At 44.1% G+C, this 144,179-nt stretch overlaps 2 protein-coding genes across 3 annotated transcripts in view; both read left to right on the top strand.

Annotated features, from left to right (window-relative positions):
- Positions 1-1,038, top strand: part of NEXMIF (neurite extension and migration factor) — a 480,173-nt gene extending 479,135 nt beyond the window's left edge. The window contains exon 6 of the mRNA XM_082262772.1: positions 1-1,038. This exon is cut by the window's left edge and continues 5,302 nt beyond it. The gene's annotated coding sequence lies outside the window, so the exon portion shown is untranslated.
- Positions 1,039-51,179: 50,141 nt separating this feature from the next.
- Positions 51,180-102,671, top strand: RLIM (ring finger protein, LIM domain interacting). Of its 2 annotated transcripts, none has more exons than XM_082264460.1 (4): positions 51,180-51,299; positions 72,331-72,525; positions 93,774-93,857; positions 98,949-102,671. In XM_082264460.1, exons 2-4 carry the CDS (start codon positions 72,357-72,359, stop codon positions 100,664-100,666), a joined length of 1,971 nt encoding a protein of 656 aa, XP_082120586.1. In that variant the 5' UTR covers positions 51,180-51,299; positions 72,331-72,356; the 3' UTR covers positions 100,667-102,671. The 2 variants fall into 2 exon arrangements, with proteins under 2 accessions (XP_082120586.1, XP_082120587.1); XM_082264461.1 differs by having other exon boundaries at positions 72,327-72,525.
- The last annotated feature ends 41,508 nt before the right edge of the window (positions 102,672-144,179 follow it).

Raw genomic sequence — 144,179 nt, 5'->3', positions numbered from 1 at the left:
CTTACCTCATCTTAGTCTTAGATTGATAGAAACATGATGTTTTAAATTGTTTATTATGATATCATCTATATACCCGAGGAAGACCAAAGGTGACAGAGATTCGCTTTCCCTTCACCTCATTTTATATTATAAACACTTCAGCACTAAAATGCAGAGCAATATGCTGCAAGCCCCCAATATTTGATGTAATCAAAAGGGGGCATAGCTAATCGCAACTACTGCACAAACATTTAATTCCTGATGCCAGTATTTTAAGTAAAAATGCTTCCTAAAGGCTTCCAAACAGAAGGCCTTTTCAACCAACTGACGTTCTGTAGCCTCAATGGAGAGGGCATGGGGGTTTTGAGCATTTGAGCAGGCATGTCTATCCAGACTGGTGCAATAGACAGTATACGTGTTTTCAAGTTATTCAGCACCCAAGAAAAGTATTGTAAAATATAGATATAAATATACTTTTTGAACAAACATGCTGCAGTAGATAAAATGATACACATACAACTTATAGATTTTAATCACATTTTGATGTTTACATTTTGTTGATCTTTTGACACTTTATGTCATTGTGTATTAAAGGGATACTCGAAAAAAAATATCCCTCCAGGTCAACATTGCATTATTTTAGAAAACTACATAGCAGATCATCACTTGCTTTTTTTCTGCAGATAGTGACATAGCCCATACAAATGCAGCTGCTGAAAAAAAGTGCTAAATTTGGGGGTCTGCTTATTCTAAACACATGAACAGTCCCAGTGTTATCATAGAAAAAATGAACCAGGATTTCTTTAGACGTGCAGCACCTTTGCAAGTATCTTACCAAAGATAAAATACTTCGTGCAGGACAATGCTCAGGCTCTGTGCAGACTTTTGGGAAAACCAGTGAGCCAATTACAAGAGCATGGGGGTGTAAATTAAGATCAATTCAATTTACAAACTAAGCACTGTTTCCATTGTTGCAAAGAAGGGAAATTTGATATTTTAGCAAATCATTGCTGGTTGCAGATTGAAATGTTTAATAACATAAAAATTACAAAATGATTTATGTAATATGAACCTAGTCATTTTTTATATTAAATACTGCAAAAAAATCTATGAAAGGAATTAACCACTGTTATAGAATTGTAAATGAATAAGTAAACCCATAGGAATAGTTTTACAAACATAAGCCTATCTAGGTAACCCTATTGATGAGATACTCTATAGTAAATTACATGTTCGACAGCATATTAATCGGTTGTCTGCTTTATTAACACAAAATAAATACAGGCCTGCAAATATACAGACTTCTTTAGCTACATCATCTGCTTTTTACCAGCTAGTTTGAATGTGAAGAAAAGGCTTAACCACCATGGAGAGCTCAAATCCACTGGTGTGGGTAAAGGAAGTGGTAGTTGGCAAAGGGATGATAATTTGGGTTCCATCTATCCCACATGTATGTATGTACTCTTTGACATACAGATTATACACATTACAATCTGACATTCCATTTTTGTGCAATCAACTTTGGATTTACCAAAACGATGTAATCTGAGGACCTAGATAAACTATCCAATCAACCTGTATCCAATCAAGCAGACCCTTGCACTACATGGTTGTTGGCAGATCTAAGAGAAATTGTACAATAAAATTGTAATGTATGTATGTGATGAGCTTAAAAGAATGAATCTGTCCAAAAGTGCTGAGTAAAAGATATATAATGTGAATCTGTATTAAAGGAAAACCTAGAAAGTAAGACTAAGGTTGTATAGTAGTGTGCCTGAATTTATCTTCATCACACTCTCCCACCACCTCATTTTTTTTCTGCCACAGCCCTCTAAAAACCCTAGGCAATTGGCCATTCACGCTATTTTGTGTGAATATTGTAAGGATGTAAGCTGTGTATTTTCATGCCTGTTTCTTCAAGAAGCAGGCATCAGGTTAAGGTGCGGGGGAGAACATGGCTAAAGTTATGTTTTTTTGGTCACCTTATGGTACTTGCTGTACAGCCTTAATCTTGTTTTATATGTTTTCTTCCTATATACTAATTTGCTTTACCATAAGATTATCCACATATTAAAAACTGGTCCATACCAATATAGGAAGTCGTTATTACTGCATGGAAATTACCTAGTTCAAAGCCATAAAACCCTGCATATGTTAAATGTAACCAGTAACAAATGTCTTTATTTCAATATAACCTGCTGATTGACAGGTTTTTGATTGATCTGCGATTTAATATGAAGGATGTATATTGCACATCATATTATGTATATGCAGACTTGATGTTATCACTGAAAAGGTCTATATGTTATACTGCTTTTGTATGTACAATCTGACTGTGAACTTTCTAATTTGATAAATGTTTCTATATGCAAACTTGAATTCTATTGTTAGAGGGCCATAAAACATAAAATACAAAATAGTGATAAGAATTGCTAATAAGGTTTGCAGATTTCATCTGTTATCCTCTGCTAATTATATGTCATGTTACCGAAGCTACCTGCAGAAGCTGGCTGTGTCACAGAAAATATGTTCCAAGGTATTGACAGTTTTATTTCAGACTGTGGACATAATAATTACTATCCCCAGATCCTTCAGATCTTTTTGACTATACTTTTTCTTCTCAAGCCGCAGGAAAATCAGGATGCTGAGCAAGTTTATATATTGCCTTTAGAGAATACAAAAAGCTAGGCCAAATTCCTCATAGAATATAGGCATGAAAATCTAACCAGGCAATAGGTTTTCCAACTATCCTTATTGCAGGGATACTCTTTGCTGTTTTTACAAATAATTTTCCAGTTTCCATTATTCCTCAGCCTGCATTCCCTTTATAATAAGAAGAATCACTTTAGGAGTCTCTTCCAGAATTTGTTACATCCTTGTTGATATGTTATATAAGTTTCTTTTAACAATGGCTAATCTTCATGCAATCTTGTCTATCATTTTATTATTTTACCAGTATTTATATAGTGCCATCAATTTACACAGCGCTTTCCATAGTACTAATTCACATCAGTTTCTTCCTTCAATTAGCTTACAATTTGCATTTCCATGCATACTTATGCAAGGGACAATTTATACAGGAGGAGTCAGTTAACCTACCAGCATGTTATTGGAGTGTGGGAGGAAACCAAAGTACCAGGAGGATACCCAAACAAGCACACGAAGAACATGCAAACTCCATGTAGGTAGTACCCTGGTCAGGTTTTAAAACAAGGACCCCAATTCTGTAAGGCAGATGTAATAATGACTGCAATACATATGACTGGTGGGGACTCCACCTTGGCATATGTGAGTCACAACCATGTACATCTCAAGAAAAAGTTAGTGCTCAAGTTAAATTTGTGTGCCTAAATCCATGTGGTTGACAGGTCTTAAAACCTGTTCTTTATGGAGACAGCAGTTGGGCCCTGTTTAGTTTATGGTGAATAATGACGGCCTTAGTGAATTTAATCATACGTTGGTCCTGGTTTTTTAGCCATCTGGAACCTACCTACACACAGTTGTGATTGTAATTAATAGTCTTTTTTTTTCATCTTCTAGGCTTATTTGTATGCTTTCTACTGTAACAAGAATAGTGGTATATCTCTAAATAATAGATTTACTTGATATTTTAGCTGTTGATTTAATCAAAGTAGGAGTCATCATCCACTGGACTGCATGCTAGCTATGTATATATTTCTTTGTATTCCTTTTTTCATTTTATCGATTTAGGTTAATCAGATAAGATTTCCATATTGTATATGATTTTTTTAATTCTGTAAGCATTCCTAAAAAGCTTCACCACAAGAATGCATAACTGGATTTGAGGAATGGCCAGAACATGGGGCTAAATTGATTATTTCAAACACACATTTAATCAAAATTTGTTATTAACAGCTAAATAACATGACAATATATGGCTTACACGTAAAATTCGATGAAGCTCCATGTCTGACAATGAACAAGAACAGCAGACTGGTTAAATCCTTGTATAATTAAAGTGGTTCTAAAGTCAAAATGTTTTTACCTTAATGCATTAAATGCAATAAAGTAAAAAAATGCTCCACTAACTGTCCTAGGCACCCCTGCCACTAAAAACCCACCTGACTCCGCTCACCACTCCAGCACCGTCCTGGCTGCTGCACCGCTCCTTCATTTCCTGGTCTCATAGGGGACACGGGCAGCAGCGTTGTCAGTCAAACTCCTGTGAGAAGGGTGCAGGGACATGGCTTAATGGCACAGGTGCTCCCTTAGCACACGGCTTGCTGAGGGGTCACCTGGGGGAAGGAGAAACAGATAGTGTTAGTAGGGAACTCCTGAAGAGGAATTAAGGGACTGTTCAATGCAAAATCATTGAACAGAGCAGGTAAGTATAACATTTTTTTTTTTTTTAAAGCAAAAAAATATATATCCTTTAGAATCACTTTAAGCCATTCTACCATAGAAGTATTATTGTAAAGGCTTGATGTCACATACTATACGCTCTATAAAATTGTCTAATTTATTACTCAGAATTGTATAAACAGCATATTGGTTTGCCCATAATGTTTCTTTGTGGCTCTGACAATGACAACTGCCAGTGATAATATACAGCATGATTATTCCTATAATTCCTAGGAGAACTAAATATGGTCCTCTTCTTATTAATTTGGGGACAGCACCATACATCGCTTAACCCTGTGATACAGACTTTATTTGTATTTTCAATGCAATATACATATCGGGGCATTTGTGCAATGCGTACGTGTTCTTCTATGTAGATCTACTATGTTCATCTATTGTTTACATGGGTTATTTGTACTGTAAACTTGAAACATACAGACATATACATGCATAAAATAAGCCTGCCAAGTTAACTGCAATATAGATATGTGATCTTGTCTGCAGTGATACTCTTCAACTTAAATGCAATACACAAAGAATGCATACCAATAATTTTGAGCAACAATAAGGTACTGTATGGGAGCAAAACAACCACAACAGATAACCTCAGGACATCAACAGCTTTAGAGACACTGATTCCTCGCTTTGCTACTTTACTTAGTTCAGAAATAAATTAAGTCTTGAAGGTTCACAGGACAATATGATACATGTGAATATAAGACAAGAGGATCTTTCAAGAATAAGATAAAATGTGACTACAGTTGAATTTTTATGGGTACCTCAAATCATTTCCAAAATATCATACCTGGTCAGATTTTGCTGCAAGTTAAAGAGAAGCTTCAGTCAGTTCTGTAAAAATTAAAAGTCAGCAGCTACAAAAAGTGTAGCTGCTGACTTTTAATAAACACACATTTACCTGTCCAAGGATCGAGCCCTGTCCTCACCCGAGCCAGTTTTTCACCAGTCTGCAGGTCCCCAACGCTGGCATGTGAACTGTGGGCTGTGACACCCTGCAGCTTCACAGCTGGATTCCCACAGTGCATTCACAAGCCACACTACACCGAGTATATGGTCCTGCAGCCTTCTGGGACCTGTGACATGACCCGGAAGGATGCAGGCAGGGAGGGGGAGGAAAACTTCTGATGGATCTGCCGTAGTGATCCAACCAGAAGTGGTAGTGGATACTTGGTTTTGCTATCCCCCCCCCCCCAAAATGTATTCCAAATGTAGCAGAGGAAGGAGGGAGGAGGAGGAAGAGTGGAACCTCCCCTTTTGGGTGAAGTTAGGCTTTCAGCATGAAATCTCATCATGCTAGAAAAAAGCATCTAGGTCAATAAGCACCTTAGATAATTGCAATTCATATTCAACATTAAATTTAGCCATACACTGGTGAAATTTAATTCGCAAAAGCTGTATTTGTTCATACAATTTTTGAATGGTTAGTGTTTCTATCTGTACTGACATGCAAAATTTAAGAAGACATTTTAGTTTATTTCTTATCTTATTGAACAAAATTCTTACCAGGAATATGATTCTGGTTCAAAATTACATTCCTTTCTGTCCATCCCAGAATTAAATAGTAAAATTTGCAACATTTTCATGATAATCGAACAAACTTTTTCAGGACTTTCATATGAAATTTGTATAGTTACTGAAGGTATTGTTGAATGCTCTAACAATGATCTTCCTGCAAATGTTTGCATGAAAATCCAACAGTATTTGGCCAATGTATTGCAGGAGTAGTTGCTGTGCGTGGAATGTAAATTCTTTATTGATTTTGGTTTGTACAGTGTCTCTGGTACATTCTGAACTAAAACTGGCATCCTATCTAGCGCAGGAGGTGGTGAGAGTTTGCTTCTGTTCTTGCTACAAAAGACAACAGATTACTGTTGACTACTACAAAAGGCTGCAAAAAGGACAAAGGAAGGTGCAAACGCCTAGGGCATTACCACCACCATTTTTCTCAAATGTAAAAGCCAAAAACATACTCACAAACATGTGAATGTACAAGCATATCTGAACAACACTCCAGCTTAGGGCAAAGCCTGAGCTCTGAGGAAGGGGGCTTGTCCACTGAAAGTACTTTGGCATTGCCCTAAGCTGGAGTGGTGTTCAAATATCCTTGTACCTTCTCATGTTTGAGTATTTCTTTGGCTTTTACATTTAATAAAAATTGGTGGTGGTAAAGCGCTAGGCGTTTACGCCCTCTTTTGGCCTTTTTGCAGTTTACATTGGAGTTTCCCTGCTCATGGAGGTCTGTATCACTTTTGAGTACCGCGTGTACACCATTTGATGTGGAATTGAGTGAGTGCTGAAGTGGTATTACATTGGTCCTACAAAGGGCTGCCTAAAATGAGCAAGAGGGTGTTACTCTGTTAGTAGAATCAGGATAAAACAAATGTAAACGCATGCTGATATAATTTTCGCTAGACTATTGCTATCCACTAAATGATATTCTTGAGCAATGCAACCAATCTGCAAATAGCTAGCATTACAAGGTAATAAAGGGGATTAGGAAACAAATATAATGAGCAGTTATAACCAGCACAAATCTGTTTTATTCATTCAGATTCTTCACTTTGATTGATTTTAGGTAGCATTTCCTTTTCATAAGATCCTTCTTCTTTGCCTTTTTGGAAACATTACGTTGTGAGACATGAATTAAAAATTCTAAAAAAGCTTCATTCACCAGTATAGCGTAAACATGCTGCCATATTTTGTTGCCTGGGATGTCCTCGTGTTGCATGTAGCCACCTGTAGACATGAATGGGTGAAGGGGGCTGTATGCAGCTTTGCACCACTACTTGCGTAAAGTGGCACATGCATGCAGACATAATTTCTCAAATGCAGGTAGTGTGCATTTGGGAAATTATGTCTGTGCACATACTCCACTTTAAACAAGTAGCATCGCACAGTGGAGTACAGTCGTATTTATCCATTCATGTCTACAAGAACCTGGACGCAGTGTGAGGACATCCTGGGCATCAAAATACACCAGCATGTTTACACACCCATGTGGATGAACCACTAAATTCAATAGCTCCCACTGATTTGTAAAACACTGTGCAAACTGTCGGTGATACATAAGTCCTGCATAATATTATAATAATGTTAATCAGTCTGATTGTTTTTTTTATTTTTTGGACAATCACTTGTGATAGACTTATATTATTGTAAATGATCTTTAATTAATGAGCAGAAAATTAGACAATACATTTGTGTGCACATTGTAGACTCTGTCATACCTCTATGAAATCATAGGCAATCTTACTGGTTGATAAATATATATTAAAATTTTTGCAGCAATAAATAATACTAATGAAACATAAAACAAAATTTCAAAAATATTACGTGTTAAGGCTTACATGTTAGTTCTTACTGGCTGATGTTATCAAAAACATCATCAAAACAATGTCATCAAAAACATTCATGCTGGCCTTAGTGAAACAATACCCAACTGAAAGGTTGGAGAGCAGTTGTCCAGTCATGATAGATCTTTCCCTAGGGTCTGTTGCCACCTTTAGGCCCACCACAGATTGTATGCACTGTAAGATCTGCTCATCCTTACTGGAATTACTAAAACCCACTGCCCCGAACATGTTATTCACATGTATTATGCTTAAATGTGTGCTCATAGAAGGGGAGAGAAGCACGGGACATGGGACATTTCCAGCATGGTCTTGGCTGACCTCATGCTCCAGATAAGTTACTTTGTACACTATACACTGGGAGAGTGTCTTCACTGATACTAATAGTGGCTATTTTAAATGTCATAACATACAGCTATCTTTAGGACTGCAAACATTGATTTGCATGTTGGTGCAGAGCGTATTCAAAGCGCCTGTCTACCTTTGTACTGGCAATGACATGACATCATGTCACTACTGAAAGACTGGATATGTAATTATTGGCATATGTTCACACTTAAGATGATTTTTTCTCAAATTTGTAATTGATTGTGTATCTTTTGGGAATGTTTTCCTTCGTATCCTGTTATATTAAAGGGATGAGAAGAAAGGTTAAATCTTTCCATGGGACCATAGGCAACAATGAAATTACATATGTAAAGCTGCCCATACATTGGTCATTTTTTTTTCCGTTCAGCCAGACAGCTGTATGAAATAAATGTAACTGATTCCCCCATTCACGTGAATGTGGGAATCCTCCTCGCTCAGTTATTGTGTTCTGACAGAGGGGAGACTCTGTCCATTCATGAGAAGTTGATCAATAGATCAACTTCTCATGAACGGGAACAGCCATACATGGAAAATATGGATCAATGTATGGCCAGCTTTAGAGTGGAGAAGGTATAGGAACTGCCAGTGTTTTTATATTGTGTCTGTAGTGACTGGGACTGTTCCTTTTTTGTTGTGTCATTTGGAAAAAAGAGTTGTAGGAAATCTTCCCAATTGGGACGCAGACAACACCAGTAAAAATAAACAAAGGTTCTAGACTTTGACAAGAAATAAAACAAAACATACCCCCCTATACTGTGTACTTGTCTCAATCCAGGGCACTAAGTATAATTTCTGTCAGATGCATTGTTCCTTTGCTATCTGCATGAGTCACTTCTGACATGCTATCCTGACACCAAAAGGTAAAGAGGTGACAGGGGAGGGACCTCCAGCACACAGCCTATGATAGCCTCAGCTCTATTCCTGTGTGCTGTGTGAAGGGGGGCATGTTCCTTCCCTCCAATCAGCTCTCAGATCTCTCCTCACTGAACTCTGCAGAGTGTACCTTCAGTTTCCCGCCCCCTGCTTTCTGAAGTGCAGAAAATCTGTGTAAATTCTGCATTTTGAATGGCTGTAGAGAAGACTGCAGAACAGGGCTTTTTTTCTCAGGGAATAGGTGCAGGTACTCCCCTCTTCTGAGTCACGGCTTTTCTCTGTCCCTACCCACCTCCAAGCACTGTTTCTTGGTTCCACCACCTACCCATCTCCGAGCACTTTCCCTGGGTATCCACCCCCTACCCACCTCCAAGTATCACCCCTTTTGGAAAATACTGAACCAAGTAGTGTGGTACTATGTAATTTGTATGGAATTTGTAATGATAACAAGAGAAGCAGTAAAATAGATTCCCTGCAGCCAGCAGCATTAGACCCCTAACAAACAATAGACCCTCCCAGCAACAATAGACCTCCTGCCAAAAGCAATACTTCCCCCCAGCAAAATAGATCCACCCCAGCAGCAATAGATCTCACAGCAGCCAGCATCAATAGACTCCTCCCTCAATAGTAGGTCCCTCCCAGCAACAATAGATTCCCCACCAGCAACAATAGTCCCCATGTAACAATAGATCCCCTCAAGAGATAACAGACCCCACAGTAGCCAGCAAAAGACCCTCCAGCACCTTCCAGCTATTACATACATTCAGTACCAGATTAGCCGGAACTGCATTCCCCCATGTTCCCGCTGAAAAAAGCCCTGCTCCAGATAAACATTTATAACATAAGTAAAAGGATTTGTTAAGTCTCTGTGTATCACCTGAGGCCAAAGTTTGGCGTTTCAATGTTATACTTTTTTGTTTTGTTCTTACTAACCACACACAATAAATCAGTTTATGGGGTCATTTCACATATTCATTATTTCAACCATCAACCAAATGTTTGACCCCTCTGTAGAAACTCTGAATGTTTTGTTTCTTGAAGCCACCTTTGAAAAGAGCTGGGCACACAACCAATTGTATTTGTGCCCTCTACAAAGAGCAAAGAATCTTTTTAGTGGAACAGAAAAAATGTATTTTTAGTCTAGCTTGAGGAGATGACAAAAGATTCATTTCCCCCCACATACAATTAGTCCTTGTTTTTTTGTGATAACATAAGCAAAAGGTCTAACAAAAATACCATTGCAGTCTGAGAAATCCTTCAGCACACACACATTCATAAAATACAATAGTTTCAAGGCTTCCATTATTAGCTGTTGGCAGTTGTGATAGTGCCATCTGCTGGCTGAACTATAATAATGCAAATAACAACAAAAAAATAAAAAACACACAAAATGATTCTCTAAGAAAATGGAGATACCATAGCAACCAATCAGGTTTTATCTTTTTTTCTCTGGGAAAATGAAATGAGGAATCTGAATGGTCACTAAGGGCAAGCTGTCTACTTTTGTGGCAAAATGTTTTCTATCTTTTATATAAATAGGCCTGGATGTTAAAATTCTCACCAGTAGCCAGTCAATTCAAAATAGGATAAATATACATTTTTATTTTATCAAAAATATTACAATTTACACAATGTGTTAGAAACACATTTGTAAATGTTATCTACTTAGGCAATAAAAAAAATTACAAGGAGTATTTTTGTATGTTGTTTTTCCTACTGATGACAAATGTTTTAATTGCTTTGTGATTTAATCCGATGCAGTAATGTCTTATAATTTAAGGGTTGTGCTTTATTTAGCAAAACTTTTTCTTTTACTCAATAACAGCCTTGTCAAACTCCTTCCACTGCATTAGAAGCGTAATCTCAATGAACTACAAATTCTCCAAAGAGCCAGGGTAATAATCAGAGATAAAACTCCTGTTCTAATAGACTACTTCCAAATGGCAGTCAAGAAGACTAAGGACAAGGAAAGTTTAGGGCTTTCAAGCTTATTGGGAAATGCTAGCAGTACAGAAAGAGCTTATGGAGCCACTTTCCAGTGGTATAAAATGCATTTAAACTTGCTATATCCCTCAACTGGACAGAGATAAGAATATGTTGGAGTACACATTATATTGTTCCAGTCCTTGCAGAAATAATATCTATTAATAAATATTCACCAACAGTATTGTTAACATACCTTGGTGTTGCTCTACATTCACAGTTTTATCTGAAATTTGCTCATTAAAGTGTACCCTTGGATTGTTCCTAGTTAAATAATATCCCTTCATTCTCAGTATTAGGGTTCATCCTATTTTGTGTGCCAAGCTCAGTTTGTCTACCAACTATTTTATTTTAACCCATGCGTAGGTCAATTGACAATAGCCTTATATGTATGAGTATAATGTCAGACATCTTTATCATGAAGCTGTAGAAACGTTCATATTATTTCCACGCAAAACTAGAAGTGTCCTGATATAGTGTAGGTACCAACTTTCTTACTGCATCTGGAAACTCAAGAAGCAGATGAAAACTTTTTACAACTACAATGCTGCATTTTGACAAGCACCTTACTGTCAGAGCCTATTGCCAAATGGCCTAATAACCAGCTCGGAGTTTAGCTTAATAAGAAGCCCTGAGTAACAAAAATATTAGTCATTTATATCTGCTTGTACCACAGTGTGTTATTTTTATAAATATACTGTATGCTAATGTTAGGAGGAAGGCATTAAACCATCCAGGACATTGTCAGTGTTAACAATCATGGGATTTCCCTTTAAATTGATCTCTCTGTAAGTATTTTTATAGCTGTATGTGGCAGTGATGTTGCATCTAAGCGGTATTGACCACAGCTTACTGTGTGTAAAAAAAAATGAGAACCTGATCTGACCTAAAAAAATGTTTTGGACAACATAATAAGCACTTAAGGGCTTAATCTCCACTTGAAGAGAAGTTGAAGCCCCATGTACAGCCTGGGCCTTGGAACCCGGGGTTTCTTCAGCACATGGGGATCATTTCAAAGATGAGCATAGGTATTTGAAGCCTATACCAGGTGCTTCAGAACTTTCAAACTGTTTTACTTTGGGCACTTTTTAGATCTGTCAGGTTCACCACACCAAAATTATAGAAATCGCAAATGGTGGCAACAGCACTTTTACCATTGCCAGATACGTTAGTAAATGCAAGCAAATATGGTCACCAAAGATGTCATATAACTGTATTGCCACATACTGTACATATATGAGAACCTTATGTATTTAGCTTCAATCCTGAGAAGGAAATTAAAATGAAATGCCCCCGTTAAGTTGTAGGCAGTGCATTATTGGCTAACATTTTTGTTTTGGTGAAATTAGCTGCCTGTAAAAATTAATTGGGTGTGGGTGATGCTTTCTTGAAGATCACATTCAAGTATATGCTAAGATTTAGAAATGCGCTAAGGTTTAGGCAAACATTGCATTGTGGTTGAAATGAAAGAGGTGTCATAAACAGCTAAAACTAACCAAGTATGCAATGATTGTACAAATTTTAACTGAAAAATATTTATAGACAATCTTTTCAATAACAAGAGGTCTTTTAATAGCTATCCAGTGAGGCCCAAATACATTTTTGCTTGCTCTGGTGATCATATATAGCTAGGATAATCATATTTCTAAGAGATTTCTATTCTGCATGTTTTTTAGATGACCACAAACCTAATTTGTATGTCGTCAATACTCGTAGCACATTGCGCAGGAAAACTGTTTTTTGCTAGCCCTTCAATCAATAAGGAAAGAATTTGCTCAGATTGTCAGATTTATACCAGACTTGTGGATTTATATTTGTGTCACCATGTTCCCCTTACATTTTACAGGTACTGAAATCCCTGATCTTTAATTTCAATCCACCCTAGGAACAATTACATTACTGTATCAGGGTTGGGTTTATGTTTCTGTTAGCCTAGGCCCTGTAATTTATGATGCTCAGCCCATAGATTGTATTTGGGGGGACAAGGAGTTAAAAAGATCCTTCCAAACTGCTATACCCATAGTATGTCCTTTATGAGTATACTATAGCACGCTTCTGAAGGAACATGAGGCAGATCTGTTTTGCTGGACTCGTAGCCTGCATGATCTGAATGAATCCATTGTTCATTTTGTCAAGGAGTGGTTGATCTGTCCATATATACTTGCAATGGCTTCCATTACGGTTATCAATGTTTCAAAAGATGACACATTTGTACCTAAGATTTTTTTATAATCTGGTTCTTTTTAGAGTTTATCATGAGAAGTTGCTGAGGCTATTTTAAAATACCCCACAGTATTCTCAGGTTTGGGGAATCTGCATATTTTTTAATTTTGATGTAGTAAAGGGCAGTCCAGGGCAAGCGATGTAGTTTCACTAGTGCCAAATACCTGGTACTGAAATTGCTATAGAAAATTACACACCTTTATATCTTAAGTCAACGTATTTTAACGTTTTATTAAAACTTAGATTTCAGTATATTGTTCAAAAATGATACATTATACCACACAAGTGCTTTAAAGAATAAATTAGTTTTAAAAACAAATAATGTAAAAAATCAACAGCAGGAGTTACCACTGAAATTAAAAATATTTTTGGAGATGAATGATGATTTTGTAATACATGGTATATGTCATTGGATTTTAAATAAAAAACAAATGTGATCTGCACCAAATGGAAACTAAATTGAAACCGTATTCTAAATACTAAGCTGCAGTTACTAAATTAAAAATGTATAAATGTGTGTAACCATGCTAAGCCGCCCTAATAATAATTCATATAAATAAAAATTTATTGGAGTCAACCAAACTAATTATTCTGTGTCTTCAAAAGTGCATATATGATTATCTTCCCGTTACAAAATTGGGTAACCAAAATGTAACAGATTTTATATTTTGGTTACCCAATTTTGTCATGGGAAGATAATCATATATGCACCTTTGAGAACACAGAATAATTTGTTTGGTTGGGTCCAATCAACTTGAACCTATATGAATTGCTATTAGGGCGGTTTAGTGCGGTTACACGCATTTATGAATTGGTTTTTAAAGTTTGGAACTTTACCAGCTTATGTATGTTGCTGTGTGCTTTTGTGGCCCTTCTGTCTGACCTGAAATATGTCACAATTCAAAGGAACTCACAGTGATTGGGACATCATGGCATGATGATAGTCCATTCACATGGCTATTCAGGACAACACAGGGTAGAATAAATCAATCAAAAATAAGAAGGGAAAAATCAAGGGTTCATCTGATATTTAGTGTTTGTTATCCTTGTTACAATATTTATGGTCTTTGTGGGCATCGTAAAGGTCAATAATACCTTCTGACTAATTGAGTTGAGTTGTGAGTTCTGTTGAATGCTTCCAGAATTACTATGCAGGTCAGTTAATGTTGCAGCACAAAGCAAACAGCAGCAGCCCTCTAGCTGTGAAATTTTACAAACCAGCCAGTTGATCTTGGGGCTCATACAGCATGTTGAACAATAAGTCTGAGACAGTATACCATCACCCATTTTTTTTTTTTGGTTGATATAAAAGCATTGATAGCCTAGGTCTGCACAAACTTTGTGAGCAAAATAGGTCTGCAATTAGATGCAAGCATTTAAATTCATAGTAATTGTCAAAATCCTTGCTTCTAAAAAATATTTAATCTTTTTTTTTATGATCAACATAGATGCATTACATTGTTTTACTATATATCTTGTTCAAGAAAAAAACTGTTTTTAAATTACAGTTGTTCTTTTGACTATCTTTAGCGCCTTGAATTAATTATCCAAACAAAAAAAAAATGTTACATTTACAGTATAAAGTAGTATCATCTATACACTACTGGCTTTCTTTACTCTACTACTTTTTGCCTACAGATTTTTGAATGTATTACTTCTCGATTTATATTTCTTTGTTGAGGCATGCATATTTCTGTTGTTGTTATTATTGCTTAACCTGAGCAGTCACATAAAAGTCTGCTTCATACTGTTTCATTCAACCTCCCAGCAAAAAAGGGTTTCAGGGTGCTAGGGATGATTTTGGTTTGCAGTACCCTCTTTCAGTATTACTTAAACTATAGCAGGCCCATTATATGAATGTAACAACAAATGTTTTTGTTTGAAAATGAACTACTGCAATGTTTTTGGTTTGCCTTTCTTTTAGAATAAGCTTTATAAATATCTGTAGAATCAATTGAAGAATAATTCTTTAAGGGATCACTCGAAAACGCCTACATAAAAAACTAAAAAAAACTTGTATATTTTTAAGTGTGCCAATTTGTAATATATTTTGTAAGTGTATATTTTTCTTAGAGAAGTGCTGTGAAGTGTCTGTATGTGTGGGTATTCCTTTTCTGGCACCCAGGGGTGTTACTAAAAGGATGTATATTTAAAGGTTCCTGGTTTTAAAAACCAAAATACAAAGAAAAAAAAGTAAATTTTGTTGGAAATTTTGTAATAAAACAAATATTGTGAAAGAGTGTAGTGCTTTCGTGTAAAGATTCATTGAGAATTTTGTGAGCTCTTTGCTGTTTTATAGATTCCCTTGTAAATTATTCTTGTAAGATTTGAAGTTTTGTTGTTCTTGTTGCAAAGTTTTTCAATATTTGTGATTGATCCTGTACGGTGAAAATGTCACATTGTTAACATACTGAGTTTTGGTATATTGTTTATGGAATAAATAAAAAAAGTTCTTAATTTGATATATTTTTTGTTTTAATTATTTGTCATCCTTTGTTCCGTGTTTCCTTAAAAATGTGAGAACATATTTATTGTGATGTTCCCTTTGTACCTACAAAAGTAACTGGACTAGGGTCACAACAGTGTATTTTCTTTGTCTCCTTCATTTAGTTTTGACTTAGGGAAAGCGGGACAGAAAAATAACCTTTGCTTTACACCATGAGGCCTTAAATCTGTACATAACCGTGTCAGGTGTGGTAACCCCTGCCAAGAGAATGAAATCCACCTTTAACCCTGGTTTACACTGATGCGACATACACTCTGATTTTTAGAGTACATGTCCCATGAAGTGTACATATCAATGGTTCCCTACGAGAGCTGTCTTAACTGGTCCGAAACAAGTCGGTCTGACTTTAAAAAATGTTCCTGCACTACTGTGGTCCAACTTTGGTCTGTTTTCAGCTCATTCAATATCATTAAAGTCGGATCAAAGTTGGATCCTCCACTTAACTATCCAACTTGTGATTTCCGATATGGTGATTACAGCAGCAGGAAAAGGAATTTATTTCACAATGGAATTGTTTTGATTGGTCAAAGGACAAATAAGGCCATCTCAAAGTTGGAGCAAAATTGTATCCTGTTCATTCAAGTCGGATGGAAGTAGGACGGAATGTCGCAGGGCAAAGTTGGGTCGACAGTTGTACAACAGTCGTGTCGTACCGGTGTGAACCCAGCCTCAATTTAGACCTAGGAGTGAAAAACCTGGGCACTAGTTCTGAGATAAAAGTGTCCTTGAAAGTCTCTTATTTACACTAATGAGTTGGATTATATCAGAGTGGCTCCTGATCATTTAATAATTATGACAGCCAATCATATGTCACTGTACCTTGTATGGTGAGGAGCACATTGATAGCAGCAGATGCAACTGTAACAGTGTAGAAACAAATAAGTGAATAAAAAAAATGTATAAAAACTTACATAAAAAATAACCAAAATTCATTTTTTAAGGATTTTGGCCATTTGTCAGCTTTTATTACAAAGCATAAGCAGGATATCTATTAAAAATGCATACCCCAAAAAAAGTTCTTTAGGTAGAAAATTTGTCTTGGGGGTCTATTTATAAATGTTTTCACACACGATTCACACAACTTTCAACCAGAATTTACAGTAGAAAAATGTGTAAATACTGGGCCAAAGTTTTGTGAATCTTGTGTAAAAACATATATACATAACCCCAAAGAGTTTTGTCAAGTTAAAGAGACCATGGTACCAAATAAATTGCAGCGATTTTCTTGTTCATAAATTATTTTTTATTAACTTGTAATGTGCATCAGAATTTGCTAGAAAATGTTCTAGCACAGCCACCCCTCCTGGTATTTAATAGCCCTCTCCTCATCTGGAAGTGTCTAATTACTCTCTATGCTAGCCCAACTACCCAGTCCCCCTTTAAATTCCTGTACAACCTGTTGCCTTTTGTTCTGTGTACCTGTGCATACAGTTTGTTTTCTAGTGCATATTGAACTGGCATTTCAAATGGACTTGTTAATCAAGTTACTATTGCCTGCAGACTGAAGTCGCACAACTTCATATAATTGATAATCATATATCAACTCAATGTAAGATCAAATCTCAATATCTGGTACATATATATTTACACCCATCTATATACAGTCTCTAATGGGGATTTATACATAACTCCTCCTCAGGCCACAGTAATGGAGATTACACATAAACTCATAAGGCAACAAACCTTTTGTGTAGCTGCAGGGGAGGAGCAAAGATACATAATATAGAGTGTACTTGAGTGACAGCTTTCAACCTAATTTGGCTTCTGACATGACATCCAAGATGGCAGGACCCAGCATCAGTCTGAGGACATTTTGATTCTTCACAGGGGGATGCTTTTACAGGTGAATATTATTCCTAAAATATGTTAAATACAGCTTGTATATGTCGTGTTACCCCTGAGGATCCCCTGAATTGTATAGGACCTATGTGCCTACTCCGACTTTTCGACAACTTTTACCCTTCTGACACTCTAGGTTTAGTAATGCGTCTTGCAACCACATCAAGGAACATGTCACAACTAGCTTTCAGCATACAATAAAAAAACACTTTAGACAAAGTAATAAAATAGAATTCCAATTGTAATGGAACTGCTTTGGCACCCCGCTTGGGTGCTTATTTCTGCCAAACAGCACCTCCTGCCCTCCAAACCATTCCGAGCAGACCGAGAACTAATACCAGCCCTTTTAACCTCAAGCATCGAACACAGACAAGACATTGGGATAGAACCAAAGGAATGACTGTTTATTGAAACTCAGTCACATACTTTATACCCCACAGGAGGATATTCCCCTCTTGAGGATATTAGCATGACAATGCAAACTTCAAACACCAATCCAATTAACTGGTAACAACTAAGGCTGGCCATACACTTTTGTTGTACAATTTTCTGTTAGATTTACCACATAATACGAGGTCAAAGCTAAACAACACTTTCACTTGTATCTAATTAGGCAGGCCTTTGTACTACATAGTTGAAGGTAAATTTCAAGAAAATTGTTCAGAAAATTGTAAGAAAATTGTATCGTGTATGGCCAGCCTTTCAGTGGTCTTAATTAACCAGTAATCTAATTAAATAGTAAGTTATTCAACAAGCATATAACATCCCACAATAATTTGGTTACAAGGTGAAGTGGACACAATACTAGCAGAAAGACAGAAACAATAGATACCCAATTAACAATGGGAAGCCAAACAATGGGAGAGACTTACTTAATAAACACATAACACCTTAAAAACAGACTATAGTAGGACACCCCCAGCACCAGGTTGCTTGTCTCACAGTCTGAAGCAGTCATTGCTGGTTTGGGCCTAGAGATCCCAAAAATGTATATGGGTCCTCCGTTTCCCAGAGTCTGTGTGTTTTGGGGAAACATGGACTTGAATCTAGAGAAAAAACGCTCCAAGGGTCCCCCAGGCACACGCCTCCCAAAGAGTAGCATTACCTTAAAATCCAGAGCCCCTAGTCAGTGGGTAGGAGGCTTGCCCCTAGCCCCCCAAAAGCCTCTGTCCCAGTTTGGTCTGTCACAATAATGTATTGACACAACTCAAAAAAGTAAAAATGTCAATGTGAAAATCAGGTGTATCAACAGCTGTATACAGGTAGACAAACAGCTATAAATGGTAAACATAATATAACTGGCTTAAAAATGAACTAGCTTACCGGACAAAGTTTTAACAATAGCCCTAAAGTGCAACTATGGCAGCTGGAATAGGAAAATACGGGATCAGGAGGCTATGCTGCCATAAAGTACCCAGGGATATGCTTGGCTGAGACTTTCGTTTAGAAGAAGGAGGATAGCAATTCTAGGGAATAACAATACCCTAATGTCCTCATGAATGTCCTACTGGGGATTCTAGATCTTTTGCCAGCAATGTCAAGGCCCTATTGTTGTCTTGGAGGCTTAACAATAATGTTGATGTTTCTGCCAGCAGAGAGGCATTTATGGACAATATATAGTATTCCACTGAGCAGAGTTCTGTTCTCAGAATACTAGTTGTATAACTGGGCTTGCTCCCAGAGTTATGTGATATAACCGGGTGTACGGCCCTCTCACCAATATTCAGATTTGATCATAGTCCTGTTGAGACTCCTGTGCTGGTGATGATGGTTGCTGTGTAACTGACAGACTGCTGCACGATTGAAGGAATTCACTGGTGTGATGACCGTTGCGCTGCTGGAGGCACTCACTGGTGTGATGACCGCTGTACTGCTGTGTCATGGGAAAACTGCAGCTGCGGGTTTCAGCCCTACAAGTCCCATGAATCTCTTCATCTTATTTAGTGGTAATCCCTCCTCTAGTGATCAAGAAAAGGAACTAGAGCATTACAGTACCGGCATTACAGCAAAGTGAAATTGAAAGCCATTAGGCACAGCAGTGTCTCCTCTCCTCTTTGTTTGCATAGCCCAATACTTAGCTACATATATAATCTTACAGGAGGATAGGTTGTTTAAATAAATGATCTGGCAAAGGATATTTTTAACAGATGAATATTGATTTTAAAATATGCTTTTTTTTTACTGACTGTAAAAGCCTTTTTCTTGGATTTCCTTGACGGACACAGGATTCTGAGACAGTTGGGTTATACTGCCGCCTACAGGAGGATTTGGATACTAGCAAACAAAAAACACTGATAAGTCTGGCTTACCCCCTCCTCCATTTTGTAACAAAGCAGTACCAAGAACAAGATCATATATACAGAAGTGTGGGGCTTGTGTTGAATAATAAACTCTATTTTATGGTGAGTACAAAAATCCTGTTTATTTCCCATCCATTGAGGGACCCATGATTCAGGAACATTTGGAGCATCCAAAAGCAGGCCATCTGAGGTGTAAAGGACCCTAGGCTGGAAGCTGGCATCAGATGAGGCTTGCACAACTGCCTGGTAAATCTAAGATCAGTTGGTAGCCTTTAAAATCCGGGAAAGTATTGCCTAATGCCGAAAAACCCCTAAAAGCACTCACAGATCTAGTACAGTATTTTTTTTTTCATTTAGGACAGAGCAAGCTAGGGTTCATTTATTTATTTATTTATTTCACCATCTGTGTCCCATTTCAGGGATTTCCCTTCACTTTCTGTCCCATAGCCAAACAGAAAGTGAAAGGAAATTCCTGCAAATGAAGGGAATCCCTTGGGGACCCCCAGGTCACTACAACTAGTTTCCCCATTGGAAGATTTACCCTTTATTACTTTTCTGGGGACAACACAAAATGTGGGGTTTTCTTTTACTTTCCCTGACAGCAAAAAAACTGACAGGGATTTTAATCCCTCTCTACTCTATCCAAAACAAGTTTTGCCTTTAGTTATACTTTAAAATGATTAATTTAAACAATAAATGGAAAGTGGAGACGTTCCTTCTTGCCCCAATAAAACTTGTCTGCAGGATTGGCGAGTTTAGAGACCCAATGTTTGTGGTTGAACTGGGCTCCTGGTTTGGTTTTGGTCTTAGAGGCTGAAGTTTGGAAATAGCGAAAATAACTTTTCTTGGCATTTGGAGGTAGGGGGAGGTCTTCCCAGCTTAAGGCTTAGGCTTCTTCTGCAGTTGTAGATGAGTATTCTTACACCCAGTGACCTCCTTATGCCATGGAGCCCTGCAAATACATTGACCCTCAAAGGGTTTGTGCAGCAGATACTTGTTACATGCCTAAACTGCAGACCAAACATTTCAGCAAATATCCTTTAATCCATCTCCAAAGTTGTGTAGGGTAGCTGGCATGAGCCCCAAGTGCTCTACAAAGGGGGTCAGTGTGGATGGAAGTTGAAATATATACCAGGACAGTTTTACACCTGAAAAGACTACCTGAGCAGTTTGATGACATGCCAGTAGTTTATTATGTTTCATTAAAAAAAATAGAATTACTGATATGGCTGGAAAAAGTACATAAAATGTAACAAAACTGTAGTCGGAATTAATAATATTACTGGTGAGTGTGAATGCTAGGGATTCTGTTTTACAATGAAGGCAACATTACCTTAATGCTGATTTCCTTGTGTGTTAGAAAACACTAGGGTGATTTATAGGACACTTATGAGCATATGATCAATAATGTATATCGCACTTGTCCTTGTTCCAATTACATTATTATTACTGTCAGTGCTGCCCGTAGCTCCTCCCTATGCTAAAGATCAAATTATAGACCTTCCAATGTGGGTGTTACAGTCAACACCTGAAGCCCCACCACTCTACATTCTGCAGCCTTCCATGTAATGCAGCCCTGTCTGTATCTCCTCTGCTACCTTATACATAAAACACTAACTTGACTGAGCCCAGAACTGCTTGATAGCTATTTACTATTTCAGAGGAGATTATTATATTGCTACCAGAAAATGTGAATTCGTATGAAGACAGTGGATGCCCAAAATCCTCAACAAGTACAGCGCTAGTAATCAGTGAAAACAGTGTGCACTCATACTGTATATGAACAATGACAAACTAAGTGCAATAAAAAAACATATTCTGGCATAAAACCAAACATTAAATAATATAGAAATGAATAAAAAGTAAAAATCACATGTCCATATAAATAACAGAATATTTGAACGGTCCCAATATAATTCAGTTAAACTGGATATATAAAAAAAAAAAATTCCCAGATCACAAACAGCACCAGTGGCGACCAGTGCTCCATTTTTTGGTGGGGCGGCAAACAAACCTGGTCCAAGCCCCCCCACCCCCATTGCTTGGTCGACACAGCAATATATATGAACACTATATACGTATTATTAGTGCATATTGTAGGTTCTATATTCTATATATTGTTTATAATGGTCCCCATGTATTCCGTGCAAGTTTGCAGTCTCCTATCTGTGGACCAACAGACAGACAGACATATAGACCGCACAGCAGCGCATTGACAGGCAGGAGAAGCAGCAGCGGAAGCCCAGGCTGTGGGCTCTGAGGACAGCGGGTATCCTAGTACTGGGAGAAGTGGAGAAGATGCCCCACCTGCCCTCCTCCTTTCCCCTCTCTCCTCCGTAGTCCTGGCAGTCACTTCTCCTCCCGGCCAATCAGGTCTTAGGACTCTCAGCCAATCAGGTCTTAGGACTCCCGGCCAATCGGGTCTCAGGACCTGCTTCCTGATTGACCCGGGAGGAGAAGCAGGAAGACATTAGCGAATATTACACAACTAGGCGGGCTCTGGGTGCAGTGCTCTGCGCCCCGAGCCCACCCTTTTTTAAGCTAATTAGAGCTTCAAGCTCCAATCATGTGCTTCCAAAAAATTAAAATCCATGTGTCCAGTGCCATGCATTGAGATTAAGGGCCGGGCACATGGATTAGGCTCCTAATGGAGCGGCCTCCACTGAACAGCACCCAGTAAATCCTCAATCCACTGACTTTTTCTCCAACATTGTTCCCTTTGCCACACTTAAGGAATTGCACTCACCAGAAGTGCATTCCTAAGAAAACACACTTGACACTGTCGTGCTAAGTGGTTACTGAGAACCCCAAGAGCTGGGAGAGATGACCATTCTAGTGTCGGCTCCCTATCCAGAACTGGAAAGCTGCATTCATACTGCCCTTTTCAAACTGGAGAATCTTAAAATAACATAAACAAAACAAAAGGGCGCAAAGGCCTAATGCGTTACCAACAACATTTTATTAGGAAATTTAAACCAAATGAAAGTATACTCACAATAGTCGTAGGCTTTGCTCTGAAGAAGATGGCTTGTCACTTGAAACATGTCAGCTAGCAAGTCCAAAGTCTGATTGATGTCAGGGTAGTGTAAGTTTCATTTCTAATTAGGACCACCTTGCCACCTAAATTTATGTACATCACTGTATGCACTCATTTTGGTTTTAACTTCCTAATAAAATATTGGCTGTATGGCACTAGACCTCTGCACCCTTTTGTTTTGTTTAAGAAGGGTATGCCTATCCAATTACAGATTAGGCAAACACAGCTTGTACCGCCTTAGCAAAGATGGTAGTTCGACTTGATCGGTGTCTGGGGGAGTAATCCTCAACTAACCACCCACTCAGTGGTTCCACAAATCCCAGGATAAGTACAAAACTCACATGGTGTGATACTGTTAAAAATAATCTCAAACGTGTCAGAAGACTGTAGGCAAATCACAAAAATCACAAAAAATTACTGTGAAAGTCTATTGTAGTTGGTGATATGTGTTAATGTAGGCTTGTGTTTTTCATGTAAAATGTTTTTTTATTATTTATTTTTTTTAGGTATATACTATTGCATTGTAATAACTGGCTAGGAATCAATGCCATATGGGCTTTGCCACAATATACAGCCCCATCTGGCAGGGGAGGTGACCTGATATTTCTTTGCAGCAGTTCATAAACACTTACAGGTCTCCTCCCAAACCCAGCCTAAGACTGGATGGTGAGCGGTACATAAAACAGCCTCTCTTAGTCCAAACTCTGCTGTACAGGGATTTTAGGAGGCGGATCCCAAGTCAAATTCAGGTACCTACTTAAAAAATACATTTAGGGATGTTTTAAAGTATACAGTGTCTTTTACAGTATATCTGCTTGGAGCTCTGTCTATCTGAACTACCCCCTAAGGGATGTAGATTGTCCATACCCTCAGAAAGTATATCACTGCTTTTAGTTTTTCAAAACTCAAAAATGTACTTAATTGTATATATATTATTTTTTTTCAAAAACTTTTACACTACCAAAGTTTACTTGCAAAAGCAGGATTATCCCTTAAACCTGTTATATACTGTACATAACTATGGAACATGTACCATATATTGTGAAATGCTAAGCAGAGATGAATACTATTTGTAATAATAAATATAGTAATTGTATTATTATTATTATTATTATTATTATTACTATTCAGACAGACAATCATGAACACCTGGAAAGTAAATGCTTCAAACATCAAAACTGAAATAAATTGACAAGTTTATTAATTAAGAAAGTAAACCTTTTATCCCTCTCTTGTAGACAGCTTAATGAGTCCCGCTGCTCTGGAAAGCGCACTAGTTTATCTTGATGTTGAAGTATTCATCAGCTGGGTGGCTTGTTAGGTCTTAAGCTGTCTTCATAATCTACGCTGAGATATAATGAAAAACTAAGCTCTTGTTCCCAATATGTGCTGATTAAATGTCACCCAAATTAAAAAAATAAAACCTGCATGGCATCGGCAAACCTAGAAGAGCAAATATTGGTGTTAGAGAACTGAAGCTGAGCGACTCTGTGTCCATGTACATCTACGATAAAGAACAGTTAACAATTAGTGTGGATCTATGCAACTTCAGAAGGACAAAGATCAGCTACTGGACCTTAATGGGTAGACATACTGTATTTCAGCTGATCCTCAAGCCATTCAGACTATAGAGAAGCTGGTGGGAAAGGCCCAGTAGTTAGAGAACTCATGTCCTGGTGGTAGTTCTGTCAAGGTAAGAGGTCCTGTTTTGGGGGCAGCACCATCATGTATGCAACAGGTTTCCATCCCCCACAGCAATCCCCATAAAAAAAATGAGTCAAGAATTTTGTATATAACCCCAATTTCTGATGCTTTCTGTTTTTCAGCATCTAACCCTTCTACCACACTTTTTGCTGCAAAGTACCAATCAACATTAAAGGGTTAGCTCACCATTACCAAAAAAACTGCCTTTAAGGGGGGCTGTAGATAAAAATAAACTGTGCAGCTGACTGAAGTTGAATAATGCCCTTGCTATAGGTGTACGTCAATTACTTACGTTATGAAATCTGAACAAAATACTCCCAGGAGGTTGCTAGGATGTTGCTAAGTTAGACCTATTTGTTGTGGCTGAGGCTCACCACCACCATTACAGAAGTAAGCTCTCTCTTTTATTCAGACCCCCTCACATGCTCTTTCTCTCCTCTGATGCAGTAGCTCAGAGCTCAGTGCTTTAGAACTCACGCCTGTGATGATGGAGGTGAACAGTAACAATCAGGCCTCTCTTAGCAGAATCCTAGCAATGTCCTGGGAGTATTCCAGTCAAGCTTCAGGAGGTAAGTAAATGGCCTACACCTATAGCAGGGACATTATGTACTTTTAGTCAAAGCTGCAGTTTGTTTTTATCTATAGACCCCCTTTATCTGTATAGGCAGCTTTTGATAAAGGTGAACTAACCCTTTAATGCTTTTGTATTTATAAAGTTAAGGCACCATTTTTGTTTGCCGCTAGATCATATGTTATCTGTTGCTATCATTCAGTATTTTTTTTGTCTCCCATGCCTCCCATAGTTTGCTTCTTCAGGATAGGTTTAGTATACACATTTACATATATCCTTCCCCCAACTTCGTGCTCCCATTTATTTTCTACATATATTCACTTAATATATCAAAGCAAGACTAAAGTCAAACCTTTTTTTTTATTATTTTGGATAGTAAGGTAATGTCAAAACCCCTGTCAGTTTTATTTTTTTGCTACCTCCCATTGGGGAGATTTCCCTTTACTTCTTGTCCCATAGTCAAAATGGGAAGTGAGGGAAAATCTCTTTAAAGTGCAGAAATCCCTGGTTGTCTCCAGGATCGCCAACACTAGTGTTCTCATTGGAAGATCACCCCCCCCCCCCCCCCATTGCTGTTCAGGTAAAAGCCCCACATTTGTACTTTCACTTTCAGTAATAACGGTAAAGAAGACAATTAGAGAGGGCGAATCTCCCTAACCAAGGTACACAAACAGCAATACAACTCTGACAGGTGAACTACACCCTCCCCACTCTTTCCAAAACGTAAAAAAAGTAGAAATACAGTAAATGCTCGTCATGGAATAGACATTTGTTATTATCTTGTAATTGGCATCATAAGAGTCTGGCAGGTTGTAGATAGACAAGCATTTCTAATTTTTTTTTAATTCACAACATCTTTTAAAAGTATGTGAAATTCCAAGACACCCCAGTCTAAAGTGTAAAAAAATCTGCTACATCTTTATGGACACTTACTGTACAGTTAATGGTGAAGGGATGCACCATTGATAAAAAAAAGGACAGTTTTTTCTAGTTGGAATAGTCATTCAACGTTCAGGTTATTTTTTATCACTCTGATCATTATATTATGCAATTTGAGAGATTAGTTGTACCCACTATTTTAGACACAATAGTATATACTGTATATTTTTTTTTGTGTATTTTCACACTTTACATTACTTACTTGAATTTGTATATGTGTTATTCAATTCTGCTGGCTTTGCGAGATATACAAGTTTGCAGATTTGCATATTTTTGCATTCATTTTAAGTTGCACAGGTGTTATTTATTTTATTTACTTTGTCGACCTTTCAGGACACACACAGCACATTGCACATCAAATTTTTGCAGCACAGCACTATTCACCCTATATCCATATTCATCACATTCAGGGCCAGTGCAAGGATTTTTGTCTACACAGGTGAAGGTGTATTTTAGTGCCCCCCAGTGGTTGCTTTATTGATCTCTCCAGCAAAAAAAATGTTCCACCTTCCTTTTGACTTATTGTGCTAAAATTCCTATTGTGTGGGATTGTGACTCTCTTGGATGCAGAGGGGGGCTGAAAGAGGAAGAATAAGCATTGATGCGCCCACCCCAAGCACTAAGGCTTAGTCACACAAGCACTGCAGGAAAAAATTAGGATAAATGCTGGAGCCTGGGGGAGGGGTGCTCATTTAATTAGGCTATTTACTTTTTTAGTGACTGGGTTTTTGTCTGAGACCATAGGTACGAGGATCTCAGCTAAAGTTGGATGGTGGGGGTGCTTGGGATTAGGGTGGCAAAAATGGAGGGATTGGTGATCAGGTGCCAAGAGCAGGGACTGGTGATCGGGTGCTAAAACCGGTGGTACTGGTGATTGGGTGTCAAGAGCAGGGACTGGTGATCAGGGTGCTGAAACTGGTGGTACTCGTGACCAGGTGCCAAGAGTAGGGACTGGTGATTGGGGGTGCCAAAAATGGAGGGACTGATGACTGGGTGCCAGGATCTGGGGGACTTGTGATCAGGTTGCTAAAACTGGTGATCAGGGTGCCATAAATGGGGAAACTGGTGATTGGGTTGCTAAACTGGTGGTTTGGGGTCCTAAAACTGGCAGTACTGGTGATTAGAGAGCTCAGACTGGCTGTACTGCTGATCAGGGTATTAAATCAAGTGGTAATGGTGGTCGGGGAGCTATAACTGGCGGGACTGGTGATCACTTTAATGCTGATCACTTCCCCAGCCTGTGACCCCCCCCCCCCCAAACACCGGCACTATGGCACAAAGGATGCAGCATTAATTTAGGAGGCTCCAGGTAACCCTGCGATCACCTCTAATACTTGGGATAACACTGTGGTGGGGCCCCTAGTGAACCCCTCTAATACCTCTCTGTTGCGATCCAGTAAAGTAATCTCTGCAGCGGGTCAATGATCAGAGAGTGGGGGGGTTTGTAGCTTTACTGCCTTCCAAGGCATAATGTGTGATCTCGGCATTGTCCCTGCTGTCCCCTGATGTATCCACACTGTTGTCCCCTGATGTATCCCCACTGCTGTCCCCGTTTCATCCTCCCCACCTCCTAATCTGCTCCTATGCTACGTGTGCCTATGATGCTGTTCCCTGTCTGCCCCATGTAGCTCTCTCTAGCTCCCAGGGGAAATGTCAAGTGTCTAAATTACAGGCGCTGCTAGCTGCCCTGTTTCAGTGTCTCAGGCCGCACGTCTGGCTGGCAGCAGTTTGTCCCGGCTCTCTCCCCTCCTGTTCTCACTGCTGCTGGGGCTGCACTGTCTGAAGAATCAGATTCTAAAGACAGGCTGGTCTGGGGATAAAGTAGCTTCCCAGCAGGGGATGTTGGAAGAGTTGTCCCGGCGGGAGAGCGTTCTGAGCCCGCAGAGTGCCCGCACAGCCAAGGCTGAAAGCACCGAGCCCTGGACTATGCTGGAAAGGCTGAAGGAGGGGAAGAGGCGGAGTTGCGGGGGAGAAGACCGGGCAAAACACTGGTGGCGAAAGGGGCTGCGCACTTGCTGGCAGGCTGGCGCGGCACCCCCGACTGATGTGCGCTCTAGGCTGGCACCTACCTTGCCTATAGGTAGCGCCGCCTTGATCAAAATAGCCAAGGATAAGTTATAGAGTGCTTGCAGCGCTGGACCACCTTTCACTCTAATTTACTGTAGCACCCTCTGCTAGAAGTAGAATAGTTTTTTTGTTAGGAGTGGGTAAATTGTCAGGCTTGGCTGGCAGCCAAGCCTGTGTTGTTTTGATTTATCTGGGTCAGGTGAGTAACTCAGGGAGGCTGGTATGACTGGCAGCAAGGTACCAAGCCAGGAGGTGGAATTGTGGTCAGAAGTCAAAGCCGAAGTTAGGAGCACAAGCAAGCAACAAGATCCAAGAGAAATGTTATGATTAGCTGGATCAGGAACAAGATAAGCAGACTTTCAGGAACTAGGAATATAGGAACCAGAGCTAAAGACAATCCAGCACTAAGGCCAGGCAGACAAATAAGCTTTGGCCCTACTTTCCCTTTAACAGTAAAAGAAATGTGCCATAAGATTAGAAGAGGCTCAGTATATGGGATACTTCATCATACAGGCCTAATAAAACCTAAATTAACCTCTTTCGGACCGCCCGCCACAGATATACTGTGGCAGGCTGGCCCTCCTGCTCGAACCGATGTAGCACTAGCTACGTCGGTTGGGCGCCTGCAGCTAGATGCATGGGGCTGGTGGCTCCGATAGCCACCAGCCATCCGCCATCGCTCCCCACTGAGAGAGAAGGAAGGTCAGCTGTTGTAAACGCAGCTGACCGTTCTTCTGTCTGGAATGATCACAGAGCGCCTGTGATCCTGCTATATAGGATCACAGATCTCTGTGATCATTTCACAAGCCCAACCCCCATACAATTAGAAACACGCCCCTAGGTACACCTTTAACCCCTTGATCACCCACAGTGTTAACCCCTTCCCTGCCAGTGTCAATATTATAGTAAAAGTGCATATTTTTAGCACTGATTACTGTAGTAATGTCACTGGTCCTCCCAAAAGTGTAAAAAATGTCAGTTAGGGGTCCGATCTGTCCGCCGCAATGTCGCAGTCCCGCTAAAAATCGCAGATCGCTGCCATTACCAGTAAAAAAACCAAACAACAAAAATGACATAAATCTTGCCCGTAGTTAGTAGACGCAATAACTTTTGCGCAACCCAATCAAAAATTCTTTTACCAAAAATATGTAGTAGAAAACAAATTGGCCTAAAATGATAAAAAAAAATAGATTTTTAAATGGAATGGGAATGTTATATAGCAGAATGTGAAAAATATATATATTTTTTTTTTTCAGAATTGTGGCTGTTTTTTCGTTTATAGCACAAAAAATAAAATCGCACAGGTGATCAAATACCACCAAAAGAAAGCTCTATTTGTGGGAAAAAAAGGACATCAATTTTTTTTAGGTACAGCGTCGCAAAGGCTGTGCAATTTTCAGTTAAAGTAACGCAGTGCCGAATCGCAAAAAAATGGCCAGGTCATTAAGGGGGAGAATCTTCCGGTCCAAAAGTGGTTAATAAGGGGGAGGCAATCAGGGACTGGACTACTCCTATCACCAAGAAACAAGTGAGAACCTTCCTTGGTAATGTCGGGTACTAACTGATCTGACCAAAGGCAAAGGGAGGATCAAATGGAATCCAATAACTGAAAAAGCATATCAAAGTTTGAAGCAGGGTCTTTGTAGACAGCCAGTGTTGATAGCCTGAGATTTCAGCAATTTGTGAATTTGTGTACAAACCAATGCCTCAAGTGTAGGATTGGGGGCTGTGCATTTCATGATGGTTGATGGAGAGGAACACATGGTGGTCTATTTGTGTCAAGAGCTGACACCAGCTGAGAAAGATTTTAGTATTGTGGACCGAGAGTGTCTGGCCATGGATGCTCTACGATACTATTTGCTGGGATGATGCTTCAGACTCATAACAAGACCATGCTCCTTTAACATAGATAGCCCAAGCCAGGGACTAAAATTTGAGAGTTATCTACTGTTTCCTGGTTCTCCAGGATTTTTCTTTTAAAGTGGAGCTCTGGGCTGGCTGTCAACAATAAAACTCTGATGCCCTATTTGAGAGCACACTGTCTCTGCAGGGGTGTTCCGATGGGGGAGGTTATGTGGCAGATAGCCCCAGTTGGTCAAAGCATGATTTTTGATGGAGTATATGTGCAATTCCAAGTCCTGTGCTTAAGTGTTAGACATTGAAACACCATGCCACAGCTGCTAAATAAGAGTGCAGTGGTGAAGAGCTGGGTTAAAAATGGTACTTTCAGTCTGTGCTGGGGACAGGCAAGTTCACACTATAAGAAAATCAGGCGAACATTTTTGTCCAAAGAATTTTCGCACGATTTTCGTATGGTGTGTATGTACACAACTTCCTAAATTTCCGTACGAAAATTCTCGAAGGGACAAACTCCAAAATGTTTCTCGTATGGGAGTTTAGTTTAATGTGTAGCATTTTCGTATGATTTTTGTACAAGAAAAATCAGAAAAGAAAGACTGCGCATGATCAGAAACAATAAACAACAAAAAAAAAGCTTTTGTAGTACGAGAATTTTCGTTCATTGGTTCCAATTTGCTGTGAAACGAGGAAAATCGGATGATCATTCGCCCAATTTTTTCCTATATTGTGTACCCCACTTTAGAGTGGGTGCTGCCTAGTTAGATCAGTGAACAGCCAGGAGGCCCCCCCAGGGTTTATGTTACAGTTTGGGTCCTGACAACCCCTGTGGGGGAAGACTTTCATGGTTTATTTTGTTCTATGGAGAAAAGTGAAAAAAACGTTTATGACAGAAGAGACTGATCGGGTCTCTTCTGTCATAAAAACCCTACCTGTTAGAAATTTTTTAAAATATTACTTTAATACGACTTTAAAGCTGAACTCAATCTAATTTAGAAATAAATAACAAAGGTATTTTAAAAGAGTTTGTTTTCACAGTGGTGGCCAGCTTTTAACCCTTTTACCTCAGCAGTCCTTAGTCTCCAGTTATTTCCAGCATGTTATCAGGTCTCCCTCTAGGTGCTACATTGAAGTACTACAAGCCATACAGTATGCTGATACACTGATTCTCTTACATCACGTGGGTTGAAAACACTCTCAGGCTGGAGTCCACATTATACTTCAGAGCCCCACAAAAATTAGGACTGCATCTCCTCTTCAGTCGGCAGCATGGTCATTTAAAGTCATTTAGAGAAAGTGGCACAGCATACACACTTAACTCCACCAGCTGATCTTGTCTCATATACTTCACCTTTAATTATGATCTCCAGGAGGCACAGAGGGAAGCAACCATACTTTGCACCGCAAGGCCTTGCACATCTTGACTTGGTCCCTGACAGAATTCTTCACTGCAGTGGGCTCCAACATGGAGACCCTGCCACTTAGTGAGGAGCATGAAGTATTTAATGCATTTTGTTGAGAAAAAAATATTCCCCTCTGGGTGATCTCTGTACATTACAAGGATTTTAACAAACTTTGTTGCAGATTCCTACCTTTTGTTATTCAGAATAAATCACTGTTTGTTCCTCTTTGCCTCTGCTGAGTGGGTCAAATGGGAGTGGTTTCATAATTATATATCAGCTGTGGCAGCTGCACGGCTCTAATGAGGAAATCTGCTGGGCCTGCATTAGAAATGTTCCTATTGGGAGTATACCACCAAAAATTAAATTTTTATTGCAGGGGATGCCAGAAATCTGACTTGTATCTTAGACAGACTTCTGAAAAATTGGTGAGCCAATTACACAACCAGGAAATTATGTTTCTGGGGTGTGGTCAGTACACATTCTGTATACAGAACAGTTCCAGATATTGGATTGCAATTTCAGAAAATACAACAGCTGCAGATTGAAAAGGAAAGGTCCTTTATAATAACATTCAATCACAATATGATTTGTGTCGCAATTGTATAGGCTATATTGTTTTTTCCTCATGAAAGTGGAGTTACCCTTTAAGCTGCTCCTAACTTCCAGAACCTCTGTCACCAACTACCGCCACCTCCTTTATCTGGCTGCTTCTCCTTCAGGGCCGGACTGGCCTACCGGGATACCGGGAAATTTCCCGGTGGGCCGCCGGCCCTGGGGCCGCTTTGGGGCCGATTTTAGATTGGGGCCGCTTTAAGATTGGTGGGGCCGCTTTAAGACGCGGCCGCTATTGGGACCGCGCCGCTATTGGGACCGCGCCACGGCCGCTATTGGGACCGCGCCGCGGCCGCTGCAGCCCCGGGGAAGTCTTTCCTATGTGACGTCAGCCGCTATGATCGGCATGACATCACATCTGGTGGGAGCGGCTGCGCGGCGCCGGTGGATCATGTGACTCAGCAAGACGGATGTCGGACGGTCACTCACGGCGCCGAGAGTCCCACACCACATGCAGTACTGTACTGTCAGTACACAGAGGACAGCAGCGAGCAGCATGATGAACTGGATGAATTAATCGACTGACCAAGTTAGTCATAGAAATCAGCAGCAGTGCAATTATTGGTCCCATCCTCCGAGCTCCACCAGACCACCACCCACCACTGCCCCCTGGCCCCTGCTGATCTCACCACCCCCACAGATCTTATCCCTGATAGGATGGGGGGAAGCAGTGGCAGTGGGGAGGATGGCACCCCCCATCACCACTGCCACTAATCTCCCCTCACCACTATAGCTGCCACTGATCTCACTACCACCACTGATCCCCCCCACCACTGATCCCATCCCCCCCACCACCACAAATGCCACTGATCTCATCCCACTCACCACCACCACTGCCACCGATCCCATCCCCCTCACCACTACCACCGATCCCACCCCCCTCACCACCACCACCGATCTCACCCCCCTCACCCCCACCACTGCCCCGATCCCACCCCCCTCACCACCACCACTGATCCCACCCCCCTCATCACCACTGCCACTGATCCCACCCCCCTCATCACCACCACCACTGCCACCGATCCCACCCCCCTCACCACCACCACTGCCACCAATCCCACCCCCCTCACCACCACCACTGATCCCACCCCCCTCATTACCACTGCCACTGATCCCACCCCCTCATCACCACCACCACTGCCACTGACTCCACCCCCCTCACCACCACCCCTGCTGCCACCGATCCCACCCCCCTCACCACCACCCTTGCTGCCACCGATCCCACCCCCCTCACCACCACCGCTGCCACCGATCCCACCCCCCTCACCACCACCACTGATCCCACCCCCCTCATCACCACTGCCACTGATCCCACCCCCCTCATCACCACCACCACTGCCACCAATCCCACCCCCCTCACCACCACCACTGCCACCGATCCCATCCCCCTCACCACTGCCGCCGATCCCACCCCCCTCACCACCACCACTGATCCCACCCCCCTCATTACCACTGCCACTGATCCCACCCCCCTCATCACCACCACCACTGCCACCGATCCCACCCCCCTCACCACCACCCCTGCTGCCACCGATCCCACCCCCCTCACCACCACCCTTGCTGCCATCGATCCCACCCCCCTCACCACCACCGCTGCCACCGATCCCACCCCCCTCATCACCACTGCCACCAACCCCACCCCTCTCATCACCACCACCACTGCCACCCCCCCTCACCACCACCACCCCTGCTGCCACCGATCCCACCCCCCTCACCACCACCCCTGCTGCCACTGATCCCACCCCCCTCACCATCACCGCTGCCACTTATCCCACCCCCCTCACCATCACCCCTGCTGCCACTCATCCCACCCCCCTCATCATGTCTGCAACCTCTGACATCTCCTGTACCATGTCCGCACAGCCCCTGACATCTCCTGTACCATGTCTGCACAGCCTCTGACATCTCCTGTACCATGTCCGCACAGCCCCTGACATCTCCTGTACCATGTCCGCACAGCCTCTGACATCTCCTGTACCATGTCCGCACATCCTATGACATCTCCTGTACCACGTCCGCACAGCCCCTGACATCTCCTGTACCATGTCCGCACATCCTATGACATTTCCTGTACCATGTCCCCACAGCCTCTGACATCTCCTGTACCATGTCCGCACAGCCTCTGACATCTTCTGTACCATGTCCGCACAGCCTCTGACCTCTCCTGTACCATGTCCGCACAGCCTCTGACCTCTCCTGTACCATGTCCGCACAGCCCCTGACATCTCCTGTACCATGTCCGCACAGCCCCTGACATCTCCTGTACCATGTCCGCACAGCCCCTGACATCTCCTGTATCATGTCCGCAGCCTCTGACATCTCCTGTACCATGTCCGCACAGCCCCTGACATCTCCTGTATCATGTCCGCAGCCTCTGACATCTCCTGTACCATGTCCGCACAGCCCCTGACATCTCCTGTATCATGTCCGCACAGCCTCTGACATCTCCTGTACCATGTCCGCAGCCTCTGACATCTCCTGTACCATGTCCGCACAGCCCCTGACATCTCCTGTACCATGTCCGCACAGCCCCTGACATCTCCTGTACCATGTCCGCACAGCCCCTGACATCTCCTGTACCATGTCCCCACAGCCTCTGACATCTCCTGTACCATGTCCGCACAGCCCCTGACATCTCCTGTACCATGTCCGCACAGCCCCTGACATCTCCTGTACCATGTCCGCACAGCCCCTGACATCTCCTGTACCATGTCCGCACAGCCTCTGACATCTCCTGTACCATGTCCGCACAGCCTCTGACATCTCCTGTACCATGTCCGCACAGCCCCTGACATCTCCTGTACCATGTCCGCACTTTTACCACTTTTAACTAGAATTCGCTCTTTTATATATAAAGTCCTATATGCTTTTATATCTATCTTATCTGTATATAATACACTCTTCAAATTTGCTTTAAAATGCATGGTTTTCCCTTTTATAAACAAGAAAATAATGGCGTTATGCTATTGGGCTGGTATAATAATGCTATGGGGCTGGTATGAAATTTTTTCCAGGGCTGAATTTTATTCCCAGTCCGGCCCTGTTCTCCTTCACGTAATTCTCCTTGCATACCACCAGGAGTTAACTTGTTACATACTCCTTCTTTTTAACCCAGACAGTTAATTGTGGATTTACACATATGTCTGGATGGGGTTTGCAGTCCGGAGTCCGGTGTGGTTTTGTTCACTGATTCAGGTGCAAATTTTTACCTAAATTTTCACCTAAACTGGACCCAAAATCACACAGGAACCTTTTTAGAAAGAGACCACGGGTGGCCCGAACATGTGTGAACCAACTCCATTGAAAGCTGATCCGATTCACGTTATGAGAGATGGGTAAAAACGCATCTGTATTGTATATAAGTGAATCAAGCCTTAACTGACTGTTCCCCTGTTCAAAAGGTTGCACGGTGTTTGGCTGTGCTGTTTCCCTGGTGGTGCTGCCCATACCATTAAGTTAGGAAAGCCCATACACAGAATGCCCATCCACATGGTTGCCCACTAAATGGATCCCATTAAAGGGTGAAGCTGCTGGTAGAACGGTTTACATGAGACAGGGAGTCCTCATGTTACATTCCCATATCCTGGACTGCACCACGAGGGTGGCTTCCCCAGTATATACAGTCAGGTCCATAAATATTGGAACATCTACACAATTCTAAACTTTTGGGCTCTATACACCACCACAATGGATTTTTAATGAAACAAACATGATGTGCTTTAACTGCAGACTTTCAGCTTTAATTTGAGGGCATTTACATCCAAATCAGGTGAACGGTGTAGGAATTACAACAGTTTGTATATGTGCCTCCCACTTTTTAAGGGACCAAAAGTAATGGGACAGATTAACAATCATAAATTAAACTTGAACTTTTTAATACTTGGTTGCAAATCCTTTGCAGTCAATTACAGCCTGAAGTCTGGAAACATAGACATCACCAGACTCTGGGTTTCATCCCTGGTGATGCTCTGCCAGGCCTCTACTGCAACTGTCTTCAGTTCCTGCTTGTTCTTGGGGCATTTTCCCTTCTGTTTTGTCTTCAGCAAGTGAAATGCATGCTCAATCGGATTCAGGTCTGGTGATTGGCTTGGCCATTGCATAACATTCCACTTCTCTCCCTTAAAAAACGATTTGGTTGCTTTCGCAGTATGCTTTGAGTCATTGTCCATCTGCACTGTGAAGCGCCGTCCAATGAGTTCTGAAGCATTTGGCTGAATATGAGCAGATAATATTGCCAGAAACACTTCAGAATTCATCCTTCTGCTTTTGTCAGCAGTCACATCAATAAATACAAGAGAACCAGTTCCATTGGCAGCCATACATGCCCACGCCATGACACTACCACCACCATGCTTCACTAATGAGGTGGTATGCTTTGGATCATGAGCAGTTCCTTTCCTTCTCCATACTCTTCTCTTCCCATCACTCTGGTACAAGTTGATCTTGGTCTCATCTGTCCATAGGATGTTGTTCCAGAACTGTAAAGGCTTTTTTAGATGTTGTTTGGCAAACTCTAATCTGGTCTTCCTGTTTTTGAGGCTCACCAATGGATTACATCTTGTGGTGAACCCTCTGTATTAATTCTGGTGAAGTCTTCTCTTGATTGTTGACTTTGACACACATACACCTACCTCCTGGAGAGTGTTCTTGATCTGTCCAACTGTTGTGAAGGGTGTTTTCTTCACCAGGGAAATAATTCTTCGGTCATCCACCACAGTTGTTTTCCGTGGTCTTTCAGGTCTTTTGGTGTTGCTGAGCTCACTGGTGCATTCTTTCTTTTTAAGGATGTTCCAAACAGTTGATTTGGCCACGCCTAATGTTTTTGCTATCTCTCTGATGGGTTGGTTTTGTTTTTTCAGCCTAATGATGACTTGCTTCACTGATAGTGATGGACGAACATCGGCCGGGGCAGTTTGCGAACGTTAGCCGCAAACTTTCTCAAATGTCCGCGAACGGCAAGTTCGAGGCTGGTCCTATTGACTTTAATGGGAGGCGAACTTTAAAAACCTTTAGGTCATATTTGCAGCCACAAAAGACTTACTAGCTGTGCACAAATAGTCACACCACATGGACAATGTCATAACAGAAGTATTGCATTTGGAAAAGTTGCCCTAAAATTGTTTTTTACAGCAAAAAATGTTTTTTTTTTTCCTAAATCAGCCAGAACTGACAGCAGCCGGTAAATACATGTCAAATACATATAGGGTCCATTCACACATCTGTAAAATGGGTTCGCATCCATTCCACAATTTGGCGGAACGTTTACAGACCCATTGATTTTCAATTACAGTCTGAAAAATTAGGCATTTACAGAATAAAGAAGTAAGTGTCGGCCATTTCAGGCCTCAAAAATTAGCCCACATGCGTTTACCTGACAGCTAAGAACGTTGTATTCTATGGCTGGAGGTACATTAGGCATTCACAAGATATAGAAGTAAGTGTCGGCCATTTCAGGCCCCAAAAATTAGCCCACATGGGTTTACCTGACAGCTAAGAACGTTGTATTCTGTGGCTGAAGGTACATTAGGCATCCACAGGATAAATAAGTAAGTGTCGGCCATTAAAGGCCCCAAAAATTAGCCCACATGGGTTTACCTGACAGCGAAGAACGTTGTATTCTGTGGCTGGAGGTACATTAGGAATTGACACGATAAATAAGTAAGTGTCGGCCATAAAAGGCCCCAAAAATTAGACCACATGTGTTTACCTGACAGCTATGAACGTTGTATTCTGTGGCTGAAGGTACATTAGGCATTCACAGGATACAGAAGTAAGTGTCGGCCATTTAAGCCCCCAAAAATTAGCCCACATGGGTTTACCTGACAGCTAAGAACGTTGTATTCTGTGGCTGGAGGTACATTAGGCATTCACAGGATACAGAAGTAAGTGTCGGCCATTTCTGGCCCCAAAAATTAGCCCACATGGGTTTACCTGACAGCTAAGAACGTTGTATTCTGTGGCTGAAGGTACATTAGGCATTCACAGGATACAGAAGTAAGTGTCGGCCAGTAGAGGCCCCATAAATTAGCCCACATGGGTTTACCTGACAGCTAAGAACGTTGTATGCTGTGGCTGAAGGTACATTAGGCATTGACAGGATACAGAAGTAAGTGTCGGCCATTCCAGGCACCAAAAATTAGCCCACATGGGTTTACCTGACAGCTAAGAACATTGTATTCTGTGGCTGAAGGTACATTAGACATCTACAGGATAAATAAGTAAGTGTCGGCCATTTCAGGCCCCAAAAATTAGCCCACATGGGTTTACCTGACAGCTAAGAACGTTGTATTCTGTGGCTGAAGGTACATTAGGCATTCACGGGATACAGAAGTAAGTGTCGGCCAGTAGAGGCCCCAAAAATTAGCCCACATGGGTTTACCTGACAGGTAAGAACGTTGTATGCTGTGGCTGAAGGTACATTAGGCATTAACAGGATACAGAAGTAAGTGTCGGCCATTCCAGGCACCAAAAATTAGCCCACATGGGTTTACCTGACAGCGAAGAACGTTGTATTCTGTGGCTGGAGGTACATTAGGCATTCACAGGATGCAGAAGTAAGTGTCGGCCATAAAAGGCCCCATAAATTAGCCCACATGGGTTTACCTGACAGCTAAGAACGTTGTATTCTGTGGCTGAAGGTACATTAGGCATCCACAGGATAAATAAGTAAGTGTCGGGCCATTAAAGGCCCCAAAAATTAGCCCACATGGGTTTACCTGACAGCGAAGAACGTTGTATTCTGTGGCTGGAGGTACATTAGGCATTGACAGGATAAATAAGTAAGTGTCGGTCATAAAAGGCCTCAAAATTAGACCACATGTGTTTACCTAACAGCTAAGAACTTTGTATTCTGTGGCTGAAGGTACATTAGGCATTCACAGGATACAGAAGTAAGTGTCGGCCATTTAAGCCCCCAAAAATTAGCCCACATGGGTTTACCTGACAGCTAAGAATGTTGTATGCTGTGGCTGAAGGTACATTAGGCATTGACAGGATACAGAAGTAAGTGTCGGCCATTCCAGGCACCAAAAATTAGCCCACATGGGTTTACCTGACAGCGAAGAACGTTGTATTCTGTGGCTGGAGGTACATTAGGCATTCATAGGATACAGAAGTAAGTGTCGGCCATAAAAGGCCCCAAAAATTAGCCCACATTGGTTTACCTGACAGCTAAGAATGTTGTATTCTGTGGCTGAAGGTACATTAGGCATCTACAGGATAAATAAGTAAGTGTCGGCCATTTCAGGTCCCAAAAATTAGCCCACAATGGTTTACCTGACAGCTAAGAACGTTGTATTCTGTGACTGAAGGTACATTAGGCATTCACAGGATACAGAAGTAAGTGTCAGCCAGTATAGGCCCCAAAAATTAGCCCATATGGGTTTACCTGACAGCTAAGAACGTTGTATTCTGTGGCTGGAGGTACATTAGGCATTCACAGGATACAGAAGTAAGTGTCGGCCAGTATAGGCCCCAAAAATTAGCCCACATGGGTTTACCTGACAGCTAAGAACGTTGTATTCTGTGGCTGAAGGTACATTAGGCATTCACAGGATACAGAAGTAAGTGTCGGCCATAAAAGGCCCCAAAAACTAGGCATTCAATGGACATGAAATGCATTTTCTGCCGCAGTATTTACCGAAGACAAGGACCATGAATTTTTGTGGGTGGATGGCGGTCTGGCGGATATTTGTGGCCTGTCATGAGGAATTGTAATCAAACATGGTCTACTGGTCACATGTGTTGAATTCCTCAGAGAGCCATGCCTCATTCATTTTTATAAATGTGAGGTAGTCAACACTGTCATAAGCTAGGCGAGTGCGCTTATCGGTCACGATCCCCCTGCTGCACTGAACGCCCTTTTGGACAGGACACTGGACGGGGGGCAAGCCAAAAGTTCCATTGCAAATTGTGCAAGTTCTGGCCAGAGGTCAAGCCTGCCCACCCTGTAGTCCAGGGGTTCATCACTCCTCAGAGCATCCACATCGGCCGCTAACCCGATGTAGTCGGACACCTGTCGGTCTATCATTCCCTGATGCTGGATCCGGAGTACAGCTGTCGATGGGTCAGCTGAAAGAAGGATCTCATATCTGAAGTGACAAACACATCTTCAAACCGCCCTCTTCTTGCAGGCACTGTTGGATTGCTACCCGCAACTGTCTCTCTGTGACTGGAATTCCTCTGCCAGCGCACGCAAAAGCAGAATGCAGCATTTCTCGCAGCAAGGCCTGGAAGTGCTGCATTCTGACTGCCCTCTGTGATGGTGGTAATATTTCCACCATTTTTTGTTTGTACCGGGGGTCTAAGTACGTTGCCACCCAGTACTGGTCCTTGCCCGTTATGCTTTTTATACGGGGTCCCCCTTAAAACACTGGAGCATGAAGGCCCGCATTTGCACTAAACTGGACGCGATGTAGTGGCCTGGCTCCAGCTCATCATACAGGATAATGTCGTCCTTGTTCTCCTCCCCCCATCCACGGACAACACCAGGGATCCCAGACAGGTTTAAAGCATGCTCTTCTTGCTCCTCCTCTTCCGCCCCGGCACCATCCTCCTCTAACTCCTCTTCAGACTCCTGTTGTTGACTTGCCTCAGATGGAGTAGCACCCTGGCCTGCCGCAAGACGTCCTGGACCCCAGGGTATTTGGCAACGAATCGCTGCACCACCAAGTTCAGGACGTGTGCCATGCATGGCACGTGTGTTTTTTTGCCCTGTTTCAGCGCGCTCAGCAGATTGGCACCGTTGTCGCACACCACTTTACCAACTGTCAAATTGTGTGGTATCAGCCACTGATCTGCCTGTGAATGCAAAGCTGAAAGGAGTGCAGGACCAGTGTGCCTCTTGGCTTCCAGGCACAACAGAAGCAGCACAGCATGGCAACGTCTCACCTGGCATAAGGAATAGGTTCTGGGGATCTTGGGCAGCGCAGCGGAAGAGACGGTAGCAGCAAAAAGGGAGAAATCAGCCGAGGAGGAGAGGGAGGATGGAGTAGGAGGAGGAGAAGAAGAGGCAGGCCTGCATGCAATCTGTGGCGGTAAAACCAAATCTACACGGGTGCCACGGTTTACATGCTTGACGGCCGTCAGAAGGTTGACCCAGTGGGCAGTAAAAGTGATATACCTTCCCTGCCCGTGTTTGCTAGACCGTGTGTCTATGGTCAGATGTATCTTGGCACCGACACTGTTTGCCAGAGATACATTCACTTGCTGCTGAACATGGCCATACAGCACTGGAATACCCTTCTGCGAGAAATATTCCCTGCCTGGGACCTTCTATTGTGGTGTTCCAATGGCCACAAATTACCGAAAGGCCTCCGAGTCCACCAGTTGATATGGCAGTAGTTGGCAGTAGTTGGTAGTTTATCAGTTCTGACAAGCCAGCAGTCAAACGTTGGGCAAGAGGGTTATCCGGCGTCATCATTTTTTTACGCTCCAACATTTGGGCCACGGAAGCCTGCCTTTTTCCAGAACAACGTGAGGACGGCATGATGGAAGGTGGACTGGAGGACAATTGTGAGGAGAGAGGAGAAGGAGAAGAGGCTGGACGGTGAGAGCCTGGAGTGTGGCTTTGTGGGTTCTGACGGTGTTGCTCCCACTGGGCTCGGTGATTGGAGTTCAGGTGCCTTCTTAAGGCGGTCATCCCTAGGTGAGTGTTGGGCTTACTGCGACTTATGCTTTGACTGCAAAGGCTGCAGAAGGCAACACTGTTGTCAGCAGCAGACACATTAAAAAAAAGCTCTCACTGCGGAGCCATGTGCCGGCGTCCTGGGAACGCCAGATGTGACTGTACATGGTTGATGGCTTGCTCCTGATACATTTGCAGTCTGCTTTGTCCCTCCTGTGCAATGCAAGTTCCGCCTGCTTCTCCTCCCTATCTGCTGGTCCGTCTCTCCCTCTGAACTCCCCTCCTCTTCCTCTCTTGTGGCCACTCATGTGATGTCCATAGACACGTCATCATCCACGTCACCTTCCCCACCACTAACATTCGAGATCTCGGAGTAGGCAGCAACAGCGGGGACCAACCTCCTTGCGCTGATCTGGGTACTGTCGTCAGACTGCAGAGTGGCGGCTGTTGCTACCTCCTCATCCTGATCCAATGCCAACAATGGCTGCGCATCGCAAATGTCTTGTGATGGATCGGAAATAATTCCAGTGACTCAAGCAGAGGGCATATGGTGGTGGTGTCTTTGGGGGTGCACACAGCAGAGAGTGAAGAGGGTGCACATAGAGAGCATGAGGAGGGTGCAGAAGAGGAAGGCTGAGTGAGCCACTCAATCAAGTCTGGTGCGTCCTTTGACGTAATCAAACGCACCTTCTGAAACTTCACACTTTGGCTCCGGCCTACTGTTCCTGCCCTACCCCTACCACCCCTGCATAAGGGTCTGCCTCTTTCTCTGCCTGTCATTTTTTAAATTACCCTGTGACAAAAGTCTCTAGGGAGGAGCGTAGTATATGTGGAACAAGGTACATAACACCCTGCTTCAATCTGTGGTATTGTGGGATTACACCCCTATATAGTGCACTGCACACCTATAACAACTACCAGCCCTTAAAATGAATTTTGTGGACCTTAACAGAGTGATTTGTGTCACTGATGGGCTGCGAACAAACAAAGTTCGCCGCGAACCGCCCGCCGGGCGAACCACAAGGCCATCCCTATTCATTGATAGTAACAGCTCTTTGGATCTCATATTGAGAGTTGACAGCAACAGATTCCAAATGCAAATAGCACACTTGAAATGAACTCTGGACCTTTTATCTGCTCCTTGTAAATGGGATAATGAGGGAATAACACACACCTTGCCATGGAACAGCTGAGCAGCTAATTGTCCCATTACTTTTGGTCCCTTAAAAAGTGGTAGGCACATATACAAACTGTTGTAATTTCTACACCTTTAACCTGATTTGGATGTAAATACCCTCAAATTAAAGCTGAAAGTCTGCAGTTAAAGCACATCTTGTTTGTTTCATATTTATGGACCTGATTTCTATAGGCTTTAAAAAAAGAAAGTGACACACATACAGTGGAAGACATGTCACAAAAATACTTTAACCCCCTGAATGCACCATCCAGCGACTAACAGCTTGCCGACCGCCCTATGCAGATTTCCGTAGATGATAACTGACAGAACGGTCTGGTGTGTTTCTGTGATGATAACTGACAGAACGGTCTGGGGTGTTTACAACAGCAGACTGCTGTTCTGTCTTCCCATAAAGGGATCGATGGTGCCTGGTGGCAATTGCGTCCACCAGCCCCGCAGATCAGCTTCTCCTCTCACAAATCGCTGCCAGAGGCCCCCATTGCTCGATCCTGAGGAGTGACGTATGGGTACGGCGATTTGCGCAGCCGAGCCAGCCTGCCACAGTATATCTGCGGCGGGCAGTCGTCAAGTGGTTAATTTTGTCAAACGAAAACGTTTTCATCATCGGCATTTTTACAAAGACGAAAACAAAACGGGCTGAAGTTCGCTCTCTGCTGACGTCACAAAAGTCAGTCCATGCACCACGTCATCATGACAAGGATCAGAATCCGCCAAGTGCCTGGACCAACACCCGGCTCAGCCTCTTAGCAAACCGCTGAGAGCCTGAGACGGACGCTCCCCATCCCTCTACAACCCAATGCTCCAGTGAGTGTGGAGGGGGCAGAGCAGAGTGCTGTGACTGAATGTCAGCAGCTCTCTGCTTGAGGAGCTGTCAGAACGGATCGATCGGCGGTGTTCGATCCCTCGGTTCTCAGTGAAGAGGCATCGGGGGACAGATGCAGGGTCAGGCTGATGCTGCATCTACCTAGGTAAGTATAATTCTTAAAAAAAACAGTCTTCCTCACTAGAGCTGGGTGGTTTTTCTGGGGCTGCTGTGGTTTGTTTAAACTTGCATAAATACTGTGGCAGGCAGGCTGGCTCGGCTGCGCAAATCGACGTACATCGTTTCACGGGAATGGTGCTGGGGGGGGGGGGCTAGTGCGCGCTCCCGTCCCCACTAAGCAGCAGGGATGCCGAGCCAGCCTGAACAGCCCGTCGAGCCAACCATCTGAACCAAATAAGTTTATCTTGGTCTCATTAGACCACAGTACATGGCTTCATTAATCCATGTTCTTAGTCTGCTTGTCTTCAGCAAACTGTTTGCGGGCTTTCTTGTGCATCATCTTTAGAAGAGGCTTCCTTCTGGGATGACAGTGATGCAGGCCAATTTGATGCAGTGTGCGGCATATGGTCTGAGCAGTGACAGGCTGACCCCCCTAACCCTTCAACCTCTGTAGCAATGCTGGCAGCAGTCATACATCTATTTCCCAAAGACAACCTCTGGATATGACGCTGGGCACGTGCACTCAACTTCTTTGGTCGACCACGGCAAGGCCTGTTCTGAGTGGAACCTGTCCTGTTAAACCGCTGCATGGTCTTGGCCTCCGTGGTACAGCTCAGTTTTATGATCTTGGCAATCTTCTTATAGCCTAGGCCATCTTTATGTAGAGAATCAAGGATCTTTTTTTTCAGATCCTCAGAGAGTTCTTTGCCATGAGATGCCATGTTGAACGTCGAGTGACTGGTATGAGAGAGAGTTAGAGCGATAACACCAAAGTAAACACACCTACTCCCCATTCACACCTGAGACCTTGTAGCACTAATGAGTCACATGACACTGGGGAGGGAAAATGGCTAATTGGGCCCAATTTAGACATTTGGACATTTTCGCTCACTTCTGTTGCCAGCGGTTTAGACATTAATGGCTGTGTGTTGAGTTATTTTGAGGAGACAGCAAATTTACACTGTTACAAGCTGTAAACTCACTACTTTACATTGTAGCATTTCTTCAGTGTTGTCAAATGAAAATATATAATAAAATATTTACAAAAATGGGAGGGGTGTACTCACTTTTGTGAGATACTGTATAGCAAAGAAAAAAGCTGTGACTCAAAAAAGCAATATTTTTGCAATAAAACAGAGTAAAGACATTATATACCAGCTAAATCCGTGACTGTGAAGTTTCTTCAAACCTTACTATAAATAATAACATGAATTACAATTTAACTAAAGCCATTCGATTTAAGTCTACTAAAATGTACTGGAGATTTTAATTGACTAAATATGATTAAAACTAAAACATTTGCATATGACTAAAACGGGACTAAAACTAAAATAGCATTTTAGTCAAAAGACTAAGGCTAAAATTAAATCAAAATTTATTGCCAAAATTAACACTGTCCCTAACTAAAATCTAGTGGAACCAATTACTTTCAGAAGTCATCTAATTAGCATCATTAAGGCCAAGGAACACGCCAGACAGGTCAGGGATAAAGTTGTGGAGAAGTTTAAAGCAGGGTTAGGTTATAAAAAATATTACCAAACTTTGAACATCTCATGGAGCACTGTTCAATCCATCTCCTGAAAATGGGAAGAGTATGGCACAACTGCAACCCTACCAAGACATGGCCGTCCACCTGAATTGGGCAAGGAGAGCATTAATCAGAGAAGAAGCCAAGAGGCCCATGGTAACTCTGGAGGAGCTGCAGAGATCCAAAGCTCAGATGGGAAAATCTGTCTACAGGACAACTATTAGTTGTGCACTCCACAAATCTGGCCTTTATGGAAGTGATAAGAAGAAAGCCATAAGAAGTCCCGTTTGCAGTTTGTGAGCAAAACGCTATGTGTGGCCAAAAACTAACACTGCACATCACCCTGAACATACCATTCCCACCGTGGAACATGGTGGTGGCAGCATCATGTAGTGGAGATGCTTTACTTCAGGGACAGGAAAACTGGTCAGAGTTGATGGGAAGATGGAGGGAACCAAATACAGGGCAATCTTAGAAGAAATCCTGTTAGAGTCTGCAAAAGACTTGAGATTGGGGTGGAGATTCACCTTCCAGCAAATCCACAACCCTAAACAAACAGCCAGAGCTACAATGGAATGGTTTGATTAAAGCATATTCATGTGTTAGAATGGCGCAATCAAACCTAAATCCAATAGGGAATCTGTGGGAAGACTTGAAAATTGCTGTTCACAGATGCTCTCCATCCAATCTGACAGAGCTTGAGCTATTTTGCAAAGAAGAATGGGCAAAAATGTCACTCTCTAGATGTGCAAGAGACCTACCCAAAAAATCTTTCAGCTGTAATTGCAGAGAAAGGTGGTTCTACAAAATATTGACTCAGGGGGGCTGAATACAAATGCACACCACACTTTTCTCATATTTATTTGTAAAAAAATGTTGAAAATCATGTATCATTTTCCTTCCACTTCACAATTATGTGCTGTTTTGTGTTGGTCTATCACATAAAATTGCAAAAAAATACATTTACATTTTTGCTTGGAACATGACAAAATGTGGAAAATTTCAAAGGGTTTGAAACCTTTTTCAAGGCACTGTATGGAAAAGGACAAGAGACTGTTTGGGGTGAATGGAAAGGGACAGCAAACTTTAAGGTGTATGGAATGGGACAGGAGACTGTTCGGGGCGTATATGGAATGGGACAGGAGACTGTTCGGGGTATGGAATTGGACAGGAGACTGTTTTGGGGCTTATGGAATGGGACAGGAGACTGCTCTGGGCATGGAATGGGACAGGAACTGTTCTGGCATGGAATGGGACAGGAGACTGTTCTGGGCATGGAATGGGACAGGAGACTGTTCTGGGCATGGAATGGGACAGGAGACTGTTCGGGGTATGGAATTGGACAGGAGACTGTTTTGGGGCGCATGGAATGGGACAGGAGACTGTTCGAGCACGGAATGGGACAGGAACTGTTCTGGCATGGAATGGGACAGGAGACTGTTCGGGGTATGGAATGGGACAGGAGACTGTTCGGGGTATGGAATGGGACAGAAGACTGTTCGGGGCATGGAATGGGACAGGAGACTGTTCTGGGCATGGAATGGGACAGGAGACTGTTCTGGGCATGGAATGGGACAGGAGAATGTTAGGGGTATGGAATGGGACAGGAGACTGCTCGGGGTGTATGGAATAGGACAGGAGACTGTTCAGGGCGAATGAAATGGGACAGGTGACTGTTCAGGGCTTTATGGAATGGTACAGGAGACTGTTCGGAGTATGGAATGGTACAGGAGACTGTTCAGGTGTATGTAATGGGACAGGAGACTGTTCTGGGCCTATGGAATGGGACAGGAGACTGTTTGGGTGTATGGAATGTGACAGGAGACTGTTATGGGCATATGGAATGGGACAGGAGACTGTTCGGGGGTGTTTGGAATGGGACAGGATACCGTTTGGGTATATGGAATGGGACAGGAAACTGTTCAGTGTGAATAGAATGGGACAGGAGACTGTTTGACGTGAATGGAATGGGGCAGGAGACTGTTCAGGGTATGGAATGGGACAGGAGACTGTTTGAGGTATGGAATGGGACAGGAGACTGTTTGAGGTGTATGGAATGGGACAGGAGACTGTTCGGGGGTGTATGGAATTGGACAGGAAACTGTTCGGGTATGGAATGGGACAGGAGACTGTTTGGGTGTATGGAATGGGACAGGAGACTATTTGGGTGTATGGAATGGGACATGAATCTGTTCGGTGACAATAGAATGGGACAGGAGACTGTTTGGGTGTATGGAATGGGACAGGAGACTGTTTGGGGTGTATGGAATGGGATTGGAGACTGTTTGGGTGTATGGAACGGGACAGGAGACTGTTCAAGGGGGAATGGAATAGGACAGGAGACTGTTCAGGGGGGAATGGAATAGGACAGGAGACTGTTCGGGGGGGAATGGAATAGGACAGGAGACTGTTCGGGGGTGAATGGAATGGGAAAGGAGACTGTTCGGGGGAGAATGGAATGGGACAGAAGACTATTAGGGGGTGAATGGAATGGGACAGGAGACTGTTCGGGGGTGAATGGAATGGGACAGTAGACTGTTCGGGGGTGAATGGAATGGGACAGTAGAGTGTTCGGGGGTAAATGGAATGGGACAGGAGACTGTTCGGGGGAGAATGGAATGGGACAGTAGACTGTTCGGGATATGGAATGGGACAGGAGACTGTTCGGGGGTGAATGGATTGGGAAAGGAGACTTTTCGGGGGTGAATGGAATGGGAAAGGAGACTGTTCGGGGGTGAATGGAATGGGACAGAAGACTGTTCGGGGGTGAATGGAATTGGACAGGAGACTGTTCGGGCGGGAATGGAATAGGACAGGAGACTATTCGGGGGTAAATGGAATGGGACAGGAGACTGTTCGGGATATGGAATGGGACAGGAGACTGTTCGGGGGTGAATGGAATGGGACAGGAGACTGTTCGGGGGTGAATGGAATGGGACAGGAGACTGTTCGGGGGTGAATGGAATCGGACAGGAGACTGCTCGGGATATGGAATGGGACAGGAGACTGTTCAGGGGTGAATGGAATGGGACAGTAGAGTGTTCGGGGTATGGAATGGGACAGGAGACTGTTTGGGGGTGAATGGAATGGGACAAGAGACTGTTTGGGGGTGAATGGAATGGGACAGTAGAGTGTTCTGGGTATGGAATGGGACAGGAGACTGTTCGGGGGTGAATGGAATGGGACAGGAGACTGTTCAGGGGTGAATGGAATGGGAAAGGAGACTGTTCGGGGGAGAATGGAATGGGACAGAAGACTATTAGGGGGTGAATGGAATGGGACAGGAGACTGTTCGGGGGTGAATGGAATGGGATAGTAGACTGTTCGGGGGTGAATGGAATGGGACAGTAGAGTGTTCGGGGGTAAATGGAATGGGACAGGAGACTGTTCGGGGGAGAATGGAATGGGACAGTAGACTGTTCGGGATATGGAATGGGACAGGAGACTGTTCGGGGGTGAATGGATTGGGAAAGGAGACTTTTCGGGGGTGAATGGAATGGGAAAGGAGACTGTTCGGGGGTGAATGGAATGGGACAGAAGACTGTTCGGGGGTGAATGGAATGGGACAGGAGACTGTTCGGGCGGGAATGGAATAGGACAGGAGACTATTCGGGGGTAAATGGAATGGGACAGGAGACTGTTCGGGATATGGAATGGGACAGGAGACTGTTCGGGGGTGAATGGAATGGGACAGGAGACTGTTCGGGGGTGAATGGAATGGGACAGGAGACTGTTCGGGGGTGAATGGAATCGGACAGGAGACTGCTCGGGATATGGAATGGGACAGGAGACTGTTCAGGGGTGAATGGAATGGGACAGTAGAGTGTTCGGGGTATGGAATGGGACAGGAGACTGTTTGGGGGTGAATGGAATGGGACAAGAGACTGTTTGGGGGTGAATGGAATGGGACAGTAGAGTGTTCGGGGTATGGAATGGGACAGGAGACTGTTCGGGGGTGAATGGAATGGGACAGGAGACTGTTCAGGGGTGAATGGAATGGGACAGGAGACTGTTCGGGGGAGAATGGAATGGGACAGAAGACTGTTCGGGGGTGAATGGAATGGGACAGGAGACTGTTCGGGGGGAATGGAATAGGACAGGAGACTGTTCGGGATATGGAATGGGACAGGAGACTGTTCGGGGGGATTGGAATAGGACAGGAGACTGTTCGGGGGGTGAATGGAATGGGACAGTAGAGTGTTCGGGATATGGAATGGGACAGGAGACTGTTCTGGGGTGAATGGAATGGGACAGGAGACTGTTCTGGGGTGAATGGAATAGGACAGGAGACTGTTCGGGGGGTGAATGGAATGGGACAGTAGAGTGTTCGGGATATGGAATGGGAAAGGAGACTGTTCGGGGGTGAATGGAATGGGACAGAAGACTGTTCGGGGGTGAATGGAATGGGACAGGAGACTGTTCGGGGGGGAATGGAATAGGACAGGAGACTATTCGGGGGTAAATGGAATGGGACAGGAGACTGTTCGGGATATGGAATGGGACAGGAGACTGTTCGGGGGTGAATGGAATGGGACAGGAGACTGTTCGGGGGTGAATGGAATGAGACAGGAGACTGTTCGGGGGTGAATGGAATGGGACAGGAGACTGCTCGGGATATGGAATGGGACAGGAGACTGTTCAGGGGTGAATGGAATGGGACAGTAGAGTGTTCGGGGTATGGAATGGGACAGGAGACTGTTTGGGGGTGAATGGAATGGGACAAGAGACTGTTTGGGGGTGAATGGAATGGGACAGTAGAGTGTTCGGGGTATGGAATGGGACAGGAGACTGTTCGGGGGTGAATGGAATGGGACAGTAGAGTGTTCGGGGTATGGAATGGGACAGGAGACTGTTCGGGGGTGAATGGAATGGGACAGGAGACTGTTCAGGGGTGAATGGAATGGGACAGGAGACTGTTCAGGGGTGAATGGAATGGGACAGGAGACTGTTCGGGGGAGAATGGAATGGGACAGGAGACTGTTCGGGGGGAATGGAATAGGACAGGAGACTGTTCGGGGGGTGAATGGAATGGGACAGTAGAGTGTTCGGGATATGGAATGGGACAGGAGACTGTTCGGGGGTGAATGGAATGGGACAGTAGAGTGTTCGGGATATGGAATGGGACAGGAGACTGTTCGGGGGTGAATGGAATGGGACAGTAGAGTGTTCGGGGGTGAATGGAATGGGACAGGAGACTGTTCGGGGGGTGAATGGAATGGGACAGTAGAGTGTTCGGGATATGGAATGGGACAGGAGACTGTTCGGGGGTGAATGGAATGGGACAGTAGAGTGTTCGGGATATGGAATGGGACAGGAGACTGTTCGGGGGTGAATGGAATGGGACAGTAGAGTGTTCGGGGGTGAATGGAATGGGACAGGAGACTGTTCTGGGGTGAATGGAATGGGACAGGAGACTGTTTGGGGGTGAATGGAATGGGACAGGAGACTGTTCGGGGGTGAATGGAATGGGACAGGAGACTGTTCGGGATATGGAATGGGACAGGAGACTGTTCTGGGGTGAATGAAATGGGACAGTAGACTGTAGACATCCTCGAGCTATTCTGTATAAGTAATGCAGACAATATTCCCTCAGGGGACATGGCAGGAACGCTGCGTCGCCTCTCACAAACAAGGCACAGCGCCCAGTCTATGCGCATCCTCCTCACATCTGGTGTGAACTGGCTTTGACTGAAATTACAAGGCACGTTTATCCCGCGGACATACGCTAGGTGTCGTTAAACAGGGCTTCCTCTGATAGGCTACCACAAGCAATATGGCGCCCACGGACGTCACGATAACGCGGTAACATGAGAATTCTCGCGCTACACCACCATTCTGTAAAGTCGAGGCCACGCCCCTCCCGCTCACTTCCGGGCTGCCTTCGTAACAATGGAGAAGATGGCGGAGTGAAGATTTCGTTGGGCGTAGGAGCCGGAAAAAGATTGGACACCGGAGCTAGCGGACTCTCCTCGCGGTATGTACACCGGGAGACATTCGGGGAAGCCCGGCGCTCCGGTCAGACGGTTTGTTATCTAAGTGGAGGGGGTGGCGGTAGAGGCAGAAGTAGGCCGCGGCGGGTGTGAAGTTGAGCGGTGAGCAGTAGGAGATGCCGAGGCTTTGCTGTGCTCGGGTAGGCCTGTATTGTTGGGGGCTGGGCTGGCCTCTCACTGATTTTAGCTGGGTCACGTCTCCGCTTCTCTATGAACGCCGCTCCTATCATGGACGCCGAGTGTGTGTTGTATAATGGACGCCGTGTGTATGGAGGGAGATGGCGGAACTCGCCTCAGGAGCGCCGCTCTCCGGGGTGTGTACTCCGCCCTGACCGTACACATCCCGGCCTCTCATGTCCCCTCCATCCCGGGGGTGACTGCAATGTGTCCCCAGGACAAGGCCGGCTGTGGTGAATAACCTTCTGCCCGCTGATGCCGGTAGATGAAGGTTTTCTCCTCCAACGGTCTATTTCTTCAGATTGTTCAGGAAAAAAATGAATGTACATAGCAAGCAGATCCCTGTCCAGTATGAAGGTTAGTACATAGCAAGCAGATCCCTGTCCAGTATGAAGGTTAGTACATAACAAGCAGATCCCTGCCCAGTATGAAGGGTTGTACATAGCAAGCAGATCCCTGTCCAGTATGAAGGTTAGTACATAGCAAGCAGATCCCTGCCCAGTATGAAGGGTTGTACATAGCAAGCAGATCCCTGTCCAGTATGAAGGTTAGTACATAGCAAGCAGATCCCTGTCCAGTATGAAGGTTAGTACATAGCAAGCAGATCCCTGCCCAGTATGAAGGGTTGTACATAACAAGCAGATCCCTGTCCAGTATGAAGGGTTGTACATAACAAGCAGATCCCTGCCCAGTATGAAGGTTAGTACATAACAAGCAAATCCCTGCCCAGTATGAAGGTTAGTACATAGCAAGCAGATCCCTGCCCAGTATGAAGGTTAGTACATAGCAAGCAGATCCCTGCCCAGTATGAAGGTTAGTACATAGCAAGCAGATCCCTGTCCAGTATGAAGGGTTGTACATAACAAGCAGATCCCTGCCCAGTATGAAGGTTAGTACATAACAAGCAAATCCCTGTCCAGTATGAAGGGTTGTACATAGCAAGCAGATCCCTGTCCAGTATGAAGGTTAGTACATAACAAGCAGATCCCTGCCCAGTATGAAGGGTTGTACATAGCAAGCAGATCCCTGCCCAGTATGAAGGTTAGTACATAGCAAGCAGATCCCTGCCCAGTATGAAGGTTAGTACATAGCAAGCAGATCCCTGCCCAGTATGAAGGTTAGTACATAGCAAGCAGATCCCTGCCCAGTATGAAGGTTAGTACATAGCAAGCAGATCCCTGCCCAGTATGAAGGTTAGTACATAGCAAGCAGATCCCTGTCCAGTATGAAGGGTTGTACATAGCAAGCAGATCCCTGTCCAGTATGAAGGTTAGTACATAACAAGCAGATCCCTGCCCAGTATGAAGGGTTGTACATAGCAAGCAGATCCCTGCCCAGTATGAAGGTTAGTACATAGCAAGCAGATCCCTGCCCAGTATGAAGGTTAGTACATAGCAAGCAGATCCCTGCCCAGTATGAAGGGTTGTACATAACAAGCAGATCCCTGTCCAGTATGAAGGGTTGTACATAACAAGCAGATCCCTGCCCAGTATGAAGGTTAGTACATAGCAAGCAGATCCCTGCCCAGTATGAAGGTTAGTACATAGCAAGCAGATCCCTGCCCAGTATGAAGGTTAGTACATAGCAAGCAGATCCCTGCCCAGTATGAAGGGTTGTACATAGCAAGCAGATCCCTGTCCAGTATGAAGGGTTGTACATAGCAAGCAGATCCCTGTCCAGTATGAAGGGTTGTACATAGCAAGCAGATCCCTGCCCAGTATGAAGGTTGGTACATAGCAAGCAGATCCCTGCCCAGTATGAAGGTTAGTACATAGCAAGCAGATCCCTGCCCAGTATGAAGGTTAGTACATAGCAAGCAGATCATTGTCCAGTATGAAGGTTAGTACATAGCAAGCAGATCCCTGCCCAGTATGAAGGTTAGTACATAGCAAGCAGATCCCTGTCCAGTATGAAGTTTAGTACATAACAAGCAGATCCCAGTCCAGTATGAAGGTTAGTACATAGCAAGCAGATCATTGTCCAGTATGAAGGTTAGTACATAGCAAGCAGATCCCTGTCCAGTATGAAGTTTAGTACATAACAAGCAGATCCCAGTCCAGTATGAAGGTTAGTACATAACAAGCAGATCCCTGTCCAGTATTAAGGGTTGTACATAGCAAGCAGATCCCTGCCCAGTATGAAGGTTAGTACATAACCAGCAGATCCCTGTCCAGTAAGAAGGTTAGTACATAACCAGCAGATCCCTGTCCAGTAAGGTTAGTACATAGCAAGCAGATCCCTGCCCAGTATGAATGTTAGTACATAACCAGCAGATCCCTGGGCAGTATGAAGGTTAGTACATAACAAGCAGATCCCTGTCCAGTATGAAGGTTAGTACATAACAAGCAGATCCCTGTCCAGTATGAAGGTTAGTACATAACAAGCAGATCCCTGTCCAGTATGAAGGTTAGTACATAACAAGCAGATCCCTGTCCAGTATGAAGGTTAGTACATAACAAACAGATCCCTGTCCAGTATGAAGGTTAGTACATAACAAGCAGATCCCTGTCCAGTATGAAGTTTAGTACATAGCAAGGCAGATCCTAGTCCAGTATGAAGGGTTGTACATAACAAGCAGATCCTTGTCCAGTATGAAGGTTAGTACATAACAAGCAGATCCCTGTCCAGTATGAATTTTAGTACATAGAAAGTAGATCCTAGTCCAGTATGAAGGTTAGTACATAACAAGTAGATCTTTGTCCTGTATGAAAGTTGGTACATAGCAAGTAGATCTTTTTCCAGTATGAAGGGTTGTACATAGAAAGTAGGTCCTAGTCCAGTATGAAGGGTTGTACATAGCAACAGGCTTTCAGCAGTGATGTCCCTGGTTCACCGTAGGAAAGGCTTACTTTACCTTTTAATGTTTTTTATGAAATCCTGGCCTGTCATGGCAGTGTACATTCAGACGCTTGGCCCTGCCCTGTTATAGGATGATGACTTATTTAATTGTCCTCTCAGGTGGTACTGAGGGTCAGATGTGTGGCCCCAGAAACTGACAAGTGACCCCTCGTCTGCATTCCTTGCCCATGCATGTCCAGTCTGCTCTCTCTGGCAGCTCTACATTCTGTAAGAGTGAAAGGGAGCAGCCTGTGCATGTGTGGGCAAGGAATGCAGTCAAGGGGATCACTTGTCGGTTTCTGGGGCCACACGTCTGGCCCTCGGTATGTCCTGACATCTGCAGGACAGAGAGGACAATGAAAGAAGAATTATTTTACAGAATGGACCCCAGCGTGTTAATGTACTGGGGATGTTGTGATTAGGCCACTTTATTACTCTTTGGGGGTCCTTTCACTTTCAGTCTGGCTGCATCTGTCAGTTTTAGACTGAACCACAGTGTATGTCTATGGGCAGGCTTTCATCTGTTTACATCTGCGTCTACAGAAAGAGGTCTGCATCCTTTTTCCATTTTTTGTGGGTGTAAGCGTCTGTTTCCTGTTTTCTTTGGAAGAAACTGATGTAACCAAAGTCAGTAACTGTAAGGTATTTCTAAGGACAAGGCATGACTCCACCATTAACATCTGTGTGAAAGCACCTTTAAAGTCTGTTTCCACCTTTGCAGGCAAATTTGCGAAACCCTACTATGTGTTTCTATTCACACAGCATACTTAAAGCATGGCTCAGCAAGCACCAGGTCACCATGGCGACAAGAAGTTTCGTCCTGGCGCCTGGGCAGCTGCCTAAATGCTCCCACCACTATGTATCCCGGGCTCCATTTGCCCATCTGCAGGACTAGTATTGCAGGTGCCACCAGGTGGGACCTGCTGTGTTGTTGACCCGAAAGTGACGCTCTTCCGGGTCCCCGTTGACAGTTCTCTGGTCATTAAGGCTGGGAAAGAATGTAATGTGATTTTGCATTACATTTAGTAAAGCACAGGGGGAGACACACGGGGTCTTTTAGACTCTGGATGTATCATTAAAGAGAACATGTCGCCAAAAAAAATTGTCACATAGGGGACTTTGTCCCCTATTGTCCCCTCTGTGATGGAAATTTTTTTTTTTTATTGTGAAAAATTAGTTGCACTCAAGCGCATAAAATCCCCCCACTCCCACATATATGCACATACAAAGCGTACACGGCAGGGCGCCTACGCCTGAAAACGATGATTGTAAAACACGCTACATATCTCCGCACACACTAGAGTGAACGCAATCACTCTGGCACCAGACCTCCTTCATAACGCTCAACTGATGACCTATAGAGGGCCTTTAAAGCATTGCCTATAGAAAATATAGAGAACTGACATAGTTAGGGCTAGATATGCTGGGTATCTATTAACTCATTGCAACCTTGGCTTTTATATTTACCAAAAAATTGGGTAATTTATTGTGTTTTTGTTCCCCTAGAAATAGCTTTTCATGTGTTTTTTACTGAAATATTACCTTTGCGGTAATATCGTGACATTTCAACTACCACCATTTTATTCTCTAGGGTGCCTTCTTTCAGAAAATATTTAATGTTTAGGGGTTGTATGTAATCTTCAGGCCTAAAAATTTTTTAACCACTTGCCGACCGCCGCACGACTATCTACGTCGGCGGTCAGCCCCTCACAGGCAAAGTGACGTAGGTCTACGTCGCTCGCCTGTGAGGGTCTAGGGAGCGAGCGCGCGCCGCCGGAGGCGCGCTCCCGCTCCCGAGTGGTCACGGACCCCCCCCCCCCCCCCCCCCCGCGCGTGTGACCGGCGGACCCGATCGCCGCCGGCCACTCTGCGATCGGCGGGGGAGAGGGAGAAAGTCAGGCAGCATGTGTAAACAAGCTGCCTGTCATTCTCCTCTCTGTATGAGAGATGATCACATGGATCTACTATGTAGATCCATTGATCACTCTGCATACAGTTGAAGCCACAGCCAATCACAGTTAGAATCACGCCCCTAGGGACACACACAGCCCCTCCCTCTCAAATAAAGTTAACCCCTTCACTACCAGTGTATTTTTACAGTAACAGTGCATATATATAGCACTGATTACTGTAGAAATGTCACTGGTAACCCCAAAAGTGTCAAAAATGTCAGTCAAGGGTCCGATCTGTCCGCCGCAATGTCGCAGTACCGCAAAAAAAATCGCAGATCGCCGCCATTACGCGTTAAAAAAAAAAAACAACAAAAATGACAAAAATCTTTCCCTTTGTTAGTAAACGCAATAACTTTTGCGCAAACCAATCAAAATACGCTTTTTGCGATTTTTTTTTTTTTTTTTTTTTTTTTTTTTTTTTTTTTTTTTTTTTACCAAACATAGGTAGCATAAAACAAATTGGCCGAAAATATTAAATTTTGATTTTTACATTTTTTTTGGGGGGAATTTCATATAAAAAAAGGGAAAAATATTGCTATTTTTGCAAAATTTACACTCTTTTTTTGTTTATAGCGCGTGATCAAAAAATCGCACAGGTGATCAAATACCGCCAAAAGAAAGCTCTGTTTGTGGGAAAAAAAGGACGCCAAATTCGTTTAGGTACAGCGTCACACGACCGCGCAATTGTCCGTTAAAGTCACGCAGTGCCGAATCGCAAAATACCCTCTGGTCGTTTAGCAGCCAAATCCTCCGGGGCTTAAGTGGTTAAACATTCAAAAACGGCTCTGGCTGTGAAAAGGTTAAAGGATAAGTTCACCTTCGGGAACATGTTCTACCCTTTTTTACTTGCTTTTATCTAAACGTATTAAACACACCTGGATGGCGGCGACTTTTTTTTTTTAACAGATGAATCCAATACCCTCCATAAGAAGAGATGAAGCCATCCTTAAAAAAAAAAAAAAAAACCTTCTGCCTTTGCAATTCCTTTATCTTAATGCTTTCTATGCATCAGAATAAAAAAAACCCTCTTTGTGCAGCAGCCTCCCCAGCCCCCCTAATACTTACCTGAGCTCCATCTCTGTCCAGCGATGTCCACAAGTCAGTTTCTCTCCTGATTGGCTGAAACAGCTGAAGCACCATTGGCTCCTGCGGCTGTCAATCAAAGCGGTAGCCAATTGGGAGAGAGATGGGGTGGGGGGGGAGCTCAACGGCCGCTCTGTGTTTGAATGGACACACACAGCTTCAACTCTGCTAGGAGCAGTGAAGAGGGACCCGAGAAGAGGAGGATTTTGGGCTGCTCTGTGCAAAACCACTTCACAGGGCAGGTAAGTAAGTATAACATAGTTGTCATTTAATTAAAAAAAAGAGAGAGACTTGTTTACAATCACTTTGTTTTGACCTGTCCAAGTGATTGTAAACAACTGTTTTTTTATTTTTTTTCTTGATCTTTGCACCCTTTATTAGGAAAGGCATGTGCACATCTAGTTTAAAGAGTTCCGGGCACAAAAAAAAAAAAAAAATGTCAATGAAAATACCCCCGGGACAGTCAGGGCTAGTACATTCCACAATGGCTAGCCTCTGATCTGTCCCGGTTCGCACTTGCATGCAAGAAGAAATACTCACTTTTAAAATGTCTTCTCCAGCGCTGCCATCTCAGGTGTGGGCAGCTTGAAGCCAGCGCGATCCTCTTCTGTGTCCTCTTCCGTCTTCTTTGGTCCCACGATGCACTGCACCGGCCCCGCCGTCACTTCCAGGGCCGCAGCGTCATCCCTGCACAGCTTCTGGGCATGCCCAGAAGCTGTTTAGCAAGGTATGACATGCCTGAACTGGAACTGACGTCGGGGCCGGTGCAGGTGCATTGATTCCTGGGAGCGATGACGTTCAGCTCCCAGGAATCATTGAAAAGCGGAAGTGACGACGTAGGACGTGGCCGCCAAGGGAGGAAGTGGAAGAAAGGTGTATATTTTTCTGCAATTACAAGGTAAGTAAAAAAAAAAAAAATCGTAACTACCCATTTCTGTTTCAGGTGACCTATAGCAAGCGGATGGCCCAAAATAGTCTGTCGATTTTGGGGCCGAAACTCCGCTTTAAGTGACGGTTTACATTTGTGCGATGCGGGGACTCTGCCAATATGCAGCGTGTTCCCGTATCGCATCCGCACCTCTGGCAGTTCACACTGCCATATGCGATACGCAGGGGGTATCAATTACAAGTTAACGACACCCCCAGTTGCAATCGCATATCGCAGTGCGATCTGTAAATTCGCACAGAATCAGATCGCACTAGTGTGAACCACTATGCAATCCGATTCTGCTGCGAATAAAAAAAAAAGCCTCATGTGCGAGTTTAGTGCAGATGCGGTGCAAATTCAGCCATACAAAGTGCAGTGCGCTCCGAATTACATGCAATCTCCGCAATCGCACAAATGTGAACCGGGGCTTAAACTGATAATGAGATCTGTCTGCACAATACAGACCGGGTTTATTATGGTAAACCTAACTCTCCAACCCTCTACTTAGCATTATATTGAAGGGGAAAGCCAAGTTAGATTTTTATAGGATTTTTTAGCAGTAAAATGTTATCGGCAATGTTTACGTTTTTATACTATGTGAGTGGGAACATGCAAGCAAATATGACTATGGGTGCTCAACTCATGGCTCTCCAGTTGTTGCTGCTCTACAGTTCTCATCATGCCTTTGGGAGTCATGCTTGTAATATCAGCCTTGCAGTGCCTCATGGGACTTGTAGTTCTGCAACATCAGGAGGGGCACAGGTTGAGCACCCATGATGTAGGAGTTATCCCAAATCAGCCACAAAGGTATTTTGGAAAAACACTTTAACCACTTCCCTACCACGCTAGAGGCAAAACACAGCTACAGTTCTGCAAGGGCATCCATGAATGTCCTCCCAGAACTGCATGCCTACTGGGATACATGTTGAGCATGCCTGGTGACCCCTGTGTCCTTTGGACACAGCTGATCAGAGATCGGTAAAGGGCCAATCACAGCTGGTCACATGTAAACAGACTTGCTGATTATTGGCTTTGCTTTCCTCACATGTTGTCTCTCTGTGAGGAAAGGAGAACCGATAACCAGCAAGGCTGACAGGCACAATGAGTACATTGTTTATACTGATGATCAGGGGACTGATCCTCAGTAACCAGGAAAAATTACTTTAAAAATGTAACTAAGAAAAACGTTTGTTTTTTTTTTTTCCCCCCAAAATTTTCTGTCTTTGTTTAGCAAAATATTCCAGCGGTGATTAATTGCTTGCTGACCACCTCACGTAGAAGTACGATGGCAGAACAGCTCCTCTGTGCTGGATCACGTACCTAATACATGGCCCGTTACTTCCAGGTAGGGGAGCGCACATGCGTGTGCTGTGTCGGCACCCCGGCTGTGCTGTGATGAGCCACAGCACAAGCCGATCAGCAGGTATCAGCCAATGGATGTCCGCCCATTCGCAAGGAGAAACACAGAACAGATCTGAAACACAGAAGAGAAAGAATATACTTTTCATTTATGTACAGTGTTGCATGAGTACACAATTGTCAATCAAACTAGCGCAGTGCTGAAAAGAAAAAAATGGCCTGGTCACGAAAGGGGGGGGGGTAAATCGGTGGTTGGAGTCCCCCTGTCAGAACACAATATAACATCAGAGGAACATCAGAGGAGGCTGCTGTACTAACATCGGATAGCTAGTACAGCGGATTCCCCTAAGCTTGTTTTTTTTTTTTTTTTTATTCAGCCCTGCTGGGTTGAACAAAAGAAAAACTACTGGTGCGTACGAGGCACTACACTAACCAGTGCGCTAGCTATATAAACTGTATGTAGCCTCTGATACATATAGTACATAGCATTGTGTCCTGGCTGTGAGATGAGAGCTTCCGGTTTCACACCCAAAACAAATCAGCCGGGCTAAGCAGCAATCAGCCATTCATAGGTAGCTTTGTATTCAGCAAATGAATACAAAGCTTCCTCTGCTTGGCTGAGGCGGACAGATGTCTGTCTTCTACTCAGCCAATCAATGGAAGCTGTTTATTCATTCAAAGAATACAACGCTGCCTATGACTGGCTGAGCGACGCTGTTTTGTTGCAGGTGTGGGATAGGAAGGTCTCGTCTCGTACCTGGAACACAACACTGTACATAGCTGAGGCTACATACAGTTTAAATAGCGTGCCCAGTTGGCGTACCTCTTAGTTTATGAAACTTATTTTGGGCCATCTTGGGAGCTGGGGTAGAGGATGCAGATTCTGTAACAAGTAACATGTTCCAAAAAAATGACATTTTTAAAGTGGAACTAAACACATCTATTTAATGTTTCACAAATAGGTACCTTCTAGGCATGCCGTTAATAGTATTTATCACAATTGCTTTTGTGCAGAACTGAACTGTTAAAGCAGTGCTCCACTCAAAAGAGGAAGTTCCGCTTGTCTGCCTACTCCCCCCCCCCCCCCTCCCTTCTGCTGCCACATTTTGGGGGCGTGGGAACCAGGAATTGACAGGTACCTGCTCCCACTTCCTGCTCAGTTTGCCAAGTGCAGCACCATGGCAACTGCATATCAAACAGGAAGCTTAGAGGACAGCTTCTTTGGCTGTAGGTAGGTTTAGTTCAACTTTAATGCTGATGTAAATTCTTGCCTTGTGTGATGTTTCTTGATGTGTGTACATCTTCTTCCTTCAGATCTTCCCCTCAGTGCTCACACCGCTGCCTGCTGCTACTATATCTCCTCCTTACATTGACCCAAGGAGACACATGTGTTATGTATCATTTTGTGAGGCCTGTAAATACCAGGACAGTATAAATAACCCCCTTTTTGGAAATTAGACTGTCCAAGGTATTTAGTAAAAGGCATGGGAAGTTTTTTTTTTTTCCCCCCATGATAAATATTTGGCGCACAACAGAAGTGCTATTTGTCCCATAAGGCTGCAGACAATTAGGCTCCATGTACACGGGACGCTGGAAATGGCCGTTTAGGAGCAGTTGGGCATTTTTTTCAGAAGCCCCTGAACCCATCTACATTTTCTTATCTGTCCATGTACACCAGGTCGTTTACAGTCATTTGCAGGCAGTTGCGTTCAGGGACTGTTTTTAGAACGCAATTATTTGCGTTCGAACGTGTGTTTCCCGGCGTTTCAAACGCACAAACGCGTCCGAACGTGTCTGAACGCGTCCGAACGCGATGACCCGCGTTTAGCGTTCGCGTTTTTCCATTTTTAAAGGGGAATAATTTTTTTGACCTCTAGGAACGCTTCTAAACGCAAACGCCCCTAAACGCGGGTACAAACGCGACTGAACGGACGTTTCAAACGTCCTAAAAATTCCAGCATTCAAAGGGACTTTTAACAACGTCCCGTGTACATGGAGCCTAAGAGTGGATAAATAAATTAATAATAGAATGTCCACAGAACTGTCAATGCACTGTGCAATAAGTCTCTAAAATTGAGGAAAGTCTCTAGCGCATGCATTTGGAGGCAGCCAGTTACAATAGGAACTAGAAAGAACTCTGTAGGAGACAAGAAAAGAGAATGGTGCCTTCTAACTGCAGTAGAACTTTACTTTATTTTCTAAAAATGGCAACTCACAAAAGTAATAAAGGAGCACGCATGCTCCGAACGTATGCTGCCTCCTCCACTCGCACACCCAGACGTGACGTCATCTCACCGCATTCCCAAGTACACCAGGTAGTGCCAGAATCCACTAGCTGTCTTTATGCCACCCCAGGACACAGTGGGAACCCCTCAGGAGTTGCACAGTGGGACTTATGCCCCGTACACATGTGCAGATTATCTGCAGACTTTTGTCTGCAGACTTACCTTTTCTATGTAGTGCAAGGGCCTGTTGGATTGCATACAAATTGAAAGTGTTTAGGTTTGACCTCATATTATATGGTTTTGGTAAGTCTGCAGACAAAAGTCTGCAGATAATCTGCATGTGTGTATGGGGCATTAGTGTTATACAAGTGCATCTTCCTTCACTGTTGTGAGTTGCCAACTTTTAGAAAATACAGAATGTAAAGCTCTACTGCACTTGGAAGGTGCCGTTCTCATTTCATGGCAGGTTTTTTGAAGTTGTAATTTTGTTACAATTTTTTGGGAATTTATTTATTTTATATATATATATATATATATATATATATATATATATACACACACACTCACTCTGATCAGAGCAGTACAGAATCATCATATAACTGCAGTAATCAGGAACACTGGTGACTTTTATTTGTAATTTCTGTGACCAGAGCAATACAGTGTCACCATAGTAACACTATATTACTCTGGGGAGGAGATCAGGATTTTATTTTTTACACACTATGATTGCTTAGAACAGTGAATTTCACTGTTCTAAGCAACCTTTTTTTCTGAATGAAATCCATTCAGTGTTTACTGTTGTGATTAGCTGTGATTGTTCCACAGCTAATCACATGGTACAGATGGGCTGAGACTGGCCTTGTCTGTACCATGTGATCACTGTGATCAATCGCAAAGCCCAACACAATAGTACACAGTGAATCGAAGAAATCCATTGTGTGCAATTATCATGTGATCTGCTGTGATTGGTCACAGTGATCACATGGTATCGACAGCAGATCAGTACACTGATCTGTCATCCACTGTGCCTGGTGGACATAGCTGGTGACAGATTACACCGTAGTGCACCCTGATCCTGGAGGGACGTCATATAACGTTCACCGAGAACGGTAAATTTCCTGCCCAGCTGTCCATTTACTATAGGCCAGGCAGGAAGAGGTTAAAGTGTTTACTACTTTATTCTGCTTCCTATCTGCTAGAGCTGCACGATTAATCGTATGAAAATCGCGATCTCGATTCACCCCGCCCCCCCCCCCCAGACGATCTAAACCTGACATATGCTCCATTCTTTGTGAGGAAGCAGAGAGAACAGCTGTGGAAAAAAAAAAAGCCTCCCGCAAACAAACGCCTATCAGCATAAGTCTCCCAGTAACTATAAACAAAATGATTACATTGTATCTTTTCCTTCCCTCTGCCAGGGAAAAAGGAAGTTTAACCTCTTAAAGACTAGACCTTTTTCTGACACTTGTTGCTTGCAAGTTAAAATCAGCTTTTTTTGCTAGAAAAGTACTTGGAACCCCCAAACATTTTATATATTTTTTTAGCAGAGACCCTACAGAATAAAATGGCGATTGTTGTAATATTTTGTCGCACTGTATTTGCGCAACAGTCTTTCAAACGCAATTAATAGACTTTAATGAATTAAAAAAAAAAACGTAACAGTAAAGTTATCCCAATTTTTTTTTGTTACACAGAGAATCGTGATCTTTATTCAAAGCTAAAAAATCGTGATTCTCATTTTGGCCAGAATCGTGCAGCTCTACTATCTGCAAAGTACCTAGTTATGAAGGCTGTGGTACTTTGGGTACTCATTGTACGTACTTTGCATTAGCAATGTACCAGAAATCTTTCCTTGCAATTCTGGGGCGATGATTGATGTTTTCCTATTAAAGCGGAACTAAATTCATGAAAAAAAATTGCTAGATTTTTTTTTTTTTGGCAGAAGTGAAAAACCTCTGGTGCATTTACTCCTAGTAGAATTTTATTTAGTGAACACTGCTTGTTGCTCAGTACAGTTTATACTTCTGGCTCTTTTCTGGCATCTGTAAGATGGCAAGAATGGAGCCAGGTGTCAAGGTGATGTTTTGCAAGTGTTACCTCACTCGTTGGTGATTGTCCAGTCACTGAGTCAAAAAATATCTGTGAAGTGCACCATGCTAGTTGTAATGCTCTGCATTAATAAAATGGAATAAAACCCATTAATTTAACAATTTCCCAAAATGGTTACATTCAAGGCATGCTGTAAATAACTGTCACACGTGCTTGTGTTCGCAAACAAACTGTCAAAACACCAAGTTGCTGGTGTCATTTCTGATCACATGTGCAGCACCATAACATCTGCATATCAGAGACCAAGGTAGCAGCTTCTCTGGCTGTAAAGGACAGGTGGGTTTAGTTCCACTTTTAAGTTATGAGTAACTGCTGGCAAAGTAATTGTCTCCTTTTTCAGATATAACTGTTTTCTTTGATCCTGTAGTGACAGGCTCATTTTATAGAGGACTTGGCAGCTCCCATGCAAAATTCACCAATATTTAATTAGTAAAAGGTTGGATATGTCAAAAGTAGTCCTATCAAGAATAAAATGTATATTACAAGGCCAGTGTTGTCTTCTTTGCTGCAGACGTTCCTCTGATGCCCATCATGATGCAGCCCCAGGTTTTACCCATGCAGGTTAAGACACAGCCTCCTGGAATGTGTAATGTGACTATCCTACAAGGGTATAGGAAGCCAGTATGTCACCTTCGGCTAGGCAAAAAAATCAGAAAGTTGTATCTAAGGCAGGAAATACATTATGCAATCTTCTTTTCTTGAAAATTGCTTGATTTCCCCATCAACACAATTACTGTTAATGGAGGAATCTCTCCCACAGTGTAATTGTGCGCTGCCAGCGGGGGAAGCCTTCCTCACCGGCTGAGTACAAGGATTACTGCTGGCGACTATAGCCGCTGGCAGTGATTGTGCGAAAACAACCCGTAAGGCTGGTTGTACTGAAGGCAATCGATGGATCAATTTCAGTAAAACCATCTTGCCCACAGAGAGCATAGATTCCTCCATTTATGCTGAGAAGCTCGGATGAAGGAATGTTCTATGTCAGCTATTTTATTACAGCTGGCACTGGCATCAGATATTGAAGGAAAAAAGAATGAATTTGCTCCTTGAAGGTAGGGACTGATGTGAACGTACAATATGTATGTAAAGTGCTGCGTAAATTGATGGCGCTATATTAGTAACAATAAATTGTTATAGTTTATAAGTTGATTTGTAGTGTTATCCCCTGTGGTGTAATGTCATTGATTGAAGCTAGGAGTCTATCTTTCTGACCATGTTTTATGTTAAACCCACATTTTACTATGAAATGTGGCCACAGCCTGCAAATACTTATCATTTGTAAAGGAGAACTCGTGGAAATTTTCTGACAGGCTTTTATTTATAATGGCCTTAATAGACATGATGGTCAAGGCAGACTGCCGTTCTGTCAGGCCGTAAGAGAGAGCTTGTGTTCCTACTAACAAGGAACACAGATCTCTCTTCCTGCAGTAAGTCCATTCTCCCTACAGTTAGAAAGCACTCCCTAGGAGCACACGTAACCCCTTGGTCACACCTGATGTTAACCCTTTCCCTGCCAGTGTCATTTATACAGTAACCGTGCATATTTTTAGCACTGATCACTGGATTGGTGTCACTGGTATTCACAAAGTGTCAGATTTGTCCGCTGAAATGTCGCAGTCACGCTAAAAATCCCTGATCATCACCGTTACTAATAAAAACAATAAAACTAAAAAGTCCATAAATCTATCCCATAGTTTGTAAATGCTATAACTTTTGCGCAAACAAATCAATATATTCTTTTTTGGGATTTTTTTTACACCAAAAATATGTAGCAGAATACAAATTGGCCTAAACTGATAAAGAAATTTTGATTTCATTTTCTTTTGTCTTTTTTTTTTTTATAGCGCAAAAAATAAAAACTGCAGAAGTGATCAACTAACACCAAAAAAGCCCTCTTTTTTTGGAAAAAGGACATCAATTTTATTTGGGTACAATTGTCAGAGGTTGTAAACTCAATTTTTTGCGTCACTGGCTGCATGTAAGGTAAATATCTCCTAAACGGTGCATGTTTAGAAGATATTTACAGTACCTATAGGTACAACTTGCAGAGGAGGGTTTACTTCCTCTTTAAAGCAACACGGTGCTGTATCGCAAAAAATGGCCTGGTCATAAAGATGGTAAAACATTCTGGAGCTGAAGTGGTTAAAGCAGGACTTCCACTTTTAAATGGAACTCTGCTTTAAAGGGCATTCATTATCTTTAGGTAACAGTGTTGTGAAGAATGTTGCAGTTTTTATATCCTGTACAGATTGATTATTCTACCCACATAGTCCTTTTTGTGAAACTTCTTGGCTGTCCCTGGTGGGGCCAGTATATTAAGTGTATGTAAATCCTAAAAGTTAATTTCTCCTATTTACTCTATTTTGGTCAAGTAAATAGGCCATTTTAATCATATTGTCATATCTACAAAAAAAACGTAATCATGCCATAATTCTACGGAGCCTGTAAACTGTGATGTACAGAACTCTCGCCGTGTTATCAGCTCTGTCCAGTTTTCTCTGTGAACTACAGAACACTACCTCCCCATGTTATGGAGATTAGGTGTAGCAGGTCTCAGTTCAGTATATTTTTTAAAACCGTTTAGCTGAATTTTAGCAGCTGCAGGTAGATGTAAATACCACCACAGCTAGTGTCCAAAGCCAGTGGAGGAAATTGATGAGCACTGTCCTGATCCCATTATAGCGCTATTTTGGGATCTCTTGCTTAAGGTGCATTTGATTTAAATCATGATTTTTAAAGAGCAACTGTCATCTCTGTTCCCACAGCGGCTCCTCCTCTGACCTGCTGTTGACTCAGACAGTCCCGTTCACTGGTGATGCGAAAGGTGAGGGACGTGGCGGCAGCAGGTGAGTGGATGCCTGTTAACAAGCACTGCCATGATGGATCTGAAATGAAAGGTGCTCTTTAAATGTAAGGACTTATTCTTGCTGGTAGTTAGAATCTTTAATATTTGCAAACAAAATGAAAGTTTCCTGTTTAGAATAATAAGCTGTCGGGTTAGTAAAACAGCGATATCGGATCCAAATCTATCATACAGTTTGTAGTGTACATATATTTGCAAAACAATGGGCTACAGGAATATTCCTGAACTTTATCTCATAGTTACTGTGCAATTGTGTGAATGCATCAATGCAGTGCATGTTATCTCCACTTGCAGAGCTTAGATTATTTCAATGAGTTTACCAAAAATGTAAATATTGCAGAATATACAGCCTCATGCTACATAACTAAGCTTCATTTCATGCTGAATAAACTAAACTATTAATGTAACTTAAACCGAAAACTATCTTTTAGATTCTTACTCCAAAAGCATTTTATTAAAATACATTTTGATAGGAATCCAATTTTTTTTTTCTTACCCTGCTCTTGATGCATAGTGAGGTGCCCCAACCTATTCCAGCCTCGAGGAGAGAAAGCAAAACAACAAAAAAAGTTAATGTTTGACTTAAGTTTATGCTGATATTTTCTGTAAGTTTTAAAATATTTTCCTCATGAAGTTCATATAAAGCCAAAACGTTTCTTAGTTTTGGATAGAGCAGCTATTCTCAGCTCTCAGGAGTCCTCCAGAGTGTTTCCCTTAGCTAGCCTAGTACACACTAATGTACACCTCGGGGGTTCCCCTGTCAGGGTACAATAGCACAGCAGGGCTGCTTTGTGCAACACCAGTGCATAAAACAGGTATGACTTTTTTTTTTTTTTTTAATTGAATGGGACACAACTGGCATGAAACGGGGTTTTAACCATTCCTTATGTTGGTCATACACGTACAGAATTTCGGCCGTTTGCAGACTGAACGATTATTCTTATTATTCAGTCGAAAGCGAATTGGCCACTGACTTGCAGAATAAACTTTTACATCGTTTGATAACATGCACAATATGAGTCAGAATATTGTATTCGTTTCAATTTTACCATACACATAACTTTCGTAGAAACGATAAGTTTTCGCTATGGATCCATCGACATTAGCCGGGCACACGATCGAAATCGTTGGTAAACTTGTGTTCACGAACGGCCCGATTTTTCGAACGATCTTTCCTAAAACTACCATTTTCGGCCAAAATTCTGTGCGTGTATGGTCAGCATTACACTATCCAAAATATTAAAAGTATTTTGGCTTTCGATATACTTTTTTGATAACTCTATTGTATTTAAAATGTTGGTTTACAACAGAGAAAGGAGGTGCACAGACAGTTTATGCCAAGTAAGAGGAAGATTAGCTTTCTGGTACAAGATGGGTTCTATATGGCACTCACATGACCAGGACTTGACAGATTTATGGGAGTGGAAGGAGTAATAGAAGGGATGGAAATATTTTTCTTGAACAAATGAACTTAACATGTAACTGATGCATAGCGTCCCCTGCGCACATGTAACTGATGCATAGCATCCCGCGTGCTCACACATATGTGTGTCGGAGACACTAAACATCAGTTGCATCTGATGCTTCGTGCTCCTTGCACGCACATGTACACGTAGTGTGTACATGGTGTCCCCTGTGCAGACTCGTGTAACTAGTTAACACATAGCACTGTTTACATTTATCCTCGTTACTATCTCCTTGACACATGCGTGAGATTTTACTGCTGCTTCCCAACATGAAAGTTGGGAGTCGCTAACCTCAAGAAAAATGGTGCCACCCAGCAATGTTGCAAGGCAGTTTTGCCATGCAGTTTTATCACACATATAAAGAGGGATTTTTTTTTTTTGGGGTAATAAACTAAATTAACCACTTCAAGACCAGACTTCCCCCCCTTTTTACCCAGGCCATATTTTAGCTCTCACACTCTGACAATTATAGTTATGCAACACTGTATCCAAACAAATTGTCTTTTGAGATGAAGCTTTTTTTCTGGTGGAATTTTAATTCTAACTGGGTTTATTTTTTTGCTACAGAAATGGAAAAAAGACCAAAAACTTGGAAACGTTTTTCTTAGTTTTTTTTTTTTTTCAATAAAATTTTGCAAGTAATCATCATAAATTTAGGCCAAACTGTATTTTCTACATTTCTTTGGTTAAAAAAAAAAAAATAACCCAAATCTGTGTATATTTAGCCTTTGTGTAGAGTCTACAAACTGGTGTATATTTACATTTGAAATTTTTACTGACCGCCTATCTTAATTCTTTAGTGGCTCAGTCCCGCCCCCTGCTCCATTCTCACTGGAGATTGGGTTCAGGTAAATATTTAAGGTGGGGGGGCAAAGACAGCTGTTAAATACCGGGGTTATGGCAGCAGCTAGCTGCCATAACCCTGGTATCTTTATTTTACAGCAGGTGGCCGGCTTTCCGATTTAAAAGTGGTCCCAGTGGCACTTTTATAGGTGACAAGAGAGGTGCCCCTCCTGCCGCTTTCCATTGTCTTCCGGGTTTACCGACAGCCCCGGCATATCGGTGGCTAGCCAAGAGGAGTGAGGGCAAGATGGCCCCCACTTGGCTCTGCCCTTGGAGAACCGGAGCAACGAGTTCTGAATTCAAAGCGATTTATTTCAAATTTAAGCTTTTTTACTAAAATTTTCCTCCTAAAATTGAGGTGCCTGCTATATGCCGGGCATGTTATACGCCAATACATACCGTAATTGTCACTACTTATGTCTAATTGGGCTTTTCCAATAAAAGTTTTTATGTGCAGCAGTCCCTTTTGACTTTTTCATATATATATATATATTATAGTGGGGGATCGAAAGTTTGGGCACCCCAGGTAGAAATTAATGTGCATAAAGAAGCCATGGAAAGATGGAAAAAAAAAATCAACAAAAGGCATCAAATTACAGATTAGACATTCTTATAATATGTCAACAAAAGTTAGATTTTATTTCCATCATTGACACTTTCAAAATTACAGAAAACAAAAAAATGGCGTCTGCAAAAGTTTGGGCACCCTGCAGACTTTATAGCATGCAATGCCCCCTTTGCAAGGCTGAGACCTGCCAGAGTGTCATGGATTGTTCTCAATCATCGTCTGGGAAGACCAGGTGATGTCAGTCTCAAAGGTTTTAAATGCCCAGACTCATCTGACCTTACCCCAACAATCAGCACCATGGGATCTTCTAAGCAGTTGTCTAGAACAGTGGTCCTCAACTCCTCAGGGCCCACTAACAGGCCAGATTTTAAGTATTGCCTTGGGGAGATGCAGACTAGAGTACTGCAATCACTGAGCAGCAAATGATATCACCTGGGATGTATTTCAGTTATCTTGCAAACCTGGCCTGTTAGTGGGCCCTGTAGGCCAGGGTTAAGGACCACTGGTCTAGAAAACTGAAACTGAAAATAGTTGACGCTCACAAAGCTGGAGAAGGCTATAAGAAGATAGCAAAGCGTTTTCAGATGTCAATATCCTCTGTTCGGAATGTAATTAAGAAATGGCAGTCATCCGGAACAGTGGAAGTTAAAGCAAGATCTGGAAGACCAAGAAAAATATCAGACAGAACAGCTCACAGGATTGTGAGAGAAACAATTCAAACCCCACGTTTGACTGCACAATCCCTCTAGAAAGACCTGGCAGACACTGGGGTTGTGGTACACTATTCCACTATAAAGAGATACTTGTACAAATATGGTCTTCATGGAAGAGTCATCAGAAGAAAACCTCTTCTACATCCTCACCACAAAAATCAGCGTTTGAACTTTGCAAATGAACATATAGACAAGCCTGATGCAATTTGGAAACAAGTTCTGTGGACCGATTGAGGTTAAAATTGAACTTTGTGGCCGGAGTAAGCTAAGGTACGTTTGGAGAAGAAGGGGCACAGAATTTAATATAAAGAACCTCTGTCCAACTGTTAAGCATGGGGGTGGATCAATCATGCTTTGGGGTTGTATTGCAGCCAGTGGCACAGGGAACATCTCATGAGTAGAAGTAAAAATGGATTCAATATAATTTCAGCAAATTTTGGATGGTAACTTGATGCCATCTGTGAAAAAGCTGAAGTTAAAGAGAGGATGGCTTCTACAAATGGATAATGATCCTAAACACACCTCGAAATCCACAGGGGATTACATCAAGAGGCGTAAACTGAAGGTTTTGCCATGGCCTTCACAATCTCCTGACTTCAACATAATTGAAAATCTATGGATAGACCTTAAAAGAGCAGTGCGTGACAGACAGCCCAGAAATCTCAAAGAACTGGAAGACTTTTGTAAGGAAGAATGGGCAAAGGTACCTCAAACAAGAATTGAAAGACTCTTGGCTGGCTACAAAAAGCGTTTACAAGCTGTGATACTTGCCAAAGGGGGCAGTACAAGATATTAACTCTGCAGGGTGCCCAAACTTTTGCAGACACCATTTTTTGTTTTCTGTAATTTTGAAAGTGTCAATGATGGAAATAAAATCTAACTTTTGTTGACATATAAGAATGTCTAATCTGTAATTTGATGCCTTTTGGAGATTTTTCCATCTTTCCTTGGCTTCTTTATGCACATTAATACACATTTTTACCTGGGGTGCCCAAACTTTCGATCCCCACTGTATAGCCTGTGGGACGGCCTGATTGCTAATGCTATGCACTAACTTACAGCTGAGTGCTGGTCACCCCAACTGATTGTGTGTGTGTGTGTGTGTATATATATATATATATATATATGATAGACCGATATATGGGGGGCCGATTTGCAATTTCTCCTATCGGTATCGGCCCCGGAACTGACTGATATTGCCGATATTTGTGATGTCATTCTGCCTTCTTAGGCCGCCTCCTTCGCCTTGGACAGCCTCGTCTGGAGTCAGGACTAGTCTCACTGGAGTGTATAACAGGCAGCCACCCACCCACGTGCCCTGTGGCAGGCAGCCAGCCGCCCACCACATGGTGCCAGCCACCCACCACTGGGTGCCATCAAGCCAGCCATTAGGCATTAAACAAAAATTAACATGTTCAGTACCAGATGTGTGTCAAAATTTGTCTTTATTTTTCAAAATTTTAACTGTACTAAATATCGGCCGATACCGATACGTTGTGAGCAAAATATCAGTATCGGCCCTGAAAAAATCATATCGGTCTATCCCTAATATAAATATATATGTGCGCGTGTCCTGTAAGAGCAGGGAGAGAGCTGCTGCAGATGGGCACAGCACTGGATCAAGTGAGGGCTTAAATACGCATTTAGGAAGGAGAGGGGGAGATTCAACTACTTTTTACCTTTATGTAGGGAATGCGTTAAGGTGAAAAAAAAGTTTTGCCTTTAGAACTTCTTTTGGCAATGAATTTGAGTATATTGTACTGTTTTAATTTGAACAAACGTTTGCATTTTTTTTACCTGACAGTTCATTGTGATTTGTTCTGCATGCTGATCATGTGTGTTTGGCAAATTTTCTGTACCTTCTTATTAACATAGTTTCTTTGTTAGACAGGTTCACCTATACATCCATTAGTCAACATGGAGAGTACCGATTCTACCGGGAAAGGAAATGCTGAACAGTCAGATTCTCAACGCCAGAGTCAGATGGACCGGTTGGACAGAGAGGAAGCTTTCTATCAGTTTGTAAATAATTTGAATGAAGAGGATTACCGGCTCATGAGAGATAATAATTTACTAGGAACTCCAGGTACATTATTTAAATGCAACTTTGAATGTAGTTTGTTAGTGGATTGAGAAACTATGGAAAAAGCTCCAGCACCATCTTCAGTTTTCTGTTTTAATATTTCTGAAAAAATTCCGATATTGAAAAATAAAAGCTGCTTCAGATTAGAGGACCTTTTGAACCTATGTATTGAAACTGGTACTGTTGTTGCTGGAGGCTTTTTGCTAGAGGTGAATCAAATGAAAATTTTGGTACAAAAACCAAAAGTGCAAAATGCACTTGGCTGAAAACTTAAAAAAATGAAAGTTTTCCAAAATATTTATATATAATTGTATTTATTTTTGACTTTTTAATTAATATGAATTTAAATGATTAATATCATGAATTTAACCGCTTGCCGACCGCCGTACGACTATTTACGTTGGCAGTCAGCCCCTCGCAGGCAAAGCGACGAAGGGCTATGTTGCTAGCCTGTGAGGCTCTAGGGAACGAGCGCGCTCCGCAGGAGGCGCGCTCCCGCGTGGTCACGGACCCCCCTCGCGATCGTCCGTTACACCGGAAGAAAGGCAGGCGGCTAATGTAAACAAAGCCGCCTGTCATTCTTCCCTGTGTAAGAATGGAGATCAGACGGTTCTACTATGTAGGACCGTGGATCTCTGTTCTTAACTAGTAGCCACAGCCAATCAGTTAGAAACACGCCCCTAGGACACACTTAACCCCTCCCTCTCCAATACAGTTAACTCCTTCATTGCCAGTGTCATTTTTACAGTAACAGTGCATATGTATAGCACTGATTACTGCAGTAATGTCACTGGTAACCCCAAAAGTGTAAAAAATGTCAGTCAAGAGTCCGATCTGTCCGCCGCAATGTCGCAGTCCCGAAAAAAAAATCGCAGATCGCCGCCATCACTCTTTAAAAACAAAAAATTACATAAATCTTTCCCTTTGTTAGTAAACGCGATAACTTTTGCGCAAACCAATCAAAATACGCTTTTTGTTTTTTGTTTTACCAAACATATGTAGCATAAAACAAATTGGGCGAAAATGTTAAAAAAAAAATTGATTTTTTTTACATTTTTTTTTTTGGGAATTTCATATAAAAAAAAATGTGAAAAATATTGTTGTTTTTGCAAAATTGACGGTTTTTTTGTTTATAGCACATGATCAAAAAATCGCACAGGTGATCAAATACCACCAAAAGAAAGCTCTGTTTGAGGGGAAAAAAAGGACGTCAAATTAGTTTAGGTACAGCGTAGCACGAACACGCAATTGTCCGTTAAAGTCACGCAGTGCCGAATCGCAAAATAGGCCCTGGTCAGGAAGGGGGTAAAATCTTCCGGGGCTTAAGTGGTTAAATGAATATGAATTTGTCAGCCATTATTGACACCTTTTAGCTCAAGAAAAGCGCAAGAAAAATGCATCATGAATGTCCTCACTAGGGCTGCAACTAACGATTATTTTCATAATCGATTAGTTGGCCGATTTTATTTTGATTAATCGGAGAGAAACCTCTAAAAAAAAAAAAAAAAGGTTGGTGTATAATTTAGTTAATAATCTTGAATATCTATATGCAGTGGTAAATATAGATATATAGATAGATATATACATATAGATAGATATAGATATATAGATAGATATTTAATCCACTCTGAGACAGATATAAGTATTATTACTAGGGATGCACCGAGATGAAAATTTTGGGCCGAAACCGAAAATGCAGGATGCCCTTGGCCGAAAACCGAAAATTACTTTTTCCCCCAAAAAATTTTAAAATAGATAGAACAGGGGCATACACCAAAAACAGGCAGCGACGTACACCGGTCGCTGCCACCCTGTCACAGTATATGTACTGTGACGGGTTGGCAAGAGGTTAATTTAATTACCAATGGTATTTGTATTATGCAGCATGAGGGGGTTAATGTATTGTCACTGCTGGTCACTCATCTATTAGTGACCGACCAGTGGCAGTTAATTAACCCCTTTGTGCTGCATTAGTGCAACCAGTGTCAGTGCAACCAGTGTTAATTAACACTGATACTGGTCGCAATAATGCAGCACAAAGGGGTTAATTACCGGCCACTGGTCGATCACTAATGCATCAGTAACCTGCAGTGACAATACATTAACCCCTCATGCTTCATAATACAAATATCATTGGTAAGCTGAAATGAGGTGCAACAAATGCAGCTTGCATAAACCAATTTGTGACACTAGCAGCGCTAAAAAATATTCACAATATGTCACAAATTGGTTTATGCAAGCTGCGTTTGTTGCACCTTATTTCAGTTTTCCCCTTGTATAGCAGCAGCTTTCACCTTCACGGTTTTTATTTCAATTGTTCTTATAGTGTATTTTAGCGCTGGGTGAGGTGAGTAAGTGATTTTACACGTATTAGTGTTTTGAACTCTAGCTCCTTCTTTGATCTACATCATTGGTAAGCTGCCTCAGCTCCCCCCCCCCCCCCCACTGCCTCAGCTCTCCCCCATCTCCCACCCCCCCCCCCCCACTGCCTCAGCTCTCCCCCCATCTCCCACCCCCCCCCCCACTGCCTCAGCTCTCCCCCATCTCCCACCCCCCCCCCCCCACCGCCTCAGCTCTCCCCCATCTCCCACTGCCTCAGCTCTCCCCCATTTCTCCCCTCCCCCCCCGGCTCAGCGTCCCTCCTCGGGTGTCCTACATTCAAAAATCCCACCTCTGGCCGGCGGCACCGCCTCCCGGTCATGTCACTACTGTGATCTGTGTTGAATGAAGTGACATACCAGGAGGGAGGGCGGAGCGAGCGGCCGCTATAGATATAACTATGTGATCCATCCCTGTCAGCTCAGCCGGACTATGTGTGAATGAGAACAGAACTGACCCTAACACCGGGCGATGGGGCGGGGCGAGTGGCCGCTATTAGCTGTAACTATGTGAGCACTTCACCTCCCTGTCAGCGGAGATACATGCCTGACAGTGAAGTGAAGCTCTCGCATAGTTACAGCTAATAGCGGCCGATCCATACGCCCCCCCCCCCACCCCCCCCGCCCGGTTTCAGGTCACTTCTCATTCACATATAGTCGCGCTGAGCTGACAGGGAAGGATCACATAGTTCTATCTATAGCGGCTGCTCGCCCCGCCCTCCCGCCTGGTATGTCCCTTCATGAACGCAAAGATCGTAGTAGGGACGTCATTGAGAGGTGGACAGCCGGCCAGAGGCGGGACTTTTAAAACCTGCGCTGCGCCCTCCTCCTTCCCCATGGCGGCCATTATTTTCGGCAATGTTAAACCATTATCGGCCGAAATGAGAGAGGCTCATTTTTCGGCCGATAATTTCAGTGGCCGAAATTTCGGTTCATCCCTAATTATTACAGGTCTAAATATGGTACATAGACTCCGAGATCAACATTTTTAAGATTTGAAAAGACCTAAAACACTGTTTTGCAAATTTTTAAGACCGGATTGTTATATAATAATCATGACACACTTCCTTGTAATAGGCAGGGTAGCTTGATACAGGCTCCCTGCGCCTACTGTCACTTATGCTGGTCATACACAAACAAATTTTTCTTTAGAAAATTTTTAAGAACATTCATCTGGTTTTCTAACCATTAGTGGGGTCCATTCTGTGTTCGTTGTCAACTACAGTGACAGGAAAATTTGAAGGAGCAGAATAGAAAACTTCTCGATCAAACAAATCTTCAAATGGTGTATTTGGTTTTTGCTCAGAAGTTATATTTATTTTAAAATTCAATTGTAAAAGAAAGTGGAATTTTCAAACACTCGTCCATTCAACGCATATACAAATAATTTTTGTACAAATATTCATATAAATATTCTTGTCCAAAACTCCAATACATATGTATAGGCAGCATAAGACATTTAGTAGCAGCAGCATGCTTTTTTTTTTTTTATCACCAGTCTTGATGAGGGTTGAAAAAAAATAGCCTTTATTTAGTACAAAAAACAGATAATCCCTACTATAATATAAATATTATTTCTACTGTGAAACAGTGAAAGTATTTGTAGCTTTTATCATGTGTATGTATGTTCTGACGTCGGGAAAAGCAGCTGTTAAACGTGCTTTCAGTAGCTTTTTCCATTGGCGTTATTGCACGTTTGGCCACGTTGCTTTTAGCAGCGTTTTTTCTGCCTCTATTCAAAATTAATGGTTCCCTATGGGAGCCTATTGATTTGAATGGAAGGCGCACCGCAAGTGCGCTGTGAGAATCTTGAGGGGGAACTCCACGCCAAAAATGGGGAAAAAAACTGCGTGGGGTGTCCCCCCCCCCCCGGTTCCAAACCAGGCCCTTTGGGTCTAGTATTGAATTTGAGGGTAGACCCACCGAAAAAAACGGTGTGGGGTCCCCCCAAAATCCATACCAGACCCTTATCCGAGCATGCAGCCCGGTAGGACAGGAAGGGGACCTGGACCATACCAGGCCACATGCCCTCAACATGGGGGGGGGGGGTTGGTGCTTTGGGGCACAGGGAGCTCGGCACCCCCCACCCCAAAGCACCTTGCTCCCATGTCGATGAGGACAAGGGCCTCATCCCCACAACCCTGGCCGGTGGTTGTGGGGGGTCTGCGGGCAGGGGGCTCATCGGAATCTGGAAGCCCCCTTTAACAAGGGGGCCCCCCAGATCCCGGACCCCCTCCCTATGGGTATGGGGTACACTGTACCCCTACCCATTCACCCCATAAAAGGCAGTGCATGTAAATAACGACAGGAGACGTTTTGGAAAGTTTATTAAAAAAAATCTTCATCCGGTCTTCTCCGCTCTGGTCTTCTCCCTCTCAGCTCTTCTGCTCTTTTGCTGTCCGCTCTTCTGCTCTTTTGCCCTCGGCTCATCTTCTTCCTTCGGTCCTCCTCAGACGATGTCTCCGGTGATTATGCTGGGCTCTGCAGCTTGTTATATAGCCATTGTGGGCGTGGTCGCCAGGTGACATCATCAGGAGACCTCGCCCCCTCATGTCACAGACGAAGTCATCTGTGACATGAGGGGGCGGGGTCTCCTGATGACGTCACCTGGGAGCCACGAACACAATGGCTATATAACAAGCTGCAGAGACCGGCATAATCACCGGAGACATCGTCTGAGGAGGACCGGAGGAAGAAGACGAGCCGAGGGCAGAAGAGCGGAGAGGGAGAAGACCGGATGAAGATTTTTTAATAAACTTTCCAAAACGTCTCCTGTCGTTTTCAAACACTGCCTTTTATGGGGTGAATGGGTAGGGGTACAGTGTACCCCATACCCATTCACATAGGGAGGGGGTTCGGGATCTGGGGGGCCCCCTTGTTAAAGGGGGCTTCCAGATTCCGATGAGCCCCCTGCCCGCAGACTCCCACAACCACCGGCCAGGGTTGTGGTTGTGGGGATGAGGCCCTTGTCCTAATCAACATGGGGGCAAGGTGCTTTGGGGTGGGGGGTGCAGAGCTCGTCCCCTCCCCCTTCCTGTCCTACTGGGCTGCATGCTCGGATAAGGGTCTGGTATGAATTTTGGAGAGGACCCCACGCTGTATTTTCGGAGTGGGTCTACCTTCAAATTCCATACTAGAACCGAAGGGCCTGGTTTGGAACCTGGGGGGGACCCCCATGCAGTTTTTTTTTTTTTTTTTTTTCTTTTTCCTATTTTTGGCGTGGAGTTCCCCCTCAAGATTCTCACAGCGCAAGTCGGATCATCCTGATCCGACTTGCGGTGCGCCTTACATTCAAATCAATAGGCTCCCATAGGGAACCATTGATTTTTGAATGGAAGAAAAAAAAACGTATAACGTGGCTGATCGTACTTCATCACGTTTGGTCGTGTTCTGTCCCGTTTTTGCGTTTGAAACGACGGGAAACACATGTTCGAACGCAAATAATTGCGTTCCAAAAAAACGTCCCTGAACTCAACTGCCTGCAAATGACTAAACGACCCTGTGTACATGGACAGATTAAGATCACATGTAGGTGGGTTCAGGGACTTCTGGAAAAAAACACCCAACTGCTCCTAAACGGCCATTTACAACGTCCCGTGTACATGGAGCCTTAGGTGTTTTGCCAGCAGTGGGTTTGAAGTTTTTATGAAGACTTTATCGGTTACATTTTGTTGGGCGATGGCTGTTTGAATTTGGTTTTATTCATAAATGGCAAATGCATATATTTGCCCTGCATTACAGTAAGTTTCCACCATTAACAAGAATGTTGGGTGGAAGGTTTGTATTTATAGACCTGCTGGTAGTGCTGGTGTCGCAGAGTCGCAGGATTGTGTGTGCATACCTACGTCAGTTGGACTCCAGTGGATCCCATTGCATGGGCAGGATTAAAAATGTCTCTTGTATTGAAAATTGTAGGCAAGGAAAGTGGAAGGGTATAAGTTGGTTTTGAAAGTGCATTTTCAGGCTGTTTTGTAAAATCAAGTTTGTAATTGTGAGTGGCTCTACAGAGACTGTCTGTACAAATGTCTCTACAGAGACTAAGGCCCCTTTCACACTTATGGGACGCGATTTTTGCGGCGCGATTTTGAAAGCAGTGGCTATGGCTCAAAACGCAATCAAATTGTGGCAAAGTAGTGCAGGAACTACTTTGAAGTCAGTGCGACTTCAAAACGCACTGATATGAATGGGGCTCATTGAAAATAATAGAAAACGACTTGTCATGCGATTTTGCGGTCCAAAATCGCGGGACAAGTCGCACTAGTGTGAAAGGGGCCTAAGCAATGCAGATTACACTTGTGCAATCACCATATAAACAAACAATCCCATAAACAAGTGATAAAGCCATCAAGTTATTTTATCACAGACAATGACATTCAGTAGACCTAATCAGGTTTCTTTTAATATTGCTTTATAGTGACACTTAATGGGGGTCAGACCTGAAACTATATGAAGGGGGGGGGGGGGGGATAACATTTTATAATAAAGTAGCACTAAAAGCTGAGACTTTTTTTTTTTTTTTTTCAAGGGTATAATAATTTTAAATATAATGCACAATACTGGTACTTTTACTTTAAATTAGGAATGCACCGAAATGAAAATTCTGGGCCAAAACCGAAAATGCAGGATGCCCTTGGCCGAAAACCGAAAATTACTTTTTTTCCCCAAATAATTTTAAAATAGAGGGGCTTACACCAAAAACAGGCAGCGACGTACACCTGTCACTGCTACCCTGTCACAGTATATGTACTGTGACGGGTTGGCAAGAGGTTAATTTAATTACCAATGATATTTGTATTATGCAGCATGAGGGGGTTAATGTATTGCCACTGCTGGTCACTGATGCATTAGTGACCGACCAGTGGCAGTTAATTAACCCCTTTGTGCTGCATTAGTGCAACCAGTATCAGTGTTAATTAACACTGGTTGCGCTGATACTGGTTGCACTAATGCAGCACAAAGGGGTTAATTAACTGCCACTGGTCGGTCACTAATGCATCAGTGACCAGCAGTGGCAATACATTAACCTCCTCATGCTGCATAATACAAATACCATTGGTAAGCTTGCCTCGGCTTACCAATGCCTTATATCACCTCTAGGCTATCAGCCTCCACCTTCTCTGGGTTCAGATGCTGATCTTCCCTGCACAGAGCCCTTAAAGTGGTTGTAAAGGTTGTATTTTTTCTTTTTCTTTTTCTTGTCATACTTACCCGCTCTGTGTAATGGTTTTGCAAAGAGCAGCACTGATTCTCCTCTTCGCTCCCCCTGCCTTCCAAGTGCCCCTATAGGAAGCAGTATAGTGTAGTACTGTATAGTGTGTCACTATAGCAAGGAATAAAAAAACCTGTCTTTTAGAATCACTTGGTTCCTTCTCTTGCCCAGGACTAATTTCCCATGAGGCATTGCTCCTCACACATTCACAAGTTCTTTGCCATCTACATACATGTATGGGCGGTTTTCTGAGCTGTATGTGCGTTGCACTGTATTTTCTGATATGTAAACAAATAATGCATTCGGAATGCAGGATAACTAATCTGCTGACTAATCGATTATGAAAGTAATTGACAACTATTTTCATAATCGATTAGTTGTCGAATAATTGTTTCAGCCCTAGTCCTCACACTGGTCCATTGCAGTGTTGAAATCCTGCTGGTTGCGTATCGAATCTCACCATTGAAATGCATTGAAAACACAGCTAAAACGCATCATTAACGCACCCGTTAAGTTTTTTTTTTTTTTTTTTTTTTTTTTTTTTTTGTCACATGGTCTATGGAAAACAAACCATAAGCACAGTAAAATCGCCACAAATTTGCGGTAAAATCTGCACCTTTTTCTCTTATTGGCAAAATGCTGATAACTCCATTTTCGCCTAATATGTTTGGGCGGCCAAAATTTGCATATCTACTTTTTTTTTTTTTTTTTTTTTTCCGACGGGTTACCTAATTTCCGGTCCCTTACATACGGCCATTTTGATCAGGTCCGCTTGTCAGTTTTTCAGGTAGATCTGATCAGAATGTCAATTCCTATGAGCATGTGGGTGTAAACTGACTTGTCTGTCTTGTCTAAAATAAAAAAAAAACGCACCACACAAGGGGATTTTTCCTTTTTAGTTTAGTTGGAGTAGTGGGGTGTAAACACACTGAGTCCATTTACTCCCCACTGCCCATAGAACAGAGCAGGCTCTGTTCGTCCAAAAAAGTGATTGAGAAAAGTACAGAAAGTGGAAACGTATGTGTCTTCTGCCTGTTCTGATCATCAGGAGATCTGTGAGCTGCTTCCCTGCTGATCGGATCAAAATCTGCCCCATGTGGGGGTATGTCCTAGCGATGGCGGAGTGAGGATGCTGATTCCCCAGCTCTGCATGGACAGGGAACCGCCTGTAGAGACATGCCGCTCTGCCTACCTTACACGTCTGTGGACCGGAGACTGCCACTGACAGGTGGGGAGACTAGGGGATGTGAAATTACTAGTGATGCACCGAAATTTCGGCCGATAATGGGCTTATTCCATTTCGGCCGAAAATGGGTTAAATATGCCGATACTAAAGATTTGCGGGCGCAGTGCAGGTTTAAAAAAACCCGCCTCCCGGTGATGTCACTACTACTGCGATCTGTGCATGAATGAATTAACACACCGGGCGAGCGGCCGCGAATAGCTGGAACTATGTGAGCGCTTCACTTCCCTGTCAGGCATGTATCTCCGCTGACAGGGAAATGAAGCGTTCACATAGTTATAGCTATTAGCGGCCACTCGCCCGCCCGGTGTGTTAGTTCATTCATGCACAGATCGTAGTAATAGTAACATCACCGGGAGGCGGGTGGGTCTTTTGAAAGGAGGGACACAGGAGGACTGGAGCGGAGAGTAAGGAGATTGCATTGGGATTGTGAGGGATGCTGAGGCAGGGGTGGGACGCTGAGGCAGGGGGGGGGGGGAGGGACACTGAGGCGAGCTTACCAATGGTATTAGTATTATGCAGCATGAGGGGGGTTAATGCATTGCCACTGCTGGTCACTGATGAATTGGTGACCGACCAGTGGCAGTTAATTAACCCCTTTGTGCTGCATTAGTGCAACCAGTAGCAGAGCAACCAGTGTTAATTAACACTGATACTGGTTGCACTAATGCAGCACAAAGGGGTTAATTAACTGCCACTGGTCAGTCACTAATTCATCAGTGACCAGCAGTGGCAAAACATTAACCCCCTCATGCTGCATAATACAAATACCATTGGTAATTTAAATTAACCACTATACTGCGACAGGGTGGCAGCTACAAGTGTACGCCTGCCTGTTTTTGGTGTATGCCCCTGTTCTATCTATTTTAAAATTATTTGGGGGGAAAAAAGTAATTTTCGGTTTTTGGCCAAGGGCATCCTGCATTTTCGGTTTCGGCACAGAATTTTCATTTCGGTGCATCCCTAGAAATTACCCACTATTTCCTCTGCCAGCACCTGATCTCTTCTCCTGCGACATCTTTCAAGATGGCGCCGTCGCGCACCAGCTCCGCCGGCCAGGCTTCCTCAAAGGCAGCTCTATTGACTCAAGCCTCTGCTCAGGGGGACACCACAGTAGCTCTTCCTCGGCCGGATTCGCAGATCATTTTGCCAGGGATCCCGCGGGCAGACTCCCCGACCCGGCCAGCTCTGACAAAGAGTCTTGACAGCCGCACCGAGGGTGCCATTCGGGGGATCTTGGCAGATTTTCCTACGAAACAGGACCTGCAGGAAATGGCTGCTTCTATTGTTAATGCACTCTCCAGGGAGTTACAGGACATCCACAAGCAGGTAGACACTGTTGAGAGAGTGACAGACCTTGAGGCAGCTTCCACCTACACAGACGCTCTACTATCTGCCATAGAGGCTGACAAACAGGCACTCCGCCACCATTTTATTGATGTCCAGTAATGGCTGGACGATGGCGAGAACTATAAACAGCGGAACAATTTGCGCGTTAGAGGGATTCCTGAGGCCACCATGGGCCCACACTTGTGCACCACAGTGGTGGCAATTCTCAACCAATTGCTGAGGAAACCACCTACAGTCGAGCTGGACCGCGTCCATAGGGTGCAGGGCCTATGCACAGCCTCCCCATCCCAGGAAGCATCTGGCCCTGCTATTCTTCACTATAAAGGAGGAGATCCTATCCCAAACCTGGGTCAAAGGCCCCATTGACTTTGATGGGGCTGCTATCTGAGTTTACCCAGATGTATCCAGGCACACTCGGGCCATGCTGGGGATGCTTCGTCCTCTTGAGGTCATTCGTGAAGCAGAAGCGTTCAACCGCTAGGGCCATCCCTTCCACCTTCTCATGAGGAAACGGGGGACTGAGTTCTACCTGCGTTCTCCTGAACAATTGCCTATCCTATTCAGTTTTCTTGATAAACCTGTCGTAGCAGTTCCCAACTGATTTGACTTTCTGCCATGCCTGGAGGCCTTCACCTTGTGCTCACCAAGACCACAGTGCAGTCCCTCTCGAGCATATAGTCGGGACCCGGGAGCCTCACAGATCCACGCCAGCTTCATCGGAAGACTGATTCAGTGAGGTTTTCCCTCCTGTAAATCTGCCATGCTTGACTCAGTTTCATAACTGTTAATTATTTTTAGGGATGCACCGAATATTCGGCGGCCGAACATTATTCGGCCGAAAATAGAGAAAATAGCACTTTCGGTGTTCGTCCGAATAATTTTGTGCCGAACAATGTCAGCTTCCGCCCGGACCGCTCCCCTTCCTCATTGCGGCTCCCGGCTCCCTTCTCATATGCCGCCGGTGTCCTGTCCGGCCGCGAGTAGGGGGTGTGACGTCATGCGCGCGTCCCGCCCCCTGCTCCTGACTGCGGCTCCTTCACACTAGGTCCAGCGAGCGTGACACTATGTGCATGCCCCGCCCCCCTGTTCGCGGCTTTTGGCTCCGACCTGGCTGCAGTTCAGGTATGTGGAGCTGAGCACATTTGGGGGAGAATACGGTAGCTGCACAAGCATTAGTGTGCAGACTGCCATATGTTGTTGCCACTTGCCATGCTCATTACATTACAGTGCCCTATAAAGTGCCCCTTAAAAAAAAAAAAAAAAGAAAAAAAATGTGCCCAACAGAGTGCTCCCTTGACATAAAATGTGGCCATCAGCGTGCCCCTTATTTTATGCTAAGGGACATGCTGATGAGCATATTTTATGTTAAGGGGCACTCTGATGGGCATATTTTATGTTAAGGGGCACGCTAATGGGCATATTTTGTTAAGAGCAACGCTGATTTAAATGTTTTGTTTTGCCCATCAGAGTGCCCCCTAACATAAAATGTGCCCATCAGCGTGCCCCCTAACATAAAATGTGCCCATCAGCGTGCCCCCTAACATAAAATGTGCCCATCAGCGTGCCCCTTATTTTATGCTAAGGGACATGCTGATGAGCATATTTTATGTTAAGGGGCACTCTGATGAGCATATTTTATGTTAAGGGGCATTCTGATGGGCATATTTTATGTTAAGGGGCACGCCGATGGGCATATTTTATGTTAAGGGGCACGCTAATGGGCATATTTTATGTTAAAAAATGCGAAACATCGCGTTCGGTATTCGGCCTTCGGCCAAGCATTTCATTATTATTCGGCTTCGGCCAAGAATTTCATTTCGGTGCATCCCTAATTTTGCAGCTATCCTTGTCCTGTCCACTCCGTTTTTGTTACCGATGCCTCTATATGCTTTTCGTGTGTGTCATTGCTATGTCAGTCACCTTTTTATTGCTACCCGCGACACTCCTGGGCTCATTTCTAAAGGATAAAAGGGGGCCTGGTTGGTCCTTGCTTTCCCTCAAGTATGCAGAGGTTTTGTCTGGCAGGTGCCTTGAAGGCACCTGGTTATGCCTTTTGGCCCCTCTGTATCTGCCTCTGGCTTGAGGGAGTTAGGGACTCTTTTTTTTTTTTTTTTTGCTTTTGTTTCTTGTGCTCTGAGCCTGGAGTTGCCGCAACTGGCATGGATTAGATGGTGTCTGCCTGCTCTCATCCATCCTGGTTGGGGGCAGCCAATGACCATACAAGTTGATTGTTGAATCGTCAGTTGCGGATTGTCCCCCTTCCTTTCCCCTATTTTGAGTGCTGAGCCGGACCCTGTTGCTGGACCAGTGATCGCCCGCTTTGTGTGCCATGGAAGCTACTGAATTTAACTTTAATAGTTTATTCTATGTCTTTGCTCTCAGTGGTTGGGATGATAGCCTCATTGGTGGGGTTATGGGGTCCATCCTGTTGCCTTTTACATATTTTGGGCATAAGTTTGTTTTTTGGGGGGCATACGTGTGTTGTACCTGGACAGATGGTCTTGGTGCTGTTGGGCTGGATGAAGTAGGAAAACAAATTCCCTGCCTATTTTCTTTTTCTCTTTTGATTTTTTAGGGTTGAATCCACCCCCAGATTCTCGCCCGCAACACCAACATGGTTCTACCCCTAACGCCCCAGTTACTCATCATTTTAAGGGCTTTATTATGTTTAGATTTTTACCACGTTCTACTAGGATTCCCAATCTGTGCATCTCCATCCTTGATCGCTCTGCGTTCCGGACACCCCCGATAGGGCAGTTTACCTGTCTGGGTACTTAGTGTGCTCAGTTGGAGACCCAAGTGTTTTTGCTTTGTAGACGTCTCCCCTTTTCTTTACTGTCCCTCCCTTTGTATCCCTTTCTTTTTCCCTGCTTTCCCTTCCCTCTTCCACAAAGTTCTCTGTGGTTTCTGTCTCTCTCTCACCTGGGGCCACCTAGTGAAGCTACTCTTTCCTGGCGACGCGCCCATCCGTTCCTAGTGTAGTTAACCATGGGTCACCTTAAGGTCGCCCCTCTCAATGTGAGAGGTCATGATATTCCAGAGAAACGCTCTTGGTTGCTAGCCGATCTGCGGAAAAATCTCAAGTCACCTTTCTACAAGAAACACACTTAAAGAGTGACAATATTCCTGAATTGACCAATAGAGACTTCCCGTTGGCGTATCGGTCCCTCACCCATTACAAAATCCAAAGGGGTTATTCAAGTCGGTGCCCATGGTCCTTTGATGCGGTGCAACCGGGTGCCCAGAGCCGCTTCCTCCTACTCAAGGGGAAGAATATGGATGTACAGGTCACCTTTTGGCAACGTTTATTTCCCTAATGTAGACTGCTCCCAGTTTTTGCGGGACCTTCTTCTGGTACGCTTGGATTTCTCGGAGGGGATCCTGGTCTTCGGAGGGGCCCTTAATTTTTCTATGGACCCTGGATGTGTCGCATGTTTCCTCTCATTCCTATTCCCCTTAAAATCAGACTTTCAGCTTTTGCACTTGGTTGACCCCTGGAGGTTGTACCCCCCCCCCTAAGAGCAGCACTATTCTTATTTCTCGCGAGTCCATCATACTTAATCACGTCTTGACTATCTTTTGGTCTAGCATAAGGATCTGCCCAGAGTTGTCTGCGCGCATCTATGTCCTTTCGTTCTCCGACCATGCCCTGGTCCACCTGACACTTAAAGTTGGTCCAGTTACCCTGAGCCCTCCGTCCTGGAGGCTAAATGAACCACTGTTACAATCGATAGATTCCATTGCCAAATTGCAGGCCCCTTTGACAGACGATTTCTCTATCAACCATGATTCAGTTGTACCAGTCCCCTGGTACTGTGGGAAGCTTATAAGCTGGTTGGTCAGGGTGTGTTGATGTGGGTTGGATCCCACCTTAAGCGGGAACGAACCCGACTTACTGATTAGCTTCTGTCAAAGCTGCACACCTTGGAATGCTCTCACAAAGCAAGCCTTGCTCGTTCTACTTACAAAGATCTTCTTAAGGTCCAGGAGGCGCTCCAGTGTCTCCTTTCATAAAACAAAGCAGAAGTTGGCATGGGCTCGTCATGCTATGTATGAGTTTTCGAATAAACCAGGCACTTTGCTGGCCCAGGCTCTACATGGGCCTCGAATTAGAACCTTTTTTTTCCCCTCAATTTTGGCCTCTGATGGGCTGAAGCTGACCACTTCTGCAATGGCGGCTGAGTTTCACACCTTCTACCAGGGCCTTTATAATATTATCTGTCATTCCTCTACAGCTGACCCTCCCCTGAATCAGTTAAAATTTTGTCTTGTATAGCCTTCCTGGGTTTGCCATCTTTCTACCGAGGTAAGGGGGGAACTGGAGGAACCTATTACGGTGGAGGAGCTGGGGCAGCCTTGGCCAAATCAAAACCTAAGAGCTCCTGATGGGCTCACACCAGCCTATTACAAGGCTTTCATTGAGGTTCTGTCTCCCTACTTAGTATCTGCATCCAACCCTCTCACGGAAGGTCAGTCTATGCCAATAGATGCCTAATTCCTAAGGAGGGGAGGGACCTCTGTGGTAGCTACCATCCCATCGTCGTCCGAAACATGGACTTAGTTGTTTGCCATAGTTCTGACAAACCGTCTGGACTATCGCACCCCTCCCCTAATTCACCGAGCCCAGGCGGGATTTCTAACTTTACAGGAGCCACGAGATAACACTATCTGGGTTGTGAACCTGATCCATGCTGCCAGAACTGCCCGCCACCCTTTTCTCTTGCTGTCTACGGATGCCTGAGAAGGCTTTTGATAGGATCATTTGGCAATTTATCTGTGCCACCTTGGAACATATTGGGCTGGGGTCTTTCATGCTGAGTTGGCTTTCTCTACTCTTGTCCCTCGGCTGCTGTCAAGGTCAACGAAAAGCGTTCTGATTTTTTATTTTTTTTTTATCACAAATGGAACCCGCCAAAGTTGCCCCCTTTCGCCCTTATTCTTCATTCTCTCCTTAGAACTTTTTCTTTGTATAGTTCGGTCAGACACCGGAATTGCGGGATATCAGAAGTCATCTGGGGTTCATAAGGTCGCTGCTTTTACAGATGACCTGATTTTCTTTTTGACTGACCCGCTGGCATCTCTGCCAAAGTTGTTACAATCGTTGCATACTTATGGCACCCTATCTTATTTTTAAATCAACTTGTCTAAGTCTCTGCTATCTTTATCTCATTAGACCGGGCCACTGTTGATAGTCTTCATCCCTCCTTCTTCCGTTGGGCGACCGATACCATCTACTATCTGGGAGTTAACGTTACCTTAGACCCTGTTGCCCTTTATGCAGCCAATTTTGACCCACTGCCTATGCGATTGCGGGCTGACCTACTTCACTGGCACACGCACATTTTTAAATTGGTTTGGTCGCTGTAGTGCCCTTAAGATGACGGTGCTACCCAGGATTCTTTACCTGATGCAGGCTCTCCCTATCAGTTTGCCTCCCTCTTTTTTCAAATGCATAAACTCCATGTTATGAGAGCTTGTTTGGTCACATCAAAAACCACGCCTTCAACTCCAGCTTCTCCATCTTTCCAAACTTTGGGGTGGAGTAGGCCTACCTGATATACGGGCCTACTATTGAGCAGATTGGCATTACCATACTGAGGCAAAGCATTGAGTGGCCATGGAGTTGGAGGACTCGGGCAACACGGCAAAGAGTTGGCCGTGGATTACCTCGCCACTGCCGAAGGTGCTTATAATCCTCCTACTTTGGGAAGCATATTACTGGTGTCCAGGGAGGCTTTCCATTGCACATTGTTCCCCCGCCCCCCATTACCTTCTCCCATGATCCCTATTCTAGGAAATCCGGAATTTGAACCTGGTCTCCAGAGCCCTCAGTTTTTCCATCTGGTGTCCGGTGACCATCTTTATCTCTGGGACTTCTTTGGGTAGGATGGTAAACTCTCCCCAGCTGCAGTTGCTTCTGCTGCAGACCCCCACCTTAGACTTGGGGCAGTCTCCAGCTCCGGAACTTTCTCTGTAAATGCTCTTCCAGGTATCTCTCGTCAGCTTACGGAGCTGAAATGTATTTGTCATAGGGGGGGAACCGACCCGCCATTGTCTCTCTTATCTATGCTGCCCTCATTCGACCGACATCCAATTTTACTCCTACCATTCTCACTTGGTGGGAATCCGACCTTGCTACGCAATTTATCGACACTTAAAAAGACAATCCTCCACTTTGCGCAGAAATCCTTAATAGCTACGAAGGTCCAGGAAACTGGTTCTAAGATTTTGACAAGGTGGTATAGGGTCCCCACAACCCTACACCGTTTTTCTCCACAGGTGCCTGATACGTGTTGGCGGTGCAGTGACGGCTGAGGCACCATGTTGCACGTTTTTTGGGAATGCTCGAAACTTAAACCTTTCTGACAAGCAGTGACCAGTACTATCAAACACCTGACTAATGTCAACCTGGCAGACAACCCTGCGGCATGCTTGCTATGACTGAAAAAAAATGATTCATAGTTTAAGCTAGTGAATCCTCATCAAACAGTTCAGTCTATAGATACTAAAGATTCCAAAGAAAGTCTTTGCTATATACTTAAAAGACACACACACGTGGATTCTCCTTCTGAAAATGCTAGTTGCTAGGCCGCTGGTAATCTGAGTGTTTGTAAAAGATGAAATTGTATTTATTAGAAATAGCAAGCCTTTTATAGCTCCCTGCACTGTACAATGGCTTTACAGAGCAGCCCCTATCCTCTTCTTCGTCGACACCCCCCCCCCCCTTCCCTGCCAAGTGCCCACATAGCTGAGCTGCTTGCTTTTGGGGTGTTTGTGCGGGTTCGCTCCGGAGTGCCTCTCTCTCCCTCTCGACAAATGTCTGAATGCCAGGCTTTGCAAGAACCCTTTCTGATTTTGCATATGCACAAGGTAATGTCAAGTCCCTGGGTTTCCTTCCTGCCTAAGATAGCCATGGCTTTCACATCTACAAGGACATTTTGCTACAAGGACATTTTGCTCCCATCCCTCTATCTGGCTGCAATTCACTGAAATAAAATTTCTCAAGTCGTCTTCCAAGACAGCCCGATATTTAGGGCTCCTCCTACCAAGACAGGAAACGCATTAACCCCACTAGAGAAAAGGCGGTCCTCTAGTCCTCCCCCTTCAGTATTAGTGTTTCCTCCTGACGGGGGGGGGGGGGGGGTTGTAACCTGGTTCTTTTGGGTCTCATGGTCTGTCCTATGGAGACTTGGTAGAGAATCCTATACGCCTTCTCCTGCCCAGTGCGATACCTCATACCTGCGGGTTGGTGGTGGCTGCTTATTTCCTGGCCTCAGTGCCTGGGGAGGGCAAGGACTACTGGTGATGTCAGGGAATCAGGAGGGATGGTCTCTGTCTGCCTTACGTGATGCATCCAAAATGACAGCGTCCATGCTAGCAGGATGGCTGGCCAAGCAGAGCAGGAAAGAGCACATTTGCTGCTCCAATGGCGTGTAGGGAGGAAGGTGTGGAGCTTCTGCGTTCCACGCTGGCCCAGAGGAAGTGGCGTAGCGCCAGAAAAGCTGGTCCCAGTCCAAGTTGCAAACGGGACTGCTGGGCGGCTGGTGTAGTTTGACACCCAGCAGAGGCTGTGGAACACCAAGAGCAGCAGAATAGACTACTCTGCAGCTACTGCTCAGGCAGTGGATGCAGGCTCTAGCACCAGAACCTTTCAGGTAGGCCTGGGGACTCTTTCCTTTTGCATATCCTGTGGGGCTTTTCCTCCGTCATCAGCTTTTTGGGGCTTGGTGAAGGAGCGCCTTTTGTCTCTCCTGCACTGGGGTGTGTTTTCGAGAACTAGGTGGCCTGATTATCAAACTAGGCTTTTTGTTTTTTGTTTGCAGTCCAAGGCTCCGGACAAGGTCCAGGCGCAACCACCCAAGAGGAAATGTGCAGTTTGTGAGGCAAAGCTAAGCTCCTCGTGGAGTAAAGTGGTCTGCCACACTTGCATAGACAGTTTAGTGACTGATGACCCAACTATATCCTCTCAGAAGATGCTCACTTGAGTTAGAGATTAGCTTTCCTCTACCTTCTAGTTCCTTCAAGGACCCTGATTGACAAGATGCAGACTCCCACTCAGTCAGGCCTCAGGACCGTCGCTGGAGCTCCGTCGCAGGGTGCGGAAAATGAGGACACAGAAGAGACTAGGTTTCCCCATTCCTCACAGGAGGAATCCGGATCGGGGGAAGAGCCTAAGGATAGGGATTCCGTCAGGGGCTCTAGGGACAAGTTGTCACTAGAATATGTTGATGATTTGTTAAAAGCGGTCTGTCACGCTTGAAATTGAAGAGCAGGGTCGGTTATCAAAACATGATCTTGGAGTGTTTTTTCCTCCAGTACAGTAGTTTTAGAAAAGCCTGCCATAGCGAGGTTTTTCAAGGCAATTATCAGGTCAAAACCAATGGTTGCCAGAACATGTCCTTGGGACCTGTCTCTAGTCCTTCACGCTTTAGTGACTGTTCCCTTCGAGCCCCTGAAGTATTTGTCAGTGAAATTGCTCACTAAAAACATTCCTGGTTGCAGTTACGTCAGCTCGCAGGGTCAGCGAATTACAGGCTCTCTCATCTAGGGAGGAAGCCACTTCCTTTCATAGATCACAGGATATTGTGCTACCAACCTTTTTGTAATTTTCTTAAAATGAGAAAGCAAGGGATTTTGGTTTTTTGGATGTCAGAAGGGTTCTTCTCACATACCTAGAGGTTAACAAAACCTTTAGGAAATTTTGAGGCCTTAGTTTTTTTCTGGGACACACAAGGATAATGGAGCCTCCAAGGCCACCATAGCCGGGTGGATAAAGCAGACACTTGCCGAAGCCTGTAGAGCTAGAAATGTTTCTCTGCCATTTGTCAATGCGCATTCAACAAGAGCCTTGTCCACGTCCCTGAGCTTATAGGTCTGGAGCCTCACTGGAACAAATGTAAGGTGACCACCTGGTCTAATTTTTCGACCTTTGTTAAACATTATCGCCTGGACCTCCTCTCTACTCAGAAGCAGGCGTTTGGTTGATAGGTTCTCAAGGCAGTGGTCCCTCCCTAGATTGGTACATTCTGGCTCATTGTCTAATGGGCTGCTCTGGAAGACGACTTGAGAAAAGCAGAGTTATGCCTCGTACACACGCATCGATTATTGGCCGACCGATCGGCCGTCTTTTGTCCAGTGTTGTTGTGTTGGTTGAAATGTGCTCTAGACTGCACACAAATTTTCTCGGCCAACAAAAATCTACTTCAGAAGTGATGTCATATGATGGTTTAATTTCCGTGTGTTTTTTCATCTCTGAGCATGCCCAGTCTTGCTCATCAGATTTTTGTCTGACGAAATCTGTACTGACTGACGGAAAATCGGCCGTTTTGTTGACGGCCAACAAAAATTATATAGCCTACACACCAGATTTATTTTTGGCCGAAAAGTCGGAGTCGGTTGTCGAAAGCATCATACTAACAAAGGTTGAGAAGGGGCGCTACCTTTTTAAGAGATTAGGTGCACTGAGTGAATGGATAACTTGTCAAATAAACAGTGATGTTTAAATATAAAATTTATAAAGTGCACAAGTGACTCATAATCTAATGCAATTGTATAGTAATACCTGAATATAATAAATAAATTATAAAGTGCACAAGTGGCTCACGGTCTGAGCAGAGACCGGTTTTAATAATAATTTGTAAATTATAGGATAGTCGTGCAGTAATGCAGTGCAAAGTGCCAGTGCAAAAAATCCACAAAGAAGAATGGGAAGAGACAGTGAATTTTATTCAAGAATAAATATAACAAGTGCAGTGTACATCCGATCGGTGAAGAAATTATAAGTGATAGATTAAATTGAAAATGGAAACAAAATCATTGAGTAAGTGTTAATGTGAGCAGGGGTGAAAAAAATCAAAATAAAAGAGCCGATCGATTTACAAGGTTTTCAATGTAAATTAAAAAAGCTCCGGGTTGCAACCACCAGCGTGGCCACTAGGTGTCGCACCCTATATACAACCTGCTATGGCTTCTGCTTAGGATGGTGCCCAGGGGTTCCTCCAATCCTTATTAACCGTTTTATGAACTGTGTGTTCCTCAAAAATAAACACAGAAAAGGAAACCCCCTGGTGCCGTATTTTAAGTACAACTGGAACGAATGAGTGTGGTGACTCACAAGTTAGGCTGCAGGCTGTCCGCGATCAGTGGTTTTCAGCCGGGAAGCTTCCGCGTTCCACGGCTCTAGCTCCGAGTGCCGGAAGTGACGTGATGATGTAGAAGACTCCACCCTACGCGGGGGGTAGACGCTGAGGCAGTGGGGGGGGGGGGGGGGAGGCTGAGGCGAGCTTTGTATTGTGCAGCATGAGGGGGTTAAGGTATTTCCACTGCTGGTCACTGATGCATTAGTGACCTACCAGTGGCAGTTAATTAACCCCTTTGTGCTGCATTAGTGCAACCAGTATCAGTGCAACCAGTGTTAATTAACACTGATACTGGTTGCACTAATGCAGCACAAAGGGGTTAATTAACTGCCACTGGTCGGTCACTAATGCGTCAGTGACCAGCAGTGGCAATACCTTAACTCCCTCATGCTGCATAATACTAATACCATTGGTAATTAAATTAACCACTTGCCAACCCGTCACAGTACATATACTGTGACAGCGTGGCAGCGACAGGTGTACGTCGCTGCCTGTTTTTGGTGTATGCCCCTGTTCTATCTATTTTAAAATCATTTGGGGGGAAAAAAGTCCTTTTCGGTTTTCGGCCAAGGGCTTCCTGCATTTTTGGCTTCGGCCCAGAATTTTAATTTCGGTGCATCCCTAGTTAGAATGCCTTTTTTTTTTTTTCCCCCCACCACAAGTATGAACAAGGTCTGAGAATTCCTTTGGCCCTCAATGACTCCAAGAAAGGGATTTTACAGTAAATGCAAATTTTTTAGGGCATGTCTTAGGTGCTGTTGGCTACACCTCCAATTTCACCTCCTATTTACAACTTTGATAGCTTGTTGCATATCAAGGAACTTTGTAGAGCGTTTTGTTTCACTGAAATAGGCATATGTAGATTGCTTTAATTTTGTGTTGAAAATCACTGCTCTAAACCTTTATTTGTTTTGTAATGTGTCTCACTTTAGGGGAGATTACTAAAGAGGAGCTGCTGAGAAGATTGCAGCAAATTAGAGAAGGACCTCCTCCGCCAAATGCAGACGAAAACAGAGGTACTGGAGCGAAATTAAACAAAAAGAAAAATAGCTTCACTTCATACAAATTTGTGCATGTTTTTTTAGGTCTTAGGTGATGTATTTATGGACTAGCAGGTCCTCCTCTCTCTTGCACACCTGCGTTGTTTTCTGGGTGAGATGGCAAGGCTTGATGGACATATTTCAGTACTTGTACATTTGTATACTGAACAAAAGTGTTTAGGGACATTGTCTAGATTATTCATCCTTTTTGCTCTATCTATTTAAAAATATCTTATCTTAAAGGGATTTATAGTATATTCTATATAAAGGCCTTCATATTTTATCTTGTATAACATTAAAAGTGATTTAAGATTTTTTTTTTTTTTTTTATATATCAGTTTAAAGGATTTTGCTCCCCTTTCTATGTTAGAAAAAACTTTTGTTTGTGCCCCAGTAGGATAAATTTTCCCACACCTGTCACTGGGGTGGGATATGATGGTAGAACTCCCTTAACCCCTTCGCTACCAGGTCCGTACAGGGTACAGCGTTACATCACTGCTTCCAGCTGACCTGGTTCTGCTAAGAGCTTATGGTCAAACTGCTGAACAAACCTATAGCTCTGATCAGGGGATTACGAGCTAATGTGAAAAACACCATAATAAGGCCCCTTTTCACATGAAGCGAACTCCGTCAAGGGGATCTGCCTATGCTCAACGGGGACCTGTCCACTGATCCCCACTGAGTAGGCTGATCATGATCGCCTCACCGCAGGGTGCTAGCCCAGATGAAGCTGAAGCAATAATAAAATCTGGATGATTGCACACCAAACTGAGATCCAAATCCTTTTTATTCAAAAACAAAGAAAAACCATGAAGAGCACAACATGTACATGCAAGAGAAGAATGGCTTGCATGTTTCACACACGAATTGTGTTTTATCAAAGGGACAATTCATGTGTGAAACGCGTAAGCCGTTCCGCTTTGTCTTTACATGTAATGCTCTTCATATTTATGGGAATGAAGGCATTTCAATCTTTGGTGTGCAGCCATCCAGATTTTCCTTTAATTATTGCTTAAGGGCCATTGCTCTCAATTTTAGTGCCGTTGCTCTCAATTTGACATCCATGTGCGTCTGGATTCATGTTCTGGCGTTTTATATGGTCTACTTTTGGGGTTGTACATCCACACCCATGTGACTGTCAGATTGGGAGCAGTGGCTATGCCTGTGCAGGCATTGCATCACAATTGACATATATGGGACTGCCTGCATGGGGGTGCACGGAACACCTGTGCATCTCTGTGCAGGTAAACATGGCCCTCCAAGGTGCCCCATGTCAACGATGCTCAAAGGGGTGTTCCAGCCTCCCCCAAAAATTAAGTCAGCAGCTTCACATACTGTAGCTGCTGACTTTTAATATTAGGACACTTACCTGTCCTGGAGTCCAGCGATGTCGGCACCACAACCGATTGTTTCCATTGGGTGCTGCCGCCGCCATTGCCGGTTAGGAAACCTGGCAGTAAGGCCTTGCAGCTTCATGGGCGGGTCCCTACTGCGCGAAACGCGCTGCGCATTCGGATTGGCTCGGCAGCGGGGCAAGGAGGAGGGGGCCAAACTTCTGAGGGACAGCACCGTGGCGTCTCCTGGAAGTGGGGAAGGGTACCTGTCAAAAACAGGTACACCCCCCTGAAAGTTGCCAAATGTGGCACCGGAGGGGGGAGAGGAAGCAAATGAGCGGAAGTTCCACTTTTGGGTGGAACTCCGCTTTAAGTAGCAGTTTAGCAGGAACTTTGTAATTTGTTGTTTGTGTGCGCTATTAATGATTTTAGTGTATTGTTAGCGAAAATATTCTTTAAGCATTTGCAAGTATCGCAGGCCTTAAAAAAACAGAAGCACCTTCCTTTTACTCTACAGGTCATGCGCTTGCAGACATTTTGGCGGTCATTTACAAACTCTAGAAGCTGTAAGTGAAAAATAAGAGCGAGGGAAAGATTGCAAAAATGGTCTGGCCAGCAGAGTTTAAAAGTGGAACGCAGGGCCTTGCAACTAAAGGGTTAATAGGGGCACAGGCCGCAATAAAAATCTGACTCTTGCCCAGTTTTTGGAAGATTTTAGGTTTTAAGCAATGCGCTATAACTGTAAAAAACCAACCACACTAGGGCATTAAACTACAGATAACTTCAAAGTAAAGTTTTACTGGCTGTCAACTCAGAAGCAATGTCATGGCAATCATAACAGAAAAAAATTTAGTGCAAGTAATGGAAGAAACTTAAAGCGGAGTTCCGGGCACAAAATCGACCTAATCGATTTTGTGCCCATCTGCTTGCTTTGCTTCACCTGAAAAGGAATTGGATAGTTAGGATTTTTTTTTTTTTTTTTACTTACCTTGTAATTGTAGAAAGAAATACTCACCTTTCGTCACTTCCTCCCTCTGCGGCCTTGGCCCGCGCCGTCTCTTCCGGCTTGCAATGATTCCTGGGAGCTGAACGTCATCGCTCCCAGGAATCAATGCGCCTGCACCGGCCCCGCTCGTCACTTCTGGTGCGACGCCGCATTCCCTGCTAAACAGATTCTGGGCATGCCCAGAAGCTGTGTAGGAATGCGCCGGAAGTGACGAGAGGGGCCAGTGAAGGCGCATTCTGGGAGAAGACGCGGAAGAGGACGCAGAAGAGGATCGCGCTGGCTTCAGCTGCCCACAACAGAGATGGCAACGCTGTGGAAGAAATTCTATGAGTGAGTATTTATTCTTGCAGGTAAGTGCGAACCGGGACAGATCAGAGGCTAGCCATTGTGGAATGTACTAGCCCTGACTGTCCCGGGGGTATATTCACTGAAAAAATGTTTCTGTGCCCAGAATTCCGCTTTAAAAAAAAAAAAGTGACCTTGTGCTGGGTTCATTCTGGATGCATTCAGATAGTCGATTAGTGATAAAAATTTTCTTGATAGACATGGATAGTCAGTGAAATATAAATGTACCAAGTCTGACAGGGAAGAGGGGTTAGTGGGAGAGAGGGAACCCCGGAAAGAGGGGGAATGGAAAATCCCAGCACACAAGGGGAATGGGGATTTTAAATGTTAAAACAAAAGGAGACTGCGCTCAAAATTCTGTGCAAATTCAAAAGTGAATCACAAAAATTATATAAATCTCTATTGAAAAATATTCAGTATTCTATCATAAAGTGACAGTGCTAGCGTATATATGATATATACCACAATCAAATATAAAGTGACAGTGCAAAAAAGTGTCTATGCAATAAATAAACACACAGCCACAATCCATATAAAGCATAAAATTCATAAATTATAGTCCTTTTAGCTTGAAAGTGCAGTTGCAACTGTGCAACAAATCAATCCAGTGTGTTTAAAGTGCTCTGTGCTTTAAGAAATGCATCCTTAAATGCAAGAGAGAGAAAAATCCGTCACCAGATGCCCCACACACTTACCGGATGGCCCTTTGTAAAGATTACTCTATGACCATCAACTTAGAACCAACAGGACTGGATGTAGCATAATCCACAAAAAGGTTGTGAAGAAGTAGAGGAGGTTTCCGCGGTGTGCGCTGCCAGTTTCCTGTACACCTCGCTCTGCACATGGAAAGCTTTCTGTGATTCTCTCCTCTGTAAATCGGCAACCCACAGGAGATTACATGGCGCGTCTGTGACAGCTATTACAAGATCCATTCAAACACCCTACTAAACAACATCCAAGAATAAGTCTTTTTTGTGGATTATGCTACATCCAGTCCTGTTGGTTCTAAGTTAATGGTCATAGAGTAATCTTTACTGTTCAAACCTGGTACCGGAGAAAACCATACCAGCCCTGTCTATAGTGAAGTTTTTTTTCGAGGTATTGTACGAGCGAAGGGACGGTAATCCCATCCATACCGGGATCTCTTACACAATTTACCACTTACCAGCGCTATACCCCAAGGGGCCATCCGGTAAGTGTGTGGGGCATCTGGTGACAGATTTTTCTCCCTCTCCCTCTTCCTCTCTTGCATTCAAGGATGCATTTGTTCAAGCACTTTAACACACTGGATTGATTTGTTGCACCTACACTTTCAAGCTAAAAGGACTATAATTTATGAATTTTATGCTTTATATGGATTGTGGCTTTGTGTTTATTTTTTGCATAGACACTTTTTTGCACTGTCACTTTCTATTTATTTGATTGTGGTATATATCACATATACGCTAGCACTGTCACTTTATGATATAATATTGAATATTTTTCAATAGAGATTTATATAATTTTTGTTGTTCTCTTTTGAATTTGCACAGAATTTTGAGCGCTGTCTCCTTTCGTTTTAATATTCACTAACACATGTTTTTTTTTTTTGTGACTAGCAGCTCATATAATTTGAGAAATTTGTTTGCACATATTAAACCTAGGCGCGGTCTTGTGACTTATTACTAGTCATATATTTTTCCGGGATTTTAAATGTGCCCAAAATATCAAAGAATGGCTAAAAGGTATATGTTTTAATAAATAACAAGAATGTTAAACAGACACTTGAGTATAACATGTCAGAGGTGTTACACATTGCATTACATATCCTGCTGGTAGATGGATCAACGTGTTTCGCTGAACACGAGCTTCTTCAGGATCCAGATGTTATAAAATTTTCATAGTGTACGCCCTGAGTGAAATCAAATCAGCGAATGTCTCAAATTGATGCAAAGGGGTCTTGAATCATAGACTGAAAATGGCTGTTAGGTATGGGCAAGAGAAGTGGGTGTGGAATCCCCTATAAAAGAATAATTCCAGCTATCGCTAGTGAGGGGTATAGTTGACAAACACTACCCATCCGGACCAAAAACGTGTAACTTAAACAGCACAGGGACCAAAAGCCTTTATCCAATGTAGAGAGATCCCAGAATATAGTCAATCTTCCATTTGCCCGTGATACAGGGAACAGCCCTTGGGGCGACTCTATATGGATAGTCAGTGCTTTCTCTAGGCCCTTCATATGTGTGTGACAAAATTGTAGAATATATATTTATACACGAACGTGTATGTGTGTGTAATTATTGCTTTATTGCGGATATGCTACACAATTAGATAGCTGCTAGGTTGTATTTTGTCCTGATAACATGTTAAAATGTTTTTTCCTCTGTTCATGTTCTACAGGTGAGAATGCCGAAGACTCTTCTAATGGAGATTCTATAATAGACTGGCTAAATTCAGTGCGACAAACTGGAAACACAACAAGGAGTGGACAACGTGGCAACCAGTCATGGAGAGCAGTTAGTAGAACAAATCCAAATAGTGGAGATTTTCGGTTTAGTTTGGAGATCAATGTGAATCGCAGTACCGCTAATCAAAATCTGCCTCCTGGTGAACAGTCAGAAGGCTCTGGGGTTGAAAATATGGAACTTACCAATCAGGGTGAGGCTGAGGCTGAAGCTGAGGTTGAGCCAGAGCCAGAGCCAGAACCCGAGCCAGAACCCGAGGTGGAAACTGAACCTGAACCTGAACCTGAAATTGTGGCAACTAGAGAAACTGCTGTAGAGGAGCCTATTCCTCAAAGAGGTCAAAGGAGAGCCAGAAGCAGAAGCCCAGAGCAACGAAGGATCAGGTCCAGGTATGACCGAAGCAGATCACCCTTGAATCCAGCTGTTGAAGCACCAACTCGAAGGGCTCAGCATAATTCATCACAGACTGTTGAACCTTCTCCTGTTGAAGCAGAGGGTAGCTCTAGAACCAGACAACTTGTGACTGCATATCTGAGCAACTCTGCTACTGAGGCAGAGGGCAGCTCTAGAACTAGGCAGCATGTAACATCTAGGCAACAGGCATTAGTTGCTGATTCCCCGAACGCAAGCACTGTGGTTTCAAACCCTGAAACAAACTCCCCACAGCCCCCCCCTGCAGAGACTCAAGAAAATGCAGAGGCTACAGGAACCGGTCAGAGGCCACCGACCATAGTTTTAGATCTTCAGGTCAGACGGGTACGCCCAGGGGAATATCGTCAAAGAGACAGCATTGCAAATAGGACACGCTCTCGTTCCCAAACTCCTAATAACACAGTTACGTACGAGAGTGAGCGAGGAGGATTTCGACGCACTTTCTCAAGGTCTGAACGTGCCGGTGTCCGGACATATGTCAGTACTATCAGAATTCCAATCCGTAGAATACTAAACACTGGCCTAAGCGAGACCACCTCTGTTGCTATACAAACAATGCTGAGGCAGATAATGACTGGATTTGGGGAGCTAAGTTACTTCATGTATAGTGACAATGATGCTGAGCCTGGAACCCCTGCTGCTGGTTCTCCTCCACTAGCAACTGGAGTGGAAATGCAAAACAATGCAGCTGCGGCTGCAGCAGCGGCAGTGGCAGCAGCAGCATCTCCTCCCAGGCCACCTGCACCAGAGCCAGCAGAGCCGCCTCCTAACCCTCCCAACCCCCCCAACCCCCCGATCCCTCCCAGCCCTCCAATTCCTCCCATGGAAGCTGACAATGGAAGTAATGATGTTTCAACCTCTGGAACCAGGAGGGAGATCCGTAATAACAGAGGATCTGTGACCTTTGAAGAAAGTGGTTCTTTGCCGTTTCTCAGATTGGCCCAGTTTTTCCTCCTTAATGAGGATGATGATGACCAGCCAAGAGGACTCACCAAAGAACAAATTGACAACCTGTCTACCCGAAATTATGGGGAAAATGATGCCCTGAAAACTTGTAGTGTGTGCATAACAGAGTACACAGAAGGGAACAAGCTACGCAAGCTTCCCTGCTCTCATGAGTACCATGTCCACTGTATTGATCGCTGGCTTTCTGAAAACTCTACATGCCCAATCTGTCGCCGTGCTGTTCTGGTATCGGGCAACAGAGAAAGTGTTGTTTAAACCAATTGCTAAAAACTGTCAACTAAGCGGCTAGCATTTCTAGGCTGGGCAGTGGGAGAAAAGATGCTTTTTATGGCCACTTTTTGAGTGGTGCTTAAACTAGGGTTTTGGCTTGGAGTGAGAGGTCCTTTTTTTGAATTTAAGCAGATCTCATTTTCTTCTCTCACCAAATGTTAGAATACATGTAAAAGAAGAAGGTTCATATAGAAAAGTAAATCAGGATACTGCTTTTATTTACAATCTGAATTACAAAGACAGACTCCAATTACAACCTGTGGTGGAGCCGAGGCTTCACTTTCAGTGCTGGAAAGATTAATCTGAAGACCCCTTCAGCATTGAAGGGTGGCTGGACTTTGCAAACTGTATAATTAAAAAGAAAAATCTTTTTTTTTAAATTAAATGTTTAATTTCAAAAGCAGCCTTAAATGTTGCAATCTGTGTATTGTCCCTGCCTCCAAGCTATTCGCCCCAATATGCTTTGAACTTTTGACTTTACAATCATAATTCTATATGACAGCATTACCAGATAAGCAGATAATGGTTCGTATGCGCCAGTTACACTAGTTGTGGTTGCCAAATCTTATCATGACTTTAACCTAATTAAAACTAATAACCCAGTGGAAGTGCACCTTGGATATCACACACAAAGATATTTTGGTTATTTAAATGCTACAAGGATCATTTACTTATTTTCTATTACTTTAGGTTATGCGTTTGCTAACTTTTCGAATATATAAGGTGAAAATAACATGACATCTGCAGATCTCCCTGTGAATCTGCTTACTGTACAGCTGGAGGCACTGGTATTTAAACAAATGTAATATTAACCAAATGCAATATGATTTGTTTTATAATTTGCTAGCATGACATTCTAAAGCATAAGCTCATTTATTAGAAAACAAAACCAAACCTTAAAAAAGGTACCATAATAGCACCTGTCAGTCTTTTGTGCTAAGCACTTATAAATTATTGAGGCCTACTCAATATGTTCTGTAGTAGTTCGCTCTGACAGCATTTGTAAGTTAGTGTATTATAGAGGTTTATGTTTAAGATACTAGCTTCAATATTTTTTTAACTATTCATTTTTTTTTTAAGAATTGATAAGTAATGGGCAGATAACTTTGGTCCCAGTACCCACTAAATGTTTATCTTTAAAATTTTCAAAGGACATTGATTTTTAGTGGTTGGACAGCATCTTTCAGTAGAACAATCTGGTTCCTACGTCCAGTTTAGGGTCTTCCTGCTTCAGCACGTTGTGCCTTGCTTTCTGGATGTACTTTCTGTGGCAGTGAAAATTTTTACGAAGATGAAGTCCAGCGGATGTCTGCTTCATATAACAAGCCAAATTTTTATTTTGTTAAAGTTGATCTGTTGATGCACACAAATATTTTTGTTTGTGAATTTTCTTCCAGGGGATGCAGTGGGATGTTCCTACTTATAAGACACAGGAGAGGTGGGGGGGGACGCAAAGCATTTCCTTCCAGCACTGAAGGGATAGGATAGCCACAAAGGTGTTCAAATATGACTCTCTACCTTGGTAAATGACCAAGGATAACCTAGTTCTGTAAACTCACTTAGGATTTGTGTAAATAGACACTTGTCAGGTTTTTCTCATTCTGTATGTCTGAAGGCCCATTTTAATGGCATACTGTAGAAATTGCTGATTTAGTTTAAATTTGGATTATTTATCTCGTTGTGAAATATAACAAATGTCTATGCTTGTTAAAATAAAAAAATCACTTTGTTTAAAATGTATAGCTTTTTGTAGCTGCAGCTCCCTACTTAATCTTCGCACTGTCACTGCACAGTTGTTAATGTGTCGCAGACAATCTGTCTGACATGACGCTTGCTCATGATTCACATATACACATAGCTGCCAGCTTAAGAACTGCATTTGCAACTCTCTGACCATGAATATATAAGAGGTCTGGTTCATGTTTTAATATGTGAAATATAACATTGAGGCTGCTAACCTGAACTGGGAATAAAAGTTTTAAAAATTAAAGCATTAAACAGAATAATGCTGTTTTATTTCTGAAGAGCCAATTCCAACATCTGTTTGATACACATCTACACATATTCCATCTAAACCATAGTGCATTATTCAGTTCAGTGTATGCTAGTTCCTTTGGAATTTGTGCATTGTTCAGTGTATGCCTGTTCCATTGGAATTTGTTCTGATTATTATGTATAGTTAAGTGGTTTATTAAACGTTCTTTACAGCTAATACATCAAGCATGTGCATTATTGCTGGGAGTATGCAATGTTTAAATTGACTGCATGCAGCATTCATCAAATACTGCAAGTATTAAAATAAATGGTGTTCATTTAACAAATCAACATTATGTTTGTGCTGAATCTCAACCTTGAAGAAAGAATTTGAAGAGATGAGCTGAAATGTATTTGCAAAATTGGTGGTTTCCTTAGTGCTGAGTATTTTTTTGAAAACTTAAGTGCTTTGTAATTCATTACACAGCAGGGAAGTCTTTAGATATGGTGGCTACATTTATTTATTTTAAATCTTCAGCTGGTGATCTTGTCAGTAACACATTTCCTATCCTAGGTTATCACTACTGTTTGTATGGAGTAGCAGCATTGTCGGTTTAGGATGAAATACCTTCCCCCTCTTCTCTTCCCTTCTTCTTTTTTCAATAACCTAACGTGGTGTTTTTCTGTTTTTGCACTTTTCGAACAGATACTTTGTTTTAAATTTAGGTGAAATGTTGTTTATTTTGGATAGTGGAAGGGAGGATTATAACACGTCAGATTTTTCTTCACTGTCTGCCCCCTAGCAACAGGAAGTGAGAGGAAATACCATGTTGTTTTTGGAAGACTTCCCATTTTATGTTTTTCTGGTAATAAGTCACCAGGACAAATAGTGAGGGAATATCTACCAGATGTGAACCCAAACAAGAGATGTTCTAATCCTTCTCCACTCAATCCATAGCTATCAAAAAAAAAAAAAGTTTGCTTTTAGTTATACATTAACAGTTTAAAGGGAGCAAATAAGAACTGTATTGTTTAGGTTTGCTTACACTTAACGTATGTGGTATTAACCGACCCTGTTGCCAAAGCACTAATTTTAACAATAATATTTTACTATAGGATTATATGGGCATTGAATGTATTTTATGCACATTTACCTGTAAAACAATATCACTCTTAACAGTTACACTTTAAATTTACACACAAAACCTGTCAAATTCAATACTTGGTCAGACCCACATTTCTGAAGGTCTAGAAATGTTTGACGCCGCAATGAAAACCTGCCCAAAGAAGAAAGAAAGCAAAGTGGCTATTTGATGAGGCTATGCAAATATCTGAACAAAGAAGAAAGGCAAAAGGCTATGGAGAAAAGTGAAAATATACCCAACTGAATGCAGACTTCCAGACGATAGAAAAGACCTTAAACATTTGATAAAAAGATTCAGAGGAAAAACAGAATGGGAAAGACTACAGAGCTTTTTAAGAAAAGTGGAAAGTTTTTTTGTGCAAAGATCAGTACGATAATAGACAAATGTCAAGGACCTGACAAGCTGAAGAGATGGCAAGAATATACAGAATAACTTTACAAGAAAGATCTGAATGTCCCATATAACCACAATGATGCAATAACTGACCTTGAATTGGATATCCTGGAGAGTGAAGTCAAGTGACCCTTAAAATGCATTGCTAATAAAGCTAGCGGAAAATATGGTATCCCAGCGGAGTTGTTTAAAATCCTAAATGATGCTGTTAAAGTGCTGCACTCAGTATGCCAACAAATTTGGAATAACTCCAACTGAAACAATGGCCACAAGACTGGAAGAGGTCCGTTTACATTCCGATACCAAAGAATGTTCAAACTACCATACGATCGCACTCGTCTCACGCTGACAGGGTTATGCTGAAAATTCTACAAACTAGGCTTCAGTAGCATGTGAACCGAGAGCTTACCACAAGTACAAGCTGGATTTCAAAGAGGCAGAGGAACTAGAGATCAAATCCTCATTTGCTGGATCATGGAGAAAGCAAGGAAGTTGCAGAATGTCCACTTCTGCTTTGATTACAGTATAGCCTTCAATTGTGTGGATCCCAACAAGATGTGGCAAATACCGAAAGAAATAGAAACACCAGACCCCCTCACCTATCCTCTGAAAACCATATATGCAAGTCAAGAAGCAACAGTTAGAACAGGACATGGAACAACAGACTGGTTCAGAATTGAGAAAGGAGTGCAGCAAGGATGTAAATTTTCACCCTACTTATTTAACCTGTATGCAGAGTACATCATGTGAAATGCCAGGATCGACGAATCACAAGCTGGAATTAAGATCGCAGGGGGAAATAACCTGAGAAATCCACAGGATACCACACTAATGGCAGAAAGTGAGGAACTACTAGTAAAGAGTTTCTTAATGAAGGTAAATGAGGAGAGTGCAAAAGCTGGCCTGAAATTGAACATTAAGATCATGGCAACCTGTCCCATCACTCCTTGGCAAATGGAAGAAGGAATGGAAACCGTGATATATTTTATCTTCCTAGCCTCCAAGATCACGTGTAGCCATGAAATTAGGAAATGCTGCTTGGGAGGAAAGCAATGGCAAACCTAGACCATGTTCTAAAGAACAGACACATCACCCTACCGTCAAAGTGCCATATAGTCAAAGCTATGGTATTCCCAATAGTAACCAATGGCTGTGAAAGTTGGACATAAGGAACCCTGAACGCCGCAGAATTGATGCTTTTGAACTATGGTGTTGAAGACTCTTGAAAATCCCTTGGACGGCAAGAAGATCAAACCAGTCAATCCTGAAGGAAATCAACCCTAAATATTTACTGGAAGGGGAGATCCTGAAGCTGAAACTCAAATAATTTGGCCACCTAATGTTAAGCGACGACTTATTGGAAAAGACCCTGATGCTGGGAAACATGGCAGGAAAAAGATGACCAAAAACAAGATGGATAGATGGCATCAAAACAATGAACATGGAAGTTAAGCTCCGGGGGGCAGTGGAGGACAGAAAACTCTGGCAGGCTATGGTTCATGAGGTCACGACTAAACAACTGAACAAGAGATGTGTTAACACTCACCATCAGTTCTCCAGGTAATCTGTACAAACAGCAACTCCCTGTGCTCGTCTTCCTCCTAGATCTTTGGGTACTCTCCAAAGCCGCAAAACTAAACTAGATTGCAGCTTCTAATTGCCTGAGCTTTCCACCTCTCCTGAAGTATATTAGGCATGAACTGGATAAACAGTCTGGAAGTTTGAAATAAAACCTGCATAGTGTAACTCCAGTTTAGTTTAACCACTTCCATACTGTGTGATTTTCTGGCACTCTGCTCCCTCCTAAAAACATCTTTTTCTAGCAAAAAAAATAACGGACCCCCAAACATTTTATTTTTCCTTTAGCAGAGACCCTAGGGAATACAATGGTGGTCATTGCAACTTTTTGTCACACGGTATTTGCGCAGAAATTTTTCAAACGCTTTTTTTTTTTTTTTTTTTAAAACATGAATTAAAAAAACAAAAAACTAAAGTTAGCCCAATTTTTTTGTATAATATGAAAGATGTTACGCAAAGTAAAGATACCGAACATGTCACGCTTTAAAATTGCACACACTTGTGGAATGATGCGAAACTTCGGTAAAAAAAAAAAAATCTCTATAGGCGACACTTTAAAAATGTTTACAGGTTACCAGTTTAGAGTTACAGTGGAGGTCTTGGGCTAGAATTTTTGCTCTTGCTTGAACGTTTGTGACGATACCGCACATGTATGGATTGAACGCCGTTTACATACGTGGCCGCGATGAATGCATTCGTTCGCTTCTGCGTGCGGGGACAGGGTCACTTTCATTTTTTTTTGGTTTATATTTTTACGGTTTCCCTTTTTATTTTTTTGATCATTTTTATTCCTATTACAAAGAATGTTAACACCCCTTTTAATAGGAGTAGTGAATGAAAGGTCCTCTTTATAAGGGAGATATGGGGTAAATAAGACCTCAGATCTCTCCTACATGCTAGAAAGCCCGAAATAGAAAAATGATCTCGGCTATTCAGCCGAGATCAGTGCAGTATTGAAAACTACCAGGCCAGGCGTGATGTCATCACGTCGCGCATGGGCCTCCAAGTCATAGAGATGGCCAGGGAATGTCTGCAGCTACAGGCATTGTTCAGATATCCCCACTCAAAGCCCTGGAAGTCATGACATCCACCTAAGGGGAAGTGGTTAAACCATTACGAATGGCAGCTTTAGCATGCCTGATGACGCCAATGGACAAAAGTAAGGCATGCTAGAGCTGGCGGTTTTGTATTTTGTTTTATGTAGTTTCAAATCAAAGTAAGGCTAGGTTCACATCCATGCGGGTGCTAGACTGCATGTAAATTGCATGCGTTCCCGCAGCAAAAACTGGCTGCTGTTAAGCAGGGGTGCCGTTATTCTTAAGGGCTGGCAATGCATTGCCATCCCTATGCATTGGCAACAGCAGTGCATTTTTCCATGCATGGAAACACATTGCATTATGCAGTTTCTGTGCAAGTGCAGTTTTAGAAAATGTGCAGGGACCTTTTCCGTGTGTTTGCAGATACATTCCATTCAAATGTTTGGGCTGCTGTGCCTGTGCAAAGGTGGCCACAGGGAAATCGCAAAAGCGTGAACTGTACCTAACCTTTACAGCATGCTGGTTTTATTATATATAATTTTTTTTTCCAATATCCTTTAGGAGAGATGGAAAGTCCCAGGTGATTTGAAGCTACAATCCTGTTTATCTGTGTTGCTGTCGAGCTTGAGAGTGACCACTAAAGAGCTAGGGCTAGGAAGAACAGCACAGGGGGATTTCTGTTTCTATGGGCAATTATCTGGAGACCTGATGAACAGGAAGCTGTAACATAAGCATTTTATAGACCTTCAGAAATGTGGATCTTCTGTTTCTGAGTGTTGAATCTGATGGATATTTGTGTGTAAATAAAAGCACGGCTGCTGGAGTACTACAGCTATGGCCAAAGATTTTGAGAATGACCCAAATATTAATTTTCACAGTATACTGCCTCAGTTTTTATAATGGCAATTTACATATACTTCAGAATGTTATGAAGAGTGATCAGATGAATTACAATTTAATGTAAAGTCCCTCTTTGCCATGAAAATGAAATTAATCCCAAAAAACATTTCCACTGCATTTGTGAAGAAGGCTTCAGGGCACCAAAGAAAGGTCGAGCAAGCACCAGGACTGTCTCCTACAATTGATTCAGCTGCTCAGGCATGGCAGTAGGCAGGTGTGAGTGTATCTGCAGGCACTGTGAAGCAAAGACTTGGAGGAAGATCTGGTGTCAAGGAGGTCACTCTTTCAGGAAAAACATCAGACAGACCGATATTCTGCAAAAGTTACAGGGATTGGACTGCTGAGGACTGGGCTGAAATTTTCTCTGATGAATCCCCTTTCCGATTGCTTGGGGCTGCCAGAAAAAAACATCTGGAGAAGAAAAGGTGAATGCTATCATCAGTCCTGTGTTATGCCAACAGTAATGCATCTTGAGATCATTTGTGTGGGGTTGCTTTTCTGCCAAGGGAGTAAGCTCACTAACAATTTTGCCTAAAATACCGCCATAAATAAAGGTACAAAAACATCCTTTTGAGAGCAACTTCTCCCAAACATCCAAGAACAATTTGGTGGTGAACAATGCCTTTTCCAGTATGATGGAGCACCTTGCTATAAGGTAAAAGTGATAACAAAGTGGCTTGGGGAACAAAACATCTACATTTTGGGTCCATCGCCAGGAAACTCCCCGAACCTTAATCCCATTGTTAAATTGTGGTCAATCCTCAAGATTGTGAGATGCTGTATATTATCATAATCTGAATTGGTTTGCCTGTGAAAGCTTCCCTTCTGTAGACATCCAAAAGGGGTCCATGTTGGAATATTCAATTTCTTTTGTTCATTGACTGACACAGCTCCTGATCTTAACCATTGGGTTATACTGCCCTCTACAGGAGTAGGACACTAGGCGGAAAAAGTCTGACTACACCTATGGGAAGTCCCAGGGGGTACACTCCTTCTCTCTGAAGGTACTCAGTCTTTTTTTTTTCTTCTGCCTAGTCCGGAGTTAGGATCTGGTTCCTTGCTGGGATCTCTGGTCCTAGCAATTTTTTCTTTTTAGATAGAATTTTTTTTTCCTGTGAGATCTACAATCAACTGCCAGACTGGGTGATGGGTTGGATAATCTAGTGGTCACCCCAGTCTGGCCAACGAGTGCGTGCAGGCCTCGGCTCCGCGCTAAGTCGGCCGCAAAATAGCTCCACAAGACTGGGGCTGGCCTGTGAGTTAAACGCCTCGCAAGGTTTCATACAACCCAGTCAGTGTTCCTCCTGGCCGACAGCCACGCCCCTCAGTCTGGTGGTTCCTATGGGCCATGTTGCCCCTCCATCTGCTCCCTCTCCTCCTTTACTGATTCTGGGGCTGTAGGGTGGCCTGGTCCACTGCCTAGGATGGGGGCAGAGAGCGGGGGGGTTCGCCGCCGGCTATTGGTTGTTGGGGGCTGTACCTGGTGGGGGCACCTCCCTTCCTGCCTGTCCCATTTTTTTTATGAGGCCTAGGGATCCCTCCTAGGCCCTCCATTTTGCTCTAGCCTGTGTGCTCACTGTACAGCGGCCATGTTTGTGTAGTCCGGAGGCCATTTTGCAATGATTTGCTATTGAAAATAGCGGCGGCCATGACAGTGGAGCCCTGTGGGCAGCGATTTTTGGTGGTGGGAGCCCATCCTTATCCCCTGGTTCTGACTCCTGGATCTTTTTCACTTCCTGATCGCCGCACATGGAGTGCAGATTATCCTAATGGCTGCAGGTGTCTGTTTCTGCAAAGCGGTGAGTCTGGTGGGGTCCTTTCCCTCTCTGTTTAGAATCAATTGGGTGCTCTGTTGCTGGCGATCGCTTGGTGCTGTCGGAGGGGTGGGGGTGTCCCTTAGCAGTAATTTTACACCTTTTCTTGTGGGATCCTCATGGAGTCTTTGGAGCACATTTCCCAACCTGATCCCCTCTGGGAGGCTGCGGGGCTCTCCGGGCCCCAACCATCCATCGATGCGCTGACAGCGGTCTTGGAGTCCTTTATGTCCCGGTGGAGGTGGTTTTTGGGCGATGAACTAGCAAAAAGCGCCCCCTGCCTCATCTGTCTCTGAATCTGATTTGGCCACGGCAGATGTGAGACGCTCTGCTGGGTCTGCGACCGCGCACCCGCAGTTCTCAGATAGTGAGGATGATTCCTCAAATTCTGCAACCACGCACAAAAAGGCGCTGGTGGATGCACGAATTGTGTTGTGCTTGAGATCTTAAAAATGGAGGGCACAGCTGAAGCTGCATTGGAGCCGTCAGGTCGCTTTGGCATTCACAAGCCATTCTGAGCAGGAAAGGTGTTTCCTTTTCCCCCTAGTTTGACAGAATTGTCGCTAAAGAGTGGGAACGGCCAAAACTTCCCCTTGGGGTCCCTAAGTGATTTGCTATGCAGTACCTCTATGAGGAGTCCCTTCTAAAAAGTGGACTGTTCAACCGGCGGCGGACCCTCAGGTCTCCAGATTGAACAAAGCAACCATGATTCTGATTGAAGAGTCCCTGGCTTTAAAGGACCCGGCTGACAAAAAGACGGAGGCTGTGGCCCACAACATGTACACCCTGGCTGGTTTGGCACTGAGGCCGGTATTTACCATTGCACTGGTGTCACAATCTCTGACCGGCTGAGCTGGCAGACCAGTTTGTCCAGGGGCTACAGTTTATCTGTGATGCATCTTTGGATGCGGCTCCTCTAGTCTTTAGGCTTTGTTTCAGCAGTTGTCCTTTAGCGAATTTTTTGGCTGAAATGCTGGTCTGCGGGCCAGACTTTGAAGGCCTTGACTGATCTTTCTTTTCAAGGAGATCGCCTGTTTGGCACTACCCTGGATGACATTGGGGATCTCACAGGGGGAAGAGTACCTTTTTCCCGCAGGCTACTAAGGGCAAGGACTCTTGTCCCAGATGTGGGCCATCCTACTTTGCTCATGAGAAGTTTTTTTTCGTGTCTCAGCAGCGCCTGACAAAGAATCAAAGCCGTTAGGGGCCTCTGGTGGATCCAAGCAAACTTGGTCTGTCAAGTCGGTAGCGGGCTTATCCAGAGCCAGGGACAAGACTCATTAAGCATAAAGGTGGGCCCTCACCCGTATCGTGTGTGGGGGGACGTCATCACTGGTTCCTGGACTTCCCTGGTAGAAGACAAGTAGGTCCGCGAAGTCATACGGCCCGTCTACAAGATAGTTTGGCTCCCCCCAACCCCCCCCCCCCCCCGGTAAGGTTCATTCTTTCTTTCCAGTTTGCGCCTGTTGGAGGACCACTTATAGGGTCTGTTTGGGGGTGGTACAAGACCTGTTCAAGGGGTGAATGTCCTGGTTCTGACATCGGAACGTTTTCAGTCAAACCGGTTTACAGTTCCCAGGAAGGAAGGCAAGGTGCGTCGAATTCTGGATCTCAAGGCGCTAAACTGCTTTGAGCGGGTGCAGAAGTTCAGAATGGAGTCCATTTGCACGGTGGTAGCATCCTTTCATCAGGGGGATTCTCTTGCCTCTTAACATCAAGGATGCTTACCGTCGCATTCCAATATGTGCCGGTTATCAGCAGAGGAGCAATATCAGTTTGTGGCGTTACCCTTTGGTCTCGCCTCTGCTCCTTGGGTCTTCACAAAAGTGTTAGCCCCGGCGCTAGCATTGTTACGCCAACGGGGGACCGTGGTACTGGGCTACTTTTGAGGACCTCCTTCTGCAAGTGGACTCTCCTACTGCTCTGGTGGAAAACCTGGAAATCAACATACGAATTCTGAGGGAGTTCAGCTGGATTCTGAATTTTCAGAAGTCTGCTCTGGTTCCTTCCACAAAGCTGGTCTATCTGGGTCTGACTCTGAACTCGACCTTAGCCAGAGTGCTCCTTCCTCTCGACAAACTCCAGAAGCTGCAGGCTGTGATTTGTCTCCTGCTAGCCAGCAGATGGTCATCCCTCCTAGATTGCATGCGGGTGCTGGGCCTGATGGTGTCTACCTTCCAGGCGGTTCCCTTTTGCACGGTTACATACAAGGCCCCTGCAAAGGGAGATTCTGGCTAAATGGGACAAGACTCCACAGTCTCTGGACAATCAGATCTGGCTGAGCCAGGGAATGAAAGAGTCCCTGATATGGTGGCTTCGGTCTCCAGCACTTCAGCTGGGCAAATCCTTCCTCCCCTTGTATTGGACAGTGGTCACCACAGATGCCAGCCTGTCTGGCTGGGCAGGCTTCCTCAGCAAAAATTCTGCTCAGGGGATTTGGACAATGGAAGAGTCCAGATTACCGATCAATGTCTTGGAACTCCCAGCAATCAGACTGTGCCTGGAACATTGGACGGATCATCTTCAGGGATGTCCAGTGCGCATTCAATCGGATAATGCCGTGGCTTATGTCAATCACCAGGCGGGCACAAGAATTTTACTGGCGACTCGGGAGCTAGCCAGCATCCTAAGGTGGGCAGAACGGTTTGTTCTAGCCCTCTCCACTGTACACATTACTGGGGTGGAAAACTGGCAGGCAGATCATCTGTCGGCAGGCATTGGACCAAGGGGAGTGGTCCCTTCATCCGGAGTTGTTTAATCCGTTGTCTTTAGTGGGGCATGCCTGAGGTGGATCTGGTGTCCAGGCTCAACAGGTGCAGAGGTTTGTGACTCGGTCACAGGATCCTCTTAGATGCGCTGGTGGCCCTGTGGGGTCAGTATCATCTGATTTACGATTTTCCTCCTCCTCAAGCTTCTGCCAAGACTTCTTTGCAGAATCGAGGCAGAAGGGAATCCGATCATCCTAGTGGCCCCTGGACTGGCCTCGCCAGGCTTGGTACGCTGATGTGGTGCAGCTGGTCGCCGACGTTCCTTGGAAGCTCCCTCAGAGAGGATCTGCTGTCCCAAGGACCAGTCTTCCATCCTGCTTTACAGTCGCTGTCTTTGATGGCTTGGCTATTGAACGCCAGGTGCTGATGGATAGAGGTTTGTCTGCGTCAGTAATTCCAATGCTGTTAAAAGCTAGGAAATCTACTTCTAGGATGATCTACCATTGGATGTGGAAGTCATACATTGCGTGATGTGAGTCTCTTGGTTCATAGTTATAGTTACATATATAGTTACATAGTAGGTGAGGTTGAATAAAGACAACAGTCCATCCATTTCATCCTGTGTAGGTGTGTGTGGCTGTAATGATCTCACATACCCCTGAATGTTCTGATCCTTGAGATGTACGTCTAATAGTCTTTTGAAAGCCACCATACTACCCGCAGAAACCACCTCTTGTGGTAGAGAATGCCACAATCTTGTAGCCCTAACAGTAAAGAACCCCCCCACGTTGCCTGAGGTTAAAACGCTTCTCCTCTAATCGCATTGTATGCCCCTGAGTCCTCATGCAATCCCTTCGACTGAACAGCTTTTTTTCTAAGCTGAGATCCCCATTGAGATATTTAAAAATTGCTATCATGTCCCCCCTCAGGCGTCTCTTCTCCAGGGAGAATAAATCAAGCGGTTGCAGACGCTCTTCATAATTAAGGTCCTCCAATCCCCTAATTAGTTTAGTTGCCCTTCTCTGGACTCTCTCCAGCTCCAACACATCCCTCCTGAGGACTGGCGACCAGAACTGGACAGAATACTCCAGATGCAGTCGGACCAGAGTTTTATAAAGTGGAAGGATTATAGACTTATCTCTGGAATACATCCCTTTCTTTATGCATGCTAATATTCTGCTGGCTTTGGCAGCTGCCGCTTGACATTGCATGCTGTTGCCTAGTCTATCATCAACCAAGACTCCCAGATCTTTCTCCATTTTTGATTCCCCTCCTAATGTGTATTGTGCTTTTATGTTTCTAGTCCCCAAGTGCAAAACCTTACACTTCTCCACGTTAAACCTCATTTGCCAAGTCGTTACCCACTCAATTATTTTGTCCAGGTCATCCTGTAGGATATCTGCTTCATGCTGTGCAGTTATTGCCCTGCCCAATTTTGTGTCCTCTGCAAAAACTGATATCGAACTACTGATCCCATCCTCAATGCTGTTTATGAATAAATTGAACAAGGTTTGTCCCAGGACTGAGCCTTGGGGGACCCCGCTTACTACCTCAGACCAGTCTGAGTATGCGCGGTTTACCACCCTTTGGACACGCCCTTTTAGCCAGTTCCGTATCCAAAAGCAAACCCTGCTGTCGATACCTGCAGACCTTATTTTATAAATTAAGCGCTTATGGGGAACTGTATCCAAACGCCTTAGCGAAATCTAAGTACACCACATCCACTGGTCTGCCCCTATCTAGCTCACCTCCTCGTAGAATGTTAAGAGATTGGTTTGACAAGAACGCCCATTTGTAAACCCGTGCTGGTTACTGCTGATAATGCTGTTGTCTTTAGCAAACTCTGCGATATAGTCCCTTATCATCCCCTCCAGAAGTTTACATACTACTGATGTCAAACTGACAGGTCTATAATTTCCCGGTATATGCCTCTGACCCTTTTTGAATATCGGAATCACGTTTGCTTTCCTCCACTCCCCTGGTACATCTCCTGTCCTAATACTGTCAGCAAAGATCAGGAACAGTGGTCTAGATATAACCTTACTGAGTTCCTTGAGTACTCTCGGATGTACGCCATCCGGGCCTGTTGATTTGTTTGTGTTAAGTTTGTCCAGCCTTTCCCTGATTTCACCCTCTGTTAGCCATAGTGGCAAGTCCTGTGTATTACTACTAACCATACAGTCATGGTCAGTGTACCCCTCCGTTTCCTGTGTAAATACTGACAAGAAAAAAGCATTCAGCACGGTTGCTTTTTCAGTGTCCTCTGTAACCATCCTCCCATCATCGTTAATTATGTGTGCAATATGCTCTGCCCTAGTTTTTTTGCTGTTGATATATTTAAAGAATTTCTTTGGGTTTTTTTTACTATCCTCTATTTGTCTCTCAAAGTTTATTTTAGCCATCTTGATTTCGTGTTTACTCTTCTTATTTGCCTCCTTGTATTGTTCGAAAGCCAATACTGTGCCCTCTGATTTATATTTCCTGAAGGCAAATTTTTTTCCCCTAATAAGTTTTTTAACGCTACGGTTTAGCCAGCCAGGTTTGGCTTTGTCTCTTCTAAATTTATTTCCCATAGGAATGCACTGCAAGATGCATTTGCTTAATATGTTCCTAAAGCATTCCAATTTTTCCTCTGTGGTCAGTGATCCCAAGGTTTGGTCCCAGTTAACCCTTTCCATCAATGAGTACAATTTTGTCCTGCTGACGTTAAGGGTTCTTATGTTCCCCACTTGCCTTGTTAAATTGTTATTTACGCTAAATGTGATCATCCTGTGATCGCTAGAGCCCAGGTAGTCCTGGACTCCTACCTCCGAGATTAGGTCTGGGTCATTAGTGATCAATAGATCCAGGATTGTGTTTTTCCCTAGTAGGAGAATCCACCAACTGTGACATGTAATTATCCTGTAAGGTTTCCGTGAATAGACGGGCCTTATGTGAGTGTGTAGTCCCCTCTCCCCAGTCAATGTCGGGATAATTTAAGTCCCCCAATATGACTGATCCTAGCTTTGCCACTTTACCCAATAGTGCTAAAAATTCCAGCTCTACCTCCTCCCCTTGTTTAGGTGGCCTATAGCAAACCCCCACAATTACTTTTCCCTTTTCTCCTTCCCTATGGAGTTCTACCCATACGGATTCTAACTCCATACTCATCCCTTCAGTAATGTCACTCCTCTCTATCACCCTTACATTGTTCTTGACATAGAGACATACCCCTCCCCCTCTTTTTCCTACCCTGTCCTTCCGGTACACCGAATACCCTTGGATATTTGCCAGCCACTCATGTGAGGGGTCGAACCAAGTCTCCGCTATTCCCACAAGGTCTATGTCCTCCTCATGTACTAACATTTCCAACTCCTCCATTTTATTAGCTAGGCTCCTGGCATTAGCATATACCCCTCTTAGTTTTACGGAAGTTAAACGTGATTGGTGGTTATGTTTATTCCTGTTTGGTCTGAGGTTCTCCCGCACATACCTACCTATTGACGTTATGTCCCTACTGTCGCTGCTGACTCTAATACTACCTTCTGTCCTTTGCTCCCTCCTAACTGACTGTACTTCTGACCCCTCCCCCCTGTCTCCTAGTTTAAAAGCCCCTCCAACTTGGTGGCCATCTTTCTCCCCAAAAGAGCTGTACCGTCCCCATTAAGGTGCCGCCCATCCTTACTAAAGAGCCGGTAGCCGACTGAGAAGTCAGCTCAGTTCTCCAGGAACCCAAAACCCCTTCTTCCTACACCAGTTCCTCAGCCACTTGCTAAGTTCCCTAATCTCCTTCTGCCTCTCTTGTGTGGCTCGAGGTACAGGCAGTATTTCAGAGAAAACCACCTTGGAGGTCCTATTCTTCAATCTATTACCCAAGTCCCTGAAATCGTTCTTTAGGATCCTCCACCTTCCTTTTACTTTGTCATTAGTGCCCACATGCACCATGACCGCTGGGTCATCCCCAGCCCCGCACAATAATCTGTCTGCCAGATCTGCGATGTGCCGAACGTGGGCGCCCGGTAAACAACATACTGTTCGGCTACCGAGATCTTTTTTACAGATTGCCCCCTCTGTCCTCTTGATAATTGAGTCCCCAACTACCACAACCTGTCTAACCTTTCCTGTGTCACGGCCCCCCTTCTTCCTGGAGCCGCCCCTCCCCTGGCAGCTGGGGGGAGGGTGCATGCTCCAGCTCTGCCACCCTTGAGTTGATATCCCTCTCAACCTGCAACTCAGCAAATATGTTAGGGTGTACCAACTCAGGACTGGCCTCCCTGACACTCTTCCCACTAACCTTCTTAACGGTCACCCAGCTGCGTACCTCTGCTGCTTGCATCTCCTCTATTCCTCCCTCTATGCTGGCCCCTGCCAGCGCCTGATGGGTCATGTCCAAGCTCCTTTCCAGGTTGTTGATGCGACGCAGTCTTGCCACTGTGTTCTCTAGATCCAAGATCTGGTCTTCCAGAGCAACAAGTCGCTCACATCTTGCACAGCAGTATTCGCCCTCGATTGGTTCATCAAGGAACGCATACATGGCGCAAGAATTGCACTGAGTGGCATCCCCAATCCTGTCGGACATTATTACCCACTACTCTATGGGGATAATGTTAACGACCTGCTCTTCCTTACCTACACTACCTCTATCTCCCCTGGTACTAAACCTAGGGTACTCACCAGTCGCTAATATACTCACCAGTCGCACAGATACTCACCAGTCGCACAGATACTCAACAGTCGCACAGATACTCAACAGTCGCACAGATACTCACCAGTCGCTAAGATACTCACTAGTTGGTCAGTCGCAGAGCACCGTCATCTGTTGTTTTTCGGTGGCTCTGATCATGACCTTCCTTCAACATGGGGTTGAGCAGAAACTGGCCTTGAGGACCATCAGGGGCCAAGCGTGTGGGCCCTAGCGGTCTTCTTTCAATGGCTCTTGGCCACACACTTCCTGATGCATACTTTCCTTCAGGAAGCTTGGCACTTGGCATCTCTAGTGCAGTCTCCGTTACCGCCTGGGGACCTCAATTTGGTGCTCAGTCCTCCAGAAGCCTCCCTTTGTGAATCTTCGGGAGATTCCCCTGCTTACGCTGTCCCAGAAGGTGACCTTTTTGATGGCTATCACCTCTGCGTGCAGGGTGTTGGAACTGGCAGCATTATCAGATTTAACTTACTTGGTGGTTCACAGAGCTGAGGTGGTTCTTCGCCTATGTCTGTCGTTCCTTCCAAAGGTTGTCTGATTTTCATTTGAATAAAGACATTGTGTTGCCTTCCCTATGTCCAGGGCCAAAACATTCAAAGGAAATTGCTTTGCATGTCTTGGATGTCAAGCATTTAGTGTGTAAAGCTGCAGTCTTAGGAAATTGGAAACTTTGTGCTCATGAATGAGCCCTGGAAAGCGTTTGCTTCCCCTGCGACCATTTCCAGATGGATCAGACAGATGGTGGTTAAGGCCTATTCCATCAAGGGTCAGGTTCCTCCTTTCCCTGTCAAGGCGCATTCTACTCGGGCACTCAGTGCCTCCTGGGCCTTCCGTCAGGCATCAGTGAGGCAGGTTTGCAAGGTGGCCACCTGGTCATCTGTGCGCACTTTAACCACTTTACCACCGGAGGATTTTGCTGTCTTCCGTCCAGGCCACTTTTTGCGATTCGGCGCTGTGCGACTTTAACTGACAATTGCGCGGTCGTGCGACGCCGTACCCAAACGAAATTTACGTCCTTTTTTTCCCACAAACAGAGCTTTCTTTTGGTGGTATTTGATCAATAAGCGTATTTTGATTGGTTTGCGCAAAAGTTATTGCGTTTACTAACTAAGGGAAAGATTTCTGTCATTTATGGTGTTTTTTTTTTTTTTTAACGCGTAATGGCGGTGATCTGCGTTTTTTTTTTGTTTTTTTTTTTTTGCGGGACTGCGACATTGCGGCGGACAGATCGGACCCTTGACTGACATTTTTGACACTTTTGGGGGTACCAGTGACATTACTGCAGTAATCAGTGCTATATATATATATGCACTGTTACTGTAAAAATGACACTGGCAGTGAAGGGGTTAATTTTATTGGAGAGGGAGGGGTTAATGTATGCCTGGTGCTTACTGACGTGTGGGGAGGGAGGTGACTTTGTGAGACAGGGACAAATCGGTTGTCCAGCTATGCTGAACACTCCGATCTGTCACTCCCTGTCACTATGGAAATCCTCCCGCTCTGTTTACACAGGCGGGCGGACCTCCTCACTCGATTCCCCGACGATCGGGGCAGAGCAGCGGCGATCGCCGCTGCTCCTCCCCTGGCCCGACTCCCGCTGTGAATGAAAACAGCGGGAGCGCGCCTCCGCCGCCTACAGGGGGAGGAGTCCAGCGACGTAGGTCTACGTCACTGGACGGGATCGTGCCACTTTGCCGCAGTACGCTCAATGTGAGCGGTGGGCAAGTGGTTAAACTAAGTTCTATAAAGTGGATGTGTTGGCATCTGTGGATGCTTTCTTTTAGGTTTTGCAGGCTTCTGTTTAGAGGACCCGGTCCTCTTTTAAAGGTGTATTGTTGTGTTTTTTTTCAGATGAGCCCCAGTTGTTTAGGTTGAGCCATAGTTAGCCTTGGGAATTTATGTTTGGCTGTTCCCACCCCTGATGTTTAACACTGCTTTAGGATGTCCAAATGGTTAAGAAGATCAGAAGTGGTGTCCATCAGAGAACGAAAGAGAAAATGGGATTTTTGATTTACCCTAAAATGTATTTCTCTGATGTTCGTTGACGGACACAGCACCCACCCCTCTGTGGAGTTGTAATTCTTCTGACACTGCTTGTAACAAAACTGAGTACCTATAGCAGAGAGCGGCAGTATATACTCCCTGGGATTGCCCATCGGCGTAGCCAGACTTTTGTTCCACCTAGTGTCCTGCTCCTGTAGGGGGCAGTATACCCAATGGTTAAGAAGATCAGCAGCTGTGTCCGTCAATGAACATCAGAGAAATGGATTTTACGGTAAGTCAAAAATCCCATCTTTTTCAAGCAGGTTCGGAAAAGGAAAACACTGCAGTAAGCATTTACAGTACTTGTTCATTTTGTGCTTTTATCGATCCTTTCATTTTGGATGCCAGTATCTAACTCTCAGGTAATTGTAAAACATCACTTTGAGGTTTTGTGTAACTGTTTTGTTCCTAGCCGTGGATTAAAGGGAATTTAATGGAAAAAACAGGGGGGGGGGGGGTAAAGATCAACCAGATTGGTCAAGCTCTACCAGGGGGGATTTAAATATGCCTCTTAAGATATGCGTATATATTACAAGCAATATGTCACTATATTTAAATAAAATTTTGTGATATTTTTTAATCCTTTTTTTTGTTGCTTGTCATATATACGCATATACAGGTATCTTAAGAGGCACATTTAAATCCCCCCTGGTACAGCTTGACCAATCTGGTTGATCTATACCCCCCCCCCCCCATTTTTTTTCCATATATACACTATATGGGGGAAGGTGCCATTATACTTTTTTTTGGATTGTTTTAGGCCATGATCTCCCCCTCCATAATTGCCAAAGAGAATTTCATGTTTTGGGGTTTTTTTAACATTTGAAAGTTCCCAAAGTGTAACGAGGAATTTTAATAACCGTTAGTGAGCCACTAGTGCTTAGCTTGCCTTAAGCTAAGTTTGCTGTGATTTTACTGCACTCAGATTTTACAGAGATCATTGCTGGCGGGTGTGAAGTGTACTTACCGGTGTCTGTGTTTAGTAACTGTCTGTGGCCTTGAACACCAGTTAAGTTTGAAATACCAAAGCAGGTGTCTTTTTAGCATTGATTTTTTTTTTTTTTTTTCTTCTGTATCTGGAAAATGGCCAGGAGTCTCCTGCGCAAACCGATGTAGCCCTACACCGGTCGCGCGCGTATGCCAGCAGCGGCATGCTCTCGCCCCTACTTGGCAGCAGGGATGCCGATGCATGGGGCCGGCGGCCGCGATTGTCACCGACCACTTGCAGTTGCTCCCCCCTGAGAGAGAACGGTCAGCTGTTGTAAACACAGGTGACCATTGTTCTCTCTGAAATTATCACAGAGCGCCTGTGATCCTTCTATATAGGCTCACAGGTCTCTGTGGTCATTTCACAAGCCCACCCCCCCCCCCCCCACACACACACAGTTAGAAAATACTCCCCTAGGCTTACACTTAACCCCCTTGATCACCCCTAGGTGAACCCCTTCTCTGTCAATGTCCTTATTACAGTAACTGCATATTTTTAGCACTGATTACTGTTGTAATTTCACTTGTCCCCCCCCCCCCCCCCCAAAAAAAAATGGCACAAGTGATCAAATACCACCAAAAGAAAGCTCTATTTGTGGACTCAATCAATTTTATTTCGGTACAGCGTCACGCGAACCGAGCAATTATCCGTTAACCATTTCCATACCGGGCGATTTTTTGCACTCCGCTTCTACACGTAAAAATCGTAATTTTTTTGCTAAAAATTACTCAGAACCCACAAACATTATATATATATATATTTTTTTTTAGCAGAGACCCTAGGGAATAAAATGGCGATCATTGCACCTTTTTTATGTCACACGGTATTTGCACAGAAATTTTTCTAACACGTTTTTTTGGGGGAAAAAACTGTTTTGTGAATTAAAACAAAACACTAAAGTTAGCCCAATTTTTTTGTATAATGTGAAAGATGTTTTACGCCCAGTAAATGGATACCTAACATGTCACCCTTTAAAATTGCGCACACGTGAAATGACGCCAAACTTCGGTACTTAAAAATCTCTATAGGTGATGCTTTAAAAAATGTTTACAGGTTACCAGTTTACAGTGGAGGTCTTAGGCTAGAATTGTTGCTCTCGCACTAACGTTCGCGGTGATACCTCACAAGTATGGATTGAACGTTGTTTACATATGTGGCTGCGATGTACGGGGACGGGGGCACTTTACTTTTTTTTTTTTTTTACACTTTCCATTAAATTTTTTATTTTTTTGATCACTTTTATTCCTGTTACAAGGAATGTAAACATCACTTGTAATAGGATCAGTGAATGAGAGGTCCTTTTTATAGGGAGATCTGAGGTCAATAAGACCTCAGTTCTCGCCTACAGGCTAGAAAGCCTGAAGGAAAAAAAAAAACGATCTTAGCTGAATGCCGAGATAAGTGCAGTATTGAAATTGCCAGGCTGGGTGTGATGTCATCACATCGCGCCTGGGCCTCAGAGTCATAGACTGCCGGGGACCATCTGGTCCTCGCAGTCTCTATGGTACACTTCCTCCCGGCGGCCGATTCCTTCTCCGGCTCACCGATCGTACGGGCAAGCCAGTAGAACCGGCGGAAGGGGGGGTGTCCCCTCCCGCTGCCTGTAAGAACGATCAAGCGGCGGTTCAGCCGCTATGATTGTTCTTTTAGTGAAGGGAATCCCCTGAGAAAAAAAATATCTTAATGATGCCTGCAGAAGCAGGCATCATTCAGATATCCCCATTTAAATCCCGCGACGTCATATGGCCCGGGTGAAGTGGTTAAAGTAATGCAGTGCCGAATCGCAAAAAATGGCCTGGTCATTAAGGGGGCAAATCCTTCTGGTCCAGAAGTGGTTAAAGGAGTGTCCATAGCTCTCTCACCTGTGAGGGCAAAGCTATCCATGAACAATGCTCAGAATGCCTAAATGTTGCTGTTATGAGCAAGAGAGCAGGTCAACAATGCAAACCCTGCTTATTTTGAGTTTGTCCTAAGTAGGAACACTTGAAGACAGAAATATATTTGCCATTTGTGTTACATAGTTACATAGTAGGTGAGGTTGAATAAAGACAATAGTCCATCCAGTTCAACCTGTGTAGGTGTGTGTGGCTGTAATCATCTCTCATACCCCTGAATGTTCTGATCCCTGAGATGCACGTCCAATAGTCTTTTGAAAGCCACCATACTACCCACAGAAACCACCTCTTGTAGCCCTAACAGTAAAGTGTGTAAAGTAAAGTGTTTTTTTTTTTGTTTTTTTTTTAATATGCAGGCTTCAAGTCTTATTTTTATCCAGGCTTCACTACCTATTTAGATATTGATCAGTACCCAAGCAGTAAAACCAAATAAGTCTGAATTATTTTCTTTGTTTTAGGGCAGTGATGGCGAACCTTGGCACCCCAGATGTTTTAGAACTATATTTCCCATGATGCTTATGAACTCTGCAGTGTAGTAAAGCATCGTGGGAAATGTAGTTCCAAAACATCTGGGGTGCCAAGGTTCGCCATCACTGTTTTAGGGCAATGGAGATGCTAACTGGAATTTGGATAGTGGCCCTGTTATCTAAAAAAAAAAAAAAAAAAGCAAATTGATGGTAGCTGCTATTTTTCTTCACAGGCATGACATTTTCAGCAGAAGAGACTAAATTCTATATTTTTAAAACCCTATACATTTTTTTTTTTTATTTTTGGAGGGGGGGGGGGGTTGTTTTATTTCTAATGTAAACGAGTTTTCAATTTTTGTGGTGTTACAGCTTTTAAATGATTCAAGTGGGTTTTTAAACCTTTTGATTTACTCAGTATACATATTTTTTTTTTTTTTTTAAAGCTCAACTCTAGGCAAACGGCTGAAGCCCTTTTCAATGTGAAAGCATTTTTATTCCTGTCCCTCTAGTTCTGAGATATTTGCAGCTTTCCGGAGACTCTGCGGCAGGGTTACTTGTTTATAGGTCTCCACGCTCACCTTAAGTTTAGACCGTGAAGGAGAAGCAGCACATGGAAGTTATCTAAGCTATTCTGCTCTCTTCTACCAGCATGCTCTTTGCACTGCAGCATCTGCAATTGGTTTCTTGTATCAGGATATACTGTAACTGTCATGGTGGTGTTTGTTCCTGGTGCTGACCTCAAGTCTTTTCTCACTTTTGGTAGGTGCTCCCGGTGAATGCCAGTCTTCAGGAATGAAGTGTCATCTGCCACACAGTTGGCACAGGAGCCTTTGTTGTCAGATATTCCAGAGCTCCAATTTTGGAGTTCTTTATAACCCATCTGTCCCTCCTGCACTGGACTGACCTTTTGATGGGTCAGCCTGGCTGTATTCAGTAGGACAATGCCAGGGCAGTGATGTATGGCAACTGCGTTCAGTTCCTTATGACCTAGGCTGAACACTTTCCAGCATTCTCCACTGTGTATTTTTTTTGTGTGGAACTGATGGGCAAGTTTTCCCAATTAACTGTACAACCAAGACAGTGACGCTTACCTCCAGAGGGGTTCCCAAATGTGACTCTTCAACTTTAACAGCATGATGGACTGGTTGCACTTTGTCATGTGATCCAATAGTCAGTGGTGGCCTAGCGCAATTATGACCTTCATTTACTCCCTTTTCTCAAATTCTTTATGGATAGTTTTCATAATCTGATTGGTTAAAAAAAAAGTGGTACGCTGACTTTGTTTAGTTGCTCACAGATGTACTCTGGATGCTTCATACCAGATGCATATGCTGTCAAAAGAATCTTCAGTGCTTCAGCCACATGCTGTGAAAAAGAAATGTGATTTATCGGACCATACTACAGTCTTCCATTTCCACGTGTTCATTGTAGCTGCTTTTGGCTGTTGACATGGGTCAGCATGGGCACCCTGACCAGTCTGCGGCTGCCCATCCCCATATGCAACAAATCGTTGTGCCCATTTTTTCTGCTTTCAAAACATCAACATCTTCAGTTGCTGCCTAATGTATTTCACCTACTTTCAGGTGCCACTATAATGAGATAATGTTATTCACTTAACCACTTACTGACCACCTAATATACTTGTACTGCGGCAAGTCGGCTCTCCTGCGTGAAATCGCGTACCTGTATGTCATTTCGTGCAGCGGGTCTGGGGCCCATGCCTGTGGACCCGGCGGTGGTCGGGTTTGGTTTAGAACTGATAAATCATCAGGTCCAGGCCAATGGTTTATGGGCTGGACCTGCTGATTGGTTTTGACGAATGGCAGAACGTCCTGTACCTGTGTAATGTAAACACAGGCACAGGAAATTATGCAATCTTACCTCTAGGAGCACTTTTTAGTTCCAGCTTGGGAAGAGATAACATCTAGTGTGAGTATAAGAACTACACTGACACCAGAACACATTTAACCCATTGATCACCCCTCCAGTTAACCCTTTCACTCCGTGTCACTAGGTACACTGTACAGATTTTTTTTTTACTGTATTGGGGTCTCTGATGCCGCTAAATAGTGTTAGGTTAAGTCTTGGATAGGTTTAGGGTATCCACCACATATTCCCCAATAAAGTTTTAACCTCCTGATTGCCCCCAGTTAACCCTTTCACTGCCCTGCCACAGTGTCATTAGTACAGTTTTTTTTTAAATCACTGTATTGGTGTCACTGGTGATGCTACATAGTGTTAGATTGACTGCCATATACATATTTACTAATACATTTTAACCCTTTGATTGCCAGTAAAACTAACACACTACACACCTCCATTACCAGTATAGTGTCTGAACGGATCAATATCTTTGATCATAACTATACTAATGTCCATAATAACACAGCGTTAGCAGGATCAGCCCCGACACCTGGACACACTGAGTGCCAATACTAGTGCGGCTCAACCTTCTGGTGAACTGGTAAACACCAGTGGCCTAGTATGTCCTGGTCGTAGACAAACTAGCACTGCAGTAACACTTGGTGACGTGGCGAGTCCCATAAGTGCAGTTCAAGCTCGTCTGATGGCCAACACGTCAAGTACGTCACGACAAGTAGTGTCCTGCAGCCAGTGCCATCTTAAGAGCATTAACGGGCCCTGCCTACACAATCACCCATGAGAATAAGAATGCAAATTATCGATAAGGCTATATTTATTAGTACAGCAGTGCAAGGCTATATTTATTAGTACAGCAGTGCAAGGGTAATGACTGCTTCCAAGTTCGGCGGCTGGGTCCGGTGAACACACACACGGACGGTAGTCAGACTCGACTGTCCTGTGTGTGCCTGTTCCCGTGGAGGTGGACAGGCATTCCTGCAGCGCAGGGCTGACAGGCGCTTGCTGCCTGCTAAGTTTGGTGACAGGATGCACGCGGGAATTGGGACGAATGCTCGGCTTGCTTGACTTGGACTGGGCAGGTGGGGCTTCACACAACAGCTTGTAAATGCCCCACTTAGGGGAAGAACACCTGATTTAAAAAAAAAATTGGATTTCTGACTTACCATTTCAGACACAGCTCCTGATCTTCATAACCGTTTGTTATACTGCCCCCTACAGGAGTAGAGCACTAGGCAGAAAAAAAAATCTGGCTATGCCTATGGGCAGTCCCAGGGAGTATATTCCCTCTCTCTGCTATAGGTACTCAGTTTTGTTACAAGCAGTGTCAGAAGAATTACAACACAGAGGGGTGGGTGCTGTGTCCATCAATGAACATCAGAGAAATGGATTTTTACAGTAAGTCAAAATCATTGACGGACACAGCTCCTGATCTTCATAACCATTGGGACATCCCAAAGCAGTGTTAAACAAGTCCTCTTAACAGCAGCCTGTAAAACCAAAGGAAGCATCCGCAGATGCCAAGACATCCACTCTATAGAACTTTGTGAAAGTGTGCACCAACGACCAGTTGGCCGCCTTCCAAACCTGCCTCACTGACACCTGATGATGGAAGGCCCAGGAGGCACTAAACGCCCAAATAGAGTGTACCTTGACAGGGAAAGGAGGATCCTGACCCTTGATGGAATAGGCCTGAATCACAGTCTGTCTGATCCATCTGTAAATGGTCGCTGAGGAAGCGGATAACCCTTTTTGGGGCCCACCTGTGAGCACAAATAGTGAGTCTTGACTTTCTAAAAGACTCCGTAGCTGCCAGGTACACCCTAATTGGGACACAGGGAAGGCAAAACCATGTCTTCATTCAAATGAAAATCAGAGACAACCTTTAGGAGGAACGACAGACAGGGGCGAAGAACCACTTTGTCTGTCGTGAATCCCCAAGTAATGTGAACGACAGGATAACGCTGCCAATTCTGACACCCCGGGCACAGAGGTGATAGCCACCAAAAATGCCACCTTCTGAGAGCATAAGCAAGGGAATCTCCCGAAGATTCCCAAAAGGAGGCTACTGGAGGACCGAAAGCACCAAAATTGAGGTCCCAAGATGGCAATAGGGACCGAACTAGAGGAACCAAAAGTTGGACACCCTGAAGAAAGGTACGCACCAGGGACTGTGTGGCCAAGGGTTGTTGGAAGAAGACAGTCAAAGCCGACACCTGGCCCTTGATGGTACTCGAGGCCAATTTCTGTTTAACCCCCCATTGAAGGAAGGTCAAAATCCAAGCCACTAAGAAGGAGCGTGGATGAATCCCAAGAGACTCGCACCACGCAATGTATGTCTTCCACATACTGTGGTAGATCTTCCTAGAAGTAGATTTCCTAGCTTTTAACTGTTGGAATCACCGACACAGATAAACCTCTATCCATCAGCACCTGGCGTTCAACAGCCAAGCCGTCAAAGCCAGTGACTGTAAAGTAGGATGGAAGATCGGTCCTTGAGACAGCAGATCCTACCTGAGTGGAAGCTTCCAAGGAATGTCAGCGACCAGCTGCACCAGATTGGCGTACCAAGCCCAGCGAGGCCAGTCCAGAGCCACTGAGATAAGCGGAATCTCTTCTGCCTCGATCCTGCGTAGAAGTCTTGGCAGAAGCTTGAGAGTAGTAAAGGCGTGGATCAGACTATGCTGACCCCACGGGACCACCGCATCTGGCGTCTTAACAGAGGATCCTGTGACTAAGCCACAAACTTCTGCACCTTTCTGTTGAGCCAAGACACCAACAGATCCACCTCGGGGATGCCCCACCAGACACCACTGATGAAACCCCTCCGGATGAAGGGACCACTCCCCTTGGTCCAACGCCTGCCAGTTTTTAACCCGTGGGTTGTAGACGGCGGAGAGTTCTGGAACAAACCAGTCTGCCCATTGGCCGTGGCATTGTCCGATTTTTGAATGCGCACTGGATATTCCTGAAGACAGTCCATCCAATGGTACAGGCACAGTCTGATCGCTCGGAGTTCCAAGACATTAATTAGTAGTCTGGACTCTTCCATTGTCCAGATCCCCTGAGCAGAATTTTTGCAGAGGACGCCTCCCCAGCCAGATAAGCTGACATCCTTGGTGACCACTGTCCAATACAAGGGGAGGAAGGATCTGTCCAGCCGGAGAACTAAGCCACCATATCAGGGACTCCTTCATTCCCCGGATCTGATTGGCCAGAGACTGTGGAATCTTGTTCAATTTGGCCGGAATCTCCCTTTGCAGGGACCTCATATGGAACTGTGCAAATGGAACCGCCTCGAAGGTAGACGCTATCAGGCAAGTCCGGAGCGATGACCATCTGCTGGACAGCAGGAGACAAATTGCAGCCTGCCTGCAATGTCTGGAGTTTGTCCAGAGTAGGGATGAGCTTCGAGTTCTAGTCAAAGCTAAGTTCAACTCGAACATCGGTCAATGGATTGTTCGTCGAATGACAACAAATGTGCTTCTTTGTGGGAAATTCGAGATTCCCGTAATGCACTGCGCGCAGCACTTGGCCAAAGCATGCACCCTGACCTCATGCTTTGTCCAATCAAATGATCTCTGCCATGATTGGACTAAAGGCAGGCTGCCTTTAGCCAATCATGGCTCAGGGCCAAGTACACGCACCACACTACATAAAGGCCGCAGTCGCAGCATGTAGGGCAAGGAGAGTAGCTTTTTTTGGAATTTGTCAGACAGTGCAGAGAGACATTCCTAGCAGTGTAGGAAGGGACAAGAACGTGTTTGAGGCAGGAAGAGATTTGTTTCTTTGCAGTTTGTCAGACAGTGCAGTGCCAGCGATTCATTCATAGCAGGGACGGAGAGAGATTTCTCATCTATAGGGCTATCGATTACATCACATCAGTGAGAGCATTGTTAATCGGTCACTTGCGTACATCTATAAGCGGCACAGCTCATCTTTAGGGCTATCGATTACATCACATCAGTGAGAGTATTGTTAATCGGTCACATACGTACATCTATAAGCACCACAGCTCATCTATAGGGCTATCGATTACATCATATCAGTGAGTATTGTTAATCAGTCACTTGCATACATCTAAAAGCAGCACAGCTCATCTATAGGGCTATTGATTACATCATATCAGGTCATTATCTATTGGTCAGTTGTGTATACCCTATATTGATCTGTATCAACATGATGTCCAAAAGGCTGACAAGGAGAGGCCGACGCTCACAGGCCACGAAAAGCGGGCAAGCAGCCTCTGTGTCAATTGTGAAAAGTGGTGGTCACAGTCGACATAGTTCATCCTCTGCAGGCAGGGCACACCCGTCCTTTATTTCCGGTGCTGCCTGTGCTATTCAGCCACAACATGTGGAAGAGTTGGTGAAGTGGATCAATAAGCCGTCCTCATCACCCTCGTCCTCTGACACCCACGCTCACAGTAGTTTTGCCTTCCACTGCAGCTGCCAAAGCGGCCCGTTCCACAGACTCCTTCTCCACAGCTACTCCTTCTTTCGCCCCACCATCATGCACGGAGGAGTCACCTAAACTATTCAATCATAGTGTCAGTGACATGCTGCTGGAGGATGCGCAGCAATTTGAAAGCTGTGATGTTGGTTCAAAGGTTGATGAAGGGAATAATGTGAGCCTAGAGAGAGAGAGGTTGACAATGATGGACAAGAAACCAGCAGTCATTTTGCCACACCTGAAGCATATTGCCAAGTTTGCACCAGTGACGTGGAGGGAGGGGATGATGAGGTCACTGACTGTACTTGGGTGCCTGACAGGATAGAGGAGGGGGTAGGATGAGGAGGATGCACAACTCCGAGGTGGGATGTGCTCCAGGGGCTGTCATTGCAGTAGCCATCCTATTGCATCACAGCACAGAGCTCCACAGGTGCAGGGTGCTGCAAACACACCACGGGCTCACAAGCGTGGGCATTTTTAAGCACATGTGCAGTGGACTGCAGCGTTGCTGTTTGCAACATCTGTCTAATGCGGATCAAGCGTGGCCAGAACACCAGCCACTTGGGCACCACATGCTTGACAAGGCATATGACGACCTGCCATGCAGTCCATTGGCAATAGCATCTGAAAGAGGCGCTAGATCAAAACAAGCATACATCACCTTGCTCCTCATCTGTGATCTCTAACACTACTATACCTCATGCCTTCTCAAATACCAGCATTGAGAGGGCTGATGGTATAGCAATGAGTGCCACAGAGACTTGCACCCAATGGCTAGCAGTACACCACCGCTTGATTTGAGCAGCAGGAGAGATTTCACTACCCAAGTTTTTGAACTGTAGAAAGAAATACTGTCCCAGCCATCCACATGCTCAGCGTCTTAATGCTAGCTTAGCCAAATTGCTAGCATTACAGTTGCTGCCTTTTCATCTGGTAGACTCCCTTTCACGAATTTGTGGAATGTGCTGCACCACAGTGGTAGGTCCCAAAAAGGCATCTATTTTTGCGTAAGACCATTCTGGCTCTCTACTGTCATGTGGAAGTTAGTGTTTTGGCCTCGTTGGACAAAGCGGTCTGCATGAAGGTGCACATTACTGCTGACTCTTTATCCAGCAGGCATGGACAGGGAGGTTACATTTCTTTCACGGCGCACTGGGTAACTGCTGGCAGATGGGAAGGATGCAGGAAAGGGTTCGGTGTTGCAGCTTGTTTTGCCACCACGCCTACAAAAAGCTGGTGCTGGTTCTGCCACATCTGGCTACTCCACCACCTCTTCCTCCTCAATTGTCCTTTGAAGCAGCAGGGCTCCCTAAGCGTTCAAGGGGCTATGCAAGCAGTCAGGCTAAAAGATGCCATGCTGTGCTTCAGTTGGTCTGTCTAGGGGATAGGATTCACACCGGTGCAGTGATTGTCAGCTCTGCAAGGGCAGGCTCAGAAATGGTTGATGCCACGACAGCTTGAGCCAGGAATGGTTTATGCGACAATGGAACCAACCTTCTCTCCGTCCTCCGACAGGGACACTTGACACATGTTCCATGCTTGGCACATGTTCTGAATCTGGTGGTGCAGCATTTCTTGAGCAGATACCTGGGCTTCCAAGATCTCCTGAGGCAGGCCAGAAAAGTCTGTGGCCATTTCCGCCATTCGTTCAATGCCAGTGCTCGCTTTTCTGACATTCAACAGGAATTCAACCTGCCCACCAACCGCCTCATTTGTGACATGCCCACCAGGTGGAACTCAATGTTGGCAATGCTGCAGTGACTGCACACGCAGCAGAGGGCCATCAATGAGTACCTGTGTGAGTATGGCACACTGACAGGGTCAGGGGAGCTTGGCTTTTTTTCGCTACGCCAGTGGCTTTTGATTAGGGATGCATGCATCATCCTGTCACCATTTGAGGAGGCCACAAGTATGGTGACCCAGGACAATGCATGCATCAGTGACACTATCCTGCTAGTCTACCTGATGGAGCACACGCTGCGTGGAATCATGGATAGGGCACTTGAGGCAAAACAGCGGGAGGAAGAGGAGGACTTCCTTTCCTTACAAGGCCCCCTTTATGCAGATATCATTCCTGCAGGGCCACAAAACACACAGGAGGATGAGGATTTCAGCACCATGTATGTAGCGGATAGCATACAACAGTCTTCAAAGGATGGTTTTGATTCCCCAGAAACCCTGTACGTGGTTGGGGAGAGGTTGCTCCTGCTGACAATGTCATCCTTAGTGACCCAGAGGACTCCTAAGCTCATGCTTCCTCCAACTTACGTTGCATGGGCTCCCTAATTCTGCAAAGCCTGCGAAAGGACCCGAGCATTCGTGCTATCAAGGAGAGGAATAATTACTGGTTGGCAACCCTTCTTGATCCACGTTACAAGGGTAAAGTTCTGTATGTCCAAAATAGGTGCTAAAGGTATATACGATATAAATCACCACTATGAATAATAATTAAAGTGTCAAGTGCATCATATGTGTATCTCTAATAAATATGTGTAATACTGTAGGATATTCCACTCTGTGGCTGATGAATATTGTGCTATGAGGAAAGGTTGATACAAAATGGGTGTTAATTGGTGTAGATACAGTTTGATAAGAAAATTAAAAATAAAGTGTATGAAATATAAAAAATATAAAAACCAGTGGGATCCACTTAAATCTATAGCCTTATAATCGTAAAATACAAAGCATCAAGTATGGCATAAATAAGGTGCACAGTAGGTATATAAATATTGTGGCAGCAATGGTACAAGAATAAATAAGTCCGTAACACCTAAAACAGACAGATAGTCCCACAATGCTAAAAAAACTTTTCCTAAAATACAGGGCAAAGGGTGACTTGAGTGCAGGTGCTCTGATGATAAATATTGAAGGTGCTCAGGTATATGGTGACCATTCAGTGCTCCCCGCACCCCTTGGACCGCACTCACCAGAGCTATATACCCCTACAGGGGTGTCAGGCCTTGAATCTATAATCCTGGGTCTCCTCCACTGACCATCAAAGTGGTTGGGTGGTCCAATTATCTGCCCGAATCTTGTAAACCCGGCTCCTTGGAATTAGGGTCCACAGGTATACCGATATATGGGGGAAGAAGGCTCACATAGAGTAGTACCGCTTTTAAAATGATTCTATGCAGTGATGAATGGCACTATATACCTGCCGGGATGTATTAAAATCAGATGCTGTCTATGCTCCTCCGAACCTGCACTCTGGCTGAATCACAACATAAAAATGGGGTACTCAGACCTCATACACATATGTTGTGAAGGAAAAGATTATGCCATTCTCTCGTGGGTGGCTCTCAGGAAGCACCAGGTAAGGATAGCTGGATCAAAGATTAGTGGCTGATCAGCTTGTTCAGATGGTAAACGGCCTGGATCATGCCAGACAAACAACCCTCGGTGTTCACAGCAAGCGAGCAATTGTATTACACATATTTATTAGAGATACACATATGATGCACTTGACACTTTAATTATTATTCATAGTGGTGATTTATATCGTATATACCTTTAGCACCTATTTTGGACATACAGAACCATCAGCACCTTTTGGCAGCGCCATACACCTTCCCTCTTCTTTTCCTTTATTCTCACTATATTCTTAGGAATATAGTATAAAGGTAGGCTGCAGCCAATATCAAACACTAGAAATCTATAATTATCCTAAGCGCGGATTTTCTACCTTTAACAAGGGTAAAGTTGCAGAGCTCATCCTGCCTTCGCAGAGGAAGCAGAGGATGAAACATCGTGAAGAGGCCTTGAAAAAAAAATGTGTACCACCTTTCCAGACACTAGGAGGTCAACATTCTCTGGACATGTTTCTGAGGCATCGTTCAGCCAAAGGAGGAGCAGTGGAGAAGGCGGCCGATGACCGATGTCATTGAACAGTTCTTTTGTCCTCAGCAGCACCCAGGGTTGTTAGATTTAAGCAACGATCGGCAGTGTCTCCATCATATGGTGCATGATTATCTAGGCGCAAGAGCAAACTTGGAGACCTTTCCAGCTGAGCATCCACTGGGTTACTGGGTCTTGAGGATGGACCACTGGCCAGAACTTGCTCAATATGCAATGGATCTACTGGCCTGTCCTGCTTCCAGCGTGCTTTCCGAATGGACGTTTAGTGCTGCTGGAGGTTTTGTGATGGACAAAAGTGTGCGTCTGCCCACAGACTCTGTTGACCAGCTGACTTTTATCAAAATGGACCAGTCCTGGATCAACAAGAGCTATCAAGCCCCTGATGCTGATGTAACTGATTGAATTTGCTAGGGGTCTGCCATCCCCCTGAAGACTGCATACTGTATGCTGCCTATCCTATTCCTCTACCTTGATTCTGCTAGCTTCCAACAATGTTTTTCGTTTAAGTCACTACCAACCCCCAAGGCCTAATTTTTCTGCACTTGTATGACAGGTGCATACAATTTAAATGTATGCCACTTTTAACAGCAGGCCCTGTCCCTGTGCCCTGCTAACTGTGAGTGTTCACAGTGTTCAGGCACCAACACCAAAGTCCCAATATTTTTGCACCTGTATGACAAATACATGCAATTTCAAATATGTATGGAATTCTTACCAGCAGGTCTCGTTTCTGCACCCAGCAAGAGTAACTGCGAGGGCTTGGTTACAGTGTTCAGGCACCACCAACAGCAAAGGCCCAATTTTTGGCACCTGTATAGCACATGCAATTTCAAATTTGTATGGAATTCTTACCAGCAGGTCCCGTTCCTGCACCCACCAAGAGTATCTGTGAGGGCTTGGTTATGGTGTTCAGGCACCACCAACAGCAAAGGCCCAATTTTTGGCACCTGTATAGTAGTGTTCCCCAACCCCCGGGCCGCGGACCGGTACCGGTCCGTGGATCAAACTGTACCGGGCCGCCCAAGGAACTTTAAATGATTTCACTGTGGCGGCCGAGGCGCAGAGCATTGTGCCCCCCGAGCCCGCCCATTGTGTGACAATAGCGAATGAAAATTCGCTATTGTCACACTGATCCTCCTCCTGGCCAATCGGAGTGGGTCCTCCAGCTTCCTGATTGGCCAAAAGGCAAACCCCACGCCATTGGCCGAGGAGGAGGCGCCGCGGGAAGACTGAGGAGACGCGGGAAGCCGGGGACTGAACTGAAGTGAGGTAAGTGCACGGATGGGTCTCGCGGGGAAATGCTGGCGCTCTGCATTGAAAGGTGGCACACTGGCATCTCTACATTGAAAGGGGGCACTGCTGTGGCACTCTGCATTTATTGGGGGCAATGCTGTAGCACTCTGCATTTATTGGGGGCAATGCTGTGGCACTCTGCATTTATTGGGGGCAATGCTGTGGCACTCTGCATTTATTGGGGGGCAATGCTGTGGCACTCTGCATTTATTGGGGGCAATGCTGTGGCACTCTGCATTTATTGGGGGCAATGCTGTGGCCCTCTGCATTTATTGGGGGCATTGCTGTGGCACTCTGCATTTATTGGGGGCATTGCTGTGACACTCTGCATTTATTGGGGGCATTGCTGTGACACTGCATTTATTGGGGGCAATGCCGTGGCACTCTGCATTTATTGGGGGCAATGCTGTGGCACTCTGCATTTATTGGGGGCATTGCTGTGGCACTCTGCATTTATTGGTGGCAATGCTGTGGCACTCTGCATTTATTGGGGGCATTGCTGTGACACTCTGCATTTATTGGGGGCAATGCTGTGGCACTCTGCATTGATTGGGGGCATTGCTGTGTGCACTCTGCATTGATTGGGGGCAATGCTGTGGGCACTCTGCATTGATTGGGGGCAATGCTGCGGGCACTCTGCATTGATTGGGGGCAATGCTGCGGGCACTCTGCATTGAGGCCCCCCCCCCCCCCCCCAGCGGGCCACAGGAAAATTATCAAACGTTGACCGGTCCGCGGCAATAAAAAGGTCGGGGAGCAATGCTGTATAGCACATGCAATTTAAAATTTGTATGGAATTCTTACCAGCGGGTCCCGTTCCTGCACCCAGCAAGAGTAACTGTGAGGGCTTGGTTATGGTGTTCAGGCACCACCAACAGCAAAGGCCCAATTTATGGCACCTGTATGACAAGTACATGCAATTTCAAATTTGTATGGAATTCTTACCAGCAGGTCCCGTTCCTGCACCCAGCAAGAGTATCTGCGAGGGCTTGGTTACGGTGTTCAGGCACCACCTATGGCAAAGGCCCAATTTTTGGCACCTGTATAGTACATGCAATTTCAAATTTGTATGGAATTCTTACCAGCAGGTCCCGTTCCTGAACCCACCAAGAGTATCTGCGAGGGCTTGGTTACGGTGTTCAGGCACCACCAACAGCAAAGGCCCAATTTTTGGCACCTGTATAGCACATGCAATTTCAAATTTGTATAGAATGCTTACCAGCGGGTTCCGTTCCCGCGTACCTAGCGCTCGCTGAGGTCTGCGCGTGCTCGCTGGCCAGACCAGGGTGACCACTGGATCTAGATTATCCAGCCCGTCTCCCAGTCTGGCAGTTGATTGTAGATCTCACAGTAAAAAACCGTGAGAAAAAAAATCTCTATCTAAAAAAAATTTGCCAGGACCAAAGATCCCAGCAAGGAACTAGATCCTTACTCCTGACTAGGCAGAAAAACACTGAGTACCTATAGCAGGGAGAGGGAGTAAACACCCAGGGACTGCCTATAGGCATAGCCAGATTTTTTTTTCTGCCTAGTTTCCTACTCCTGTAGGAAGCAATTTTAACCCAATGGTTTTGAAGATCAGGAGTTCTGTCCATCAATGAACGAAAGTGAAAAGACAAACGGAACGTCTACGTCCTGTCTACTGTTCACGCAGATATGACAGTCCAAACTGCAACGGCCACTGGTGTTGGGAAGCCCCTCTGTATCCAGGACTACAGCCTTAACATAGGAGGGTTGGACTTTGACCAGTTGATGGCGCCGTACTTAGTTGCCCATAAGGTCAGACGCTGGTACAAAAAAGTGTCTATATTTATTCCAATTGGCATTGCTGTACTCTTATGTACTATGCAAAGCGTCAGGAAGAAGTGGATCCTTCCTAAAATTCCAGGAAGAGATCATAACAGCCCTTTTATTTACAGAAGGTGCTGTGGTCCAATTTCCCAATTCAGATGCAGTGAGCTTGCTGCATTAGAAGTATTTTCTCTATGTCCTCTCTGGTACCCCTACCCAAAGAGCACCCCAAAAAAGATGTGTCTGTAGCAAATGGGGATATAGTCGTGACACGTCCCACCTATCCTTGCCAACCTGGTCTCTGCATGTGGGACTGTTTACGTCGCTGCCACACACTATTGGATTATTAGTATAGAGTACAGCACAGTCTAGGGAACACATTCACACAGGGTCTTAAAAGATGTTAGATGGCTATCGCATTTTGGGAGACCCTAGCTTGGAACATTTAACTTTTTTTTTTTTTTTTTAAGTTACAAAGAAAGTGTAAAAAAAAAATAAATAAAAAAAGCCAAAGTAGTTGTCATTTTATTGAGTTAACCACTTGCCGGCCGCTCACTGTGCTGCTACTGCCGCACAGTGGCTCCCCTGGGTCCAGCGACATAGACCTATGTCGCTGGTTTCCTAGTGGTCTCGGTGGCGTGCTCCCACTGTGTTTAGACACAGCAGGAGTTGGGCCAGAGGAGGAGAGGCGATGATCACCGCCTCTCTTCCCCGATCGTTGGGGAAAGTGTGAGAAGATCCACCTGCTTGTGTAAACAAAGCAGGCGGATCTTCTCTGTGACAGACAGGGAGAGATCACAGGATTCCGCATAGCTGAACCTGCGATCTCTGTCACAGAGCCCCCTCCCCCCACACACGTCAGTAAGCATGAGACATACATTTAACCCCTTGATCACCAACAGTGTTAGCCCCTTCCCTGACAGTGTCATTATTACTGTAACAGTGCATATTTTTAGCACTGTGTACTGTAGTAATGTCACTGGTCCCCTCGAAAGTGTCAAAAATGTCAATTAGGGGTCTGATCTGTCCGCTGCAATGTCACAGTCCCGCTGCCATTACTAGTAAAAATAAAAATGACAAATCTTTCCCGTAGTTAGTAAACACGATAACTTTTGCGCAAACCAATCATAATACTCTTATTGCGATTTTTTTTTTTTTACCAAAAATATGTAGCAGAAAACAAATTGGCCTAAAATGTTAAAACATTTTGATTTTGGGAAAGTTATATATTAGAATGTGAAAAATATTGTTTGTTTTTTTCAAAATTGTCGCTCTTTTTTTTTAAAATTGAAAATCACACAGGTGATCAAATACCACCAAAAGAAAGCTCCATTTGTGGGGAAAAAAAGGACTTAAATTTTATTTGGGTACAGCGTTGCACAACCACGCAATTGTCCGTTAAAATAATGCAGTGCCAAATCGCAAAATATGGCCTGGTCAGGAAGGGGGTAAAATCTTCCGGTCTTTAAGTGGATAAAAATACGCTCATTGAGAATTTTTTTGTCAAAGACAAGTAGCTAAATACATTTTGGCCTAAATATATGACAAAAATTAAATCTATTTTCTATATTTTCTAACAGTCAAAGTAGAAAATGCTAATTTCCGCTCCTTTTTTATTAATATCGCAAAAAATAAAAAGCGCAGAGGTGATCAAATACCACCAGAAAAAAGCTCTGTTTGTGGGGAAAAAAAGGACGTAAATTTAGTTTGGGTACAGCATTGCATGACCGCGCAATTGTCAGTTAAAGTCGCGCAGTGTCAAGTTAAAAAAAAGTGGCCTGGTCATTGAGCAGCAAAATCTTTCGGGGCTAAATTGGTAAATTTCCTGTTCTTACTCTGTGTTTCTACTCTTTCTACTTTTACTGTACTTTATAATATACTGTTATACTGTAATGTTTTTTATTAGTGTTTTATTGTTAACCATTGTTTGCTTTGCAGGTATGCCCATCAGCTGCAGAACTGATCTGTTTATCCAGACAGCAACAGCGTTTGCTTTCAGCATACGGGAATCAATGATTGCAGCGCTGTAGGAGGTGATTTCACTAAAAAGAGCATATATAATGAAGCATAGGGGATGGGGTGGACAGGGGGCAGATCTCCCCAATGCTTCGCCATATATTTTTTTACACTTTTCTTGGCAGATATTTCTTCATCCACATCGATCAATGTGAGTGGAGGAATCTATTATGTTCTTTTTTTTTTTTTTCGTTCAGCCCATAAGCTGAACAAAATAAAAACATTGCATGTATGCCCATCATTAGAAGTGGGTGGATGCAGGGCGGTCTAATGGTAGGCATACCACAAACTTTCTGGCAGAGATTGATGTGAATGGAGGAATCTTTTGGGTTCTCTTTTTTTCATGCAGCCTGTAAAGAAATAAACATTGCAACATATGCCCAACAAAGAACCAGCAACGTACTGGTACGTCGCTGGACTTTAACCGGTTGCCGACCGCCGCACGACTATATACTGCGGCGGTCAGCCCCGGCCAGGCAGAGTGACGTAGCGGTACGTCACTAGCCTTCGCCGCCCTGGCGCGCGCACCCGCGGTCCCGCCGATGACTCGATTGGGTTCAGAACCGATCAGTCATCAGGTCCAGGCCAATCATTTTTGGTCTGGACCTGTTGATCGGTCCTGCCCAATCAGATCTCCCTCTAAGCCTGTGAAATGTAAACACAGGCTTAGAGGAGATGTGCCCTCCCCTCCCAACGGTCTTTTTGGATCCAGCGTGAGAGGAGAGCACATCTAATTGTAAGTACAGCACCAAGCACGTACATACACACTTAGATAGGCACATTTCACCCCCGATCGCCCCCCCAATTAACCCCTACAGCACCTGACACAACACACACTATATACAGCATATAGCATATACCTATATACCTGTATAAGTGTGATTTGTGAACAGGTGTAGCCCTTGCGACCCCCCCTTTTCCACTCAAATTACCCCCCACCCCCCCCTAATAAAGATTTAACCCACTGATCTCCCCTGACCCCCCCCTGATCACCGCCGTTAACCCCTACACCCTCTGTCACATCAGCACTAATACAAACGCAATATACGGTGTTATTGTATTTTTGTATTAGTGTGATTGTGATCAGAATTAGCGCAGGCGACTAAGTTTCTGTCCCAAGAAGGTTTAGGGTCCCCGCCACCCGCCCAATAAAGATTTAAGCCCCTGACCCCCCCCTGATCACCCCTACACCCCCTGCCATAACACACACCGTATACAGTATATAGCATTTTGCTATATACCCGTATAAGTGTGATTTGTGGTCAGGTCTAGCGCTTGCGACCCCCTTTTTTCCACTTGAATTACCCGCCACCCCCCCCTAATAAAGATTTGAGCCCCTGATCTCCCCTGACCCCCCCCTGATCACCGCTAGTTAACCCCTACACCCTCTGTCACATCAGCACTAATACAAACGTAATATACTGTGTTTTTGTATTTTTGTATTAGTGTGATTGTGATCAGAATTAGCGCAGGCGACTAAGTTTGTGTCCCAAGGAGGTTTAGGGTCCCCGCCACCCGCCCAATAAAGATTTAATCCCCTGATCCCCCCCTGATCACCCCTACACCCCCTGCCACAACGCACACTGTATACAGTATATAGCATTTTCTATATACCCGTATAAGTGTGACTTGTGACCAGGTTTAGCGCTTGCCACCGTTCCTTTTATCCTTAGGATACCCGCCAGTCCCTTCCAATAAAGATTTAAACCCCTGATCCCCCCCTGATCACATCCCGTTAACCCCTACACCCTCTGTCACATTAGCACTAATACACACATAATATACTGTTTTTACTGTATTTTGTATTGGTGTCATTGTGACTTGAGGTTGCGCTAGCTAGCTAGTTTCTTTCCCAAAGGAGGTTTAGGGTCCCCGCCACCCCCCCCCAGATCCCCGGCGCATAGTTTAGAAGTAACCCCTTGATCACCACACACGCACGCACGCACCTACACTTCCATTTCTAGTATAGTGTTTGAACAGATCAATATCTGATCTGATCAGAGCTATACTAGCGCCCCCATAGTTTAGGGTTCCCAAAACGCGGTGTTTGCACGATCAGCACTGATTCCGGCCAGCACCTGCGTTTAACCCTTTCACCCAGGTAAGTGTAGTAATCAATAGATTACTGTCACTTACAAAAAACACAAGACACAAAACCGCTGTGTTAGCAGAGTCAGGCCTGATCCCTGCTAGCATTAGCAGTTTTTTTGGTAGCGCTTGAAATAGTCTTCGACAACCAGGTGCTTTTATTACCTGTGAGTCGCATCACTGTACGGGTAAATTTAGTTACCAAAATGTCTAAACGTTCGTACAGTGATGAAGCTATTTACAGTATAATGACCATGTCAGGTGAGAGCGATGGGGAAGCCTCACCGGCAGAATCAGGGTCAGTATACGAACCAGATGACAGCAGCGGCTCCCTGACAGACAGCTCCGACGACAGATGGGTCCCTGTTAGACCCAGGCGTACCCGACCCCATTCTGGTGTTGTTGAAATGCAGGAATCGCAGGGTGCTCGTATGGAGCAGAGTGTGGGTACTAGTGCCGCTCATCCTTCTGGCGACCTGGCAAGCGCCAGCGGCCTAGTACAACCTGGACCTAGTACAACCAGCACTGCAGTAAGACCTGGTGACGTGGCGAGTCCCCTAAGTGCAGTTGAAGCTGGTGCGGTGGCTAGCACAAGTAGTGGCCCGCAGCCACCGCGTATTCGAAGAAAGACAGGCCCGTAGAGCCCATAGTGCCCTCCCTGATGCGCTGGCATATCCCAATTGGCAACCCACTGATTCTACAGCGCCAGTACTTCCCCCATTCACCGCCCAACCTGGAATCCACGTGGAGACAGCTGGTTTTACGCCCCTGAACTTTTTTGAGCTGTTCTTCACGGAAGATCTTTTCAGATCTATTGTGGATCAATCAAATTTATATGCTCAACAATTTATCGCCGCCAACCCAATTGGCTGGAATCCTATAACGGTTTCCGAATTTAAGATCTTTCTGGGCCTTTCCCTCCACATGGGCATAACTAAACAAAGTGAATTGCGGCTATATTGGTCCACTAGCCCAGCTCACCATATGCGCATGTACTCTGCCTCCATGTCCAGGGGGAGATACGAGCAAATTCTGCGATTTATGCATTTCAGCGACAATGAAATCTGTCGTCCTCGGGGAGACCCTGCATACGATCGGCTCCACAAAATTCGGCCCCTCATAGACCACTTCAATCAGCGGTTTGCAGCCTTGTTTACCCCCGAACAAGTTGTCTGCATTGACGAGTCCCTGATTAAATTTACTGGCCGTCTTGCTATCAAACAGTACCTCCCCAGCAAGCGTGCCAGATACGGGGTCAAGTTGTATAAGCTCTGTGACAGGGCCACAGGCTATACAGTTAATTTCCGTGTCTATGAGGGAAAAGATAGCACTGTGGAGCCCCCGAACTGCCCAGACTACATAGGGAGCAGCGGTAAGATTGTTTGGGACTTGGTGTCACCCTTATCCGGAAAGGGGTACCATTTGTACGTGGACAATTTTTACACAAGCGTGCCACTATTTAGTCACCTGCTTGATTTACAAATTGGCGCATGTGGCACCGTGCGACCTAATCGCCGGGGCTTCCCCCAACGGCTTGTAAATTCCCGTCTTAGTCGGGGGGCGAGAGCCTGCTTGAAAACGGACAAATTACTTGCGGTGAAGTGGAAGGATACACGGGATGTTTATGTTCTGTCCTCCCTTCACGCAGACACGACAGTCCAAATCCCTACGGCAACTGGCGTTATGGAGAAACCCCTCTGTGTCCACGAATATAACCTTAACATGGGAGGGGTGGACCTTAACGACCAGCTTTTGGCGCCGTATTTAGTTGCCCGTAAAGCCAGACGCTGGTACAAAAAAGTGTCTGTTTACCTTTTCCAATTGGCTATGCTGAACGCCTTTGTCCTATACAGGGCGTCAGGACGAACTGGACCCTTCCGGGAATTCCAGGAAGCGGTCATCCTTGCCTACCTGTACCCAGGAGGCATGCCTGCCCAACTTCCCCTTCCAGATGCAGTGAGCCGGCTGCATGAGAGGCATTTTCCTTATGCCCTCCCGAGTACCCCTACCCAAATACGACCCCAAAGACGATGTCGTGTCTGTAGCAGGCGTGGATTTAGGCGTGACACCCGTTATTATTGTCCCAAATGTCCTGACCATCCTGGTCTCTGCATCGGGGAATGTTTTGAGCGCTACCATACACTAGTGGAGTATTAGTGTAGGGTACAGCACGACACAGTGTAGGGCACATAAACACAGGGTCTCGAAGGATGTTGGATGTCCATCGACATTTTGAGAGACCCAAGCTGGAAGAGAAGATCGCAGAAGATCGCACTCCCTCCCAAATCAAGAAATAAAGGAACAGTTAGAAAGTAAAATAAAAGGATCCAAAAACTGTTGTGGTGTCAGTAATTTTATATGTCCTTCTACTCCTTCCTACTATACTTTTTTCAATGTCCTTTGTTTGTTTTTTCATTCTTTTGTGACCTGTTTCTCTTGCAGGTAATTGTCGGCTACCACGCATTGATTTTATATATTCTGACACAAACAGCGTTTGCGCTCAGCATATATGGATACCTTTGCTGATAGCAGCTGTGGTGATTTTCTGATTTCAGCACTGCAGTTAAAATCTTATTTTGGTATACGTGGATAGCGCCGTGTATACCCATCATTAAATTCAGTGGGTGGTTGTTTGGGCGGTTAATGATGAGAATCCAAAAACTTTTGTTGTGTCAGTCATTTTATATGTCCTACTCTTCCTAATGTACTTTTTTTTAATGTACTTTGTTTGTTTTTTCATTCTTTTGTGACCTGTTTCTCTTGCAGGTAATTGTCGGCTACCACGCATTGATTTTATATATTCTGACACAAACAGCGTTTGCGCTCAGCATATATGGATACCTTTGCTGATAGCAGCTGTGGTGATTTTCTGATTTCAGCACTGCAGTTAAAATCTTATTTTGGTATACGTGGATAGCGCCGTGTATACCCATCATTAAATTCAGTGGGTGGTTGTTTGGGCGGTTAATGATGAGAATCCAAAAACTTTTGTTGTGTCAGTCATTTTATATGTCCTACTCTTCCTAATGTACTTTTTTTTAATGTACTTTGTTTGTTTTTTCATTCTTTTGTGACCTGTTTCTCTTGCAGGTCCCTCGTCGGCTACCACGCATTGATTTTATATATTCTGACACAAACAGTGTTTGCGCTCAGCATATATGGATACCTTTGCTGATAGCAGCTGTGGTGATTTTCTGATTTCAGCACTGCAGTTAAAATCCTATTTTGGTATACGTGGATAGTGTCGTGTATACCCATCATTAAATTCAGTGGGTGGTTGTTTGGGCGGTTAATGATGAGTAATACTACGCATTATTCCTGTGCTGATTTCTGATAGGTTCTCTTTTTTTCCGTTCAGCCCACAGGCTGCATGAAAAAAAAAAACCTATATGCCAAACAAGGACCAGCAATGTACTGGTACGTTGCTGGACTTTGAGTGGTTGTACCAGGATGATGCCTGCAGATTTAGGCATCATCTTGGTATCGTTTTTTACAGCCAGCGGTCGGCTAACATGTAAAAGCAATCCTAGCAGGTAATTGGCCGCTAGACTGCTTTTACATGCAGTGGGAGGGGTCTCTTCCCCCCCCACCGCCGCCTTCCGCAGCCTTCCGTGGTTTTTCTCGGGCTCTCCTGTCCCACCGGTTAACCCGAGAGTGCAGCCGGTGGTTCAGTTATCTAACCATAGAGCTAATTGAAGATTAGAATGGCTCCAATCATCTCTATGGCCTAAGATGCCGGAGGCTACGAGCATTTCATGACTTCTTTTTCGCCAGAAATAAACAGGGCCATTGGGAAATTGGGAAAGTATTTTATCACACCAATTTTGGCGTGGTCAGATACATTAAGGTCAGAGGAGAGATCTAGAGTATAAAAGACCCCAATTTTTTTAAAAAAGAGTACCTGTCACTACCGATTGCTATCATAGGGGATATCTAAATTCACTGTGATAACAATAAAAATGATTTAAAAAAAAAAATTAAAGGAAAGGTGTCAAAATAACATAAAAAAGCAAAAAAAAAAAAAAAAAAAAAAAAAAATTGAGCCCCCCCCCTTTCCCCCCGTGCTTGCACGCAATGGCACACGCAAGCGTTGGTCTAGTGTCATATGTAAACCGCAATTTCAGCATGCATGTGAGGTATCGCCGCGATCGCCAGATCGAGTGCAGTAATTTTTGCAGTAGACCTCCTCTGTAAGTCTAAAGTGGTAACCTGTAGAGACTTTTAAAGTTTTTAAAAATGTACGTACGTTGTTGCCGCTGCGCAGGCGTGCGCAATTTTTAAAGCATGTCATGTCAGGTGTCTATGAACTCGGCATAAGATCATCTTTTAAATTTTACCAAAAAAATTGGAATTATATAGTGTATTTGTGCAATAAATTAAAAAAAAATGTATTTTTTTCGCAAAAATTGCGTTTGGAAAATCTGTGCGCAAATACCGTGTGACAAAAAAATTTGCAACATCCCCCATTTTATTCTATAGGGCCTCTGCTTTAAAGAAATATA

This window comes from Pelophylax lessonae, assembly GCF_965119305.1.
Source record: "Pelophylax lessonae genome assembly, chromosome: 7".
In the NCBI taxonomy this organism is placed as follows: domain Eukaryota; kingdom Metazoa; phylum Chordata; class Amphibia; order Anura; family Ranidae; genus Pelophylax; species Pelophylax lessonae.
The sequence above is the reverse complement of the archived record's forward strand: the minus strand, read 5'-3'. Positions and strand labels throughout refer to the sequence as shown.

What these genes read in the sequence shown, in the direction of transcription:
- RLIM (XM_082264460.1), top strand. Translation starts at nt 72,357, where the DNA reads ATGGAGAGTACCGATTCTACCGGGAAAGGAAATGCTGAACAGTCAGAT. An exon ending in TAATTTACTAGGAACTCCAG is followed by an intron (nt 72,526 to 93,773) that starts GTACATTATTTA and finishes GTCTCACTTTAG; the next exon opens with GGGAGATTACTAAAGAGGAG. An exon ending in AAATGCAGACGAAAACAGAG is followed by an intron (nt 93,858 to 98,948) that starts GTACTGGAGCGA and finishes CATGTTCTACAG; the next exon opens with GTGAGAATGCCGAAGACTCT.